Source organism: Oncorhynchus nerka, linkage group LG2 (genome assembly GCF_034236695.1).
Source record: "Oncorhynchus nerka isolate Pitt River linkage group LG2, Oner_Uvic_2.0, whole genome shotgun sequence".
NCBI classification, from domain to species: domain Eukaryota; kingdom Metazoa; phylum Chordata; class Actinopteri; order Salmoniformes; family Salmonidae; genus Oncorhynchus; species Oncorhynchus nerka.
Genome location: NC_088397.1, coordinates 34,009,962 through 34,154,140, shown reverse-complemented (window position 1 = coordinate 34,154,140; position 144,179 = coordinate 34,009,962). Strand labels below are relative to the sequence as shown.

At 43.0% G+C, this 144,179-nt stretch overlaps 3 protein-coding genes and 1 long non-coding RNA gene across 4 annotated transcripts in view; 3 read left to right on the top strand and 1 right to left on the bottom strand.

The window, feature by feature from the left end:
* LOC115134579 (insulin receptor substrate 2-like) overlaps positions 1 to 19,811 on the top strand; it is a 22,808-nt gene extending 2,997 nt beyond the window's left edge. The window contains 2 exon segments of the mRNA XM_029668728.2: positions 156 to 649; positions 16,683 to 19,811. Of these exon segments, the coding sequence (XP_029524588.2) occupies positions 156 to 649; positions 16,683 to 16,687 (499 nt within the window). The 3' untranslated portion in view covers positions 16,688 to 19,811.
* Positions 19,812 to 58,784: 38,973 nt separating this feature from the next.
* On the bottom strand, positions 58,785 to 60,315 carry LOC135574656 (uncharacterized). Its single transcript, XR_010465513.1, has 2 exons — positions 60,213 to 60,315; positions 58,785 to 59,005 (listed from the first exon to the last, which is right to left on the bottom strand). It is a non-coding gene; the product is annotated as an uncharacterized LOC135574656 (long non-coding RNA).
* On the top strand, positions 59,834 to 64,159 carry lig4 (ligase IV, DNA, ATP-dependent). Its single transcript, XM_029668717.2, has 3 exons — positions 59,834 to 59,965; positions 60,324 to 60,439; positions 60,847 to 64,159. The coding sequence occupies exon 3, from the start codon at positions 60,865 to 60,867 to the stop codon at positions 63,607 to 63,609; it is 2,745 nt and encodes a 914-aa protein (XP_029524577.1). The 5' UTR covers positions 59,834 to 59,965; positions 60,324 to 60,439; positions 60,847 to 60,864; the 3' UTR covers positions 63,610 to 64,159.
* An 11,263-nt stretch (positions 64,160 to 75,422) lies between these two features.
* nalf1a (NALCN channel auxiliary factor 1a) lies at positions 75,423 to 141,335 on the top strand. The gene is made up of 3 exons (XM_029668692.2): positions 75,423 to 76,550; positions 135,199 to 135,370; positions 138,036 to 141,335. Exons 1-3 carry the CDS (start codon positions 75,846 to 75,848, stop codon positions 138,362 to 138,364), a joined length of 1,206 nt encoding a protein of 401 aa, XP_029524552.1. The 5' UTR covers positions 75,423 to 75,845; the 3' UTR covers positions 138,365 to 141,335.
* Positions 141,336 to 144,179: the final 2,844 nt, after the last annotated feature.

The window sequence follows — 144,179 nt, the reverse complement described above, 5'->3', positions numbered from 1 at the left end:
TAATAGATTCCCCTGGCACAGCAGGCACTTTATGTGGTGTTTGTAGGTGGATTTGAGTTCATGATAAGGATAAAATATTTTCTGTATCACATCTATGGATGTTTGGTAATATACCATGTATTGTAATACATATTAACTCTGTTTATTATCTTCAGTGCCAGAGAGAAGAGGCTATCCCTGGGTGAGCAGGGCCTCCCGGGGGGCATGGGGGTGTTCCTCCTTGGTGCGGCCACCCCCGTGGATCCTGACAGTGCCGCCAAGGTGATCCGGGCCGACCCCCATGGCCGCAGGCGGCACAGCTCTGAAACCTTCTCCTCTACGGCTACCGTCACCCCCGTGTTCCCCTCGTTCGCCCATGGGGACGCCAAACACCACAGCTCGGTGGAAAACCTGTCGGTGCGGAGCAGCGAGAGCTCCGACGAGGAGTGTGGCAGCCCCATGAGTAGAGAGATCTCTGGGGGCTTCCAGAATGGACTGAACTATATTGCCCTGAACCTGATGGAGGACAGGGACCTGGAGGGACCTTGTTGTGAAGACCTGACCACGGTCAGCTTTGAGCCGGCCAGCAGCTGCAAGGGAGCCCTCCATGGATTACATGTCGCGCCGTACGTCTGTTTGGGGTTCAAGGAGGCGGTCACCTCTGTTAAAGGTGAGTGATGCTTCTCTGTGTGTTTGTGTTTAGTAGCTGGCTGGCTTTAGCTGCCCATTTCATGGCTGGCCAGAGTTTGTAAACGTAGGGTTAGAGGTCTGCAGTGGTCATATACTTATGGCAATGGTGCTGAAAACAACTTTGTCCAAACTTTATGGGAAGAAAACATGATACTTAAATCAACACATTTTTAGACTTGGGAGAACATTTATTTAAATGTTTGTTGACTGGCTGCCTTAGAGACTATACTTTGATTCTATGTTTGGGGTGAAAAATGTGTCCAGCTTCTATGGTGATCGTGGACATTTTTAGTTTATGGCTTCACTCATTTATACTGGAGGGTGCTGTCACTGTCAACAACGATAAGAGGAGAACTGGCATTTATATTGCATGAGAGGAAAACTGGCAATGAGTTAAAAATTAATTATTTCAGTTCGTACAGCATATCCCCCCTCCTACTACTTTTCAGCTTGCTATTCTGCCATGTGTATTGCGATAGACGAGATAATGAAAAACACATGAGGGGAAAAACATATTTCTAAATGGACACGTTGAGATTATTTGCTGTGGCTCCCTTGGCTTTCGACTGCACAAAATTAGATTGTTCTGTTTACCACCAAAGATGCGTAGGTGGTACATGAATTCAAAACGGACCCGCAGCGTGACGAATGTCTGACTTTTGAAACACTGAAGTAAACAAGTGGTGGGTGGGTACGTAGGCACCGTGACACTGCAGAACATAATGTTGCATCGTTGGCGTTCTGCATGTCCTTTTCCAAATATAAATTACAGCAAAATTGATTTTGGGCACCAGCCATCTTATAAAAAAAGTTTATTCTCCGTGTCATACTAATTATATTAGGGAAGGCACACGAATGAATATGGTTGATAGAATTACACACTGAAATTACACACAGTGTGCAGGCGGAGTGTATGCATGAACATGGACAGTGAAGAACGAAGGGTCGAAATAATGTCAATATAGATTAACGTTGATGTAATGGCTGAATCTTGGTTTGTTTACATTAAACTTTCATTGATCTCCTATTGACAAGCATGTTTATAGCAATTATCAATGCATTGCATGTTTAACATATTGCGCAATGGCATCACCTTTAGGCTTAGGCGGTATACCATATATGGGATATTTGCAAATAGCCACAGGATGGTTTTTCAATACCATCAATACTGTTTAAATGATTTCTTAGAATTTCTTTCAGAAATTTGAATATTTGTAGATACTTTTTATGTAAATACCTGCAGTCAACTTGTGCAATACGTTAGGAGATAAAGAACATTGCGTTCTTAATTTCATAAACTACATTATTATGAACTTTATGGTAGTCCCCAGTCACGTGGTGCTTGTTTACAAGCACATAACAATGAGACTGGATCCTTGTAAGTCACTCACTGTTGTGCTGCATGCACCAGTTGATCTAGTTACAGTATGGAATTCACAATTAAATGTTTGCTATCTAGATATCTTAGAACTGTTGACTGTCTAAAATCTGCTAAATGCTCTGTAGTTGTGCATTTGGTTTGCTAATTTAGTAGCTAGTTAGCTATTTGGCTGAGTGGTTAGCTTCATCCAAAATCAAGCATTTGCTTGGTAACAGCAGAGAATCCCCTCTTGGATCAAGAGCCTTGTTGGCTAATATTTGTTTTGTATGTGCAGCAAACTGAGTAGCATTTTTGAGTTGCTTGTATACTTGTTTAGGTCAGAAACTGTACAAAATGTTCGCAATGCGCTCGTTAGCATTTAGTTAGCATTCTCAGTCGGATTTTACATGTACTTGTTAGCATTGCTAACCTAAGCATTAGAGTATAGTAGGGTTTGAAAACCGTGCCCCTTGTGTTCAGTGCGGTTTTACCGGATGTCCTTGTATGGCACAAGGTCAGTATGACAACCTGGATACCACCCAAGACAAATCACCTTATTTGTTTTAAATTGTTTGCTAAAAACATCTACTATACATAAGCAATAAGGCCCAGGGTGGGTGTAGTACATGGCCAATATATCACGGCTAAGGGCTGTTCTTATGCACAACGCAGCCGTAGTGCCAGGATACAGCCCTTAGTGGTGGTATATTGGCCATACACCACAAACCCCCGAGGTGCCTTATTGCTAGTATAAACTGGTTACCAACGTAATTAGAGCAGTAAAAGTGTATGTTTTGTCATACCTGTGGTATATCACGGCTGTCAGCCAATCATCATTCAGGGATCGAACAACCCAGTTTTTAATGTCTGATATACAACGGCTTTCAGCCAATCAGCATCCCAAACTACACGGTTTATAATGACTATTAATATACAGAACCAGTCAAAAGTTTGGACACACCTACTCATTCATTTAAAACAAACTATTTTCTACATTGTAGAATAATAGTGAAGACAGCAAAACTATGGAAAAAAAACACACGGAATCCTATAGAAACCAGATTCTTTCGATTCTTCAAAGTAGCCACTCTTTGCCTTGATGAGAGCTTTGCACACTCTTGGCATTCTGTCAACCAGCTTCACCTGGAATGCTTTGCCTACAGTCTTCAAGTAATTTGCACATATGCTGAGCACTTGTTGGCTGCTTTTCCTTCACTCTGCAGTCCAACTCATCCCAAACGATCTCAATTGGGTTGAGATCGGGTGATTGTGGAGGCCAAGTCATCTTATGCAGCACTCCATCACTCTCCTTATTGGTCATATAACCCTTACACAGCCTGGATGTATGTTGGGTCATTGTCCTGTTGAACAACAAATGATAGTCCCACTAAGCGCAAACCAGATGGGATGGTGTATCGCTGCAGAATGCTATGATAGCCATGTTGGTTAAGTGTGCCTTGAATTCTAAATAAATCACAGATCGTGTCACCAGCAAAGCACCCATACACCATCAATCCACCTCCTCCATGCTCCATGGTAGGAACCACACATGCGGAGATCATCCGTTCACCTACTCTGCGTCTCACAAAGACTAAAATCTCAAATTTGAACTCCTCAGACCAAATGACAGACTTTCACCGGTCTAATGTCCATTGCTCGTGTTTCTTGACCCAAACAAGTCTCTTCTTCTTACTGGTGACTTTTAGTAGTGGTTTATTTACAGCAATTTGACCATGAAGGCCTGATTCACAGTCTCCTTTGAATAGTTGATGTTGAGATGTGTCTGTTACTTGAACTCTGTGAAGCATTTATTTTGGGATGCAATCTGCGGTGCAGTTAACTCTAATAAACTTATCCTCTGCTGCAGAGGTAACTATGGGTCGTCCTTTCCTGTGGCGGTCCTCATGAGAGACCGTTTCATCATAGCGCTTGATGTTTTTTGCGACTGTACTTGAAGAAACTTTCAAAGTTCTTGAAATGTTCCATATTGACTGACCTTCATGTCTTAACGTAATGATGGACTGTCATTTATCTTTGCTTATTTGAGCTGTTCTTGACATAAGCCCTACTTGGTAAAATACCAAGTCCATATATCTTCTGTATCCCACCCCTACCTTGTCAAAACACAACTGATTGGCTCAAACATGTTAAGGAAAGAAATTCCACAAATGAACTTTTAACAAAACTGGTTGAGAGAATGCCAAGTGTGCACAAAGCTGTCAAGGCCAAGGGTGGCTATTTTGAAGAATCTCAAATATATAAAATATATTTTGATTTGTTTTACACTTTTTTGGGTTACTACATCATTCCGTGTGTTATTTTATAGTTTTGATGTCTTCACTAATATTCCACAATGTAGAAAATAGTACAAATAAAGGCAAACCCTTGAATGAGTAGGTGTCCAAACTTCTTGACTGGTACTGTACTACTATAATAACACTTTTCACGTTATTCATTCATAAATACTTATCTGCAGAGCTCGTATGCAAATCCTTCAGAGATCTGTTTAGGAAAGTGCTGTGAGAATGCTGTACTCAAAGTAGGGATCCGTCCTAACCAAGCTAGATCATCTTGTCAGTGTTTTTATGACATGTCAGCCCTTGGCAGCTCCTTATACACTGCCGGTTCCTTCCATGCCTCAGTCAGAAAGGCAGGCAGGCAATAAAATGTTTTGCAGCCCCAAGCAACCATCACTAAATCATCCAAGGCATATCACAGGTCCCTCTCACAGTCCTGGTGTCATTGGGGTCAGTATTCTGGCCCAGAATAGTCCCTGTGGCAGCTATAAACAAACCAATGTTCCAGTCTCAGGGGCAAGGCACAAAGAGTCAGTGTTTTGGCAGTCATTCACTCATTGTACCTTGTAAACATTGAGGTGCAGGAGACTTGTTGACAGGTGAGGGTTTTTAGTTGCTCTCTCCTTGTACTTTTGTCAAACAATTAGTGTGTGTGTGTGTACTTTTGTCAAACAGAGTGTGTGTGTGTGTGAGTGAGTGAGTGAGAGACTGTTTCTCTGTGTGAGGCCTCATCCATGTTACGCGTCCCTTGGATGTGGCAGCCGTGCCAATGTCTTTCATGAGTTTGGCTAGTCGCTCCGCAGGTCAGAAAAACAAGTGAGCTCGTTGTTTACTAGACTCCAGGTAATGACAAAGTGTCACGCTCAGAGTTCCTGTCTGTGTTGCAAAGGCTGCTGGGAGGGATGGGTCAACTGAACACTATTGGGTTTTTGTTCCCTATTGGCCCAGTGAGGGGCCTGAACTAGGGGGATTTGCGACCTTTTTATTTTCCAATGAGGCCCCGGGATGGGGCAAAAAAAAACATCAAAACATGTACATGTGGACTTGCATGGACATAGTACAAATGACAGAGGTGGTTGCTGTTGTTGTTAGGTGATGTAATTGTGGTCATGGTTACCTGCGTCAAACCTATTCGCTCTGATTTTATTGAAGTGATAATGCCCTCGAAGCCAATGTTTGGTGGATATATTGGAACAGATGTTGTTAGGCAAACCGTGCCAATATATCCTCCAAACACCGGCTTCGAGAGCAGTATCACTTTTATACAACGGGTTACCAACATTGACATTTAAAAAAACGTTTTAAAAATGTAATGTATTCACACTATTTCATCCTTCCACAAGACATAGTCCTACCCAAGCCGGTTGGTCGTTCTTTCTATCGGTTTGGTTTCCAGAGATGCGACCCAGTCATTCAGTCTTTTTGTTCTGTATCTATGGATGCGACCCAGATGTTCGTTCTAAATGTTCCATTGCCATACTGGCTGGCAACGTTCTTATCGCTTGCTAGCTAGCCAACTGCGACTAACTTACAGTCACATCAAAAAGTGCAGCCAGAATAACAGCAAAGTAGCAACGTTTGCATTTGTTTAACCTTTCTGGTGCAGGTGTTCTGCTAGCGACCCACCTCGGCAACATCCGGTGAAATTGCAGAGCGATTAAGTAAAGGAATTACAAAAGTCAGAAATGGCGATAAAATTCATCACATTTGAAGATCTTCACATGGTTGCAGTCACAATTCATGATTTCGACTGGCTGAAGATCACTGCCTGCCTGTCTTGTCCCAACTTCCAAAACGTTCATTACTATGGGACAGTTGGAGGTTGAATTTTAATATTGAAACAATGTTGCAAATGTCGGCGAGACAGACCCCAGCTAGCAATGAGGAGTCTGCCACTCTTACGGGGGGCCGGAACTGATTAAATCAGCCCGGTGTCGGACTCTGCCTTGTATCAAAATGGTTGACTGCCCAGAATCGGCCCAAGTACATCGGCCGTTTCAGTCTACCGGAATTCAGACGCCTTTGCCATTATCTTACCAGAATCGCCCCCAGAAGCGGCCCGATGCAAATTTAAATAAATGTATCCAAAATTACCCGTTTTTTTTATTTTTTTATTAATTAAAAAAAATATTTATATTTTTTTAATACATTTTATTTATTTATTTTTTAAATGTGTGTGTATATATTTTTTTAAATTGTATTTATTTATATATATTTTTTGTATATATAAAAAAAAATATATATATATATATATTACTATTATACATTTAATACATACAAATTATACCCATCCACAAAAAAAAAAAAACATTTTGTGTTGGAGGAAACACCATACACCTGGTAATCGTTGCAGCTTGCATGCGCCTGGCCCGCCACATGAGTCGCTACAGTGCGATGGGACAAGGACATCCCGGCTGGACAAACCCTCCCTATTCTCAGGAGGGTTTGGCCGGCCGGCGTGGGTCTTGAACCAGCGTCTGTAGTAACGCAGTTAAATACTACACAGGACTCTTAAAGAATTTCATTTAAATGTTAATTGTATGTTTTTGATCACAGAAACAATGCAAAAAATATGGAAAAACATATAATGAAATGTTAATTCTATAAAGCAGCCCGTGTAATCATCTACCAGTAGCCCCAGTCGTTGGGCCAGATAACTCACGCCGGAATCGGCCCGAGCTCATTCCCTGCATCCTAGCCATAAGTAATACTGGGAAAACAACATATTTTTAGATTTTTTTTTTGCTAATTTATTGAAAAAAATAAAAATTCAGAAATATCTAATTTACTTAGCTATTTACACCCCTGAGTAAATACATGTTGGAATCACTTTTGGCAGGAAATAACTCGCATCACACCCATTGGCTGTGCTGCTCATTCATTGAATCTGCTCCTCAAGGAAATCATGGCACCGAAAACAATGGATACACTTTACAAGAGAGAGTGGGAAATGGTTAGGTATGTGAAAGACCGTCAAGTTATTGCAGCGATCTACCTCACCAAGCAAAGTGAGATGAATAAGAGCACCACATTGAAGCTGCCCAGCAACACCTGTTGGGGTGGTGTTGTCGTCATGTTTGACAGTCTCCTGGAGGTGAAGGAGCCTCTCCAAGAAATGGCCATATCAGTCCGCTGATATGCACATTCCCATCAAGAGGATCCTCCTGGATTATGTATTTTGGTAAAGAGTGGTAAGCAGCCTGAAATCTATAGCAGTAGCCATTGCACAGATTGAGGGAGACGATGCATTTTACAGATGCATGTTGAAAATGTTTTTGGGAGATGCGATGGATCAATAATTGGCAATTATGTCTACTTATGATAAGGTAAAAGGTTTAGGTCTCCATATGATATAGTAAATATATCCAATGCCTAAAAAACATATACATTTATAAGTTATTAATGTTCATTTGCAATATATTCCTATTAATTCCCATATATCCCCACGGAAAGTTTCCACCTCTGAATATTCCGCAAAATGTGCAACCCTAGGAGCCACCATCATTCTTGAAAATATAAAGAGTGGTACTCTGGGATATGTTGTGTTGGGTTTGCCCCATACATAACACTTTGTATTCAGGACATAAAGTGAATTTCTTTGCCACATTCTTACTTTAAGATGCATGTTTTGAAATATTTGTATTCTGTGCAGGCATCCTTCTTTTCACCCTGCCATTTAGGTTCGTATTGTGGAGTATGATCCATCCTCAGTTTTCTCCGATCACAGATATTCAACTCTAACTGTTTTAAAGTCCCCATTTGCCCCATGGTGAAATCCCTGAGTGGTTTTCTTCTTCTACTGCAAGTCAGGAGGGTCGCTGGTATCTTTGTAGTGACTGGTTGTTGGAGGCATTGGAAAACCTCCCTGGTCTTTGTGTTTCAATCTATGATTTGAAATTCACTCTTCGACTGAGGGGCCTTACAATTATCTGAAAGTGTGGGGTACAGAGATGAGGTAGTCATTCAAATATCGTGTTAAATACTTATTTCACAGTCCATGCAATTTATTATGTGACTTCTTATGCACAAATAGGTAAGAGGTTGAATACTTATTGACTCAAGACATTTCAGCTTTTCAGTTTTTATTAATTTGTAAAAATGTCTAAAAACAATTATATTTGAATATTATTGGGTATAGGCCAGTGGCCCAAAATCTCAATTGAATCCATTTTAAATGTAGGTTGTAACACAACCATGTGGAAAAAGTCGTGAACAAGATGTACAGCCTCGGCGGCAAATTGAGCTAATCGGTTGTTTACTGAACAGTCTGTCGGACCAAAACAACCATCCGCGATAGCGAACTGGAGGGGTCAAAGTGCTTCAAGGTAGACTAAACAGTACATGCTTTTGTATGTGGACATCCCTTCAAATTAGTGGATTTGGCCATTTTTGCCACTCCTGTTGCTGACAGGTGTATGAAATCGAGCACACATGCAATCTCCATAGACAAACATTGTCAGTAGAATGGCCTTACTGAAGAGCTCCGTGACTTTTCAACGTGGTACCGTCATAGAATACCACCTTTCCAACATGTCAGTTCGTAAAATTGCTGCCCCGGTCAACTGTAAGCGTTGTTATTGTGAAGTTGAAATGTCTAGGAGTAACAACGGTTCAGCTACGAAGTGGTAGGCCACGCAAGCTCACAGAACGGGACCACCGAGTGCTGAAGCACGTAGAGCGTAAAACACAGTCTGTCCTTGGTTGCAACACACAACTACCGGATTTCAAACCGCCTCTGGAAGCAAGTGAGCACAAGAATTGTTTGTCGGGAACTTCATTAAATGGGTTTCCATAGCCAAGTAGCCGCACATAAGCCTAAGATCACCATCAAATCTAATTTATTTGTCACATACACATGGTTAGATGTTAATGCGAGTGTAGCGAAATGCTTGTGCTTCTAATTCTGACAATGCAGTAATAACCAACGAGTAATCTAACCTAACAATTCCAAAACTACTACCTTATACAGACAAGTGTAAAGGGATAAAGATTATGGACATAAAGATATATGAATGAGTGATGGTACAGAACGGCATAGACAAGATGCAGTAGATGGTATCGAGTACAGTATATACATATGAGATGAATAATGTAGGGTATGTAAACATTATATTAAGTAGCATTGTTTAAAGTGTCTAGTGATATATTTTCCATCAATTCCTATTATTAAAGTGGCTGGAATTGAGTCGGTGTGTTGGCAGCTGCTACTCCATGTTAGTGGTGGCTGTTTAACAGTCTGATGGCCTTGAGATTGAAAAACAGCTTCTGTCTCTCGGTCCCTGCTTTGATGCACCTGTACTGACCTCGCCTTCTGGATGATAGCGGGGTGAACAGGCAGTAGCTCGGGTGGTTGTTGTCCTTGATGATCTTTATGGCCTTCCTGTGACATCGGGTGGTGTAGGTGTCCTGGAGGGCAGGTAGTTTGCCCCCGGTGATGCGTTGTGCAGAGCTCACTACCCTCTGGAGAGCCTTACAGTTGTGGGCGGAGCAGTTGCCGTACCAGACGGTGATACAGCCCGACAGGATGCTCTCGATTGTGCATCTGTAGAAGTTTGTGTGTTTTTGGTGACAAGCCGAATTTCTTGAGCCTCCTGAGGTTGAAGAGGCACTGCTGCGCCTTCTTCAAGATGCTGACTGTGTGGGTGGACCAATTCAGTTTGTCTGTGATGTGTACGCCGAGGAATTTAACTTACTACCCTCTCCACTACTGTTCCATCGATGTGGATAGGGGGGTGCTCCTTCTGCTGTTTCCTGAAGTCCACAATCATCTCCTTAGTTTTGTTGACGTTGAGTGTGAGGTTATTTTCCTGACACCACACTCCGAGGGCCCTCACCTCCTCCCTGTAGGCCATCACGTCGTTGTTGGTAATCAAGCCTACCACTGTAGTGTCATCCGCAAACTTGATGATTGAGTTGGAGGCGTGCATGGCCACACAGTCGTGGGTGAACAGGGAGTACAGGAGAGGGCTCAGAATGCACCCTTGTGGGGCCCCAGTGTTGGGGATCAGCGGGGTGGAGATGTTGTTACCTACCCTCACCACCTAGGGGCGGCCCGTCAGGAAGTCCAGTACCCAGTTGCACAGGGCGAGGTCGAGACCCAGGGTCTCGAGCTTGATGACGAGCTTGGAGGGCACTATGGTGTTAAATGCTGAGCTGTAGTCGATGAACAGCATTCTCACATAGGTTTTCCTCTTGTCCAGATGGGTTAGGGCAGTGTGCAGTGTGGTTGCGATTGCGTCGTCTGTGGACCCATTTGGGCGGTAAGCAAATTGGAGTGGGTCTAGGGTGTCAGGTAGGGTGGAGGTGATATGGTCCTTGACTAGTCTCTCAAAGCACTTCATGATGACGGAAGTGAGTGCTACGGGGCGGTAGTCGTTTAGGTCAGTTACCTTAGCTTTCTTGGGAACAGGAACAATGGTGGCCCTCTTGAAGCATGTGGGAACAGCAGACTGGGATAAGGATTGATTGAATATGTCCGTAAACACACCAGCCAGCTGGTCTGTGCATGCTCTGAGGGCGCGGCTAGGGATACCGTCTGGGCCTGCAGCCTTGCGAGGGTTAACACGTTTCAATGTTTTACTCACGTCGGCTGCAGTGAAGGAGAGTCCGCATGTTTTTGTTGCGGGCCGTGTCAGTGGCACTGTATTGTTCTCAAAGCGGGCAAAAAAGTTATTTAGTCTGCCTGGGAGCAAGACCTCCTGGTCCGTGACAGGGCTGGTTTTCGTTTTGTAATCTGTGATTGACTGTAGACCCTGCCACATACCTCTTGTGTCTGCACCGTTGAATTGTGACTCTACTTTGTCTCTATACTGACGCTTAGCTTGTTTGATTGCCTTGCGGAGGGAATAGCTACACTGTTTGTATTCGGTCATGTTTCCGGTCACCTTGCCCTGGTTAAAAGCAGTGGTTCGCGCTTTCAGTTTCACGCGAATGCTGCCATCAATCCACGGTTTCTGGTTTGGGAATGCATCTTCCATGCACTTTCTAATGAACTCGCTCACCGAATCAGCGTAATTTGTCAATGTTGTTGTTGGACGCATTGCGGAACATATCCCAGTCCACGTGATGGAAGCAGTCTTGGAGTATGGAATCAGCTTGGTCAGACCAGCGTTGGACAGACCTGAGCGCGAGAGCTTCTTGTTTTAGCTTCTGTCTGTGGGCAGGGAGCAACAAAATGGAGTCGTGGTCAGCTTTTCCGAAAGGAGGGCAGGGGAGGGCCTTATTTGTGTAGCGGAAGTTAGAATAGCAATGATCCAAGGTTTTACCAGCCCTGGTTGCGCAATCGATATGCTGATACAATTTAGGGAGTCTTGTTTTCGGATTAGCCTTGTTAAAATCCCCAGCTACAATGAATGCAGCCTCAGGATAAGTGGTATCCAATTTACATAGAGTCAAATAAAGTTAGTTCAGAGCCATCAATGTGTCTACATGGGGGGAAATATATACGGCTGTGATTATAATTTAAAGATAATTCCCTTGGTAGATAATGCGGTCGACATTTGATTGTGAGGAATTCTAAATCAGGTGAACAGAAGGACTTGAGTTCCTGTAGGTTATGATCACACCACATCTCGTTAATCATAAGGCATACCCCCCCGCCCTTCTTCTTACCAGATAGATGCTTGTTTCTGTTGGCGCGATGCGTGAAGAAACCAGCTGGCTGTACCGACTCCGTTAGCTTCTCTCGAGTGAGGCATGTTTCCGTGAAGCAAAGAACGTTAGTCTCTTATGTCTCTCTGCGATGCTACCCTTGCTCGGATTTCATCAACCTTGTTGTCAAGAGACTGGACATTGGCGAGTAGTATGTTAGGGAGCGGTGCGCGATGTGCCCGTCTCCGGAGTCTGACCAGAAGACCGCTTCGTTTCCCTCTTTTACGACGTCTTTGTTTTGGGTCGCAGGCTGGGATCCATTCTGTTGTCCTGGGTGAAAGGCAGAACACAGGATCCGCTTCCGGAAAGTCATATTCCTTGTCGTACTGATGGTGAGTTGACGTTGCTCTTATATTCAGTAGTTCTTCCCGACTGTATGTAATGAAACCTAAGATTATCTGGGGTACCAATGTAAGAAATAACACGTAAGAAAAACAAGAAACTGCATACTTTCCTAGGAACGCGAAGCGAGGCGGCGCCGGAAGTAGTAAAATCATGCGAAATGCTAATCGGCGAAATGCCAATCGTCCATAGAGAAATGGTTTGTCGAGATCGGTGTGGAAGAGCTTGACTGGCCTGCACAGAGCCCTGACTTCAACCCCATCGAACATCTTTGGGATGAATTGGAACGCCGACTGCGAGCCAGGCCTAATTGCCCAACATCAGTGCCCGACCTCACTAATGCTCTTGTGGCTGAATGGAAGTAAGTCCCCGCAACAATGTTCCAACATCTAGTGGAAAGCCTTCCAAGATGAGTGGACACTGTTCTAGCAGTATAGGGGGAACCAACTCCATATTAATGCCCATGATTTTGGAATGAGATGTTCGACGAGCAGGTGGCCACATATTTTGGTGACTTCCCGCTAGTCAGATGCCTAATACGGTGTTTATCATTCAACTTCAAAGCCACACAATGAATGAATGAATGAGTGGGAGGAGAGTGAGAGACATGGCAGTTTTGCTAGGTACAAAGTACCAACCCAGCTCCAGCCATTCCAGGTATTTAGCGCCTCCCCGACATCATGTGCGTCTGCCTGGAATGCCACCACAGGATTGTTTTTGGACAAATGGTGCCCCTCAGACGAACTCACAAACTCCCTCTTCTCTCTCCGTCACTGTCAATCAGTCAAATGAGTTGGGACTCGGTGGTGATATTGTTGATAGATATTTTGTGTGATTATCTAGATGACAGTCAGTTGCATAAATAAAGAGGTCACAGGGACAGTCACTGTTTATTTTCTGCCTCATCAGCAGGCCAGGGCACCAACTCTGTTTACCTCTTGTGTGCTAATGTAAACCCTATCACAATGATCTGAGAGTGTGCTAACGTGAGCTAACCCCATCTATCCCCATGATCTGGGCGCTCATCCTATGTGAACAAGGTGTTCAGAGATTAGTAGACGTGGCAGGCAGAGGCTAGGTTTAGGGACGTCTCTGTCTCTTTCTTTCTGGAGGCTAATAGCCTTTTATCTGATCAGGTGTCTCTCTCTCTCTCCTTTCGCTCGCTCATATATATTTGAGGTGTTTTGCCCTAATGGCTGTTAGCAGCGAGGGTAAACACACAGAGTGTTTTTGTGTGCAGACACACACACTTGGGCCTCCTTGAGAGGGGAGTGCGTGCTCCTATGAGCGGCGTGCGGTGAAAACGGAAAACTCTTCTTGAGTGGTGGCAGATGGCTCTGCATCCGGGAGGAAGTGCACCACTACCTTACCCTCAACCCCCACCTTTTCCCCCTCCTCCACCCCCACTACCTCATTACCGATGGACCACGAGCATGTAGAACACACGTGACTCAAATTGCACCCTATATGAAGCACTACTTTATATCACAGTGCTATGGGCCCTGGCCAAAAGTAGTGCACTATATAGAGAATAGGGTGCCATTTGGGACGTAGGAATGAGCATTAGTCACTGGTGAGCACTGGACAGTGCCTTGCATGCCAGTCAAGGCAGGCTAGCACTACCCACTATTATACACTAATGACTACACACCATGTGCTGCCTCTGCTACTGCAGATGCAGCCCAGGGGCCAGTTTAATGTCCATCAACCCGGGGTGAAGGAGGGGGGTGAAGCCGTAGCCAGTAGCTCACACTCTAGCACAGCTCTCTGATATCCATCCTATCCGTGACTGTTAATCCAGAGTGCGTGTTGAATCGGATGTGATCAAAGATCATCATCGTCAGCATTTGTCAGTGCTGCTTTCAGTTTTAGAAACACGCAAATGCAGTAGAATAGTGGAACATCACGCACGCCAGATGCAGATTCTTTTCGCTCTGGGCCAGGCCTAGTGTGTGTGTTACGTGTTTTGTTTGTGCTTTTGAAACCAGATCACCTCTTCTACGAAAAACACACACTCTCCTCTCCCTCTCTCTCTCTCACTCCGGGATCAGAAGTCAGGGAGCGTGCTCAATGAGGCTCTGCTTTCATTTCAAAAGTAGATGAGATTATAGAGAAGAGGATATTAGAGCCAGTTCGACCCTTCCTCGCTTGTTTTGTCTTTCTCTCTTTCCCACTCTTTTCCTGTTCTCTCTTTCCTCTTTTGGTGTTCTTTTCTTGTAGTTCTTTTTTGTTGTTGCTTACTCTGTGCTACCTCTTTGCATGTTTCTCTCTCACTCACTCTGTTTGGTAGTACCCACAAACATCCCCTCCCAACACACGCACTGCTGTGTCAGAGTTTCCAGCAGGTGGCGGTTGCAGTGCAGACGCTGTGACACGGTGACTAAACTAGGACAGGATGTTCCTGGCTCCAGATAACCCACGCGGCAGGAGCCGCCAGGCAGTGCTCCCTTACATTTAGCCTCAGCAGCAGCAGCCATGGTTAGAGTTAGAGATGAGATTATACACTGTGTGTGGCTGGGGATTAGACACCGCCACCGTGTCCAGGTTGCTCGTTATGGAGGTGGGATGAAAGTGTGCATACACACTCTCAATCGCTCTCTCGCTCTCTCTCTCGCTCTCTGACTCATGTAAACGCACACCATCTTCCAAAACCATTCACAAATTTGCTTCAGTTAGCTGCGCTGAAGTTCAGTTTCGGCATTGTAAACTGCCGAAGTCCACCATAGTGGCATGTGTATTATATGTGAATAAGCAGTCTATAAGGTTACAATCACTGAACAGCAACATATCAGAGCCTTTGCAGTGAGGTACAAGGGCCTCTGCCCCAACCGTTCCGTCTGTAATGAGGTTTGCAGCGCCACTTTGCTCTCCTGCTCTGCTCTCTAAGCCTCTACTACCATCACCGGTGGCCGGTCCCATTCTTGGAAGACCCAGATGGCATAGAGGAGCTCCACAACTGAAGGTGCTTCATCCCCCCCTACTGCAGTACTCCTAACCCCCCTCCTCAGCCCCTACAAAGCTGCTGCTGCTGCTTGCTTGGCGTGATAGCGTCCAAAACGCCTCGCCCCACTGAGCTATAATAATAATAACCCTCCTTTTTCTTGATCTCCTTATTGTTATTATTATTATTGATATGATGATCATATTATAATAACAAGTAATGCCATTATCATTAGTAGCTGTAGGCCTAAGCGTGCATCCTGTTAGGTCTTAATACCGTAACTTACTTAGGCCTATATTTCAATACTTACCGTATATAAGCTACAGTAATGAATTAATTCATGTCATCACACAGCATACGAGTCATTCATGACTTGAAATGCAATCAAGCCTTTTAGTTTTAAAATAAAATGCCAAAGTGACTCTTGAATAATTAGCATAAACAATTAAATAAATAAACCGTGCATTTTGGAAATAGCATTCACTAATGAATGCAACTGCTTTTAGTCTTTGCTGTAATGAAGGCTTTGCAAAAAAACAACAGACTCTGTGGTATGCTTGTAATTTATTTAGTGTTCCAAACGGTCAGAGAAATTATAGTACCTGTTTGGCACACATAATATGCACGCAGCACTTGCTCCTTATTTTTCTTGATCTCCAATATTTTCCATGACTAGTCAAATTTATTCCAAACATCTGACTTCCCCTTTATCTCCTGAGCAACCAGTAAACCTTCCCCCATTTCGAGTTTGTCAAGTCCTCTGCATCCATTTTGCTGTCACGTGTTAAGGCGTTTGGAGTTTGTTGAATTTATTGATGTGATTATGATATTCTATAGGCCAGGCCCTATTGGTCACATGCGATGCATACATGTGTCACGTAAAGAGAACAAGGGTTGAGGGAATAAGTAGTATTTTTCCTTAACAAATGAGGGATTTCAGTAAGACTTTTTCAGTCACAAATGGCTGTAGTTATTATTGCAGCTTCAGCAACACGGACAGCGCGATAAACACAGTTGATGTAATGAGGTGGTCGCTCCAGCAGGGAGAAGAGCGAGACAATGGGTGCCAGTCACACAGTCACTCGCTGTCATTTTTTGTAACACAGCTCAGCAAGTTTGAGCCCGGCCCGATAAAATCAATTGCGGTCGGACTCCCTCTAGTCGTGTGTGTGTGTGTGTGAGAGAGGTGCAACGTACACGTGCTGTTCCTGTTCTCTCTCCCAATGTCGGATATCAGTGTGGGTTTTGTGGTCTATAGGAGGTTTTTGTGGTATTGTGGTAGCAATGGAAACTAAGAACCCTAACTTGAGGTAGCTTGACTAACTAATCATAGGAAATCTAAGAATTTAATCTAATTGCAGTCTGTACTGCTCTATGTAATGCAATGATACTTAACATGCTCTTCTTTCATTCCCCCCCCCAGACTGAACAGGACAGTGGACAATCCAAGCCCTCATCCTTGCTCTGAGACGGACAGTCATACATTGGGGTGGCCGAGACAACCTGCTGCTGTAAATTAAGTCAGTCTGTGCCTCGTGACCCAACAAACACCCCCGCCATGACTAACTCTCTCGCCCAATCCTAACACTGGTGCTGTCCCAGAGACTCTGTACTAAAAAGTAGATGGGGGGACTCCTATATGTGGCTGGAGGCTATATTTCTAGCTCTGTTTATTTGTTTAGAATTTTCTCTCTGGTTTTTGGTTGTGGCTCGTGGACTGTGAGTAGCCTGTTTGACCCCCAGGACATGTGAAGCAAACCCTGGTAAGGCACAGTATGTGTACTTAAAACCCCCCCACACACACACACACGGTACGCAGATATTATTTATTTGCTTACATGAGTATGGATGGGTCAAAGTTTGTCTGTGTGTGTAAAAACGGACACCATGACCGTTTCAGTAACACAGTCACTAACAAACCGTTTAAAATAAATCCCTACCTCAGAAAGAGCAAGGCCGCATACTGAGAAACGTATAGATATATTTAGGTTCTATTTATTTTGGAATGTTTCATTTAGACCAACCCAAAGCCTTGTCTCTGAGGTTGTATTTGTACTGCACAACAAAGAAAATCTGATTTATTCTACTATTTTCTTATTTCTAATTTAATTTTAGCATGCTTTATCATGATATAGTTGAAGTCGGAAGTTTACATACATTTAAATGGAATTTTTCACAATTCCTGACATTTAATCCTAGTAAAAATTCCCTGTCTTAGGTCACTTAGGATCACTACTTTATAAGAATGTGAAATGTCAGAATAATGGTAGAGTGATTTATTTAAGCTTTTATTTCTTTCATCACATTCCCAGTGGGACAGAAGTTTACATACACTCAATTAGTATTCGGTACCATTGCCTTTAAATTGTTTAACTTGGGTTAAACGTTTCGGGTAGCCTCCCACAAGCTTCCCACAATAAGTTGGGTAAATGGTGGCCCATTCCTCCTGACAGAGTTGGTGTAACTGAGTCAGGTTTGTAGGCCTCCTTGCTCGCACACGCTTTTTCAGTTCTGCCCACAAATATTCTATAGGATTGAGGTCAGGGCTTTGTGATGGCCACTCCAATACCTTGACTTTGTTGTCCTTAAGCCATTTTGCCACAACTTTGGAAGTATGCTTGGAGTCATTGTCCATTTGAGATGTTGCTTCAATATATCCACCAAATTTTCCATCCTCATGAAGCCATCTATTTTGTGAAGTGCACCAGTCCTTCCTGCAGCAAAGCACTCCCACAACATGATGCTGCCACCCCGTGCTTCACGGTTGGGATGATGTTCTTCGGCTTGCAAGACTACCCTTTTTTCCTCCAAACATAGCGATGGTCATTATGGCCAAACAGTTATTTTTTTGTTTCATCAGACCAGAGGACATTTCTCCAAAAAGTATGATCTTTGTCCCCATGTGCAGTTGCAAATCGTAGTCTGGTTTTTAATGGCGGTTTTGGAGCAGTGGCCTCTTCCTTGCTGAGTGGCCTTTCAGGTTATGTCGATATAGGACTCGTTTTACTGTGGATATAGATACTTTTGTACCTGTTTCCTCCAGCATCTTCACAAAGTCCTCTGGGATTGATTTGCACTTTTCGCACCAAAGTATGTTCATCTCTAGGAGACAGTCTCCTTCCTGAGCGGTATGACGGCTGCGTGGTCCCATGGTGTTTATACTTGCGTACTATTGTTTGTACAGATGAACATGGTACCTTCAGGCATTTGGAAATTTCTCCCAAGGATGAGCCAGACTTGTGGAGGTCTACAATTGTTATCTGAGGTCTTGGCTGATTTCTTTTGATATACCCATGATGTAAAGCAAAGAGGCACTAGGTTTGGTAGGCCTTGAAATACATCCACAGGTACACCTCCAATTGACTCAAATGATGTGAATTAGCCTATCAGAAGCTTCTAAAGCCATGACATGATTTTCGGGAATTTTCCAAGCTGTTTAAAGGCACAGTCAACATAGTGGATGTAAACCTCTGACCCACTGGAATTGTGATAGTGAGTTATAAGTGAAATAATAGTCTGTAAACAATTGTTGGAAAAATTACGTGTCATGCACAAAGTAGATATCCTAACCGACTTGCCAAAACTATAGTTTGTTAACAAGAAATGTGTGGAGTGGTTGAAAAATTAGTTTTAATTACTCCAAACCTAAGTTTATGTAAACTTCCGACTTCAACTGTGTATGATACAATTTAAGAAGATTTTTTACTAGTTCCAGTTAGATGAGCAATGCATATTAAAGTACATTCATGTAGGAAGGACGCAAAGATGTTGGTCTGTGTACTTCCTAGTAGAAGTCAGATCCTCATCTATCCCAGGCATTTACTGTATATGCAATACATTACCCATAATCCCTAGCTCTAACCTGATTACATGGTAGAACATCTCAATGATATAGTTATGGGGGTAGAACCACATGATTTTGGTCCATGGGGATTGCCACTGCTGCGGTAAGCACGAGGAGTACCTAGTGCCAGGGTCCTGTTCATTAGGCATAAAATGGACTGAAACAACCAGAGTACTTGGACTTAAACGTTTGGTGCCCTAATGAACACTACCCAATTTTCACACCTATTTCTCAGATTGTAATACACTAGAGACTCATCTGAATGTAGTAGAAAACGACAATTGAAAATTAAGTGGGGAGGGGTAGACATTCATCAATCTGTATTATTTCATATGTACTACACTTACGGTTTATTTTCTCTGCAAAGGCCTTTTTGTGTAGATGATGTACATAAGAGTTTATCTGAAATAGGCTGTCGATTTTTGAAGAGATACATTTAGTCATGTTGCAATGAAATTACTGAACAATGTAAAGAAAATATTTTTCAAAACGATATGTTTTTGGATTGTTAAATGTATGCTTTTACCTCCTCACAGTAACTTGTGAATACATCTAGAATATTTAAAAAGAGATATCTCCAGTATATTTTGTTATCTTTGCCTTGTCGATAACAATTTACCCATATGGCATATGCAACAGTGAAATACATTAACTTAGTTTGGAACCAAATGTTGAAATATTTGTAAATAAAAAATGAATTAAAGGAAACTATTTTGCCCTTTGTATATTTATTTCTGCCAACTTTTGATGCTGTTTTTGTTACTGGAAACGTATATATATATATATATATATATATATATATTACCAAGCAAAAAGGCACTAACTGCTTGTTTAGTTGAAAATGAGTTGTCATTTTTGCTACTTTAAATACATGCTTAATCATGTGGACAAAATGGGGGTCATGTTAGCCGTAACTGCATAAAGTTAATGTGAAAGCAAGGTCAATAAAAGCCATTTTTCTCAGTTCCACGCTATGAGCAGTTAGTGCCTTTTTGCTCGGTAGGGCAGTATACTGAGAGGGCACAGATTGAACATCATTCATAACTGTTTGTGATGCTCTAAAGATTTAATTCTAAGTAGTTAAGTATTGCTTTTGTTTGTATTGATTATGAATAGCAACAGGCAATAATAACTTTATTTACAGAGATCTCTCATACAACACACAGGGTCTTAAACACCCCCGCCCCGAAGACACTCACATTCTCATTTACTCATTTTCTTCTACGTGGGTAATTCAGTTCACATGTTTGTGCCAGTCTATAAATAGAGCCCAGGAGAGGCTTTGAGGACAATCGCTATTGAGCATGGTGCGCGACTACAGTCCCTGTCCCAATTACCTCCGGTTTGCTTTTCAGGAAAGGGAGAAGTTACAGAACCAAAGAACGCAAAATATACATAATGAAAACAAAGCATGAATAAAAGGGCTGCATCCCAAATGGCACCTTATGCCCTCTACAGTGCACTACTTCTACCATAGGGCTGCAATGTATTGCTTTCAGATTAATGGATGCCAGAGCTAACCATAAAAATACTTTATCAGCCATACTGTTGAATTTATTATATTATTTAAAAGTCCATGTCAAAGAATTTATACTGTACATCAGTGGAGGCTGCTGAGGGGAGGATGGCTCATAATAATGGCTGGAACGGCAGCTGGAACGGTGAATGGAATGGCATCAAACATGGAACCATTACTACGAGCCCATCCTCCGCAATTATGTTGCCACCGACCACCTGTGCTGTACATTCTACATTGTTGGCGTTCTCTGATGGTACAAAGTGGAAAATGAATACAGTCAGTATCACCAACTAACATGTTTTTATTGTCTCAAATGGCACCCTATTTCCTATGTTGTGTACTACTTTTGATCATGGCCAATAGGGCTCTGGTGAAAAGTAGTGCACTATGTAGGAAATAGGGTGGCATTTGGGGCTCAGTGGACAAACTCATGTAATGGGTTGAAAGGAAAAGAACCCTCCCTCAAATCAGGATATTCCAGGCTTTTGAGAATTTCTGCCTTTTTCTGCTGCTTGAAATAATTTTCCTTTTAGAAAGAGACCATAGAAAGCTAATATTCATCAAATAACTTCCTTCCTTGTTAGTGTCAGACACAGGGCTTTATAGGGCAGCCAGAGAGGGTCAAGAGGGTTCTTTCTTTCACTCACACACACAGACACACACACACACACACACACAAACACAACACAACACAACACTCTCACATCAATAGGCCAATTGCTCCAGTTGTCAACCATGGTGCACATAGTACTCAGCTGTATTGTCCCTGAGGAAGCTCTATCCGTCCTTGGTACGCTTGATGGAACAAACAACACGCCACTACAAAAAAAATGCGTAACAGATAATGTTCTCTCTCCATTCAGAATATACCAGCACATTTGCATCTCCATACCTCCCATCGGAATATTCCCGGGCTTCCGAGTATCGTTGCCTTTTCCTGCTGCCTGCAAACATTTCCCCTTTTAGAAGGAGACCATAGGAAGCTCATGTTCAGCGAATTACTTACTTCCTGGTTACAGTATCGGACATCAGACACAGGGCTTGGTAAGGCAGCCAGAGAGGGTCTCACTCTCTCTCACACACACACACACATACACATACACACATGCATGCAACTCTTGATGACTGGAGCTCAGCAGTCAGGCAGAAATGCAGTCTTATGTGTTCTGTACCCCCACTGAGCTACTGTTCTGTTCTAGTCTCACAGGCCCTGTTTATGGGCATATTTGTTCAAAGCTACAACAAGGAAAGAAAGAATGGATAAGAAAAGCAAGGGGGCCTTGAGTCTTCTTTGAGAGTGTGTTCAAAGTGTGCTGTCCTTTGATAAATACAAGGGTATGACCGCTGGTGGAGTGTGTTGGGAAATTGTTTAATCGGATCACTTTATCACAATCTGGAGGATATGGGAAAACATGATTGTTACTGCTGCTGCACACACACACACACAAAATTACAACCAAAATAACCAAACCCTTTCTCGGTCTCATTCTCTTTTGCCCTTACACCTACGCACCCAGCTGAGAGGAACATAGAAACACAAATAGAACCCCACTTGAAACAACCCCAGCTGCCTCGGTTTTCTTTTGATCCTGGGTCAAACACACATGACCGAATGTGGTCAAAGAGCACTGACCTCTACAAAAGGACCACACTACGACCGCAGAGTGACAGTGACATTTGTCCCCTCAAATTAGGGTTCCTGTGGGTCCCTTCAACGGTCCTTCAAGTTCTTTCCATCTACCAACATCTGGTCACGTTAACTCCACTGCTAAATCAGAGTTTTCCAAACAGTTCCAGACCATTAACTGTAAGAATACACATCCACCATCTGCCATCCGCCTTTTCAGGCTTTCAACTTACTCTTAAAAGTTGCAATAGTAGAATGCACAAGGTGCATTTTCTAAATTGGGAAGTGCATGAGCAGTTTTCCTCTTGTCATGTCGGTCATGGCAGACCTTAGAGATTATTTATAAATGTCCAGATCAACTTCTCACTGGGCACGGATGCCAGTTCAATGTCTAGTTTTGAATTAATTAGGTTGAATTGTTAACTAATGTGAATTTAATGTGAAATCAAAAAATTTAGGTTCAAAGTTGGGTGAAAAAAAGACGAATTTCCCATACTCCCATACTCCCGATTGGCGCAGCGGTCTAAGATGCTGCAGCTCAGTCCTAGAGGAGTCACTACAGACCCTGGTTCAATCCCCGGCTGTATCACAACCGGCCGTCATTGGGAGTCCCATAGGGCGGCGCACATTTGGCCCAGTGTCGTCCGGGTTTGGCCGGGGTAGGCCGTCATTATAAAATTAAGAATTTGTACTTAACTGACTTTGCCATTTAAATAAAGGTGACATAAAAAATGTATAAAAAAACGTTGATGACTTTTAAAAAATCCAATCAGTTTTTGACGTTGATTCGACGTCATCACATATAATTTATTTGTTGACATGACGTGGAAACAACGTTTATTCAGCCAGTTTTTGCCCAGTGGGTAGCCCATATCTACCCCCAAGCCATAAGACTGCTTAATAGTTAACCAAATAGCTACCTGAACTATCTGCATGGACCCTTTTTGCACAAACTCTTTTGACTCATCACATACACTGCTGCTACTGTTTATTATCTCTCATGTTGCCTCGTCAATTTACACCTAACTATATGTATATACAGTGCATTCGGGAATTATTCAGACCCCTTTGACTTTTTACACATTTTGTTACGTTATTTCTAACCTTATTCTAAAATGTATTAAATTATTATGTTTTCATCAATTTACACACAAACCCCATAATGACAAAGCATAAACAGTTTGTAAAAAAAGAAAATGAAATATCACATTTACATAAGTATTCAGACCCTTTACTCAGAACTTTGTTGAAGCACCTTTGGCAGCCTCCAGTCTTCTTGGGTATGACACTACAAACTTGGCACACCTGTATTTGTGGAGTTTCTCCCATTCTTCTCTGCAGATTCTCTCAAGCTCTGTCAGGTTGGATGGGGAGCGTCGCTGCACAGCTATTTTCAGGTCTCTCCAGGGATGTTCGATTGGGTTGAAGTCCGGGCTATGGTTGGGCCACTCAAGGACATTCAGAGACTTGTCCTGAAGCACCTCCTGCATTCTCTTGGCTGTGTGCTTAGGGTTGTTGTGCTCTGGGGGAGGTTTACATAAAGGATCTCTTTATACTTTGCTCCATTCATCTTTCCCTCGATCCTGACTAGTCTCCCAGTCTCTGCCGCTGAAAAACATCCCCACAGCATGATACTGCCATCACCATGGTTCATCGTAGGGATGGTGCCAGGATTCCTCCAGACGCGATGCTTGGCATTCAGGTCAAAGAGTTCAATCTTGGTTTCATCAGACCAGAGAATCTTGTTTCTCATGGTCTGAGAGTCCTTTAGGCAGTGGTGGAAAACGTACCCAACTGTTATACTTGAGTAAAAGTAAAGATACCTTAACAGAAAATGACTCAAATTAAAGTGAAAGTCACCCAGTAAAATACTACTTGGGTAAAAGTATTTGGTTTAAAATATACTTAAGTATCAAAAGTAAATGTAATTTCAAAAATATACTTAAGTATCAAAGTAAAAGTATAAATAATTTCACATTTCTTATATTAAGCAAACCAGATGACACCATATTCTTGTTTATTTATTTAAGTCGGGGGCACACTCCAACACTCAGGCATAATTTACAAATGAAGCATTTGTGTTTATTGAGTCCACCAAATCAGAGGAAGTAGGGATGACTGGGCATGTTCTCTTGATAAGTGCGTAATTGGACCATTTTCCTGTCCTTTTAAGCATTCGAAATGTAACGAGTACTTTTTGGTGTCAGGGAAAATGTATGTTAAAGTAAAGTACAGATACCAAAAACAACGACTTAAGTACTTTACACAACTGTCTTTAAGTGGGCTGTCAAGTCCTTTCTACTGAGGAGTGGCTTCCATCTGGCCACTCTACCATAAAGGCCTGATTGGTGGAGTGCTGCAGAGATGGATGTCCTTCTGGAAGGTTCTCCCATCTCCACAGAGGAACTCTGGAGCTCTGTCAGCGTGACCATCAGGTTCTTTGTGTCACCTCCCTCACAAAGACCCTTCTCCCCCGTTTGTTTAGTTGGCCAGACGGTCAGCTTTAGGAAGAGTCTTGGTGGTTCCAAACTTCTTTCATTGAAGAATGATGGCCACTGTGTTCTTGGGGACCTTCAATGCCCCAACACAATCCTGTCTCAGAGCTCTAAGGACAATACCTTCGACTTCATGGTTTGGATTTTTGCTCTGACATGCACTGTTAACTGCGGGACCTTATATAGTGACTTGCGAAAGTATTCACCCCTTTTGGCATTTTTCCTATTTTGTTGCCTTACTTCCTGAAATTAAAATCGATTTTTGTGGGGGTTTGTATAATTTGATTTACACAACATTTTGTCACGGTCGTCGCTAGAATCATTGGACCAAGGTGCAGCTTGATATGGTTTCCACATATTTATTTAGTGAAACTCACAAAAACAATAAAAAAAGAACGAAAAGTGAAGTCAATGAAGTGCTAACAGGCAATGAAACAGAAACAAGATCCCACAAACACAGGTGGGAAAAATAACGACTTAAATATGATCCCCAATTAGAGACAACGATTACCAGCTGCCTCTAATTGGGAATCATACAAAACACCAACATAGAAAGAAACTAGAACACAACATAGACATAGAAATACTAGATCACCCCCTATTCACACCCTGACCTACTATACCATAGAGAGAAAATGTCTCTCTATGGTCAGGGCGTGACATTACCCCCCGCCAAAGGTGCGGACTTCGGCCTCAAAACCTGAAACCAAATGGGGAGGGGGTAGGGGGGGTGATTAGTGTCGGTGGCGGCTGAGGTGCGGGGCGAAGTACCCACTCAGCTCGCGGATCCACCAGCATCGGTGGCGGCTCTGGTGCGGGACGAAGAACCCGCTCATCCCGCGGATCCGCCAGCATCGGGGGCGGCTCTGGTGCGGGACGAAGAACCCACTCATCCCGCGGATCCAGCCATGGACCCAGGCTGAACACTGTGCCTGGACTGGACCTCGGTGCCGAGAAAGGCTGCTGACATGGAGCGGGACTGGACACCGGCCCTGGCCTGGACATCGGTGCAGAGGAAGTCTCCTGCCATGGAGCAGGACTGGACGCCATGTCTGGACTGGGCATCGGCGCAGAGGAGCGCTCTTGCCATGGAGCTGGACTGGACGCCGTGTTTGGAAGCTCCAGACCGTTGACCCTCGCTGAAGGTTCCCGACCGTTGACCGTCGTTTGAGGTTCTGGACTGTGGACCGTTGCTGGAGGTTCCGAGCTGTGGACCGTCGTAGGAAGTTCCGGACCGTGGACCGTCTCAGGAGGTTCCGGACCGTGGACCGTCATTGAAGGTTCCGGACCGTGGACCGTTGTTGGAGGTTCCGGACCGTGGACCGTCTCAGTAGGTTCCGGACTGTGGACCGTCTCAGGAGGTTCTGGACTGTGAATGCCAGAAAAACGCATGTCAAAAATGTTATAAATTGATTTGCATTTTAATGAGGGAAATAGGTATTTGACCCCCTCTCAATCAGAAAGATTTCTGGCTCCCAGGTGTCCTTTATACAGGTAACGAGCTGAGATTAGAAGCACACTCTTGAAGGGAGTGCTCCTAATCTTAGTTTGTTACCTGTATAAAAGACACCTGTCCACAGAAGCAATCATTGATCAATCATTGATCATTGAATCAGATTCCAAACTCTCCACCATGGCCAAGACAAAAGAGCTCTCCAAGGATGTCAGGGACAAGATTGTAGACCTACACAAGGCTGGAAAGGGCTACAAGACCATCGCCAAGCAGCTTGGTGAGAAGGTGACAACAGTTGGTGCGATTATTCGCAAATGGAAGAAACACAAAAGAACTATCAATTTCCCTCGGCCTGGGGCTCCATGCAAGATCTCACCTCGTGGAGTTGCAATGATCATATGAGAACGGTGAGGAATCAGCCCAGAACTACACGGGAGGATCTTGTCAATGATCTCAAGGCAGCTGGGACCATAGTCACCAAGAAAACAATTGGTAACACACTACGCCGTGAAGGACTGAAATCCTGCAGCGCCCGCAAGGTCCCCCTGCTCAAGAAAGAACATATACATGCCCATCTGAAGTTTTCCAATGAACATCTGAATGATTCAGAGGACAACTGAGTGAAAGTGTTGTGGTCAGATGAGTCCAAAATGGAGCTCTTTGACATCAACTCAACTCGCCGTGTTTGGAGGAGGAATGCTGCCTATGACCCCAAGAACACCATCCCCATCGTCAAACATGGAGGTGGAAACATTATGCTTTGGGGGTGTTTTTCTGCTAAGGGGACAGGACACCGCATTAAATGGACGATGGATGGGGCCATGTACCGTCAAATCTTGGGTAGGAACCTCTGTAAACCGGATTAAGTCGTACCGGTTGCACCTTTGCAGCCTATTCCTGCTTTTGCCAAACCTTTCAGCAGTGTTCTAGTGGAATGTGTTGGTCCTTCAAAGCAAAGAGTGGTAACCAGTTTCTCTTAACCAATATATGCGCTGCCACTCGTTTTCCTGAGGCCATTCCACTGAGGAAAATCTTGGCTCCCTGTATTGATAAGGTCCTGGTGAAATTATGTTCAATGTTTGGACTTCCGCAGGTAGTGCAGTCAGACCAAGGTTGTACTTTAATGTCAATGGTCTTCCAGCAAGATCTACAGCAGTTGGGTGTTACCCAATGACCCTCTTGTGCCTACCACCCAGAGTCTCAACATGCTCTTGAGACATTTCAGACTTTGAAGTCTATTTTAAGAGCTTACTGCTTTGAGTTTGAGAAAGACTGGGATGAAGGGGTTCTTCTTGTACGGTTTGCAGTGCTGGCTGTTGTTCAGTAATCTCTTGGTTTTAGTCCGAATGAGCTCGTGTTTGGACATCATGTCAGAGGTCCTTTGAGCTTGCTGAGAGAGAGGTTGTTGCTTAAACTGGAAAACAAATCTGTTGGAGCACGTTAGCGCCGTTTGATGCAGATTGTACTGTGCCTGTGAGTTTGCAAGTGAGAATCTGGAGATGCCACAAACGAAAAGGAAAGTTTGGTACAATCGAAGGCCCGAAGCCATCCTTTTCACAAGACCTGGTTGTGTTGCCCATTCGGGGGTCACCGTTGCAAGCATGCTTTTCAGGCCCTTACCCCATAGTGAAAAATATTTGTAATCTGGATTACCTCATCGCCACACCAGAGCATAGAAAAAACCCTGCCTGTGTCATATCAATATGTTGAAACCATACTTCACCCGCTACGATCGGTCGGAGAAGTCTGTGGAAACCGGTAGTGATCTTCTGCCTGTGGCCACTGCTGTCACCGTTGACTATAGTCTTCCTCAAAAGCATGAGGGAAGTCCAGTATCCCCTGTGCCTGTGGGATAGCTGATTAACTCAGAGATTCTGGAAAACCTTGATGTCTTTTTGGCACAGCTATATCAGGGTTTATTCTCAGATGTGCCAACTCAGACAAATGTACTAGAGCATGTAAGTGATGTTGGGAATTCTGCACCAATCAAACAACATGCTTATCGAGTGACTCCTGAAAAGAGAGAGAAACTCCTCAGTAAATTCCTGCTTGAGCAAGGCATTACACAACATGGCAACATTCCATGGAGTTCACCCTGTCTATTAGTACCTAAGGTGGATGGGTCTCTGCAGTTTTGTTCAAATTTTGAGAAACTCAATGACATTACTAAGTCTGACTCATACCCTTTGCCCAGGGTCAACAATTGTGTGGACTGTGTTGGCGCTGCTAAGTACATTAGCAAGTTCGATCTGCTTAAGGGATATTGGCAGTTTCCTCAAACTGGGCGCGCCAAAGAGTCTGCTTTTGGTTTGTTTTCCTAACTTTGTCTTCTGTTTGGGTTACAAAATGTCGGAGCCATGTTTCAAAGGCTCTTGCACATCATGCTACGTGGTCTGGAAAATGCTGAGGCTTATTTGGACGATGTGGTGGTATTTAGTACCAACTGGCCAGAATACCTTCAGAATGTTAGGAGTCTGTTCGATCATTTTGCAGCTGCCAACTTGACAGCTAGCTTGTCAAACAGTGAAATTGCTCAAGCAACAGTGAAATATCTCGCGATGGTGGTGGGGCAAGGGAAATTCCGACCGGTCCTGGCAAAACATTTACATTACATTTACATTTAAGTCATTTAGCAGACGCTCTTATCCAGAGCGACTTAAAAAAGTGGAGTCCATCAATAAACTTCAGGTACCAGCTTCTTGCCAGGAACTGCGCCAATTCTTGGAATGGCTGGTTACTACCAGACTTTTTGCAATAACTTTTCCCTGGTTGTTGCACCACTAACAGGTTTTACAAGTCCGAAAGTTGTTTTCCGTTGGGGCCCTGACTGTCAGGAGGCTTTTGAGAAGACAGAGCTGGATGCTCCGGATTTACATCATCCATTTGCTTTGTACACCAATGCAAGCGATGTAGGAGCAGGGGCTGTGCTCCTTTTTCTAAGAAAACACCTGTTAATTTAAATCTATTCCAGGTGACTACCTCATGAAGCTGGTTGAGAGATTTCCAAGCATGTTCAAAGCTGTCATCAAGGCAAAGGGTGGCTACTTTGAAGAATCTGAAATCTAACATATATTTAGATTTGTGTAATACTTATTACATAGTTTTGATGTCTTATTAATATTGATGTCTTCAATATTATTCTACAATGTAGAAAATAGTAAAAATAAAGAAAAACCCTTGAATGAGTAGGTGTGTCCAAACTTTTGACTGGTACTGTACATCTCCATGCACCTGGATTAGTTGATTGTATAACACAATTTAACCGTTGTTGTTTACAATGTCATTCATGAACATGATACCTTTCTTATACATTCTCTCCAATAATTATTTTGTATCCTCTATCAGTACATTCGAGTTTAGCCATATTATTTGCTGTAATACACATTCTGCCTCGTCTGGAGGATAAAATTTGAATTGTAGCCAACACTGTATGGCTTAATTTAAAAATAAGAATACTCTAACAGGGTTCCATTGTCAATACACCAGAAAGGTATAGTTTTAACCTGAATAACTGCAAGAGCCCCCTTTTAAACATTGGATGTGCTTCTCTTAGTGGCCTACTGGAAACCCCATTTGGATTTAGATATCGTTTTTAAGAGAGAGGTTTAATGCTTTGATATATAATAGTGTTCACCCTCTAAACTCATATTCATTAAATAAATATACCCATTTAACATTTATCTGGTCTTCCATTCCAAGTAAAATGAAATATTTTTGCCATCATAACTTGAAAGAAGATTCTCATGGAGTCGGTAGAATCATGAATAGATAGGTAAATGGTCATATCATTAGAGAATTGTTCAGTTTCAAGGTGCTATCTAATGTTGTTAGGTTTTCTATCAAAATTGATAGTTGCAAGATCATTCAACTTTTCAGGAACGTGTACACCAAGCACATCAACTGTACCATCCTCCCATTTAATCGGGAGACCACATAGCAATATAAAGTTTGTGTCTTTTAGAGACCCAATCCGTAATTGGGTCATAGTTATCATAGTTGGGGTTTAATCCAGATAAACTGGAGAAGTTAAAAAGGTCCTCAATAAAACCATTCAGGTTGACGATTTTGCACTCAAGAAAACCCATATTGATACCTTTGTTTATAATCCATTCATTTCTAACCCCTTAATTTTATCATTGGATCTGTTCAATGGCCATAACAAACACGTTTGGTGAAAGAGGGCAAACCTGTTTACATCTCTTAACAATTCAAAATTCTCAGAGAAATAACCATTATTTATAATTTTACATAAAGGAGTGTTAAACATGACTTTTATCCATTTTACAAGAGATTCTCCTAAAGTGAAATCATCCAGGCACTTGTAAAACAATTCTAGGCATACTTTATCGAAGGCTTTCTCAAAATTCTCATAGTTTTCAATTATATCTAATAATTGTGTAATGCTATCTCCAATATATCTTCCTTTTAAGAATCCTGTCTGATTATGATGAATAATATGAGGTAAGACTTTTTAAAATTCTACGAGTCTTTATTCTCTTGACCGTATCAGTTTTGTTTTAAAGGCATCCCATACCATACGCTGATCAGCTGAACCTGTATAATGCAAGGAAATATCAGTTATAAACACCTTCGTTTTCATAAAAAAATGTACTGTCCGTCAATAAACTCTGATTACATTTGCTATATCCCTGCCCTCGTGGGAACTCTGTCATAGTTACATGGAGGGCTATAAACTGATGGTCTGATTGCATTCGGTCCTCAGTCCTTTACTTTTCACTTTTGGCACCATAGAAAAGGATACCAGAAAATACTTAATCCGACGAGCTTGATTTAGCCTTCTCCAAGTATATCTTACAAGGTCTAGGTTTTTACGCCTCCATTTATCGACCAGTTCCAATGTGTCCATAATATTCGTAATCTCTTTGAGCACCAAAGGGTGATAATTGATAGTATGATTTCCTTTACGGTCTATTGATGTACTTAATACTGTGTTGTACTCCCATACCATTATTATAGAGTTATTTACATTTTGGTGACTAATTAGATGATTATAAATATTTTCAAAGAAGTTTGGACCGTTAACATTTGGTCCATATAGATTTATGAGCCATAACTGTTTGTCATCCAGTAATATATTCAAGGAAATCCATCTTCTTTGACAATCAATTTTAACTGATTGTACCTCAAGATCCAAATGATTTATGAGCAGGATCATAATACCTTTTACCATCCCATTATTTTTCCCAGGCCACTTTGATAAAATATATTGAGTTTCCCGAAGACAGTAAATATGGTTATTCTTCTCATTTAACCATGTTAAACTGCTCTTCTTTTCTTATTATCAACCAAACCATTGAAATTATAGCAAACTCATATATTCACAGATTACCGTGATGGGTTACATTAAGATAATTAAGATACTTACAATATCACTGTCCTTACCATCATTTTTATACACTTATCCATACAAACTGTAAGTTGTCCCTCAGTTGTCCTCCAATACCACTCTGACAAAAAATACAACACAACTAACAAAATACAATTACCCCCCAAAAGCATCATCCCTATTGCAACCTGTCTACCTAGTTGTGCTTGGACCCCTAGAGTTGCTCCCAGCATGAATCCATGTTGCACTTGGCAACTACAACACATTAAAACTAATTAAACTAAACTAAAACTAAGTCAAATAAATAAATGATAAAACTCTCATAATACAATTATAAGTCCTGGACAACAATATACCTGAATTTTCTTAAATTAAATTATACATTTAAATATTGATAAAGATAAGACAAGAGGAGACCTCCAAAGCATATTTTTTGCATCCTTCTTTTGTCTAATAATTGACAAAAAAAAGAAGAAAATTAAACCTGTCAGTTTAACTGGCCAAAAGACTGCCATAGATCTAACCATACCATGTGGGGCACACTCTCCTTGACTCAGCGTGGGGACAGAGCAGGATGAGGCACAAAACAACATCTAGGTGCCCCTATAAAATGTTGTGCAATATCCCAAATGCAGCCTTACCCTGCACTGAACCCTGGGTGACCCAAGGCAACCACGTCCACATAATTCACACAGAAAGTGTAAGTAATAAACAGAAACACTTCATAGTATATTCATTAGTACTGGCCATCAACATACAATACATAATACAATATACAGTACATTATCCAAATGAAAGAAGGTAGCTACAGTATAAAAAAGAAAAGTCATATTAATCCTCATCCAAGGCCTTTCATATAAGTAAAATATATTTTGTAGCCTCACAAAACGAATAAAAGTACATCGCAGCACTCCATACCATTAGAAGTCTTGATCAACAAAGTACCATTATACAAGGGGTCTTTACCCACAACCTAACATAATACACATGATCCTATACCTAGGGGAAGGTAGTATCTCCCCCTTTAGCCTCAATTTAAAAGGCAAATAAAAAACGAATTAACACCCTAAGGCTTTCACAAAGCAAATACAACTTCTTAGTGTCCTTGTGTAATATACAGTTGAAATCTGAAGTTTACATACATTTAGGTTGGAGTCATTAAAACTAGTTTTTCAACCACTCCACAAATTTCTTGTGGTTAGTCGGTTAGGACATCTACTTTGTGCAAGACACAAGTCATTTTGTTTACAGACAGATAATTTCACTTCTAATTCACTGTATCACAATTCCAGTGGGTCAGAAGTTTACATACACTAAGTTGAATGTGCCTTTAATCAGATTGGAAAATTCCAGAAAATCATGTCATGGCTTTAGAAGCTTCTGATAGGCTAATTGACAAATTTTGAGTCAATTGGAGGTGTACCTGTGAATGTATTTCAAGGCCTACCTTCAAACTCAGTGCCTCTTTGCTTGACATCATGGGAAAATCTAAAGAAATCAGCCAAAACATCAGAAAAAAATGGTAGACCTCCACAAGTCTGGTTCATCCTTGGGAGCAATTTCCAAATGCCTGAAGGTACCATGTTCATCTGTACAAACAATAGTACATAAGTATAAAGACCATGGGACCACGCAGCGGTCATAACGCTCAGGAGGAGAACCACTCAGATCATACAGTAGCGTAGTTTTAGAAAAAGACAGAGCATTTTTTGGGGTAGCATTCTCACTTCAGTGCTTGTAAACACTATATCCTATATTAATTGAAACATTGATGCATAGTTTCTTTTAAAGAAGGAAAAGAAACAGAACAACTTTCAAGGTAATACAATTAATATGTGCATCCGTTTTTGTTTTTTAATGCTGTCAACTTCATTGTCCTTGGATAGACTCCATTGTAAATCAATTTAGCCTATACACTTATTTTTTTTACCACTCTCTACCTACCTACCCAATAGATAATGTACATAGATGCCAAGTTAACAGTACAGTAGTAAATACAGAAACTCCCACATTCTGTGTTCAACCAAACAGGTGATGGGGATAGTTGCTTTCCTCACCTTCCTTAACCTCCACACTTGTAGCTCTACAACTTATGACACAACATATCAGAGTCAAGAATTGGATAATTTCCTTTTGCTTGGCAATGTATCGTTTATTAAAGTAGTTGAGACAAATTATTTTCAATATTATTGTCAGGCATGGAGGCCTCAGGGCTGCCAGTGTCAGCCCTGATAATACAAAAGTATATTTGTGTGTTTGTGGACATAGTTTTTGCATTTTGCAAGTGTGTTTCACACAGGAACAGAGGAAGCAAGACAAACGTGTGAAGGACTGGTTGCTGGGAATCCTCTCGTTTGAGTATAGAAGGAGTGTCCGTGTTTGAAATATGGCCCGAGGACTGACATGTGAGTAGGAAAACAAACAAACACACACACAGCAGTCTGCTGAGGGGAGGATGGCTCATAATAATGTCTGGAATGGAGCAAATGGAATACCATCAAACACACGGAAACCATGTGTTTGATGTCTTTTATACCATTCCATTTATTTCGCTCGAGCTATTACCACAAGCCTGTCCTCCCCAATTAAGGTGCCACCAACCTCCTGTGACACACACACACACACTGTCATAGCCAGCCAGTGACTTCCCCTAGGAAAGTCTTGTATGCAAATGTCTAGCCTGACAACCCAACGTGTGATCTGCTGTCTTATTTTCATAGATGCAAGCCAACCTTTTCAAATCAAAGGTCAAAGTAGTCACTGTCTTCTAGTCAAAGAGGAAAACTATTTACTTTGAAAAACTTTATTTAAACAGCACAAACAACAATCATTAAAAAAGGAGGATGATGTGAGGAATAGAATATGAAATACTATACTATTTTGTTTGGGCGTAAGTGTTTCACAGTTGTTTGTCCCCCCCAGTGTGGTTTGTACCTCCACAATAGAATACACACTGCTGGTATCTATAATATGTGATCCACTTTTTTCATGTCAACACAGGCCCTTCCTGTTGGATGAAATCATACACTTTAAGCACTCTTTGCTGTTGCAATCAGCTTGTTGACAATAACACAGCAGAACGAGGATTAAGAGGTGCAACAGCTTGTTATACTATATTTGACGGTAAAGGAGAGAGAGGGAGGGAGATACAAAGAGAGAGGGAGAGGGAGAGTGAGAGAGTTAATGCGAAAGAGGCACCAGTTGTAGTTGTTTTTCTGCCAGCTGTAACCATATCAGCCTGAGTGCAACTCTGTCCCATGAGTCACTGTTCATTCTCAGTTTTCTCCTAGGCTTCACAGATGGGAAAGTATAGGAAGCCCTTGACAACACACTCAGTCTGCATCCCAACAGGCACTCTATTACTTATAAAGTGCACTACTTTTGACCAGGGCCCTCATAGCGCTTTTATCAAAAGTAGTGCCCTATATAGGGAATAGGGTGCCATTTCGACACAGAAGACCCTGGTCAAAAGTAATGCATAGGGAATAGGGTGCCAATTCAGATGCAACCTCACTGTTTTGTACAGCTATCAACATTTACATGCAAAAGAGTGGGGAGAATATGACAGCGCATGTCTCATGAAAAACAAGTGCCTTTGATGAGTTAGCAAGGCAGGTAGGTCTAGTAGGCAAAGGATAATTTGTCGTGCATATCTTCACAGGGAAGCATGCATTTGATATTTCATCGCTTGATTGACGATGATGACTGGTAGAATTGTTTTGTTTTATATGGTGTGAGTCCCTAATGTTACCTTATTCACTACATATTTCACTACTTGAGCAATGGTCAAAAGTAGTGCACTATTTAGAGTTAGTTTGTTGGTCGGTGGCGCAAACAGGCACGCACACACGCAGGCAGGCAGGAGAGAGAAGCTATGAACAGCAGACTAAAACGCGCCTGTGGGCTTTGTCCCAAGCAGAACATCGGGCGGATAGACCGACATTTCAAAGTCGCCCATAAACTTAAGTCTGGTACTATCGAATGGAAGCACGCTATGCTAGTGAGCCAGCTTTCGACTGACAGACAGCAGCCTGAATCAGGTCAATACATGCAGCGGAACGATGGTGGTGGAGCTGGAGCCCAGGGAGAACCCTGGGACTTTGCCGGGGGGCGATAGTGAGTGGTCGGCGGCGCAGCAGCTGGGGGACGAGGGTGAGCGATCGGCAGCGGCGCGGCCAGTCAGAGCAGTGGTGGAACACGGTTGGAACTGAGGGAGCAAAGCTGCATCGGGGGGACTTTGAAGGGCAGTGAGAGTGATGTGGTTGACGGTGTGTCATCCACTATTGAAGCTCGAGGGCCTACCCAGAGGCGAGGTGAAAAACATGACATTTTGACAGAATAGAAGGCTTCATTCTGGGTAGAAACCCTTCAGTAAAACGCATTGACAATACCCGGTCCAGTCTATCCTGAGTACCGGAGTGACTCCAAATAATGTCAGAGGGCAATGCCGATGAAGGACTGTGTTCCATGGCTAATTACAGGCGTGTCTGAGTGGTATAGCCAATGTGAAGCGCGTTGTTTGGCACCATCCACGTGAAAAATCTATTGGACCGATGTTCAAAGTTTTCTGAAGTATCTTCTGCAATTCCGACCGAAAAGTCTGCAGACTAAAGCCGGTGGAATTAGAAAGGTGTTAGTCTGCTTGGCAAAGATGGATCGGGATTCGTGGCAGACCCAGGCAACACACAGGGCAAAGTTTCGCAAACGATGTAGAGACGAGGTGCTCAGCACTGAGGAATTAAGCAGGTCCATCGAGCTAAGTAATCAGGCTATTCCTTCTGTTCTCAATAGACTGGAAGTCCGAGCCACCTGCTCTGACAGGCGTATAGGTTTGCGGCTCTCATAACCAGGCGGTTGGCAATATTTAATGGCACTAGGCGATCCCCACTCACCATGTTCAGTGAGAGCGATTTTATGGAAGTAAACCAGGAAACTGGGGGCTACCAGCTGTGCGTTGCAAGCCACAAAACAAACTGCTCTAGGGGGAGGGCATGCAGGGAATGTCGTTTTTCAGCAGAGCTCTGTCATTGAATTACCTTGGGTTCTCCACCCAGGTGCCGAAGGTTGAAAACGGCCATGGAGCCCCAGCACCCTCCTGAAGACATTAAGAGCAATTCCCAAATACGCACCTGGTTACTCGTTCAATCCCCAGGTGCACGGCTGAAAGAGAGAAGTGTTCGCTTTGTAATTTTTTTGACCATTCTTCTGGTCCCAAATTTGGACTGGTACCCTCTCTGGTGATGGGCTATAGTTACCGAACAGAACCTAGCCCACCCGGAAACCTCCCCCCTCTGTACATTTTTCCCATCACCCTCCAACAAGATTTTCCTATATTAAATTTGATTCCAAAACAGTTTTGATTACATGGAAATGCACGTCTAGGCATGCCCTTGTTGGACAAGCGCTGGTAGACCCTCCCTGTTGCAGTTGTCACCACTTCCCCCGAAGTTGGTGCCTCTCCTTGTTCGGGCGGCGTTCGGTGGTCGACGTCACCGGCTTTCTAGCCTCCACCGATCTACATTTCTTTTTCCATTTGTTTTGTCTGCATTGTACACACCTGGTTTCCATTACGTTTGAATTATTTCCCTATTTAACCCTCTGGAGCCATCATGGTTTTGTGCATGTTTATTGTTGTCAGTTGTCTCGTTTATGTGATTCTGGATTTTTGTTCTCCTTGTTGGAATATTATTTTTGAGTAAAGTTACTATTATTACTCATCTATGTGTCCTGCGCCTGACTCCGCCTTTTACCCACATCACCTAGACTCTGACAGCAGTCCAAAGGGCTATAGTCTATAGTACAGAGAAACAATGACAAGGATCGAAAGCAGGCTTTTTACTGTCTATGTTCTAGCTACAAGCCCTTTCTTAAAGCAAGTCTATGCTGGTCAACCAGCTGGTCAACTCTAAATGTAAAAGTACTGTACAAAATGGAAATGACAACTGAAAATCAGAGGCTACTCTAAAGTCTATGTAAACTCACTATAACTATTTAGTCTGCTCACATATGACTCCAACCCCACAGTGTCATAAACAGAGAGCATGTTGTTTTTCTGAATGAATACGTTTACAATCGGGTGTATTATACTCGGAAGTATCACTTTCGTTTCCTTATACCTAAAAGTTATTGTACTGATATTTATGATGACAATAACATATAACTATGTGCAGTCAGCAAGTTTCCACATTGCATATGGTCTTTCAACAAACTCTCTCTTATTGTTGTATACAGTAGCTGCTATAGTATACCATAGCTGTAAGCTGCTGTAGCTGGTGCTGTCATTTCAATGAGCTCCTTTCTATTCCCTTCAGATAGTTCAGCTAGGTTCTAGGACAGATATGATTTGATATCAAAGACTTTGAGAGAGAAAGAAAGAGAGAGAGAATGAGAGAGAGTGGTTTGTTCTCATGACTGCAAACGTGCACTGCAGAAATACCATGTAATGCCATCCTGTTCAATATTATAAGGCCAGTAAGTCATATCAACATTCAAAATGCCATTTATCAAAATAATGCCTCTGAACAGACTGTGTGTGTGTGTGTGTGTGTGTGTGTGTGTGTGTGTGTGTGTGTGTGTGTGTGTGTGTGTGTGTGCGTGTGCGTGTGCGTGTGTGTGTGTGTGTGCTTGCTTGTTTGTTTGTTTGTTTGTTTGTTTGTTTGTTCAGTGCCTCAGGAGGTACTCACTCCATACCATTTACCATTGGGAAAATTGGGCGGCAGGTAACCTAGTGGTTAAGAGCGTTGGGCCAGTAACCAAAAGGTCGCTGGTTTGAATCGCCAAGTGAACTTGGTGAACCATCTGTCGATGTGACCTTGAGCATTTCACCACTTTGTTCAAGGAGACCTAGTGTTCCCTTTTTGTCCTCATCAAACTTTGATTGCACATTGCCCGATATACCCTTACACTAACACTCTCTTATATGGTTATTATCGGCTTGTTATTTGTACTCTCATCAGTGATTGATAAGTGGTAACTATTATCCAATGACATTCCCCAGGTCAACATGGTTTATTATATGTAATAACTTCAAAGGTGATCAGTTACAGTGTATCATTAATGTTTCGGACCTTGTACTCCGAAAGGAAGTTTACCTGAAGAGAGGAACCTAATGCCATAGTCTATCATACAGGAAATGTTCTCCACGCACACGCACACACACACACACACACACACACACACACACACACACACACACACACACACACACACACACACACACACACACACACACACACACACACACACACACACACTTACTTCTTGGCAACTGGCCAGACTTTGACACTTGCGTATCTGTATCTATATATCTGTGTGTTTGTGGGTGTGTGTGTGCGCGCACTTACTCAATGATATTGTGCTGCCTCCGTTTTATGATGTTTACACACTGATCGGGCTCAGTGTGTCCCGGAGCATAGCTCTTTTATGAGCCATAACCGGGTTTTTATGGTCATGCCAACGATAACAGCATAATCAGCTCACGCTGCTGAACATGGTGAAAACACACTCCTCAGGGCATGTTTACTGAGGAGTATCAACATTATGCTATGGGAAACACAGGAATGACAGATCTCAGATCAGCTTTATTAATCTGTAGTCCCGTCATAAAGCTACGGCAAACAATGGCATGATGGATCACAGATCAGCCTTATGTAATCCATACATAACATGATGACATATGGCATGACTTATGATATAACATGATGACTTATGACACATCAGTGTAGTGCTGTATGGTGGAGATCAAATAATGTGAAGTAGCTTACTCTCCCTGGCTGTGTCCCAAATTACACCCTATTCTCTACAGATGTAGGATCTTAATTTGAGCTAGTTTGCGATAGCTGGAACATAATCCTGCAGCAACAGGAAATGTGAACTATAATTGATGGAAATTTGTGTAGGGGTTGACAACTTTTTTGTTGGGGCAAATCAAGTCTGACATTTTAAAGTTGAAATTTCAATTTTTAAAAGCCTTTTTAAACCCTGAACACACTGCAAGTTTACATTTCCTGCTGTGCATGAAAATTCTCAGCAACAAAAGAGTGATCAAATTAAGATCCTTCGTCTGTATATAGTGCACTTCATAGGGATTAGCGTGCCATTCCCTCTCTTATTTCTTTAATCTTCACTAATTTGAAAGGTATTTATCCAGATGTCTTCTCAGATCAGTGTAGGTTAAGAAAAGGAGAGGACATTAGTCTACATTGTTGAGATGTACGGTAGAGTGTAGAGTAGTTTCCTCCATTTCTTAATCTACATCATGTACCCCATGTCTGTTCAGCTCTCCACTTGTGGGAGAACAGTATCATCCATCCTTCTCATTATATATCACTAATCCTCTCCTACTCTCTATCCACAAAAATTATTTATATGCTCCCATCTTTGTGTTTGTTGCTGACCTTCGATAGCCACTGGCACGCTGGAGAAGTTTGCTCTTCACTGATTAATCCCTGTTTCAACTGTACCGGGCAGATGGCAGACAAGCTCGTATGGCATTGTATGGGAAAGCAGTTTGCTGATGTCAACGTTGTGAACAGAGTGCCCCATGGTGGCTGTGGGGTTATGGCATGGGCAGGCATAAGCGACGGGTAACAAATACAATTGCAATTTATCGATGGCAATTTGAATGCACACAGATATCTTGATGAGATCCTGTGGCCCATTGTCGTGCTATTCATCCGCCTCCATTACCTCATGTTTCAGCATGATAATGCTGTACACAATTCCTGGAAGCTGAAAATGTCTTAGTTCTTCCATGGCCTGCATACTCACCAGACATGTCCCCCAATGAGCATGTTTGGGATGCTCTGGATCGACGTGTACGAAAGTATGTTCCAGTTCCCGCCAATATCCAGAAACTTCGCACAACCATTGAAGAGGAGTGGGACAACATTCCACAGGTCATAATCAACAGCCTGATCAACTCTATGTGAAGGAGATGTCGCGCTGCATGAGGCAAATGGTGGTCACACCAGATGCTGACTGTTTTTCTGGTCTATCTGTGACCAACTGATATCTGTATATCTGTATACAGATACAGTGGGGCAAAAAATGATTTAGTCAGCCACCAATTGTGCAAGTTCTCCCACTTAAAAAGATGAGAGAGGCCTGTAATTTTCATCATAGGTACACTTCACATTTGAGGATTTTTTATGAATTTATTTGCAAATTATGGTGGAAAATAAGTATCTGTATTCCCAGTCATGTGAAATCCATAGATCAGGGCCTTATGAATTTATTTCAATTGACTGATGAACTGTAACTTTTTGTTCAGTGTATTTAGCCTACTAAATCTGCAACACTGTTGGGAAATGTAACCTAACCCCCTAGAGACCATGTCTGCCCCCCGCGGAAATCTAATTATCATAATAAACATATTCCCATCAAAATGTGTCTGTTTAAATCTGTTTTGTTTGTATGGCTCAATCCACCACATCCGCCAATGGCGGACCATGAAACATGACCACTCTAAGATGAGACTCTCACGAACACGATGGTTTTCCCGTTCTGCTCTACGACGCCCACAAACGTCACGGTTCCTGCCGATCTGCCAACTTCTGTCTGTTGCGTCCGAACAGTTTGGCCTACACACTAGTATTACCCCTCCGTGGAAAGGTGAGACTCTCACAAACAAAATGTTATGCAGGTGAGTGAGGACCCAAAAGCGGTTTAACAGAAACAGAGTCTTTTAATGTCAAAACACAGGGAAGACATAGATCCTCTTCAGATGTATCGATTGACAAAATAGACAACCCGCAGAGAGGGCGACAAATAAATCATAAAGTCCTCTGATCTTTACAGGAGAGTCCCCTTCTAGCAGCAGAGGAGAATAGCAGGGTTAGCGGCAACAGACTGCTGGTCTCTCCGGGTAGGCGCGGGTTGTAGAGGACAGAGGTACCTGATCACACGTAGCATCTGATGAAGAGGCAGATTACGACAGGACGGGACAAGGGTGAAGCAAACGAGAATCTGACAAAGACAGAAGCAGAAACAGAGAGAGAAATAGAGACCTAATCAGAGGGAAAAAGGGAACAGGTGGGAGAGGGTAAACGAGGTAGTTAAAGGAGATGAGGAACAGCTGGGGGAAGGAAAGGAAGAGAAGGTAACCTAATACGACCAGCAGGGGGAAACGAAGTGAAGAGAAAGAACAGGAACAAGACATAACATGACAATACATGACACAAACACATTGTTTTTTATGCATTAGGACGCTCACAAGACTCGTCTGACGGTATCCCAGTACCAGTTTGAAAAATTAATGTAAGTATACAAAACATTAAGGGCACCATGACATAGACTGACCAGGTGAATCCAGGTGAAAGCTATGATCCCTTATTGATGTCACCTGTTAAATCCACTACAATCAGTGCAGCTGAAGGGGAGGAGACAAGTAAACAAGGATTTTTAAGCCTTGAGACAATTGAGACATGGAGTATGTATGTGTGCCATTCAGAGGGTGAATGGGCAAGACAAAATATTTAAATGCTGAACAGTTTCCTGTGTGTATCAAGAATGGTCCACCACCCAAAGGACATCTAGCCAACTTGATACAATTGTGGGAAGCATTGACACGCTTTCGACACCTTGTAGAGTCCATGCCCCGACGACTCAATATTAGGACATTTATTTAAATAATTTCCTGATCTTTTTTTATATCTTACGAATCTGTTATTCAATGGGTTTGTATGGGCTAATAGCAGTAAGGCCAAATTCAGTATTTCATCAAATCATCTTGTAATATATATTCTTTATACCTTAAGGGGTCCTACAATTCAAAATCTAACTTCTAGCACTACCAAAGGACTAGTGACTCGACTCATGATTAGAGTATTACGGACTCTGACAATCAGATACTGCGGAATTGGGACTTGACCTGGACTTGACTGTTTAGTGACTTGACTACATCACTGCATGACCAAACCATGATCTGTGGTGTTGAATGTGGACACCAAACTTGACACTTGGCTAATGATTGGCATTCTGCAGCCCAGGCTTTCCCTAATGGATCAGACATGTTGGGAAGTCAAGTGCCAGTGAGTTCAGCTGTCAGATGTGTGCATACTGGTAGCGAAGTCAGGTGCAGGAGAGCAGAGATTTGTGAACAGGCGCACACTTTATTTAGGCAAAAGTTCAAAACAGTCACAAGAATTATGTCTAACAATAAACATCTTCGTGAAAAATAACACGGAAAAAACAAGCCAGTCTGGCGCGTCAACAATACACACGTAACAACAAACAATCTTACACACAGACATGATGGGGAACAGAGGAATAAATACATGTAGATTGATTGGGGAAGGAAAACCAGGTGTGCAGGGAACAAGACCAAACAAATGGATACACGGAAAAATGAGCGGCGATGGCTAGAAAGCCGGTGACATCGACCGCCGAACGCTGCCCGAACAAGGAGAGAAGCCGACTTCGGCGGAAGTCGTGACATCAGCAGTAAAGTTTAGTAGCTGATTTACATCACACACACCACTGACTTACACAGTCTGTCTGTCTGTCTGTCTGTCTGTCTGTCTGTTTGTCACCACATTGCTTATGGTGGCTAAGGTTAGCTGAAGTTTGTAGTGGCTGTTTAAAGAACTGAACCTTGGATTACATTTATTCTTGGCCAATAGACTACTATCAGGTTGAAGAACCATCTAACATCAAGTTCTAAAATAGTGAACTTTCCTTTAATGACATACATAACCTTATGATATAACTAAAAGTATTCCTACCTTCTCATGGCATTTAAATGCAAGCTTTGCTCTATGATTTGCATGTGAGTATAGCAGATACTAGATAGGCTACCCGCTACACGTGGCTAGTGTAAAAGGTATGGAACTAGATATATGCTCGCTTCCTGGTTGGGTTCTATGAACGGCTTGCTACGTTTGTTTACATATTAACAGACTCTAAAGGTCTTTACCAACTAATTGGGTTGAGAAGCGTGCCAAACATTTCAGACTGGGACTGCCGCGGACGAGCAGGATGATTCCCTGATCCACCTCTACGCAGACGACACCTTTCTATATACATCTGGCCCTTCTTTGGACACTGTGTTAACAAACCTCCAAATGAGCTTCAATGCCATACAACACTCATTCTGTGGCCTCCAACTGCTCTTAAACGCTAGCAAAACCAAATGCATGCTTTTCAACCGTTCGCTGCCCTCACCTGCGGTTCTGACCTAGAATACGTGGACAACTACAAATACCCAGGTGTCTGGCTAGACTGTAAACTCTCCTTCGAGACACATATCAAACATCTCCAATCCAAAATCAAATCTAGAATCGGCTTTCTATTTCGCAACAAAGCCTCCTTCACTCACGTCGCCAAACAAAACTGACTATCCTACCGATCCTCGACTTTGGCGATGTCATCTACAAAATAGCTTCCAATACTCTACTCAGCAAATTGGATGCAGTCTATCACAGCGCCATCCGTTTTGTTACCAAAGCCCCTTATCTTCTTATGGCTTAGATCCCGCTAACAGGATCGATATGACAACAGCCAGTGAAAGTGCAGGGCGCCAAATTCAAAACAACAGAAATCTCATAATTAAAATTCCTCAAACATAGAAGTATTTTACACCATTTTAAAGATAAACTGCTTAATCCCACCACGGTGTCCGATTTCAAAAAGACTTTACGACGAAAGCACACCAAACAATTATGTTAGGTCTGCACCTAGTCACAAAAAACACAGCCATTTTTCCAGCCAAAGAGAGGAGTCACGAAAAGCAGAAATAGAGAGAAAATTAATCACTAACCTTTGATGATCTTCATCAGATGACACTCATGTTACACAACACATGTATGTTTTGTTTGATAAAGTTCATATTTATATCCAAAAATCAGAGTTTACATTGGCGCGTTATGTTCAGTTCCAAAACATCCGGTGATTTACTGAAATACTCATCATAAATGTTGATGAAAATACAAGTGTTATGCATGGAACTTTAGATAAACTTCTCCTTAATGCAACCACTATGTCAGATAAAAAAAAAAAGCTTTACCGAAAAAGCACACCATACAATAATCAGAGTACAGCGCTCAGACAACAAAACGAGCCATACAGATATCCACCATGTTGTGGAGTCAACAAAGTCAGAAATAACATTATAAATATTCACTTACCTTTGATGATCTTCATCAGAATGCACTCCCAGAAATCCCAGTTCCACAATAAATGTTTGATTTTTTCGATAAAGTCCATTTATGTCCAAATACCTCCTTTTTGTTCACGCATTTAGCCCAGTAATCCAAATTCACGAGGCGCGATCACTAGGTCCAGACGAAAAGTCAAAAAGTTCCATTACAGGCGTTAGAAACATCTCAAACAATGTATAGAATTAATTTTTAGGATGTTTTTAACATATATCTTCAATAATGTTCCAATCGGAGAATTCCTTTGTCTTCAGAAATGCAATGGAACACAAGCTAACTCTCACGTGAACGCGTGTGACCAGCTCATGCCACTCTGGCAGACCTCTGACTCATTCAGCTTCTATTCCCCCCTACTTCACAGTAGAAGCATCAAACAAGGTTCTAAAGACTGTTGACATCTAGTGGAAGCCGTAGGAAGTGCAATATGACCCCATAGACACTGTATATTCGATAGGCAAAGAGTTGAAAAACTACAAACCTCAGATTTCCCACTTCCTGGTTGGATTTTTTTCTCAGGTTTTTGCCTGCCATATGAGTTATGTTATACTCACAGAGATCATTCAAACAGTTTTAGAAACTTCAGAGTGTTTTCTATCCATACTATACATATATTAGCAACTGGGCTTGAGTAGCAGGCAGTTTACAGGCAGTTTACTCTGGGCATCTTATTCATCCAAGCTACTCAATACTGCCCCCAGCCATATTATACCACCCACCACTGCGACCTGTATGCTCTCGTCAGCTGGCCCTCGCTACATATTCGTCGCCAGACCCACTTGCAACAGGTCATCTATAAGTCTATGCTAGGTAAAGCTCCTCCTTATCTCAGCTCACTGGTCACGATAACAACACCCACCCGTAGCACGCGTTCCAGCAGGTATATCTCACTGGTCATCCCCAAAGCCAACACCTCCTTTGGACGCCTTTCCTTCCAGTTCTCTGCTGCCAGTGACTGAAACGAATTGCAAAAATTGCTGAAGCTGGAGACTTACATTTCCCTCACTAACTTTAAACATCAGCTATCTGAGTAGCTAACCGATCGCTGCAGCTGTACATAGATCCATAGATCCATACATCTGTAAATAGCCCACCCAATCTACCTACCTCATCCCCATATTGTTTTTATTTACTTTGCTGCTCTTTTGCACACCAGTATCACTACTTACACACCGTCATCTGCTCATCATCATCTGCTCATCTATCACTCCAGTGTTAATTTGCTAAATTGTAATTACTTTGCTACTATGGCCTATTTATTGCCTAACCCCCTCATGCCATTTGCACACACTGTATATAGACTTTCTTTTTTTTCCTATTGTGTTATTGACTGTATGCTTGTTTATCCCTGTCACGTTCTGACCTTTATTTCCTTTGTTTTGTCATTATTTAGTATGGTCAGGGCGTGAGTTGGGTGGGCAGTCTATGTTTGTTTTTCTATGTTTTGGGGTATTTCTATGTTTCGGCCTAGTATGGTTCTCAATCAGAGGCAGGTGTCATTAGTTGTCTCTGATTGAGAATCATACTTAGGTAGCCTGGGTTTCATTGTGTGTTTGTGGGTGATTGTTCCTGTCTCTGTCTTTGCACCAGATAGGACTGTTTTTCATGTTTATTGTTTTGTAGTGTTCATGTGTACATTTACGTATTAAAAGATCTAAAGAAACAAGTGACCATAATACAAGAAACAGCACTATAGAGAAATAGAACAACAACAACGCAGCCACTGCCAGCTAGCCTACTTCAGCAGTACTGTATCATTTGAATTATTTTAGTCAATAAGATTCCTGCTACGTAAGCTTAACTTTCTGAACATTCGAGACGTGTAGTCCACTTGTAATTCCAATCTCCTTTGCATTAGCGTAGCCTCTTCTGTAGCCTGTCAACTATGTGTCTGTCTATCCCTGTTCTCTCCTCTCTGCACAGACCATACAAACGCTCCACACCGCGTGGCCGCGGCCACTCTAATCTGGTGGTCCCAGCGCGCACGACCCACGTGGAGTTCCAGGTCTCCGGTAGCCTCTGGAACTGCCGATCTGCGGCCAACAAGGCAGAGTTCATCTCAGCCTATGCCTCCCTCCAGTCCCTCGACTTCTTGGCACTGACGGAAACATGGATCACCACAGATAACACTGCTACTCCTACTGCTCTCTCTTCGTCCGCCCACGTGTTCTCGCACACCCCGAGAGCTTCTGGTCAGCGGGGTGGTGGCACCGGGATCCTCATCTCTCCCAAGTGGTCATTCTCTCTTTCTCCCCTTACCCATCTGTCTATCGCCTCCTTTGAATTCCATGCTGTCACAGTTACCAGCCGTTTCAAGCTTAACATCCTTATCATTTATCGCCCTCCAGGTTCCCTCGGAGAGTTCATCAATGAGCTTGATGCCTTGATAAGCTCCTTTCCTGAGGACGGCTCACCTCTCACAGTTCTGGGCGACTTTAACCTCCCCATGTCTACCTTTGACTCATTCCTCTCTGCCTCCTTCTTTCCACTCCTCTCCTCTTTTGACCTCACCCTCTCACCTTCCCCCTCTACTCACAAGGCAGGCAATACGCTCAACCTCATCTTTACTAGATGCTGTTCTTCCACTAACCTCACTGCAACTCCCCTCCAAGTCTCCGACCACTACCTTGTATCCTTTTCCCTCTTGCTCTCATCCAACACTTCCCACACTGCCCCTACTCGGATGGTATCGCGCCGTCCCAATCTTCACTCTCTCTCCCCCGCTACTCTCTCCTCTTCCATCCTATCATCTCTTCCCTCTGCTCAAACCTTCTCCAACCTATCTCCTGATTCTGCCTCCTCAACCCTCCTCTCCTCCCTTTCTGCATCCCTTGATTCTCTATGTCCCCTATCCTCCAGGCCGGCTCGGTCCTCCCCTCCTGCTCCGTGGCTCGACGACTCATTGCGAGCTCACAGAACAGGGCTCCGGGCAGCCGAGCGGAAATGGAGGAAAACTCGCCTCCCTGCGGACCTGGCATCCTTTCACTCCCTCCTCTCTACATTTTCCTCTTCTGTCTCTGCTGCTATAAAGCCACTTTCTACCACTCTAAAGTCCAAGCATCTGCCTCTAACCCTAGGAAGCTCTTTGCCACCTTCTCCTCCCTCCTGAATCCTCCTCCCCTCCCCCTCCTCCCTCTCTGCAGATGACTTCGTCAACCATTTTGAAAAGAAGGTCGACGACATCCGATCCTCGTTTGCTAAGTCAAACGACACCGCTGGTTCTGCTCACACTGCCCTACCCTGTGCTCTGACCTCTTTCTCCCTCTCTCTCCAGATGAAATCTTGCGTCTTGTGACGGCCGGCCGCCCAACAACCTGCCCGCTTGACCCTATTCCCTCCTCTCTTCTCCAGACCATTTCCGGAGACCTTCTCCCTTACCTCACCTCGCTCATCAACTCATCCCTGACCGCTGGCTACGTCCCTTCTGTCTTCAAGAGAGCGAGAGTTGCACCCCTTCTGAAAAAACCTACACTCGATCCCTCCGATGTCAACAACTACAGACCAGTATCCCTTCTTTCTTTTCTCTCCAAAACTCTTGAACGTGCCGTCCTTGGCCAGCTCTCCCGCTATCTCTCTCAGAATGACCTTCTTGATCCAAATCAGTCAGGTTTCAAGACTAGTCATTCAACTGAGACTGCTCTTCTCTGTATCACGGAGGCCCTCCGCACTGCTAAAGCTAACTCTCTCTCCTCTGCTCTCATCCTTCTAGACCTATCGGCTGCCTTCGATACTGTGAACCATCAGATCCTCCTCTCCACCCTCTCCGAGTTGGGCATCTCCGGCGCGGCCCACGCTTGGATTGCGTCCTACCTGACAGGTCGCTCCTACCAGGTGGCGTGGCGAGAATCTGTCTCCTCACCACGCGCTCTCACCACTGGCGTCCCCCAGGGCTCTGTTCTAGGCCCTCTCCTATTCTCTCTATACACCAAGTCACTTGGCTCTGCCTAACTCGCCCAAGCCTTCCCCATTTCTCCTTCTCCCAAATCCATTCAGCTGAAGTTCTGAAAGAGCTGAAAAATCTGGACCCCTACAAATCAGCCGGGCTAGACAATCTGGACCCTTTCTTTCTAAAATTATCTGCCGAAATTGTTGCCACCCCTATTACTAGCCTGTTCAACCTCTCTTTCGTGTCATCTGAGATTCCCAAAGATTGGAAAGCAGCTGCGGTCATCCCCCTCTTCAAAGGGGGGGACACTCTTGACCCAAACTGCTACAGACCTATATCTATCCTACCATGCCTTTCTAAGGTCTTCGAAAGCCAAGTCAACAAACAGATTACCGACCATTTCGAATCTCACCATACCTTCTCTGCTATGCAATCTGGTTTCAGAGCTGGTCATGGGTGCACCTCAGCCACGCTCAAGGTCCTAAACGATATCTTAACCGCCATCGATAAGAAACATTACTGTGCAGCCGTATTCATTGATCTGGCCAAGGCTTTCGACTCTGTCAACCACCACATCCTCATCGGCAGACTCGACAGCCTTGGTTTCTCAAATGATTGCCTCGCCTGGTTCACCAACTACTTCTCTGATAGAGTTCAGTGTGTCAAATCGGAGGGTCTGCTGTCCGGACCTCTGGCAGTCTCTATGGGGGTGCCACAGGGTTCAATTCTTGGACCGACTCTCTTCTCTGTATACATCAATGAGGTCGCTCTTGCTGCTGGTGAGTCTCTGATCCACCTCTATGCAGACGACACCATTCTGTATACTTCCGGCCCTTCTTTGGACACTGTGTTAACAACCCTCCAGGCAAGCTTCAATGCCATACAACTCTCCTTCTGTGGCCTCCAATTGCTCTTAAATACAAGTAAAACTAAATGCATGCTCTTCAACCGATCGCTACCTGCACCTACCCGCCTGTCCAACATCACTACTCTGGACGGCTCTGACTTAGAATACGTGGACAACTACAAATACTTAGGTGTCTGGTTAGACTGTAAACTCTCCTTCCAGACCCATATCAAACATCTCCAATCCAAAGTTAAATCTAGAATTGGCTTCCTATTTCGCAAAAGAAGCATCCTTCACTCATGCTGCCAAACATACCCTTGTAAAATTGACCATCCTACCAATCCTCGACTTTGGCGATGTCATTTACAAAATAGCCTCCAATACCCTACTCAACAAATTGGATGCAGTCTATCACAGTGCTATCCGTTTTGTCACCAAAGCCCCATATACTACCCACCATTGCGACCTGTACGCTCTCGTTGGCTGGCCCTCGCTTCATACTCGTCGCCAAACCCACTGGCTCCATGTCATCTACAAGACCCTGCTAGGTAAAGTCCCCCCTTATCTCAGCTCGCTGGTCACCATAGCATCTCCCACCTGTAGCACACGCTCCAGCAGGTATATCTCTCTAGTCACCCCCAAAACCAATTCTTTCTTTGGCCGCCTCTCCTTCCAGTTCTCTGCTGCCAATGACTGGAACGAACTACAAAAATCTCTTAAATTGGAAACACTTATCTCCCTCACTAGCTTTAAGCACCAACTGTCAGAGCATCTTACAGATTACTGCACCTGTACATAGCCCACCTATAATTTAGCCCAAACAACTACCTCTTTCCCAACTGTATTTAATTTATTTATTTATTTTGCTCCTTTGCACCCCATTATTTTTATTTCTACTTTGCACATTCTTCCATTGCAATACTACCATTCCAGTGTTTTACTTGCTATATTGTATTTACTTTGCCACCATGGCCTTTTTTGCCTTTACATCCCTTCTCACCTAATTTGCTCACATTGTATATAGACTTGTTTTTTTTATATTTTTTTTTTACTGTTTTATTGACTGTATGTTTGTTTTACTCCATGTGTAACTCTGTGTCGTTGTATGTGTCGAACTGCTTTGCTTTATCTTGGCCAGGTCGCAATTGTAAATGAGAACTTGTTCTCAACTTGCTTACCTGGTTAAATAAAGGTGAAATAAAAAATAAATAAATAAAACCTCACATGGTCTCTCCTATCATTGCTATGCAGACGACACACAATTAATCTTCTCCTTTACCCCTTCTGATGACCAGGTGGCGAATCGCATGTCTGGCAGACATATCAGTGTGGATGACGGATCACCACCTCAAGCAGAACCTCGGCAAGACGGAGCTGCTCTTCCTCCCGGGGAAGGACTGCCCGTTCCATGATCTCGCCATCACGGTTGACAACTCCATTGTGTCCTCCTCCCAGAGCGCTAAGAACCTTGGCGTGATCCTGGACAACACCCTGTCGTTCTCAACTAACATCAAGGCGGTGGCCCGTTCTTGTAGGTTCATGCTCTACAACATCCGCAGAGTACGACCCTGCCTCACACAGGAAGCAGCGCAGGTCCTAATCCAGGCACTTGTCATCTCCCGTCTGGATTACTGCAACTCGCTGTTGGCTGGGCTCCCTGCCTGTGCCATTAAACCCCTACAACTCATCCAGAACGCCGCAGCCCGTCTGGTATTCAACCTTCCCAAGTTCTCTCACGTCACCCCGCTCCTCCGCTCTCTCCACTGGCTTCCAGTTGAAGCTCGCATCCGCTACAAGACCATGGTGCTTGCCTACGGAGCTGTGAGGGGAACGGCACCTCAGTACCTCCAGGCTCTGATCAGGCCCTACACCCAAACAAGGGCACTGCGTTCATCCACCTCTGGCCTGCTCGCCTCCCTACCACTGAGGAAGTACAGTTCCCGCGCAGCCCAGTCAAAACTGTTCGCTGCTCTGGCCCCCCAATGGTGGAACAAACTCCCTCACGACGCCAGGACAGCGGAGTCAATCACCACCTTCCGGAGACACCTGAAACCCCACCTCTTTCAGGAATACCTAGGATAGGATAAAGTAATCCTTCTCCCCCCCCCTTAAAAGATTTAGATGCACTATTGTAAAGTGGCTGTTCCACTGGATGTCTTAAGGTGAACGCACCAATTTGTAAGTCGCTCTGGATAAGAGCGTCTGCTGAATGACTTAAATGTAAATGTAAAAGAACCATGGACACTTACCACGCCGCATATTGGTCCTCTGATCCTTTTCGCCTCTCCTCTTCGGAAGACAATCCCATGTGTTGTTGTTTCTGTCGCACGGCTTTGCTTTATCTTGGCCAGGTCGCAGTTGTAAATGAGAACTTGTTCTCAAGTAGCTTACCTGGTTAAATAAAGGTGAAATAAAAAAAAGCTTAAGGTATGATAATGGGAAGCGGCTCAAAGAAAAATGAAATACTCCTATAAAATGGGGACTGCAAGCAGATCTTCAATTCCCCAAATGTTTTATTTAATTCCCAGAGGATAGGAGCTTCCCCATTGAGTTAAACTGATTCAATGCTAAACTAAGGTTCCCAGGTCGGCTTGTTCTTTCATTGATTACACTGCAGTCACAGGTCACACTTGATTGGCCAGGTCTATAACAGATGTAAGAACTTAATAGATTTGACATTCATTCATCTGCATTTCAGGTCTAGAGTGGCTAGACCATGTTTGCTAACTAACTCACTGTGATGGATATCTCAACTGATGCATATTGGATGGGCACATTGAAATAAAGCCTTCTAAAACAACACATTTGCCGAGGGGAATATATTCCTTCAATGGCATTGCAACTGGAAAAGGAAAACCTGCACTCACGGAAGTGAAACAAATGGTGGTATTGCCCAATGCCCAATACGTTGCCCCATCATGCTTATGTCATGAGTAAACTTGCCTGAGACTAGTATTAACTCCCCAAACTAATGCCCAGGCGTTAGCTTAGCGGGCTAACACTGTCTTCTGGTGCACAGACAACCTGGGTTCAAAACCCAGTCGGTCACATTAGGTGAACCATGCATCAAGACCACAAAATACACAACAGCTATTTTATGAGAGACTCTAAATCAAGTGACAGGACTAGATAACAATTACGAGACACTGTCTTCTCAATTTAACCTCCAGCCTGTAACAACCCAAACATCCACCTGGTCTGTTTACTCAAAGACTGTGTCCCAAATGGCATCCTATTCCATATGTGCTACATTACTTTTGACCCTCATGAAAAAGTACTACTGAATTACTACTCATCACTACTACACAAGATCTACACAAAACCTACTGGTTTTACTACTTGATTGCTATTGAGATGAGATGTGTAATAAATTAAGTAGTAATGAGTGATACATTGGGATGCTTCACTACTGATGAACACTATGCATTTCCTATTTATTTCCATTCTCCCTTAATGACTACTGTGTAACTACTGAGCTTTTTAGTATCTACTACCTAAAACTGTCACGCCCTGATCTGTTTCACCTGTCTTGGTGTCTCCTGTTTTCCCCATTAGTGCCCGATGTATTTATCCCTGTGTTTCCTGTCTCTCTGTTCCAGTTCATCTTGTTTTGTCAAGTCAACCAGCGTTTCTCCTAGCTCGTATTGTTCCCAGTCTTTTTTCCTAGCCCTCCTGGTTTTGACCCTTGCCTGTCCTGACACCGAATCCGCCTGCCTGGCCACTCTGCCTGTTCTGACCTCGAGCCTGCCTATCCCCTTGTACTGTTTGGACCTGGTTTATGAACTCGCCTGTCCCCGACCTGACGTTTGCCTACCCCTTTTGGTGTAGTAAATATCGGAGCTCAACCATCTTCCTCCTGTGTCTACATTTGGGTCTCGCCATGTGCCCTCATAAAAACCTACACATACCTACACAATTCCTACATGCTGTATGCCTACTCAATCCCTATTGAATTACTACTGCCATTTGTGTGTGTAGTGTTGTGTCACTGCTGAATTGCTCCTGATCCTTTTGAATTAATATTGAAAACTGACACATTTTGTCACGTTGTTCGTAATAACGGTCGGACGAAAGGCACAGCGTGCATAGAGTTCCACATGTTTATTAAAACGAAACTCACTAACAAAAACAATAAACCGCAAACGAGACGTAACGACTGGAGTGCTCACAGGCACTACACAAAAACAAGATCCCACAAACTAAAGGTGGAAAAATGGCTGCCTAAGTATGATCCCCAATCAGAGACAACGATAGACAGCTGCCTCTGATTGGGAACCATACCCGACCAACAAAGAAATAGTTCAACTAGAATGCCCACCCAAATCACACCCCGACCTAACCAAATAGAGAAATAAAAAGGCTCTAAGGTCAGGGCGTGACACATTTACTACTCATCTTCTTGTTTCCCTACTGTCACTACTAGACGAGTGCACATGTTATTTCCTCAAGTTTCTAACTGTAGTTGTATAATCAAACAATAAATAACAAGCTAATACAAACTTAATTGAGATTTTGTTTTTATTAAATACATATTACATATTTACACTTATGTTAATCCCTTTTAGACCTTGTCTTCTTTGGCTTTGATTGAACTATCTTCAGATCCTCTTTTTTTGTTGCGGCAACATTTCTCCACCACAGTATCCTTTTAGAGAATTAAGACAAGCACAAGAGGCAACAAATTATAAGCCATTATCAACAGAGGTCACATAAAACAACCCAGAAAAACATTTGATAAACAATGTTTAATCTTGCCAACAATGGTCTCCGGTATTCTTATTTCGAGGGCCTCCTTGGCAACATGTCAAAAGAGGTAAGTAGAATGAGTAAGTATAATAATATGAACATACTTTACATTTGCACACAAACACATACTTATTAATTAGCTAGCATTGTCACGCCTGCTCCCACTCCCCCTCCCGCCAGGCTCCCCAGCATTGCGCACTCCTGCCACCATCTTTACGCACACCTGCCTTCCCCCCTGTCAAGCGCATCATTGATTATTGGACTCAATCACCTCTGCCATTTCCTCCCCTATATCTGTCTGGTTCCCCGCTCTGTTCCCTGCTTCAGCATTAATGTTCACATGTCCTTATATACCCGTGTGCTAACACTGTTCCTGTCTTGTTTCATGGCTGTTCCTGATTAAACGTTTGCCTCCCCATACCTGCTTCTCGTCTCTGGCGTCGGTCCTTGCAAGCATGATGAAATCAGTCTACATAGCTTCATTTCAATGGGGCTAGCAAACAGCTAGGCTAAACACAAGACTGTTTTGGCTAGCAGTCTTTTAGATGTGGTAAAAAGTTATATAAAAGACTAAACAACGACATGAAAGTAGTCATAAACCATAAAAGAATGTTTAAACTTACAGATGGTGCCAGCACAAGGGGTATGAAAGGGAGGATTACAAAGGATGGAAGGTGATTATAGTTAGCTAACAGCTACTACTTCCTGTTTTGACTTCTTCTGTGGTCGCGAAAAGCTGGTAGTCTGGCTCTAGTGTAGTGACTACTTATTTACTACCAAGTAGTCAAAATCTATACCCGATTACTACTGAAAACACTACTGTTTTCCTACTGAACACTACAAAACTCTACTTGTGTATCTTGAGTAGTGCATAAACTACACGTTCACTACGTAGTCACTTCTGCTCAAATAGGTTTTGTGTAGTAATTCACCAGTATTTTTCACGAGTGGGGTCTATAGGGCTCTGTTCAAAAGTAATGTGCTAGAGAATATGGTGCAATTTGGGACACAGTCATGATATTTTTACCCCTTGTACTTTAATTTTATGTTTGTTTTTTGTACTAGAGCCTCCTTCCAATCGCTGTTACTTTGTTTTGCACAATACCCCTTATTTTGACGTCAACATAAACGACTTCAATGATGGCAGTTTCAGACTGATCTATGTAGCGAACATAGAGCAGTGGAAGAATTCACTTTGATTCGTCAGGCAAATCTTTAAAGGAGAGCCTGTGATATCTTGAGTAGGTTGCATAAGAGGGAGATGTCGTGTGACCTCATGTCCATGGTTGTGGTGACTGGAACAAGTACTGGGACAAGTTCCAGTGTGTGTTGTAATGTGCTCAGTTGTTCTCAGTTCCCACCACAAATCCCAGTGGCCTGAAAAGGTATAGGGGAAAAAGGTTTTGGAATGGGGGAAAAAGTCACAGTCAAAATTTGGAAATTCCACCCCTGGTCCTTGAATGTAACAGCGTATGTACAAACCACCTTATCTCTTGACTGGTGATATATCCTTAGGGAGTAAGGGTAAACAGGAATCCTCTCCAATACCAAGAAAACAACATACATTTTTTTAGCAGACACTCTTATCCAGCACGACTTACAGAAGCAATTAGGGCTAAGTGCCTTGCTCAGTATTTTTTCTTTTTTTTAACCTAATTGGCTTCTGGATTCAAACCAGCGACCTTTTGGTTACTGGCCAATGGTCTTATTGCTACATGGCTATTGCGGCCCACCCGCTCAATGACATGGTAGAGTAGGTCATTATTGGGCAATACCCAGCGTTATCGTAAATGTTTTCCATTTCCTGGTATCAATATAGCGCTATGCCTGTGGATGGACACCAGCACTCTCATTGAACCGTCCAGTGTGGAGTAGTGTGGAGTAGTAGTCCATCTGTGCGTTCCCACAGTGTAGTCCGTCCATCTGGTCCACCCCCATCCATTCCCGTCCGGACTTATCCCTTGCCATAAGCCAACATGTCAAAGGTCAATGCGGGGGTCAGTGGAGAGCTATTGATCTCTCTCTGTTTAGCCACGGGCCTGTGATGTAACCATAGGGTGCTGTACAATGACAAATAGCATCATGTCCAGTGTCGAACACTTGTGAATGTGAGCGGGAGAGAGAAAGTGAGCGTTGAAATTCACATTGGGTAGACAGCAGACTAGATACAGATGTAAGATCTTAATTTGAACCAGTTTGCTACAGTAGGATAATTATCCTGCAGCAACAGGGAATGTGAATTATTATGTTGATTATAATTAATGTACAGTTTTGTAGGGGTTGATACATTTCTTGTAAGGGAACATTTTAAAGTGGAAATTGCAAACTTCAGAAGCCTTTTTAAACCTCAAATACACTGCATTGCAGAACAGTTATCCTGCAACAGGGTGCTCAAATTAAGATCCTACATCTGTAGATGATCTGGTGGAATGACAAGGAGATCAAAAGTGATGCTGACACGCATGGGCAAACACACACACAGAAAGATAGATTGTGTGGAGGTCAATCTAAATTTAGTAGAAGTATGCTCTGCACTGTCTGGCTCTCCCTGCCAGTAGAATAAAGCAAATGTAACAGTATAACTTTAGACCGTCCCCTCACCCATACCCGGGCCAGAACCAGGGACCCTCTGCACACATCAACAACAGTCACCCACGAAGCATCGTTACCACAAAAGCCACGGCCCTTGCAGAGCAAGGGGAACCACTACTTCAAGGTCTCAGAGCAAGTGACGTCACCGATTGAAACGCTATTTAGCGCACACCACCGCTAACTAGCTAGCCGTTTCACATCTGTTACACAAACACAGCAGGACTACACACACTACTGGCATACCACACGCCCTCACAATACACTATACACTCACTATGACCTCTTGGGAGCCTCCAACCCAATAATGTTTTTAGGGGGTTGGGGTCCAGGGGCCCTTTCCCTCCAGATAGCATATGAACACCTCATAAGCCATGTTCCTTGCTCAGACCTTGCAAGGGGGCCTCACAAAACTGTAGCATGCCAATGACACACACACAAACTGTATAATGTGTGTATTACATGAACTGACCCTGCCCGTTGTATAATGTGAGACAGAACCTGCCTTGGCACTATATTTGTTTACACAACTACTGCCAGCAGCACATACCTGTAGGTGTCCATTCTGAGAACTGGGAGCCTCCATCTGTGAGGCTTGGTATTTTTGCCGTAGTCAACACAATTTTGTACCAGACCATATTTAAGCCCCAAATAAGGCTAGAAGAAAATACGCCCGAAAGTGGGCCCCAAAATGTCATTCTTATATGCTACTGTGAAAATAATGCCATGTGGTTTGATGGAATTTTTGTCTTAGGACTTTTGTGTTTGTCTGTGACTTTGTTTTGTTTAACTTGCCTGTGGCACTTGTTTCCTGCAACCGTTTTAATGAGGGATGGATCATCATCACTGTTTCTGGGATATAATTACTGCAGCAGGGCCGTATTCATAAAGTGTCTAAGAGTAGGAGTGCTGATCTACAATTAATAAATACCGCCCCTGGTATTGGAACCATAACAGTCACAGTAGAAGCTTAATTACAGTTAAGTTAAAATCCAAATATGTTCCATATCCATACACTGTACCTCTATGAAGGATGAGCAGTACAAACCTGCCAGTCCCAGATGATACTACTACCCCCCTTCAAATCCTATCCTGCATTCTCCCCTCTCACCCTGGAGTGAGCAGAAGCAGGCCACGACATCGGCAGCAGCAGCTGACGTCACTTGTTTACCATCTTCTAGGTCGGCGCTCGCTCTACCTCGCTCTCTGACTGTGGCACATCGAGCACTGTTACGCAACCGCTGTTATGAACCTGGCTAACTCTGCAGTCCTACTGTGTAAAGTGAGACCTATGCTATGGCTGACTGTGGATGTTGGTTTGACTTTTCATGACAGCAGACCATTGTATAGGCCTTTATCCCTGTCAGGCATCTGCTCTACTGTATAAATGAACCATGTGCCCCTACGATAAACCAGCGTGGAGTGTGTGTTTGTGTTCTCTGTCCTGCGGGCTCCATCTCTTCCTGGCTTTCTTCACTACTGCAGCAGCAGAACGGGATTTAAACCACTCTGGCTGTGAGGTGACTCAGGATGTGCGGCTCTCTCTCTCTCTCTCTCCCTCCTCCTCCCTCTCTTCCTCTCTCCCTCTCTCGAGCATGTAGAGGGAGAGGAGGCCCCCTAGTGGGCAAAGATTATAGCAAACCGGACGACCTACTTCAGAGGTAGACGTTGCCCCCTAAGCACAGGTCTAGGATCAGATTGCCCTACCCTGAATAATCATCTTAACCATTAGGAGTATCTGACTTTCTATCAGTGGCAGGGTATTTTACCTACGAGTGCCTCTGCATCCACTACAAGCCCTATAATTATTATTACATTATAATTAAAAGGAGTGAAGATCCTGTTCGTCTCTTTATAGATATATTGGTCGCTGGTTAAACTACAGTACCAGTCAAAAGTTTGGACACACCTACTCATTCAAGGGTTTTCCTTACTTTTTTACTATTTTCTACATTGTAGAATAATAATGAAGACATCAAAACTATGAAATAACACATATGGAATCATGTAGTAACCAAAAATGTGTTAAACAAACCAAAATATATTTTCTATTTTAGATTCTTCAAAGTAGCCACCCTTTGCCTTACTGACAGCTTTGCACACTCTTGGCATTACAGTACTTGACTAGCATGGCTGGAGTCTTTGACAATTTTTAGGGCCTTCTTCTGACACTTCCTGGTATAGAGGTCCTGGATGGCAGGAACTTGTCCCTAGTGATGTACTGGGCCGTACGCACTACCCTCTGTAAAAAGAAAAAACTTGAATGAGTAGATATGTCCAAACCTTTGACTGGTACTGTATATAGAATTCACTGTAAAGAGTAAGCAAAAGAAAAACATGTTTTTTTGGTGTGCACACAATTTTCAGTCTACAATACTTTCATTGATCTGTGGTGTACAATACTTTCTTGAGGAACTAAAGCACCACAGTTCATATACATCTTTATCTTCATGTTTTGCTTGGTGCAGGGACTCTTGACCTCGAGTAAATATGTTGGTTGACATGTGGCAAGGTTGTTTGTAGGCCTACATTGTGTGTTATGTTTAGGGCAGTCAGGGCAGTGCACAGTGAGGAATTTGTATGAATTTCCAGACTATAAAGTTTAATACAGCCGTGAGGCATGTGTGTGTGTGTTGCATACTGTGCCAGGACTTAAATGACTTAACCCATTCTTATGGACATTGGAACATGAATTTGATCAAATTCAAAGCTATTATAGAGGTGTGTTTACAAAATGAATATTGCTTAATGATTATTTTTCTGCATGCAACCAAAGGTATTGTGACCATGTGCTGTATCTGCATCAATTAATATGTATCGAAATTAAATGTTTTACAGAAACATTGATAAAATGAATGTTATCCTATCACCTTTTTACATATATAAAAAAAGTTGGACACAAAATAAAGGGCATTCTAATTAGCAGTGCGCTAACATCTAATTTATGCCACTCCTTCATCCAGCTGTGGTTTGACACATTTTTTAATTTATTTTTTACATGTATCTGCCGCCCTCTCCTGACGTATGAAAGAATTGCTTTTCCATTATGTCTCTTATTTAGTTTCAGACTGGATGTTTTACGCGGCTGACGGTTTCCGCTTTGTGAACAAGGAAGTGTTTTTTTTAGAAACTCGTATAACAGTTTGTAAATAATAATTTAAAAAAGGCTGTTTATGTTTTGAGACCGAAAAGAAGTAATCAGGTAATTTGACACGTTATTTGTTGAATTTGAAATCGCATCATACAACATGATGACATGAATGTATCTAACGTTAGTATCTGAGCTGAGGTAAAAATCTGTCGTTCTGCCCCTGAACAAGGCAGTTAAACCACTGCTCCTAGGCCGTCATTGAAAATAAGAATTTGTTCTTAACTGACTTGCCTAGGTAAATAAATGTATAATTAAAACAGCTGTGCCTATAGATTGCATGCTAGCTAGCATAGCTTACCGAAGTGGCCCCAACTGCATAACCATGCACCATTGTACAACCTCTGGCACAACAACGCTAACTAGCTGTGTTTAGCATTCTAGTGCTCAACTACTGTCTGGTTTGTTTCAGTTTCGTCAGGACACGTATGATGGATGCAGTCATAACCCGGGCATGTCACAGCATGTTGTAGAGGAGCGATCCCCAAAGAGTTGCAAGACACTGACGAGTTGGCTGGTTGCTTTGAGGTAAGATAGCTAGCTAACTTGAGATGTTGTTTTCAATAAGTATTCAGGCTATGCATTGTATAGTGTACATTCTCGCGAACTAGTTTCTAAACATGTGGCTGGTGTGATGGATTAGGTCATACAGATTTTTTAAAACACATTCTCAAGTTATGTTTTGTTTATTGAGTAGTCATTAGCTACGGAACTGTGAGTAATTTGGGAGATGTTGTTATACTCAATGTACTGTGCTGCATATAATGGACAGGCTCCAGCCCTGCATGTTGCAAATGAAGTAGTCACTGCAGAACACTACTTACTAAACTACAGGATCATATTTTTCTATCAATACAACAATTACATAAACACCTGGATGAAAACTAAGAGCATCGCTTAGAATCTATGGGTCATTAACGTTTGTTCTTTTTTAGTTTTTTTTAGCTTTTACAATGGAGGGAACCTCAAAAAGCGAATCTGCTGCTCCCCAGAGCTCTGTCGCTGCTCAAGTTCCATTTCTTCACCTGTGCACCACGCTTGAAAAAATACAGAAGACCAAACTCCGACCAGACAAATCAAAGTTTCTCCGTGACTTCATAGACTCCTGGAGGAAGTTCCATGCGGCCCTCCACAAAGACAACCCTACCACCACAGACTCCTTCTACCCGGCCATGCGTCTCATAGTCCCCTCGTTCGAAAGGGAGCGTGTGGCCTATGGCATTAAAGAGAGTATGTTAGCCAAGCTCTACATAGACGTCTTGGGTCTCCCCAAGAATGGACCGGAAGCCAACAAATTGTTGAATTACCGCACCCCCACCACATCTCAGGGGGAGGCGGGAGACTTCGCTCTTATGACCTACTTTGTGTTAAAAAAACGCTGCACAAGCCAGGGAAACCTCACCATCAGAGAAGTCAACGACTTTCTGGACTCGGTGGCCATCAACAATGCTGGTAAGCAGAAGGACCTGGTGAAGAAGAGCCTGCTGCACCTTATCACCCAGAGCACGGCACTGGAGCAGAAGTGGCTTATCCGCATGATCCTGAAGGACATGAAGCTGGGGGTCAGCAAAGAGACCGTGCTCCAGGTGTTCCACTTAGATGCGGCCGAGCTCTACAACGTCACCACAGACCTAAACAAGGTGTGCCGGCAGCTCCACGACCCCTTTGTGTCCCTTAGCGAAGTGTCCATTGGCCTCTTCTTTGCCTTCAAACCTATGCTGGCCGCCGTGGCCAACATGCGCCAGGTGGAGAAGCAGATGGGCAACAGCACCTTCTTCATAGAGACCAAGCTGGATGGAGAGCGCATCCAGCTGCACAAGGATGGCGACGTCTACAAGTACTTCACACGGAACTCCTTCGAGTACACCCAGCAGTTTGGTGCATCGTCGCTAGAGGGCTCCCTGACGCCTTTCATCCACAATGTCTTCAAGCCCCACGTAGTCAAATGCATCCTGGATGGGGAGATGATGGCGTACAACCCCACTACCGACACCTTCATGCAAAAAGGAAGCAAGTTTGACATCAAGAGGCTAGTGGATGACTCCGAGCTGCAGACGTGCTTTTGCGTTTTCGATGTACTTCTTGTGAACGACCACAAGTTTGGCAACGAGACGTTGAAGGTGCGCCACGACAACCTTCAGACTGTCTTCACTCCTGTTAAAGGGAGGATACACGTGGTGCCGAAAACAGAGGCCAAAACTATGCAAGAGGTGGTAAACGCCCTCAACGAAGCCATTGACAACAGGGAAGAGGGCATCATGGTGAAAGATCCCTCATCCGTCTACAAGCCCGATAAGCGAGGTGAGGGCTGGCTCAAGATAAAGCCGGAGTACGTTGATGGCTTGATGGATGAGCTCGACCTGTTGATTGTCGGAGGCTACTGGGGAAAAGGAAGGCGAGGTGGCATGATGTCTCATTTCCTCGTCGCGGTGGCCGAAGCTCCGAAGCCTGGAGAGAAACCCTCCGTTTTCCACACGCTCTGTCGCATCGGTTCCGGCTACACCATGAAGGAGCTGTATGACTTGGGGTTGAAGCTGGCCAAGCACTGGAAAGTCTACCGGAAGAACGACCCTCCGTCCTCTATTCTGTGTGGGACGGAGAGACCGGAAGTCTTCATTGACCCGTGCAACTCGGTCATCATCCAGGTGAAGGCAGCAGAAATAGTCAGTAGTGAGATGTACAAAACCAACTGCACGCTACGCTTCCCCAGGATCGAGAAGATCCGGGAGGACAAAGAGTGGCACCAGTGCATGACCCTAGCTGAGCTCGATCAGTTTCGCAACAAGGCGTCCGGGAAGTTGTTCTCGCGCCACCTCTGCATCAATGACAATGACGAGCCTGAAAAGAAGAAGCGCAAGTCGCCGGCAGCGGCCAAGCCCAAGAAAGCTGTCGGCGTCATCGACCACTTCAAGTCCCAGGACCTATCTGGCGTTACCAAGGAGACGGACATGTTCGAGGACGTGGAGTTCTGCGTTATGAATGGCAATGAGGCGCACCCCAAGGCGGAGCTGGAGAAAGCAGTGGCCCGATGTGGCGGTATTGTAGTCCAGAACCCGGGACCGGACACCTACTGTGTGATCGCCGCTGTGGAGAACATGCGCGTGAAGAACCTGATCTCTTCAGACCAGCACGACGTAGTGTGGGCTGCCTGGCTGCTGGAGTGCCTAGACAGGAAGCAGGTGGTGCCATGGCAACCACGTCACATGATACACATTTCACCCTCCACCAAGGAGCACTTTGCCAAGGAATACGACTGCTACGGAGACAGCTACTTTGTGGACACGGACGAGCAGCAGCTGAGGGAAGTCTTCGGTCGGATTGGTAGAGTGGACACTTTGACGGCACAGTGCATCGCTAAGTTGGAGGAACGCTTCAGCTGGGACGACCTCCCCACTAGCATGTTCAGACCTTTCAGGGTCTACATGGACAGATACGCAGACATAGGAGACCCTAAAAGCATCGTACCGGCAACTTGTCTGGACACGCGGGCTCTGGAATTCCGCTTCTACGGAGGGACAGTAGTGCAGAAGCTTGAGGAAGGGGTCTCTCATGTCATAGTGGTGGAGGAAACAAGAGTGTTGGCTTTAAGAACCCTCAGACGACTCTTTACCAAAAAGTTTAAGATTGTTAGAGAGTCATGGGTAACAGAATCTATCAAAGCAGGGTTTTTGCGGAATGACAATGACTACCTAGTGTAATGCAAGCACTGGACAATAAGCACGTTATGATTGACATATCTCTGGGATTGTAATATTTTGTTTTAATCCATTTTAGAGTGTAAATAAATGTTTGTTTTAAAGGATTTTCTGAATAAGAAGGTAAAGTTATCCAGTGTTTTTCTACACATTTCAATATGGATATAGTGTAGGCCTATATGTAATGGTGTATCTACTTTAATTGAGGTAAGCTATTTTAATGTCCTTACCAATGCAGACTATTGTGTTGAGATATTTGTGACCGTCTATTCCATAATTTCCCAAACTGTCAGCGAGACACCAAAGGGTGAACGTTTTGGTTTTTGCCTTAACAATACACAGCTTGATGATTTGAATCAGCTGTGTAGTGCTAGGGCAAAAAACAAAACGTTTTACCCTTGGGGTCCCGAGGCTGAGGTTGGGAAACCCTGGTCTATCCACTAAACTATTTGTTTCATTTAATGCAAATTATATTATATTGTATGTTTTTCTTTTAATCTTTTCAATTCTCATGTTTTGGAACTAAAATAAATATCTTGAATAAATATGGGAATTGGTATTAGAAGATTGTCTTCATGTATTGTCCAGGTATCGAAATATTTCAACTGTTGTTGCAATGTTAACTTTAGTAGATTAACTGACTTTAATGAAAGAAAAAGTGACTTTTTATAAAGCTGTTAATTTGAGATAAAAAATAAGAAACCTGCACACTGCTCTTCCTATTATCACTGCGCTTTATTAAGCTTTAAGGCCTTCTTCAGAGTTGGTAATTAAATTACATCTATGCTGAACAAAAATATAAACACAACAATTTCTACCATTTTACGTAGTAACATATCATATAAGAAAATCAGTCAATTGAAATAAATTCATTAGGCCCTAATCTATGGATTTTGCATGAGGTGATGGGGTGGATGAATGGGCCTCAGGATCTCGTCACCTTATCTCTGCATTCAAATAGCCATCAATAAAATGCAATTGTGTTCTTTGTCCATCGCTTATGCCTGCTCATACCATAACCCCACCGCCACCATGGAGCACTCTGTTCACAACTTTGACAGTTGACATCAGCAAACCGCTCGCCAAAATGTCAAACACGTGGTCTGCGGTTGTGAGGCCGGTTGGACGTACTGACAAAGTCTCCTAAATGACGATGGGGGTGGGTTATGGTAGAAAAATGACCATTAAATTCTTTGGCAACAGCTCTGGTGTACATTCCTGCAGTCAGCATGCCAATAGCACGCTCCATCAACATTTGAAGCATCAGTGGCATTGTGTTGTGTGACAAAACAGCAGTCTTTTATTGTACTCAGCACAAGGTGCACCTGTGTAATGATCATGCTGTTTAATCAGCTTCTTGATATGCCACACCTGTCAGGTGGCTGGATTATCTTGGCCAAGGGGAAATGCTCACTAACAGATGGAAAAGAAAATTGTGCAGAACATTTTAAAGAAATAAGTTTTTTGTGCGTGTGAAACATTTCTGGGATCTTTTATTTCAGCTCATGAAACATGGGACCAACACTTTACATTTACATGTTGTTGTTTATATTTTTGTTCAGTAAAAGTCAAACGTTTGGACACACCTACTCATTCAAGGGTTTTTATTTATTTGTACTGTTTTCTACATTATAGAATAATAGTGAAGACATCAAAACTATGAAATAACACATGGAATCATGTAGTAACCAAAAAAGTGTTAAACAAATCACAATATATTTTATATTTCATATTCTTCATAGCCACCCTTTGCCTTGATGACAGCTTTGAACATTCTTGGCATTCTCTCAGCCAGCTTCATGAGGTAGTCACCTGGAATGCATTTCAATTAACAGGTGTGCCTTGTTAAAAGTTAATTTGTGGAATTTGTTTCCGTCTTAATGGATTTCAACCAATCAGTTGTGTTGTGACAAGGTAGGGGTGGTATACAGAAGATAGCCCTATTTGGTAAAATATCAAGTTCACATTATGGCAAGAACAGCTCAAATAAGCAAAGAGAAATGACAGTCCATCATTACTTTAAGACATAAAGGGTAGTGAGTCAAGAGAATTTCAAGAACTTTGAAAGTTTCTTCAAGTGCAGTCGCAAAAACCATCAAGCGCTATGATGAAACTGGCTCTCAGGAGGACCGCCACAGGAAAGAATGAACCAGTTACCTCTGCTGCAGAGGATAAGTTCATTAGAGTTACAAGCCTCAGAAATTGCAGCCCAAATAAATGCGTAACAGACACATCTCAACATCAACTGTTCAGAGGAGACCGTGTGAATCAAGCCTTTATGGTAAAATTGCTGCAAAGAAACCACTACTAAAGTATACCAATAAGAAGAACAGACTTGCTTGGGCCAAGACAAACAAGAAATGGACATTAGACCGGTGGAAATCTGTCCTTTGGTCTGATGAGGAGAATGACCCAACACACCTCCAGGCTGTGTAAGGGCTATTTGACCAAGAAGGAGAGTGATGGAGTGCTGCATCAGGTCCTAATCCAGGCACTTGTCATCTCCCGTCTGGATTACTGCAACTCGCTGTTGGCTGGGCTCCCTGCCTGTGCCATTAAACCCCTACAACTCATCCAGAACGCCGCAGCCCGTCTGGTGTTCAACCTTCCCAAGTTCTCTCACGTCACCCCGCTCCTCCGCTCTCTCCACTGGCTTCCAGTTGAAGCTCGCATCCGCTACAAGACCATGGTGCTTGCCTACGGAGCTGTGAGGGGAACGGCACCTCAGTACCTCCAGGCTCTGATCAGGCCCTACACCCAAACAAGGGCACTGCGTTCATCCACCTCTGGCCTGCTCGCCTCCCTACCACTGAGGAAGTACAGTTCCCGCGCAGCCCAGTCAAAACTGTTCGCTGCTCTGGCCCCCCAATGGTGGAACAAACTCCCTCACGACGCCAGGACAGCGGAGTCAATCACCACCTTCCGGAGACACCTGAAACCCCACCTCTTTCAGGAATACCTAGGATAGGATAAAGTAATCCTTCTCACCCCCCTTAAAAGATTTAGATGCACTATTGTAAAGTGGCTGTTCCACTGGATGTCTTAAGGTGAACGCACCAATTTGTAAGTCGCTCTGGATAAGAGCGTCTGCTAAATGACTTAAATGTAAATGTAATCAGATGACCTGGCCTCCACAATCACCCGACCTCAACCCAATTTAAATAGTTTGGGATGAGTTGGACCGCAGCGTGAAGGAAAAGCAGCCAACAAGTGCTCAGCATATGTGGGAACTCCTTCAAGACTGTTGGAAAAGCATTCCAGGTGAAGCTGGTTGAGAGAATGACACGAGTTTGCAAAGCTGTCATCTAGGTAAAGGGTGGCTACTTTGAAGAATCTCAAATCTAACATATTTTGATTTATAAAAAATAAAATAAAAATTGTACATGATTCCATGTATTATTTCATTAGTTTTGACGTCTTCACTATTATTCTACAATGTAGAAAATAGTTTTTAAAAAGTAAGAAAAACCCTGGAATGAGTAGGTGTGTCCAAACTTTTGATTGGTACAGTACATAACATGAAACAGCACATTAGTAAGGCAACCAAATGACCCTGAACGAAGCCAAGAATGTTTGTCTGTCTTTGCTGGTAAGCTGTTTTTTTTCCATGTTTGTACCTTCCAATCCACCTCCAGTTGCCATGCCTGTTGAGTGAGAGGAGAAAGAGTGCACTGCCTGGCCCTGCTTTGAGTAGAGTGAATCAGTGAGCTGTGGGGGGTTATTGATGGGTCCAGAAGGGAACGATGTGTCTGTCAGAGAGATGGGCAAGCCACAGGAGTCCTCCAAAACAGGATCCTCCTGGGGCTCTCTGCAAAGATGTTCCCTCTTGAGAAAAGGTCATAGAGGTACCGTGGGACTGAATGTCTGTTGTTGTTCCCTTCCCAACCAGTCCCTGTTGAGTGTATGGATTTGTCTCAAATGGCACTGTACTCCATATAAAGTGCACTAAATAGGAAATAAGGTGCCATTTGAGATGCAGGCCATGTGTTTTTTTTATTTTTTTCTCAACCAAGTAAACAGTGTGGTGGGATTAAATTGAGTCTTATTGGGGGTCCACATCGACAGCAAACTGTAAACTAGTTGGAACATTTTATTTGAATAAGTGCCACATACAGTGCCTTCGGAAAGTATTCAGACCCCTTGACTTTTTCCACATTTTGTTACATTACAGCCTTATTCTAAAATTGATTAAATCGTTTTCCCCCCTCATCAATCTACACACAATATCCCACAATGACAAAGCCAAAACAGGTTTTAGAAAATTTAGCCCCCCAAAAAAATATATATATTATATATGTATTTGTGGTGATACTCCCATTCTCTGCAGATCCTCTCAAGCTCTGTCAGGTTGGATGGGCTATATTATGGATGAGCTATTTTCAGGTCTCTCTCTCTCTCTCTCAAAGCAGAGAGAGAGATGTTTGATCGGGTTCAAGTCCGAGCTCTCACTCAAGGACATTCAGAGACTTGTCCCGAAGCCACTCCTGCTTTGTCTTGGCTGTGCTTAGGGTCGTTGTCCTGTTGGAAGGTGAACCTCCACCCCAGTCTGAGGTCCTGAGCGCTCTGGAGCAGGTTTTCATCAAGGATCTCTCTGTACTTTGCTCTGTTTATCTTTGCCTTGATCCTGACTAGTCTCCCATTCCCTGCTGCTGAAAAACATCCCCAAGCATGATGCTGTCACCACTATTTTCCACCGTAGGGATGGTGCCAGGTTTCCTCCAGATGTGATGCATGGCATTGGGCCAAATAGTTAAATCTTGGTATCATCTGACCAGAAAATCTTGTTTCTCATGGTCTTAAGCTGCCTTTTGGCAAATTCCAAGTGGAGAAACTCTAGAGCTCTGTCAGTGACCAACAGGTTCTTGGTCACCTCCCTGACCAAGGCCCTTCTCCCCCGATTGCTCAGTTTGGACGGACGGTCAGCTCTATGAAGAGTCTTGGTGGTTCCAAACTTCTTCCATTTAAGAATGATGGAGGCCACTGTGTTCTTGGGGACCTTCAATGCTGCAGAAATATTTTGGTACCCTTCCCCAGATCTGTGCCCCGACACAATCCTGTCTCAGCGCCCTACAGATAATTTCTTCGACCTCATGGCTTGTTTTTTTTCTCTGACATGCACAGTCAACTGTGGGACCTTATATAGACTGGTGTTTGCCTTTCTAAATCATGTCCAATCAATGGAATTTACCACAGGTGGACTCTAATCACGCTGTAGAAACATCTCAAGGATGATCAATGGAAACAGGATGCACCTGAGCTCATTTATGAGTCTCATAGCAAAGGGTCTGAATACTTACAGTACCAGTTAAACGTTTGGACACACCTACTCATTCTAGGGTTTTTCTTTATTTTACTATTTTCTACATTGTAAAAATAATAGTGAAGACATCAAAACTACGAAATAACACATATGGAATCATGTAGTAACCAAAAAAGTGTTAAACAAATCAAAATGTTTTATATTTGAGATGCTTCAAAGTAGCTACCCTTTGCCTTGATGATAACTTTGCACACTCTTGGCATTCTCTCAACCAACTTCACCTGGAATGCTTTTCCAACAGTCTTGAAGGAGTTCCCACATATGCTGAGCACTTGTTGGCTGCTTTTCTGGTCCAACTCATCCCAAACCATCTCAATTGGGTTGAGGTCGGGTGATTGTGGAGGTCAGGTCATCTTATGCAGCCTGGAGGTGTGTTGGGTCATTGTCCTGTTGAAAAACAAATGATAGTCCCACTAAGCGCAAACCAGATCTGATTGCATATTGCTGCAGAATGCTGTGGTAGCCATGCTAGTTACGTGTGTTTTAGTAGTGTAGTTCTTAAATGACCTGATTTGTAACTTTGAAAATAATTTAGTCAAACAGATAGTGAACTGAAACATTTAAATTTGATTCTAGAGGAGGGACAATGAAAATACAAATAATTTGGTTAGGGTGTAGGGGCAGATTTCTGTAATCTTGTCTTGAGGAGATTTGATTGTCCATTTACTTCAGTGGAACAATTATTAACATTGGTCTAAAATAAACAGTAATTAGTGTGCTTGTCATCAAGAACACTACCGTTATTCCTCACACTTATTTTATTATTCCACTTCTTCCCAACTTTGCCAGTGTAATCTGATATGCCTACTTGTGTCTTTTAAAATGTATTATATGAAGCTATGTAATATTGCAGCCATTCATGGACAGTTTTGAATGTCATACAAATAAGCATTGGATATTAAATGCGCCAAGAATCAAATGTAATTTTTCACATTTTAGTATTGTGCACATGCTTGGCAGAGATGGTAAGGGGACTCACAACTCATAAACACATATTTTGTCTATCTAGAGTAAGATGATGGCAAGGATCTTCAACTAATAGACATAAACCACCTGAATAGTGATATTTATTATGTTTTTCTAGAAGGTTGGGTGATTTTGAAAAATTATTGTTATAACAAGAACATTTTCAAACACCCAGCACTTGGGAAACATAGATCAGGGATGGCCAACCCTCATGGGGAGCAAGCAGGACCTTCTTCGAGACCTATTTTGAAGATAGAGTTCACCCAAATTACAAAATACAAAATGTTTGTGTCCTTACCTTGAAAGCAGTCTATGGACAAGGAGACTGCAATCTATGATTTGGTTACCCACTGCCATCAACCATTACTATTATTATTTCCTGTGCAGAGCCTTGGTGTAGTGGTAACACACCCCTGCACATACAACTTTCCACCTGAGAACAGGACCAATCCCTGTTTCCAACTGTTTCTAGTATTTGCCTTTCTCCCCACGCCATTACTGTCTGAAATAAAGTGTCAAACCACCTAAAGGAATATGTTAGCATTCTTAAATATTAGCATTCTGAAAGTTTCATCCCACCAGTCTCAACATCAACAGTGAAGAGGCGACAGCGGGATGCTGGCAAACAAAAAGCCATATCTCAGACTGGCCAATAAAAATAAAAGATTAAGATGGACAAAAGAGCACAGACACTGGACAGAGGAACTCTGCCTAGAAGGTCAGCATCCCAGAGTAGCCTCTTCACTGTTGACGTTGAGACTGGTGTTTTGTGGGTACTATTTAATGAAGCTGCCAGTTGAGGACTTGTGAGGCGTCTGTTTCTCAAACTAGACACTCCAATTTACTTGTCCTCTTGCTCAGTTGTGCACCGGGGCCTCCCACTCCTCTTTCTAGTCTGGTTAGAGCCAGTTTGCACTATTCTGTGAAGGGAGTAGTACACGGCGTTGTACGCAATCTTCAATTTCTCACATAGAATAGCCTTCATTTCTCAGAACAAGAATAGAATGATGAGTTTCAGAAGAAAGTTATTTGTTTCTGGCCACTTTGAGCATGTACTCGAACCCACAAATGCTGATGCTCCAGATACTCAACTAGTCTAATACTCAACTAGCTTCTTTAAATCAGCACAACAGTTTTCAGCTGTGCTAACATAATTGCGAAAGGGTTTTCTAATGATCAATTAGCCTTTTAAAATTATAAACTTGGATTATCTAACACAACGTGCAATTGGAACACAGGAGTGATGGTTGCTGATAATGGGCCTATGTAGATATTCCATTAAAAAATCTGCCATTTCCAGCTACAATAGTCATTTACAACATTAACAATGTCTACACTGTATTTCTGATAAATTTGAAGTTATTTTAATTGACCAAAATATAGCTTTTCTTTCAAACACAAGGACATTTCTTAGTGAACCCAAACATTTGAACGGTAGTGTAAGTAGGACACGTGACATCCGGACAACTTTGAGAAAAAACACTTTATATCGGAGTTGTCTCGAGATGGCTTTGCATATTCATTGAATGAGGCTTGTAGCATAGAATCTCTCTCCATTGAATACAGGCGGTGGACGTCAACAACCCTAATCTAATATTCAAAAAGAGATTACAATAAATACATATTTCCACCAATCCAAAGAAAGGATAGGTGGGAGCTAGTCTTGCTGCTTTGTGGACAACGACTCCCATTGTTGGAGCGGAGAGACATGTACCTTGTCAGTATATACATAATCTTTGACTGCACTCACCTATTCCGCATGTGTTTCTTCTGGTGCTCATTAAGAAATGCAGCAGCCATTACTGAAGCCCAAACAAGAGTTGTCTTTGGGGTGTGGTTTAATGTGGGTATTTCTTGGGTGTGTCTTTGCCATTTAATCACAGCAAACAAACAAGAGCAGCAGTGAGTAAGTAACTTAGTGACAGCGAGGCTAGCTTTGCTACCAAGAGAAGTTTTGAAGTTGAGGACTTCTCCCGTCCTGAATTCTGACTGACTCTCCATCTCAAGATGATCTGCTAATTGAGTTCTATGTGTGGGCTAAAGCCTGAGCTGACCTTTAGCCAACTTGACAGCAGCTAGCTAGCTTAGCTTGGGGATAGCTACAGCTGTCAAATCACAGTTATGCCAAGATAGCAAGAAGTACAAGTGTCTGGAATGTATTTCATGAGCTTGCATTATCACGTAAAGACATGTTACCATGGAAACTATATCAACAACTGGTAGTTGAATGCCTGGTCTTCAGTCAGCTCAGCTGTCAACATGATATTCTATAACTGGCTAGTTTTGTCTTGTCTCGTCATTCTTTATGTCTGCTGCTAGATCTTCCCTGGGGGACAAATCCTAGAACTACAGGTGTAGCTACATGTGGATATTGCACAAGCACAGCCAGCTTGATTGTAGATAAATTGCAGTACATGTCCAGTACATGTCCAGGATGATCCAGAATAAGATTGGGAGAATGTCATATGGTCAGATGAAACCAAAATAGAACTTTTTGGTAAAAACTAAACTCGTCGTGTTTGGAGGACAAAGAATGCTGAGTTGCATCCAAAGAACACCATACCTACTGTGAAGCATGGGGGTGGAAACATCATGCTTTGGGGCTGTTTTTCTGCAAAGGGACCAGGACGACTGATCCGTGTAAAGGAAAGAATGAATGGGGCCATGTATCGTGAGATTTTGAGTGAAAACCTCCTTCCATCAACAAGGGCATTGAAGATGAAACGCGGCTGGGTCTTTCAGCATGACAATGATCCCAAACACACCGCACGGGCAACGAAGGAGTGGCTTCGTAAGGAGCATTTCAAGGTCCTGGAGTGGCCTAGCCAGTCTCCAGATCTCAACCCCATAGAAAATCTTTGGAGGGAGTTGAAATGCCGTGTTGCCTAGCAACAGCCCCAAAACATCACTGCTCTAGAGGAGATATGCATGGAGGAATGGGCCAAAATACCAGCAACAGTGTGTGAAAACCTTGTGAAGACTTACAGAAAACGTTTGATCTCTGTCATTGCCAACAAAGGGTATATAACAAAGTATTGAGATAAACTTTTGTTATTGACCAAATACTTATTTTTCACCATAATTTGCAAATAAATTCATTAAAAATCCTACAACGTGATTTCTTTTCTCATTTTGTCTGTAATAGTTGAAGTGTACCTATGATGAAAATTACAGGCCTCTCATCTTTTTAAGTGGGAGAACTTGCACAATTGGTGGCTAAGCTAAATACTTTTTTGCCCCACTGTACATATTCTTATTCATCCCTTTACATTTGTGTGTATAAGGTAGTTGTTGTGAATTTGTTAGATTACTTGTTAGATTTTACTGCATAGTCGAAACTAGAAGCACAAGCATTTCGCTACACTCCCATTAACATCTGCTAACCATGTGTATGTGACCAATAAAATTTGGGACATTCCCATCAAAGTGTGTTCGTTTCACTTCCTTGTCAAAACACCACTAGGAAAACTGGTTTGCGATATAAATTAATAGCTCAGCTTTGCTTCTGATTGCGAAATCATTTTTCTACAGGCAAGTCAAAAGTGCACCTGCCCATTTAATATTCAAGCAGTCCACATGCACTGTAAACAAAGGTGGCTGCCAGATCTCACAACGCTTGGGTAGGTGTCAAGTCAGTTGTATTTGTCACATGCGCAAAATACAACACTGAAATGCTAACTTTACAAGCCCTTAACGAACAATGCAGATTCAAGAAAAATAAGTGTTAAGTAAAAAATAGATGAGTAAAACGTTTAAATAAAAACAACAAATAGTTTGTATTTGTAAATATTATGGATCCCCATTAGCTGCTTCCAAAGCAGCAGCTACTCTTCCTGGGTTCCAGCAAATTAAGACAGTCTACACAATTTAAAAAACATTACAATACATTCACAGATTTCACAACACACTGTGTGCCCTCAGGCTCCACCTCCACCACATATCTACAGTACTAAATCCATGTGTATGTATAGTGCGTATGCTTGTGTGTGTGTGTGTGCGCGTGCTTGTGTGTGTGTGTGCGCGTGCTTGTGTGTGTGTGTGTGACAATGTTTGTGTTGCTTCACAGTCCCCGCTGTTCCCCAGTGTTTTTAAAATATATTTTTTTAAATCAAATTTTACTGCTTGCGTCAATTACTTGATGTGGAATAGAGTTCCATGTAGTCATGGCTCTATGTAGTACTGTGTACCTTCCATAGTCTGTTCTGGACTGTTCTGACCCCTGACCTCAGTTCAGTTTCTCGTCTGTGGTAAATTACCTTTAGATTGCAGTCATCAATGTCAAGGACACAAAGTGATGCGGAAGACTACCAAATGCATGACGGGTTGTTTCTTTCCACTGATCTTCTCTCATGCTTTACTTTGTGTCAACTGGGTATTTACAACAACAAAAAACCAAAGCATTTGTAAATGAGTAATAAACTAATTTGTGTGGAGAATAGAGAAGGAACTAAGAAGTATTCTACAGGAGAGAAGAGAGCGAGTGCATTGGTGGACAGCACCTGGTGCTGAAAATTAGTTCAAGGAGATTTGTTTCCAGGAATCTTTACCAAAGCTCATCTAGTTATTCACCCGTTTTATGCAACCTACACCACTCTGGAGTGTCAGTTATTTAACTGTGTAAATGAGAAAGAAAAACTTTTATTTTGTATGGTGTATTTCAAATGTATATTTGGTTTTATTGTAGTGTTTAGGCTACACTAGTGATGTCTTTGAAGGACTGCTGAAAGATAAGCCTGTGGGATAAAAGAGAAACAAACCAACACAAAAACAAACACTATGCCACTCTGAAAAAACAGGTCCACTGCCAAACAAACCACACAATACATGATCAGTTTCCTTGGATACAATCCTGAACCCATATCACCCTGAATGATTGATTGTGTTCTATCTTTGTGCTAGAACATGACAACACCCTGGATGTTTTATGCCATGATTAAACGTTATGTTGTTATGATGATTGTATAATGAGGTGCACCTGATGAACATGACAAAGCAAATGAAAGGAGTCTGTGTATTTTTCTTCCTTTAGACCTTGATGGAATTTACATGGCCATAATTCGGTAATATTTCTAAAATAATGCATGCATGCTTTACATACAGATCACACATCAACCCCTATGGGTCACATCAACTAAGCCTTTACACCAGGTGCAAAGTTTGAATCGTTAATTTTATTTTTTGCATTCAACTCCACTAGTGGGGGAACGCTTACAGAAATGAAACCATTCCCGGTTTCAGGATCATGGACAGCTATCACTCGAACGCTATGGCTGCGTTTTGTGACTGAGGTTAAATATTTCATATTCTATTTTGTCATCCATTAGGCTACTTGTTGAGCTGATCCTACTGATCCTGCACCTTCTGAAAACAGACCATTCAGGTGCGTCAGAATGGAACGGTCGCAACTCTAAAGATGTCGCGCACGACACAGCACCTCAAAAAAGTGTTCCAAGAAGAACACGATGGCGACAACTAACCCAGGTCCAAGATGACAGTGGACATCAAAAGACAACATCTCTGGCACTTTGCCGCCTAGCAGACACGTAAGCGAAAATCACTGGGCTGACATAGAACCCAGCCCTCATCCGAGAGCCACCACCGGCGGATTCAAGGCGAACGTAAATGCAGCTTGCCGTAAAACGGGTCTACACAAAGGACCAGTGCTGAGCGCAGGCTAGAGCAGAGGAGGGGGAAGCGAGACATGTTGCTACAGAAAACTAGCATCTTCATCGGAGAGCCATGGAGAACGGGGCCCCATCAAATCACGGCTTAATCTCCTCCAACACATTAATTGAATGTGAATTACAGATAATCGCGGAGGTAAACCAGCAGCACCACCCACGACACAACATTTAAGAGGTGAAAAACGCAAATTAGACCCCAAGTCAATGCATGTTGTGGCAGAGAAACCCCCACGGTGGAGTCGGCCGGTGAAGAAGCGCGTTACCAAAATATGACCAGGGGTGCTTGGACGTGTCTGCAGCAAGAAGACGGCTTCAAAATCTGGCTAGAACCCCGCGAGAACGAAAAGCCATTCACCGACTCAGAGCGGGCCCAGAGATGGCGACTGTCCTTGGCTTCACTCTTGTTTGTAACCATTCTGCTCTCTGATCACTTATGGTTCTGCGCCGAGGCGAAATTGACAAGGACCCGTGATAAGTTTGCATTGACGGACATGGGAGTTTACCCATCTGCAAACCCAATCCCATCATCCAACCTCCATTTAGCACACAGCAGCCTCCGAGAAAACGAATATGCTATTTTTGTAGGGAATTCTACCAAACCTTTGTGGCGACTTGAAACTTGCCATCGCGATAGTTTATCTAAAAACTGCTTTACTTTTGATGACGCCGACCATTTGTGCAAGGACCTTTCGGGAAAAGAAGGGACCCGGACTGTAAATATAAGTGATTTGTACCTTTCCTTTTGTAATTCTTATTCTATTTTGGATTTGTTTTACGGGTCTACGAGTCCGGACAATTTGAACTGCAGTCTTGACGTGATTATTGATGGCGATGTGGCGAGGTGCAGCCTGTGCGTCCAGGCGTACCAGCGCTACGACCAACACGCCCTGGAGAAATATGAGGAATTTGAGCTTATGACTCAGAAATATGAAACGGATGCATATTCAGTGAGAACATGCATGGATGAATGTAAGGTAGGCTGACGGGGATCGTCCCCCAATCTGTTGGTTTTGCCTAAATAGATGCAGTTTGGTCTCATACAGTCGTCGATCGTCATGGTAACGGATATCAGATTCAAGGAGATCCTCTGCTCTCTTACCAGAAGGCTCAAACAGGATGAGAAGCATATGGCCTTATAGTCTAAGGTCTTGCATGTGTGTCTTTGGTTGCTTTTTCCACAATTGAGGAGTTTTAAATCGGTTGTGGAATGGGAAAAGGGCAAGGCCATGAGGTGTCCTAACTTTCCTTCCACAGGCTCCACAATTTCACTAGAAATAGGCTATTATTTCCAAGCAAATATCAGCCAGGTTTACATGTTAATTCTTTCTGTAAAATATTGATTTCGATATTTTATTGTGTGCTAGGCTAGTATATGGCAAAGATTACAATAGCTACTACTATTTTCCTATTCATGCATCATCCCGCACCACATGCAGGTGGTGGTCTTTTTTCAGTATTGAGCTGCGCATGCGGTGTAGCGGCCACTCGGTGCCAGGTGTTCCGCCATGGCCACTCCACTCCACATTGAGTACATTTCAATAACGTTAACAGGGCACCGGTGGCTTCCATTCCTAATCCGCTGGAAGGGCCTTTCCCCCCGTCGCATTTGGCACAGCTCGTTATTCGCCTGCTGTATGTAGCCCAGGGCAGTCTTATCAGTCGTAAACTCGACAATGGCGTTGACACAGAATTACGACAGCTGCTCTCTTTTTATCACATAATTTATACCTCAAATATGACTATGTGGCCTGGAGGAAGCTCCGAACCTGTAGTATTGTTTTACACTTCACCGACTGGTTGGTCAAGAGCCATTCAAATAGAGGTCTATGTTTCAGTGTGCCCTTGCCATCTCTATCCGGTAATTGTATGCAACATTCACGAGTAGCCTGCTTGGAAAACATCGTTTATAGTGCATTCGGTGTTTTTGGTGTGAGATTTCCTGTGCCTTTAGAGTTTCAGTATAGAATTGTTGTTTAGTTTTAATCTTATTTTTTTAATAGTCGACAGCCAGACAGACACCATGGACGTGTGTGAGAGCTGTCCATGGTGCTGAGATCCATCTATAGAAAGGCGAGCTCCAAGCGAATGGCAGCCAGGCGGTCAGTATTCATGAACCAGTCAGTGACAACAAACAAACAAATCATGATAAATCATCAATTAAATAAATGCATTTGCTTGAATATGACTATGATTCTGTATGCACACATAGGCTACAGTAGCGCACCTCATCTTATTCATTCACGTGAAAGATCAACACAACAGAGGGAGATTGATTCAAAATGTTTTATTCAGCGTTGTGGAAATCGTAAAGTAGGCCTATATTGTTGTTGGTTGACTGTTGAAGTGTAATGCTCTTTATACTGATGATGCACCAGTAGATTAGATAGGCCTAGCCTACATGATATCCAAAGCCACACAGGGGGGGCACAGTGTGGGATCGAGTTGCTCCTAGACACTGATCTTGGGTCAGTTTCAACTGAAGTGCTCTATGAAAACAGGTGTCTGTAAACCCAACATATGAGTCATGATAATTATGTGTGTGTGTGTGTGTGTGTGTGTGGTGCTGAAAAGACAGCTCCCAGCCTCCCACCAATAGGCCAGGAATCATCACTGTGATGAGGATGCAGTAACAGCCACACTATTTTATGATGATTTTGGCAGGTTACTTTTGGCAGGATGCTTTCGTCCTTGTGGAGCTTACTGTGGTTCGACAATGATGAGGTAACACAACCAAAACATTGGCCTACATGCTCATATTTGTTTGATAATTATCAAGGGACATCTCCATCACTACCAAATTTAGGTTAAGATTAGTTCTCTCTTATCAGTATTTTCAGTTAATTTGTCAAAAAAAAATATATATTTTGAATTTCATCCTCTTTTTCTCTCTCATGCTGTCTCAACCGCTCCTCCAGTACTACCTTCATCCCTGGTTTTGACAGGCAGATGATGGATGTTGAGGACATCACTCTAAACCCCAAAGCATTTTTAACTCAAATACATCTAGTAAGTTGTACTCAAAGTCAATGAAAAGTCATTATCACTTAAAAATGTTAATATGGCACTGACTCAAAACTAAATGAGAAGTCACACCAAGATTTTTCTTTTTAAAGATACAGTATGATAACAAATTCAAAGTCAATGAAAAGTCATTATCACTTAAAAATGTTAATATGGCACTGACTCAAAACTAAATGAGAAGTCACACCAAGATTTTTTTTTAAAGATACAGTATGATAACAAATTAACTTTTTTTCCCAGCATACTCTACTGCAGGTAGATTTTTTGGAATTGTTTTTAATATCTGTGTTTATGCATGTACATTGATGATTGATTCAATCATTGAATTTTTGCATCGATAAGGGAAATGGTTCTTAACCCTAGCAGTCATTATGATTGCAGGTTGCGGGTGAATACAATTCTCAACTGTTGGATAGATGAATACAGGCTAGATTCCAATAGGAATTACACATCACTTTGCAAACCAGCATAATGTCATTTACAGTTAGTGTTTCAAAATTCTAGTAAATTTCCCAGGTTTTCCAGAAATCCTGGTTGGAAGAGTACTGGAAAAATGTTTGCGAAAGTTTGCAACCCTACTTGTAAACTATGAGTTTCAGGCCACTATATAAGGCCTTCTGATATATGTAGTGGTTCAATTACAATGATAATATTCACCTAGGAACTCACTTGGGGAAGTCCAAAGGACTGAAAATCGATGAATTCAACAACCATGTCTCAGTCACTAACAAATACAGTCATGGGTGGAAACTATACAAATGGATCAAAAAAAGGCAAGGCACACTGGGAAATTGTTAAAATCAAATCAAACTGTATTTGTCGACTACAACAAGTGTAGACATTACTGTGAAATGCTTACTTACAAGCCCTTCACCAACAGTAAAGTTCAAGAAGAGAAGAAAATATTTACCAAGTAGACTAAAATAAAAAGTAATAATAAAAAGTAACACAATATCGAGGCTATAAACAGGGGGCAGGGTACCGAGTTAGTGTGTGGGGTACAAGTTAGTTGAGGTAATCTGTACATGTAGGTGGGGGTGAAGTGACTTTGCATAGATAATAAACAGTGAGTAGCAGCAGTGCCCCCCACTGCTGCTACTCACTGTTTATTATATATGCATATTCAATGTAAATGGTCTTGTGGCTATTTTATTCATTGTTCAGCAGTCTTATGGCTTGGGGGTAGAAGCTGTTGAGGAGTCATTTGGTCCTAGACTTGATGCTCTGGTAACGCTTGCCGTGCGGTAGCAGAAAAAAACATTTCTATAACTTGGGTAACTGGAGTCTCTGACAATTTTATGGGCTTTGCTCTGACACCGCCTATTATATAGGTCCTGGATGGCAGGAAGCTTGGCCCCAGTGATGTATCGGGCCGTTCTCACTACCCTCTGTAGCGCCTTATAGTCAGATGCCGAGCAGTTGCCATACCAGGTGGTGATGCAGCCGTTCAGCATGCTCTCGACGGTGCAGCTGTAGAACCTTTTGATGATCTGGGGACCCATGCCAAATATATTCAGTCTCCTGAGGGGGAAAGGTTTGGTATGTTTGCACCATGATAGTTCATTGGGGATGTGGAAACCAAGGAACTTGAAACTCTCAACCCACTCCACTACAGCCCCATCGATGTTAATGGGGGCCTGTTGGGCCCACCTTTTCCTGTAGTCCACGATCAGCACCTTTGTCTTGCTCACACTGAGAGAGAGCTGGCATCACACTGCCAGTTCTCTGACCTCCTCCCTATAGGCCGTCTCATAGTTGTCAGTGATCAGGCCTACCACTGTTGTGTCATCAGCAAACTTAATGATGGGAGGATGCTGTTGATGTGAGCCATGACCTGCCTATCAAAGCACTTCATGGCTATTGACGTGAGTGCCACGGGGTGGTAATCATGTAGGCAGGTTACCTTTGCTTCCTTGGGCACAGGGACTATGGTGGTCTGCTTGAAACATGTAGGTATTACAGACTCGGTCAGGGACAGGTTGAAAATGTCAGTGAAGTTACTTGACAGTTGGTCCGCACATGCTTTGAGTACACGTCCTGGTAATCCGTCTCACCCAGCGGCTTTGTGAATGTTGACCTATTAAAAGATTTTGTTCACATCAGCTACCGAAAGCGTTATCACACAGTCATCCAAAACAGCTGGTGCTCTCATGCATGCTTCAGTGTTGCTTGCCTCGAAGCAAGCATAAAAGGCTGGTAGGCTTGCATCACTGGGCAGCTCGCGTCTGGGTTTCCCTTTGTAGTCCGTTATAGTTTTCAAGCCCTGCCACATGTGATGAGCGTCAGAGCCGGTGTAGTAGGATTCAATCTTTATCCTGTGTTGATGCTTTGCTTGTTTGATGGGTCATCTGAGGGCATAGTAGGATTTCTTATAAGTGTACGGATTAGTCTCTCGCTCCTTGAAAGCAGCAGCTCTAGCCTTTAGCTCGATGAGGATGTTGCCTGTAATCCATGGCTTCTGGTTGAGATATGTACGTACAGTCACTGTGGGGACAACGTCGTCAATGCAGTTATTGATGAAGCCAATGCCATTGGATGAAATCCGGAACATATTCCTATCTGTGCTAGCAAAATGGTCCTGTAGCCCATTATCCGCGTCATCTGACCACTTCCGTGTTGAGAAAGTCACTGGTACTTCCTGCTTTAGTTTTTGCTTGTAAGCAGGAATCAGGAAGATATAATTATGGTCAGATGTGCCAAATGGAAGGTGGGGGAGAGCTTTGTGTGCATCTCTGTGTGTGGAGTAAAAGTGGTCTAGGATTTATTTTTCTCTGGTTGCATGTGACATGCTGGTAAAAATTTGGTAAAACTGATTTAAGTTTTCCTGCATAAAAGTCCCCTTCCTCCACTAGGAGTGCCGTTTCTGGGTGAGCATTTTCTTCTTTGCTTATGGCCTTACAGAGTTGGTTGAGAGCAGTCTTAGTGCCAGATTCATTCTGTGGTGGTAAATAGATGGCTATGATGAGAACTCTCTTGGTAGATAGTGTGGTCTATAGCTTATCATAAAGTTACTTTACCTCAGGCCAGCAATACCTCGAGACTTCTTTAATATTAGACATCGCGCACCCGCTGTTATTGACAAATAGACACACACCCCCACCCCTCGTCTTACCAGAGGTAGCGTTTCTGTTCTGCCGGTGCATGGAAAATCCTGCCAGCTCTATATTGTCCATATCGTCGTTCAGCCACGTCTCGATGAAACATAAGATGTTACAGTTTTTGATGTCCCATTGGTAGGATAATCTTAATCGTAGGTCATCAATTTTATTTTCCAATGATTGCACGTTAGCAAGAAAAACAGATGTCAGTGGGAGTTTACTCGCCTACGGATTCTCAGAAGGCAGCCCGATCTGCGGCGCCTTGTCCTGCATCTTTTCTTCACGCAAAAGGCAGGGACCTGGGCCGGTTCCAGTGAAAGCATGATATCCTTCTCGTCGGACTCTGTTTGTGCTGGCTTGCCAATTCCTATTGTCAATGTTTGGTGTGACAATGAGAAAAGGAGTTGACAAGATAGAGCAAATAGATCTGGGACCAGGCTAGAGTCGCTATGTGTCACAATATAGCGTGCCTGATGCAGTGCGTTCTGTTGGCCAATTGACTGCTGTCACAAGGGGCAGGTTCAAAGAGAGGTCACTCTTCAGAGAATTGTATGGAAACATCTGGACATAGATACTTGTGGCTCAGTTGGTAGAGCATGGCGCTTGTGGGTGTGTGTGCATGTGTGTGCATGTGTATGTGTGTGTTTAAGTAGTGGCTGGAACAGAATTAATGGAATGGTATCAGCCATTACTATGAATCATCCTTCCCTCACCACAAGTGAGTGAGTGATCCCTCTGGATTCCCCCCTTGTCAGACAAACAGGTCATGTACAATCAGGGTTGGGTAGGTTACTTTCTAAATGTAATCCATTACAGTTACTAGTTACCTGTCCGATATTGTAATCAGTAATGTAACTTTTGGATTACCAAAACTCAGTAACATAATCTGATTACATTCCGTTACTTTTAGATTACTTTCCCTTTTAGAGGCATTAGAAGAAGACAAACATCTATGTTACCAATTGAACGACATCTATTGCAGGATAAATCAGTGTTAAAGTTTACATAACTGGCCATATATGAATGTTACATTTTACTTTATGGATTGCCGATGTAGGCTTCTTCTAACCCATCGCTTTCTACTTGCGAAATATTAATCCCCTTGGCATTTTTCCTATTTTGTTGCCTTACTTCCTGGAATTAAAATAGATTTTTGGGGGGTTTGTATCATTTGATTTACACAACAATGTCTACCACTTTGAAGATGCAATATAGTTTTTGTTGTGAAACAAACAAGAAATAAGCGAAATCTTGCATAACTATTCACCCTCCAAGTTAATACTTTCTCCTGGGGTATGTCTCTATAAGCTTGGCACATCTAGCCAACTGATATTTTCGCCCATTCTTCAAGGCAAAACTGCTCCAGCTCCTTCAAGTTGGATGGGTTCTGCTGGTGTACAGCAATCTTTAAGTCATACCACAGATTCTCAATTGGATTGAGGCCTGGGCTTTGACTAGGCCATTCCAAGACATTTACATGTTTCACCTTAAACCACTCAAGTGTCGCTTTAGCAGTATGCATTGTCCTGCTGGAAGGTGAACCTCCATCCCAGTCTCAAATCAAAAGAAACAGGTTTCCCTTAAAAAATCCCTGTATTTAGCACCATCCATCATTCCTTTAATTCTGACCGGTTTCCCAGTCCCTGGCGATGAAACACATCCCCACAGCATGATGCTGCCGCTATCATGCTTCACTATGGGGATGGTGTTCTCTGGGTGATGAGAAGTGTTGGGTTTGCGCCAGACATAGCGTTTTCCTTAATGGCCAAAAAGCTCAATTTTAGTCACATCTGACCTTCTTCCATATGTTCGGGGAGTCTCCCACATGCCTTTTGGCGAAAACATTTTTGCTTATTATTTTCTGGCCACTCTTCCGCGAAGCCCATCTCTGTGGATTGTACAGCTTAAAGTGGTCCTATGGACAGATACTCCAATCTCTGCTGTGGAGCTTTGCAGCTCCTTCAGGGTTATCTTTGGTCTCTTTGTTGCCTCTCTAATGCCCTCCTTTTAATTTTTTAAAATTTATTTCACCTTTATTTAGCCAGGTAGGAAAGTTGAGAACAAGAGAGGGTTCAGATTGTCTAGTCTGGTTGTTTTGTAGGGGTCCAGATTTTGCAGCTCTTTCAGAACATCAGATATCTGGATTTGGGTGAAGGAGAAATGGTGGGGGCTTGTGTCTCCTGACCCCTCCTGTCTCAGCCTCCAGTATTTATGCTGCAGTAGTTTATGTGTCGGGGGGCTAGGGTCAGTTTGTTATATCTGGAGTACTTATCCTGTCCCATTCGGTGTCCTGTGTGAATTTAAGTGTGCTCTCTCTTTTTCTTTTTCTTTTTCTCTCTCTGAGGACCTGAGCCCTAGGACCATGCCTCAGGACTACCTGACATGATGACTCCTTGCTGTCCCCAGTCCACCTGGCCGTGCTGCTGCTCCAGTTTCAACTGTTCTGCCTTATTATTTATGAACATTTGAACATCTTGACCATGTTCTGTTATAATCTCCACCCGGCACAGCCAGAAGAGGACTGGCCACCCCACATAGCCTGGTTCCCCTCTAGGTTTCTTCCTAGGTTTTCGCCTTTCTAGGGAGTTTTTCCTAGCCACCGTGCTTCTACACCTGCATTGCTTGCTGTTTGGGGTTTTAGGCTGGGTTTCTGTACAGCACTTTGAGATATCAGCTGATGTAAGAAGGGCTATATAAATACATTTGATTTGATTTGATTTGCTTGGGCGGGTTGCTGTGGAGGGTGCCGGGCAGTTGACCGGGGTAGGGGTAGCCAGGTGGAAAGCATAGCCAGCCTTAGAAAAATGCTTGTTGAAATTCTCAATTATCGCAGATTTATCGGTGGTGACAGTGTTTCCTAGCCTCGGTGCAGTGGGCAGCTGGGAGGAGGTGCTGTTATTCTCCATGGACTTTACAGTGTCACAGAACTTTTTTGAGTTTGTGCTACAGGATGCAAAAAAATGGTCTGTGAGTTTTGGTAGGCGGCACTCTCTTGGCAGGTTTGTTGTGGTGCCATATTCTTTCCATTTTTTAATAATGGATTTAATGGTGCTCCGTGGGATGCTCAAAGTTGAGGATATTTTTTTATCACCCAACCCTTATCTGTACTTCTCCACAACTTTGTCCCTGACCTGTTTAGAAAGCTCCTTGGTCTTCATAGTGCCCCTGCTTAGTGGTGTTGCAGACTCTGGGACCTTTCAGAACAGGGGTATATATACTGAGATCATGTGACAGATCATATGACACTTAAATAATGTCCACCTGTGTGCAATGTAACTAATTATGTGTCTTCTGAAGGTAATTGGTTGCACCAGATCTTACTTTGGGGCTTCACAGCAAAGGGGGTGAATACATATGCACGCACCACTTTTCCATTTAAAAAAAAAAGTTAAACAAGTAATTCTTTAATTTCACTGAAACCAATTTGGTCTATTTTGTGTATGTCATTTGTGTATACCATTTCAGATATTTGAAAAGGTCCTGAGGACTTCGATATATGCCGTCCTCAGCGCTCACCATAAAAATAACCCTTCAATTTTGTTGTTGTTTAGTATTTAGTTTGATACTTTCACCAAACCATAGCCCTGACCTTAACCATTCTGAATTAATACCTAAACGTAACCCTTTGAGATGTTTCTGTTTTCACCCTGTAACCACGCGGAATTAAATGGGTCAAAAAACGACGTTCATCCAAATACGTCAAATCCCGAAGTGAAACTATGAGATCAAGTTGCCTACTGACTGTTATAGGCCCCGTTCACACTCAAATTGTACAACTGATGTACAAAATGTTTGTCAAAATAGTTAAAACAAAGATCTTCTCTGTAACGGTTTCCTTTGCTGTTGTTCTGGGATTGATTTGCACTTTTCTCTCCAAAGTACGTTCATCTCTAGGAGACAGAACACGTCTCCTTCCTGAGCGGTATGATGGCTGCGTGGTCCCATGGTGTTTATACTTGCATAATATTGTTTGTACAGATGAACGTGGTACCTTCAGGCGTTTGGAAATTGCTCCCAAGGATGAACCAGACTTGTGGAGGTCTACAATTTATTTTCTGAGGTCTTGGCTGATTTCTTTTGATTTTCCCATGATGTCAAGCAAAGAGGCACTGAGTTTGAAGACAAGCCTTGAAATACATCCACATATGGCATATTAAATATATTGTGCTATTGTTATCATATAGAAACATAATGGAATATTGTACATCATGTTAGCATCAACATACATTATTGTTTCATTCAATTTCACATGATTTCGTATTCCATTTTTGATACATGTGATATTGGTTCAACCTTAATATATAATGATCATCATCAACAGGGGGAACATATCATGTTTACGCTAATAAGCTGTAAAAAAAATATTTTTTACATTTATAAGACAGTCAATATTCAGACCACTAGCGTTCAATGTTTTTAGATAGGATATCCAGTAACCCTCTCTTTGTAGTAGTAGGATCTCAATGTTACCTCCTCTCCTTGGTAGAGCAACATGCTCAATGCCTGTGTATTTGAGGGAGGAGATGGAATAGTTAGCTTCAACAAGGTGAGCTGCTACTGGATAGTCAATGTTCTTACACCTGATTGAGCTGCGGTGTTCAGCAATGCATTGTTTTAATTGTCTTTTCGTTTGTCCTACGTAGGCTTGTCCACATGAACAGGTGATGAGATAGATTACTCCCTTGGTCTTGCATGAGATGATACCCCTAACAGGGATCTTTCGACCTGTATGTGGGTGTCTGAAGAAAGACGTTTCTATGGTGTTATTACGCTGTGCGCATGAGCCACATTTGCAGTTTCCTTTGGGATAAGACATTTTTACATGGATTAAATGTCAGGAATTGTGCTAAACTGAGTTTAAATGTATTTGGCTAAGGTGTATGTAAACTTACGACTTGTATATATATTTCCATTGATTCTTGAAGAATATAACTTCATGGTTTAAGGGGAAACATTTAAATGTCTTGGAAAAGCCCAGACCTCAATCCAATTGAGAATATGTGGTATGACTTAAAGATTTCTGTACACCAACAGAACCCATCCAATTTGAAGGAGCTGGAGCAGTTTGCCTTGAAGAATGGCAAAAATCCCAGTGGCTAGATGTGCCAAGCTTATAGAGACTTACCCCAAGAGACTTGCAGCTGTAATTGCTGCAGAAGGTGGCCCTACAAAGTATTGACTATGGGGGGGTAGCTATGCACGCTCAAGTTTTCTGTAAATCAAATGAGACAAACCCTCCAAAATCAATTTTAATTCCAGGGTGTAAAGCAACAACATAGGAAAAATGCAAAGGGGATGAATACTTTTGCAAGCCACTGTTGCTACAGTTCGGTTCCCAGGGCTGAGGGCTGGCTCCTGAATCGACTGGCCGCTGATTGAGTTAGCATGTCACTAGCATGGCACCGCCACTAGTCACCGTGACTCTGGCCTTCCCTCACCCCTCCCCTCCCGATGGAACAACATTGTGGCTGTGTGTGATTGTGATAAGGCTCTCCTTTCCTCTACTGTTGTGTGTGTGTGTGTGTGTGTGTGTGTGTGTGTGTGTGTGTGTGTGTGTGTGTGTGTGTGTGTGTTGCGCTATACTACATGTTGTGGGTACATCCTGCGGGTACACCACCCCACCACCGCTCCCTCCCTCCTTTCCTCCCACCATCCCTGAATGAGATACAGCCCAATTCAATCACAGCTACATTATGCTTGTTTTCCTGAATGAGGGAGGAAAGAGGGACGAGAGACAAGGGGAGAGATTCTGTATGTGTTTCTGTGTATGTGTGTATAAAGAGAGGGAAAGGGAATGATCCCTCATTCCCTTTCCCTCTCTTTATACACACATACACAGAAACAAGGGAAAAAAGATAGATTTCAGGGGAAAAAAAGATAGATTATGAATGTGTTTGTGTGTGAGATATATTATTATATTATAGAGGGGAGAGAGAGAGAGACAGAACGACAACAGCCAAAAGTGATGAGTGAGAGGGAAACTCAGGAGGAGGAGAAGGAGTAGGAGGACTTGACAGGTGTCTCCTTCGAGGGTGGCGGATAAAGATACTGTGACATAGTGAAAGGCAATGAATGATGTCTCAGGATATGTGTGTGTGGTTGTGTAGGATTACAACAGGAAACAAATAGGACTAAACGAAGTTGTCATCTGTGTCAGCATTGTCAGTGTGGTGTACTGTATAAGGTGTGTATTCAGTGCCTTTGGAAAGTATTCATTACTCCTGGACTTTTTTCCAAATTTGTTTCGATACAGCCTTATTCTATAATGGATTAAATAAACAATTCCCCCCAGTAATCTACACACAACACCCCATAATGACCAAGCTAGAACAGGTTTTTAGAAAGTTTTGCAACCACCCCATTCAAACAGAAATACCTTATTTACGTAAGTATTCGGTAAGCGGTACCGGAGCGCCTAGTTTAGGTCCAAAAGGCTTCTTAACAGCTTGTACCCCCAAACCACAAGACTCCTGAATAGCTAATCGAAGGGCTACCCAAACTATTTGCATTGCCCCCCTCTTTTACACTGCTGCTACTCTCTGTTTATTATCTATGTATAGTCACTTTAATTCTACCTACATGTACATATTAGCTCAATTACCTGGACTAACCGGTGCCCCCGCACATTGACTCTCTACCGGTACCCCTGTATATAGCCTCACTATTGTTATTTTACTGCTGCTCTTTAATTACTTGTTAATTTTATTTTACATATTTTACTTATCTATTTTTTTATTAACGCTTATTTTTCAGAACTGCATGGTTGGTTAAGGGCTTGTAAGTAGGCATTTCACTGCAAGGTCTACAGCTGTTGTAGTCGGCGAATGTGACAAATACAATTTGATTTTTTTTATTTGATATTCAGCCCATTTGCTATGAGAAGAGAAATTGAGCTCAGGAGCATCCTCTTTCCATTGATCATCCTTGAGATGTTTCTACAACATGATTGGAGTCCAACTGTGGCTAATTCAATTGATTGGACATGATTTAGAAAGGCACACACCTGTCTATTTCAAGGTCCCACAGTTGACAGTGTATGTCAGAGAAAAAAACAAGTCATGAGGTCAAAGGAATTGAGCGTAGAGCTCCGAGACAGGATTGTGTTGAGGGACAGATCTGGGGAAGGGTACCAAAACAGTTCTGCAGCATTGAAGTTCCCCAAGAACAAAGTGGCCTCTACCATTCTTAAATAGAAGAAGTTTGGAAACACCAAGACTCTTCCTAGAGCTGGCCGGACGGCTAATCTGAGCAATCGAAAGAGAAGGACCTTGGTCATGCAGGTGACCAGGAACATAATGGTCACTCTGACAGAGCTCTAGAGTTCCTCTGTAGAGATGGGATAACATTCCAGAAGAACAACCATCTCTGCAGCACTCCACCAATCAGGCTTTTATGGTGGAGTGGCCAGTTGGAAGCCACTCCTCAGTAAAAGGCACATGACAGCTCGCTTGGAGTTTACAAAAAGGCACCTAAAGACTCTCGGAGATGAGAAACAAGATTATCTGGTCTGATGAAACCAAGATTGAACACTTTGGCATGAATGCCAAGCGTCACATCTGGAGGAAACCTGGCACCGTCCCTACGGTGAAGCATGGTGGTGGCAGCATCATGCTGTGGGGATGTTTTTCAGCGGCATTGACTTTGAGACTAGTCATGATTGAAGCAAAGATGAACGGAGCAAAGTACAGAGAGATCCTTGTTGAAAACCTGCTACCGAGCACTCAGGACCTCAGGCTGGGGCGAAGGTTCAACTTCCAACAGGACAATGACCCTAAGCACACTGCCAAGACAATGCAGGAGTGGCTTCGGGACATTTCTCTGAATGTCCTTGAGTGACCCAGCTAGAGCCCGGACTTGAACCTGATCATACATCTCTGGAGAAACCTGAAAATAGCCATGCAGCAATGCTCCCCTTCCAACTTGACAGAGTTTGAGAAGATCTGCAGAGAAGAATCAGAGAAACACCCTAAATACATGTTTGCCAAGTGTGTAGCATCATACCCAAGAAGACTCATGGCTGTAATTGCTGACAAAGATGCTTCAACAAAGTACTGAGTAAAGGATCTGTAAATAGGTATTCCAACATTTCTAAAAACCTGTGTTTGCTTTGTCATTATGGGGTATTGCGTGTAGATTGGTGAAGGGAAAAACAAATCATTTAATCAATTTTAGAATAAGGCTTTAACATAACAAAATGTGGAAAATGTCAAGTGGTCTGAGAACTTTCCAAATGCCAGTCAAATGATTAGACACACCTACTCATTAAAGGTTTTTTCTTTATTGGTACTATTTTCTACATTGTAGAATACTAGTGAAGACTATGACAAACTATGACATATTACATATGGAATCATGTAGTAACCATCAAAGTGTTAAACAAATCAAAATATATTTTAGTTTTTAGATTCTTCAAAGTAGCCACCCTTTGCCTTGATGACAGCTTTGCACACTCTTGGTATTCTCTCAACCAGCTTCATGAGGAATGCTTTTCCAGCAGTCTTGGATTTCCCACATATGCTGAGCCCTTGTTGGCTGCTTTTCCTACACTCTGCGGTCCAACTCACCCCAAACCATCTCAATTGTGTTGAGGTTGGGTGATTGTGGAGGCCAGGTCATCTGATGCAGCACTTCATCACTCTCCAAATAGCCCTTACACAGCCTGGAGGTGTGTTTTGGTCATTCTCCTGTTGAAAAACAAATGATAGCCCCACTTAGTGCAAACCAGATGGGATAGTGTATCGCTGCAGAATGCTGTGGTAGCCATGCTGGTTAAGTGTGCCTTGAATTCAAATAAATCACAGACAGTGTCACCAGGAAAGCACTCCCACACCATCACACATCCTCCTCCATGGTTCACGGCGGGGACCACACATGCGGAGATCATCCGCTCACTTACTCTGCGTCTCACAAAGACACAGCGATTGGAACCAAAAATCTCAAATTTGGACTCATCAGACCCAATGACAGATTTCCATTGTTTGTGTTTCTTGGCCCAAGCAAGTCTGGTCCTATTATTGGTGCCCTATAGTTGTGGTTTGATTCCAGCAATTCGACCATGAAGGCCTGATTCACACAGTCGCCTCTGAACAGTTGATGTTGAGATGTGTCTGTTACTTGAACTCTGTGAAGCATTTATTTGGGCTGTATTCTAAGGTGCAGTTTACTTTAATGAACTTATCCTCTGCAGCAGAGGTAACTCTGGGTCTTCCATTCCTGTGGTGGTCCTCATGAGAGCCAGTTTCATCATAACGCTTGATGGCTCTTGCGAGTGCTCTTGAAACTTTCAAAGTTCTTGACATTTTCCACATTGACTGACTTTCATGTCTTAAAGTAATGATGGACTGTTGTTTCTCTCTGCTTATTTGAGCTGTTCTTGCCATAATATGGACTTGGTCTTTTACCAAATAGGCTATCTTCTGTATACCACCCCTACCTTGTCACAACACAACTGATTGGCTCAAACGCAAATGAACTTTTAAGGCACACCTGTTAATTGAATTGCATTCCAGGTGATTACCTTCATGAAGCTGGTTGACATAATGCCAAGAGCTGTGCAAAGCTGTCATCAAGGCAAAGGGTGGCTACTTTAAAGAATCTCAAATATCAAATGCATTTGGATTTGTTTAACATTTTTTGGGGTTACTACATGATTCCATGTATGTTATTTCATAGTTTCGATGTCTTCACTATTATTCTACAATGTAGAAAATAGGCAAAATACGGAAAAACCCTTGAATGAGTAGGTGTGTCCAAACTTTTGACTGGTACTGTACATCACATAAATGTATGTCGTGTAAGTAATTTGTGAGCTGTTGCCATATTTTCTTCTTGAAAGATAGTAAACATGATCAGTCAGTCCATCCATCCACCCACCCATCCATCTATCCATCCATTAGAATATCTTCGTTCTGAAGGTTTATTATAGCTTTACTGTAAGTATTTTTATTGTAAAGTTACAATAAGTAATGCCGAAATTCAAGTTACTCAGTGGTTGGACCACATCATCATGGTGAATGGTAAATCATAAAGATGGAATACCTGAGTGAATGTATTTCAGGGTTTCACTGTTACAGTTTTTTTTTCAATTGCTAACAAGCATCGGTCAATACTGAAGCCACTTTTAAAATCTCTTCACACAGTCTGCATTGCCAACATGCATCTTGGCCGAACAGTTCATCTCACCTCCAAAACTCACTCAAACCACCAAAACACTTCATACATATCTCAAAATAAGCTCGTTCGACCATAACACTGGCAACAATTCTCACTCAGAAAGCATACATTGTCACCCATAACACACGGACCTAAAAAACACTAACAACAGGGACCATTACATAAATAATTAACTTTTTTGTTTGAAGTTTTTATGATTTTTCACATAAATAAGTATTTCATGATAGAATAAGAATGAACACCTTTTCACTTTATTGACTGTACTAAAGTATATGTACAAGAATGAATCAATTTGCTTCAGTAGCCTTTATTTCTTTCTATATCTTTGCATATAGTAATTTACTTGTGAAAAATACAAAGTTAAAAAAACAAATTCCTGAAATTCCAGGGCTGCAATAATAATTGCAAAAAAAATGACATCAACAACATAGTCTAGTCTAACCACCTATACTGTAAAGTACTGTGGGTGTTCTAGTTCTCCCTCTCCTGCATCTGGCCACAAGTTCTCATCAACATCACATCTTATGTCTTCTCTGGCGATGCATCTTGGAAAGTATCTTCTGGGATGTCTAATCCAACCTTTGGCAGTCTTCAGGAGAAGTGTCTCCACACCCTGGCAGTCTTCAGGAGAAGTGTCTCCACACCCTGCCAGTCTTCAGGAGAAGTGTCTCCACACCCTGGCAGTCTTCAGGAGAAGTGTCTCCACACCCTGCATTCATGGCATCCAGTAAGGACATATGGTCATGCGGATGGTGGTCATAAACCTTCCACCTCCACGCAGAGAAAAACTCCTCTATGGGGTTTAGGAAGGGGGAGAATGGAGGCAGGAATAGGACTGACATCCTGGGATGTGCAGCAAACCAGTCTATGACTGCAGCAGAGTGGTGGAATGCCATATTATCCCACACAACAACAATGGTAGGGAGTTTCTTGCCCCTCTCTCCTCCGCTGGCACAAGTCGATTATGCAGGTCATCTAGAAAGTAAATGAGCCTCTCTGTATTTTAGGGGCCAATGAGTGGTTTGTGTAACAGCAAACCATCATTGGACAGTGCTGCACACATGTTAGCTCCTCTCTGGCCTGGAACATCTACGGTTGCTCTCTGTCCAATCACATTTCTTCCCCTGCAGTGTTTTTTTGCCAGGTTGAATCCAGCTTCATCCACAAAGATGAATGTATGTGCAGATTGCCTGGCTTCCATCTCCATTATTCTCCAAAATAGAGTAAATATACAGTTTTACAGTACATTACATTACGCATAGCTGTGTATGTACCCTGTTTGGCAACGAGACTAAAAACAGGACACTTGGGTAGGCTTTCAGCTGAGATTTTCTATATGTTTCAATATGGTTACTGCAGAAATGCACATTTGCCATCATTCTGTTTTGAATGTGTTTTTAACAGTTTTGGAAACAGTGTGTTAGCATTTGAAAAACATGTGCTACAAATATATCGTTTTGCAGTGGGTGGAGTATGAATGAGAAAATAGTTAATGGATTTCGAAGAATGTGGTCAATGAATGCGTTTTGTGTGAAAGCAATGAAAAATAATTCAAAGTTTGGTCCACATACACTTCTGTTTCCGCTGACTGTTGTGAAGAGTTTTGACAATGTGACTGCAGTTTTAACCAATGCATGTTAGCAATTGATTTTTAATTTTTTTAATAATTAAGAGTCTTTTGACGGACCTGTGTGACAATCGAAGTAACATAATAAAAAAATCCCCTTCAAAATCAGTCAATTTAAACCACAGATCATAGGTTCCATCTCAATCGCCCACATCCGTCTATGTCGGCCTTTCGCATCTGCGGTGGAAGGTGGCCGAGCTACAGCGGTGTTTGTCAGACTATGAGACATCTTGAAAATCGGTCTTCTCACGAAAACGACTGTAACGTCCCAACGGTTTGGTATACAAATATGACCACTCTATAGAAATATGAGACTGTCATGAACATGATGGTGTTCTCCCTTTTGCCTTAAGACCCCAAAAAGTGTCACAGGACTCGTAAGAAGGTAACCTTGACAAATGAATGGAAGTATGCATGTAGCTTTGTGCAACCAAAAATAAGGGGTTAAATATATGTCCAGAAAAAACAAAAATATTTCCTGATCTTTCTTATATCTCCTCGACAAAGGACAGACACTTCAAAACCTTATTCATTATTATGTATTTTTTTTACTGTTCTTTTTTTTGCTATTTATGAATATGTAATTCAGTACGTTTCTATGGGCTACAGTAGTGAAGACCAAATTCAATATTTTATCAAATAAAAAATAAAAAAGATACCAAAAGCGTTCCTAAAATTCAAAATCATAGCTAAATGATCCATGGTCAGACCATCTTAAAACAATTCCATACATTAGCTTAGTAGAACCCCCCCCTTTCCAGGCTTGTAAGACATATGGCAAATAATTAACCTTTTTATGTTTAATGAAATATATCGACATCATGAATGGACATAAATGGAACGTTATGAGTATTCATGACTGTGTGTGGGCATGACTGTGTGTGTCTGTGTGTATGTTCATGATTGTGTGTGTGTGTGTATATTGTCTGTGTGTGAGCAAGTTTATGACTCTCTCCCTGTGTGTGTGTGTGTGTGTGGGGGGGGGGTTCTATCTGTCTGCCCCCTCATGAAATTGTATCTGCATGTTGGAGGGCCTGGACATTATGAGTGAGTATTAGCAGTGAGAGGGGGAGCGAGAAAGAGTGAGAGAGAGAAAATTCAAATGCTAGTTAGCGTTGCGCGACATTTCTAATTATGTTCATGAATGGAGGGGTCTCTGTTTCACAGGTGTGAACAGGGGCCTTTGTATCTCTCATTAGCACCAATGCTATCATCTTCTAGGGCCTGGTGGGAGGAGCACAGAGCTCTCTCTCTTAGTCTCTCTTTCTTTGCTCCCACTTTCTCTCTCTCTCTCTCTCTCTCTCTCTCTCTCTGGTTCACTCAAAAAAAATACTGGGTTAAAAACAACCCAATTTGGGTAAATATTGGACAGAACACACGTTGGGTTATTTTGACCCAGCCAGTTGGGTCACTTAGTTGGGTTGTTGGGTAATTGAGCAATGGGTATCCTACGAAACAGATTTTAGGAGGTAGCGAGGTAACTTTGGCCAACTCTGAGTTCAACTCAGGGTAACTGGTCATACAAAAGTGGCAAACCTTTTCGCCAGGCAACGAATCCTTCATACCTACCCTGCTTTAGGGCAGGCTAACTCACGTCTAACTCCACTTACCCTGAATTAAATTTGACATGTATTCATGGCTGCCAAAGGAAGCCAGGCTTCTCCCAAAAATAGACCAAGAAAAAAAAAACATTAAAAAAATTAATTAATTTATCTTTCAACTCTGTGTTTCATAACTTTCTTTCAGTTCGCAAGAGGCTGAATATATCTCGCCCTAGAAAGAATCAGAGCGAACTAAACCCCGTATCTCGGTATGTGTAGTGTATCTATCTGATGCTTTCTGGTCAGAAAGAGTATGACATTCTTGCCGCCCATACCATTGAATGCAAGGAAAGCCAACTAGCATTTGGCCCCCCTTGATAGAAACAAATATAACATAATAGCCAATCAGCTTTGAGCTAAACTGAGCAAGCTCAGCTGTGAATGCTACTATTGCACCAAAACAAAGTATCAAGGGAAGCCAGTTTGAATTTGGCATCAGACTAATCACATCACAAGGCAAACGGCAACATTGACAGAAAAAAATTCAATTGTTGCATCTTGTTGTGTTGTTGTCCACCAGGGGCTAGGTAGGTAGCTAAAACCGCCCCTTTCCTAAATTAGCAATGGATGGAGATAGGGATTTGGACTTGTGGTTTTATTTAATTCTCCAAACCATAAATCCATACATTGTTCCCCATATGTTTTGTGAACTTCACGGGACAGATGTTGTTCTCCGGTTTTGTAATGAAACAAATATATGGTTGAATACAGATCACACTGTCAAGGCATATGAACTAACAGGTTATAAAGCAAACAACACAATTATCACAACACACAGGTTGTTATTTGGCTTTTTTTCTTGATTGACTTCCCCAGTGATTTTACCCACGCACTGTTACTGCTGGGCCACAAGTTGAGGACCAATGAAATCTAATTTCCTCCCTCTTGCGAAGATTGCATCATCATCCCCTTCATTTGTGAAAGATGACAGAGCTGATTAAACAGCATAATTATTACAACTTGTGATTGGGACAATTAAAGGTCCCTCTAAAATGTGCAGTTTTGTCACACAACACAATGCCACAGATGTCTCAAGTTTTGAGGGAGCATGCAATTGGCATGCTGACAGCAGGAATGTCCACCAGAGCTGTTGCCTGAGAATTGAATGCTCATTTCTGTACTATAAGCTGCCTCCATTGTCATTTTAGAGAATTTGGCAGTACGTCCAAATGGCCTCACAACTGCAGACCAACTGTAACCACGCCAGCCCAGGACCTCCACATCCGGCTTCTTCATCTGCAGGATTGTCTGAGACCAGCCACCTGGACAGCTGATGAAACTGGGCTTGCACAACCAAAGAAATTGTCTCAGGGAAGCTCATCTGCGTGCTCGTCGTCCTCACCAGGGTCTTGACTTGGCTCCAGTTTGGCATCATACCTGACTTCAGTGGGCAAATGCTTACCTTGGATGGACACTGGCACACTGGAGAAGTGTGCTCTTCGTGGATGAATCCCGGTTTCTACTGTACTGGGCAGATGGCAGACAGCGTGTATGGAATCGTGTTGGCGAGCGGTTTGCTGTTGTCAACATTGTGAACAGAGTACCCCATGTTGGCAGTGGGGTTAAGGTATGGGCAGGCATAAGCTATGGACAACAAACAAAATATAATTTTATCGATGGCAATTTGAAAGCACAGCAACAGCATTTTCCAGTTACCGCCGTTATCTAGCAATTCCGCTTATCTATTGAAGAGGAGTGGGATATCATTCCAAAGGACTCAATCAACATCCTGATCAACTATCAACATCCTGATCAACTCTATGCGAGGAGATGTGTCGCACTGTATGAGGTAAATCGTGGTCGACTGGTTGTCTGATCCACTCCTCTACCTGCATTGTTCTCAAGGGCTGACCATGTCCGGTGTTAATTAGTTTCAGGTACAAACTTGAAGCTTTTGGGGAGAGGATATTTTGGCTGCATTCCGGATCCTCAATCATTTTCCAGATGTTTAAATAGCATTGTCTGAGTCAGAACGGCCAATAAGGGCAGGAGCCTATCTACTGTTTCTGTAACATGAGGCAGCTTGACGTACATGTACACCCCTGCCCTGGACAGGACGCTAGTCTGTCGTAAGGCCTTTCCTTATCTTTCCATGTATTTAAAAGCACCTGACTTGTGAAGGCGAAGTGAGTTCCCAATATTGTTAAACCCATGTGGAAAAAATGTACAAATCATACAACCAGAATCCCTCAAGCAAACCCGGAAAACAATAGTTAACCTTAGATTTCCCTAGATTTTAAGTACACAGGCTGTGGGCTGGCATGATTCATTACAATATGGCTCAATTCAATCAGTCGCAAAAAAAGATCCGAGTTATAGCACGATTAACATCAAATGGTCATGTTTCCATGTTATGTTAGTATTGTGGAGTAAATACAATGTTGTTGATTCATCGTCAATTTCCTCCTATCACAGCCATTAAACTCTGTAACTGTTTTAAAGTCAGCATTCTCCTCATGGTGAAATCCCTGTGCGGTTTCCTCCCTCTCCGGAAACTGAGTCAGGAAGGATGCCTGTACCTCTATAGGGACTTGGTGTATTGATACACCACTCTTCGGGTTGGTACAGTCATACTGTTGACACTTAGGTGTTGTGTCTATTTTGGATCTCTTGAAACATGATCCCTGTGAGAGGCCATGTACAAAACTGATGTACAATACAATACGTTTGTGATAGACTGAGTTTCTTTCAAAAATGTTGTGCAGACAAACTTTCTGTTTTATCACAAAAATGTCAGTTTATTGTCTTGTTACTTCAATGTTGTATTAACTAAAAGGCATTCAAAAATGTGTCGTATCACAAGCATTCTGTCAAATGTGTTGTACATCAGTTATACAGCCTGAGTGTATATGGGTCCAGAGGGTGACTAGTCACCCTGCATGAGAGAGACAAACTAATGTTAAGTATAAGCAGGTCAGCAGGTCAGATCTTGGGGCAAAACTATAAGTCAGTGGCAATGGTTGTTATATAAATCTTATATGCCTTTTAACCGTTCGAATAATTGTGTAACAAAGGTCATTAAACGTGGGACAGTGGTCAGCATTGGGCTATTAATGACCGAAAGTCATGCAGTTGTGTAGATTTGACTGTATGCTCAATAATACACTGGAGGCTATTACTAAGCGAAGGCATATATTCTCAGTCTTTCTCATTCTCATTGTCTTTCTATGTTTCTTCATTGATCAAACCGCTGCAGATGCTGTGTTGCATGTGTGTGTGAAAGAATTTGAGTTTAAATACACCTTTACAACCACATGTTATGTGGGGAGAACAAGTATTTGATACACTGCCGATTTTGCAGGTTTTCCTACTTACAAAGCATGTAATATGTCATTTTTCTCATAGGTACACTTCAACTGTGAGAGACGTAATCTAAAACAAAAATCCAGAAAATCAATTAGCATTTTATTGCATGCAATAAGTATTTGATACATCAGAAAAGCAGAACTTAATATTTGGTAAAGAAACCTTTGTTTGCAATTACAGAGATCATACGTTTCCTGTAGTTCTTGACCAGGTTTGCACACACTGCAGCAGGGATTTTGGCCCACTCCTCCATACAGACCTTCTCCAGATCCTTCAGGTTACGGGGCAGTCACTGGGCAATACGGACTTTCAGCTCCCTCCAAAGATTTTCTATTGGGTTCAGGTCTGGAGACTTGCTAGACCACTCCAGGACCTTGAGATGCTTCTTACTGAGCCACTCCTTAGTTGCCCTGGCTGTGTGTTTCTGGTCGTTGTCATGCTGGAAGACCCAGCCACGACCCATCTTCAATACTCTTACTGAGGAAACGAGGTTGTTGGCCAAGATACATGGCCCCATCCATCCTCCCCTCAATACGGTGCAGTCGTCCTGTCCCCTTTGCAGAAAAGCATCCCCAAAGAATGATGTTTCCACCTCCATGTTTCACTGTTGGGATGGTGTTCTTGGGGTTGTATTCATCCTTCTTCTTCCTCCAAACACGGCAAGTGGAGTTTAGAACAAAAAGCTCTATTTTTGTCTCATCAGACCAGTTGACCTTTTCCCATTCCTCCTCTGGATCACCCAGATGGTCATTGGCAAACTTCAGACGGGCCTGGGCATGCGCTGGCTTGAGCAGGGGGACCTTGCGTGCGCTGCAGGATTTTAATCCATGACGGCGTAGTGTGTTACTAATGGTTTTCTTTGAGACTGTGGTCCCAGCTCTCTTCAGGTCATTGACCAGGTCCTGCGGTGTAGTTCTGGGCTGATCCCTCACCTTCCTCATGATCATTGATACCCCATGAGGTGAGATCTTGCATGGAGCCCCAGACCGAGGGTGATTGACCGTCATCTTGAACTTCTTCCATTTTATAATAATTGCGCCAACAGTTGTTGCCTTCTCACCAAGCTGCTTGCCCATTGTCCTGTAGCCCATCCCAGCCTTGTGCAGGTCTACAATTGTATCCCTGATGTCCTTACACAGCTGTCTGGTCTTGGCCATTGTGGAGAGGTTGGAGTCTGTTCGATTGAGTGTGTGGACAGGTGTCTTTTATACAGGTAAGGAGTTCAAACAGGTGCAGTTAATACAGGTAATGAGTGGAGAACAGCAGGGATTCTTAAAGAAAAACTAACAGGTCTGTGGGAGCCGGAATTCTTACTGGTTGGTAAGTGATCAAATACTTATTGCATGCAATAAATTGCTAATTAATTACTTAAAAATCATACAATGTGATTTTCTGGATTTTTGATTTTAGATTCCGTATCTCACAGTTGAAGTGTACCTATGCTAAAAATTACAGACCTCTACATGCTTTGTAAGTAGGAAAACCTGCAAAATTGGCAGTGTATCAAATACTTGTTCTCCCCACTGTATATATATACAGTTGAAGTTGGAAGTTTATGGATACTTAGGTTGTCATTAAAACTCATTTTTCAACCAGCACAAATTTCTTGTTAACAAACTATAGTTTTGGCAAGTCGTTTAGGACATCTACTTTGTGCATGACACACATTTTTCCAACAAATGTTTACAGACAGATTATTTCACTTATAATTAATTCCTTCCCAGTTCCAGTGGGTCAGACGTTTACATGCACTAAGTTTACTGTGCCTTTAAACAGCTTGGAAAATTCCAGAAAATTACGTCATGGCTTTAGAAGCTTCTGAGGCTAATTGACATAATTTGAGTCAATTGGAGGTGTACCTGCGGATGTATTTCAAGGCCTACTTTCAAACTCAGTGCTTCTTTGCTTGACATCATGGGAACATCTAAATAAATCAGCCAAGACCTCAGACCTCAGAAAAAAATGGTAGTTCTCCACAGGTCTGGTTCATCATTGGGAGTAATTTCCAAACGCCTGAAGGTACCACGTTCATCTGTACAAACAATAGTACGCAAGTATAAACACCATGGGACCACGTAGTCGTCATAGCACTCAGGAAGGAGACGCGTTCTGTCTCCTAGAGATGAACGTATTTTGGTGCGAAAAGTGCCAATCAATCACGAATGCAACAGGTTACAGTGAAATGCTTACTTACGAGCCCCTGTCCAACAATGCAGTTTGAAAAAAAAGACGGACAAGAATATGAAATAAAAGTAACAAGTAATTAAAGAGCAGCAGAAAAATAACAATAGTGAGACTATATACAGGGGGGTACCAGTACAGAGTCAATGTGCGGGGGCACCGGTTAGTTGAGGTAATATGTAAATGAAGGTAGAGTTATTAAAGAGACTATGCATAGATGATAACAACAGAGTAGCAGCGGTGTAAAAGAGGGAGGGCAATGCAAATAGTCTGGGTAGCCATTTGATTAGGTGTTCAGGAGTCTTATGGCTTGGGGGTAGAAGCTGTTTAGAAGCCTCTTGGACCTAGACTTGGCGCTCTGGTAAAGGTTACCGTGCGGTAGCAGAGAGAACAGTCTATGACTAGGGTGGCTGGAGTCTTTGACCATTTTTAGGGCCTTCATCTGACACCACCTGAAATAGAGGTCCTGGATGGCAGGAAGCTTGGCCCCATTGATGTACTGGGATTTTCACACTACCGTAGTGCCTTGCGGTCGGAGGCCGAGCAGTTGTCATTCCAGGCAGTGATGCAACCAGTGCAGTGCAGCTGTAGAAACTTTGGAGGATCTGAGGATCCATGCCAAATCTTTTCAGTATCCTGAGGGGGAACAGGTTTTGTCATGCCGTCTTCACGACTGTCTTGGTGTGCTTCGACCATGTTAGTTTGTTGGTAATGTGGACACCAAGGAGCTTGAAGCTCTCAATCTACTCCACATCCCTGTCGATGAGAATAGGGGCGCGCTCTGTCCTCTTTTTCCTATAGTCCACAATCATCTCCTTTGTCTTGGTCACGTTGAGGGAGAGGGTGTTGTCCTGGCACCACATGGCCAGATCTCTGACCTCCTCCCTATAGGCTGTCTCGATGTTGTCGGTGATCAGGCCTACCACTGTTGTGTCATCGGCAAACTTAATGATGGAGTCCAGGTGGGAAAGGGTAGTGTGGAGCGCAATAGAGATTGCATCATCTGTGGATCTGTTGGGGCGGTATGCAATTTGGAATGGGTCTAGGGTTTCTTGGATAATGGTGTTGATGTGAGCCATGACTAGCCTTTCAAAGCACTTTATGGCTTCAGACGTGAGTGCTACGGGTCAGTAGTAATTTAGGCAGGTTACCTTCGTGTTCTTAGGCACATCCACTTTGGTGGTCTGCTTAAAACATGTTGGTATTACAGACTCTAACAGAGAGAGGTTGAAAACGTCAGTGAAGACACTTTTGCTAGTTGGTCAGCGCATGCTCGCGGCCTTGTGAATGTTGACCTGTTTAAAAGGTCTTACTCATATCTGCTGCGGAGAGCGTGATCACACAGTCTTCCAGAACAGGACAATATTTATTGGTCATATTGGTCATGGCTCCAACGTGGCACACAATGGAACTGCCTAGCAGTTCTCCAGCTGTATCCACTGAAAGTGCGCGAGGTTCAAGGCATGAGGGCAGGGGGCACGGGATGGGCCACAGAGCCGCACACAGAAGACCAAACTAGTCCATGGGAAAGGGAGGAGGAGGAAGGGGGAGGGGGTGGACCCCCACCCCGCCACACTGGCAACATTTGAAGGGCATTGCACTAATAATGGCGCTGCCTCTGGAAACATTCCCTCTGTTCTGTTCTTAGTGCCAGTCTGCACATTCAAACTAAAACACTGTAAGTAATAATGGCATATTTAAGCATTCATTATAAACATATATTATAAAATTAGGGTGTAGAAATGTTATGATCTTTGTGTAACCTTTATTTAACTAGGCAAGTCAGTTAACAACAAATTCTTAATTACAAGGACATCCTACTCCTTCCTCCCTGTCTGAGAATTGAACCCCGGTCTCTCGCACTGGATTCTTTAGCTAAATAGCCCAGTACTGTACTCCCGACCATCACGTTTTACAGTGCCATATTTTCTGTTCCATCCTAATGGAAACCCAGAGGGTTTGTTGTTTCCCTTGGAATAGAAACACCATCATATTAATCAAATGAATTAAGCAAGTACCAGTCAAAAGTTTGGACACACCTACTCATTCCAGGATTTTTCTTTATTTTTACCATTTTCTACATTGTAGAATAATAGTGAAGATATCACAACTATGAAAAAACACATATGGAATCAGTTAAGAACAAATTGTTATTTACAAGGACAGCCTACTCCTTCCTCCCCATCAGGAAATTGAACCCTGGTCTCCCGTGTGCCCGCATTCTCTAGTACAGCCATTATTGAAAGCTATCAAATGCTTCTCAAATATGCCCTCTGGTGGTCAAACTAGCACTAACTAGCATTAATGGTTCCAGTGGTTCACACTTAAATAACGTGCCATAGAATTCTGCGGCACCATGCAAGCTGCACCGCAGTACGCTGCAACTTTTAAAGGAGGAACTACTGTATGTGTGTGTGTGTATGTATGTATGTATGTATGTGTCTGTATGTGTGTGTAAATATGTATGTAAGGGTAGAGTGTGTGTGTGTGTGTGTTGATGAAAGTATCCCCTCCCTCCACTTGCATCTTGATATCAACTATGCCTCCATCTCTCTATCCACAGTCAAGTCCCTCACTCCACTGACATATTCAATTCATTTAGCAGGCTGGCTTGGCCATGTCATCATCCTGACCATTTTAATCATCCTGATGGGATGCATGAGGCTTAGCCAAGAGTGCACTCTAAGGCTGCATCCCAAATAGAACCTTATTCCCTATATAGTGTACTATTTTTGACCATGACCCAAAAAGCTCTGGTCAAAAGTAATGCACTATGTAAATAATTGGGTGCCATTTGGGACACAAACTAACTCATCCCTACCAGAGAGCAGATACTAACCTACACTGAGGTGTTCAATTTAATTTTGCATAATGGCCTCATACGCTCCAGATTTCTATAGTTCGAGCTAATGTTCGAAACATTATTACCTAACAATCTAAAATAATACAGGCAAATTAAGAAAGGAATTAAGAAATATAGAAATATTAGAATGAGCAAAATCAGAATCCCATAATATAAATATACACTGAGTATACCAAATATTAGGAACACCCTCCTAATATTGATTTGCACCCCCACTCCCCTTTTGCGCTCAGAGCAGCCTCAATTCATCAGGACTCTACAAGATTTGGAAAGCGTACCACAGAAATTCTGGCCCATGTTGACTCCAATGCTTTCCAAGGTTGTGTCAAGTTGGCTGGATGTCTTTTGGTTGGTGGACCATTCTTGAGGGGGGGTACCAAAATATTTCTGCAGCATTGAAGGTCCCCAAGAACAGTTGCCTCCATCATTCTTAAATGGAAGAAGTTTGGAACCACCAAGACTCTTCCTAGAGCTGGCCGCCCAGCAAAACTGAGCAATTGGAGGATAATGGCCTTGGTTAGGGAGTTGACCAAGAACCCAATGGTCACTGAAAGAGCACCAGAGTTCCTCTGTAGAGATGGGAGAACCTTCCAGAAGGACAACCATCTCTGCAGCACTTCACCAATCAGGCCTTTATGGTAGAGTGGCCAGATGAAAGCCACTCCTCAGTAAAGGGCACATGACAGCCCGCTTGGAGTTTGCCAAAAGGCACCTAAAGGACTCTCAGACCATGAAAAACAAGATGCTCTGGTCTGATGAAACCAAGATTGAACTCTTTGGCCTGAATGCCACGTGTCAGGTCTGTAGGAAACCTGGCACCATCCCTACAGTGAAGCTTGATGGTGGCAGCAGTTTTTCAGCGACAGAGACTGGGAGACTAGTCAGAATAGAAGGAAAGATGAACGGAGCAAAGTACAGAGAGTTCCTTGATGAAAACCTGCTCCCGAGCGCTCAGGACCTCAGACTGGAGCGATGATTCACCTTCCAACAGGACAACGACCCTAAGCACACTGCCAAGACAATGCAGGAGTGGCTTCGGGGCAAGTCTCTGAATGTCCTTGGATGGCCCAGCCAGAGCCCGATCGAACATCTCTGGAGAGACCTGAAAATATCTGAGCAGTGACGATTCCCAACCAACCAGACAGAGCTTGAGAGGATTTGCAGAGATGAATGGGAGAAACTCCCCAAATACAGGTGTGACTCATCCCAAACCATCTCAATTTGGTTTAGGTTGGGTGATTGTGGAGGCCAGGTCATCTGATGCAGCACTCCATCACTCCTTCTTGGTAAAATAGCCCTAAAACAGCCTGGAGGTGTGTTGAATTATTGTCCTGTTGAAAAACCAATGATAGTCCCACTAAGCCCAAACCAGATGGGATGGTGTATCGCTGCAGTAGCCATGCTGGTTAAGTGTGCCTTGAATTCGAATTAATTCACAGACCGTGTCACCAGCAAAGCACCCCCACACCATAACACCTCTCCTCCATGTTTTATAGTGGGAAATACACATGCAGAGATCATCTCACAAAGACACGGCGGTTGGAACCAAAAATCTCCAATTTGGAATCCAGACCAAAGGACACATTTGCACCGGTATAATGTCCATTGTTCATGTTTCTTGGCCCAAGCAAGTCTCTTCTTCTTATTGGTGACCTTTAGTAGTGGTTTCTTTGCAGCAATTTGACCACGAAGGCCTGATTCACACAGTCTCCTCTGAACAGTTGATGTTGTGTGTGTCTGTTACTTGAAAAGTTATTGACATGTTCCGTATAGACTGATCTTCATGTCTTAAAGTAATGATGGACTGTCATTTATCTTTGCTCATTTGAGCTGTTCTTGCCATTACATGGACGGGATCTTTTACCAAATGGGTTAGGGTCCCCTAACCCTATCTTCTGTATATCTTCCTACCTTGTCACAACACAACTGATTGGCTCAAATGCATTCAGAAGGAAAGAAATTCCACAAATGAACTTTTAAGAAGGCACATTGAAATGCATTCCAGGTGACTACCTCATGAAGCTGGTTGAGAGAATGCCAAAAGTGTGCAAAGCTGTCATCAAGGCAAAGGGTGGCTATTTAAAGAATCTCTCACTCTTTTTTTTGTTACTACATGATTCCATGTGTTATTTCATAGTTTTGATGTCTTCACTATTATTCTACAATGTAGAAAATAGTACAAAATATTGAAAAAAAAACTATGAATGCGTAGGTGTTCTAAAAACGTTTTAAATGTTTAATACATTTTTGTTTTTGCTTTGTAAATTATGGGTATTGTGTTTAGATAGATGAGGGGGAAAAAAACAATTTAATATGTTTTAGAATAAGGCTACAGTATAACGTAACAAAATGTGGGAAAGGTCAAGGGGTCTGAATACTTTCCAAATGCACTGTACATACCACGGCTAAGGGCTGTTCTTAAGCACGACACAACGTGGAGTGCCTGTATACAGTCCTTAGCTGTGGTATATTGACCATAAACCACAAACCACAAATGTGCCTTATTGCTATTACAAACTGGTTACCAATGTAATTAGAACACAAAACATATATATTTTTGTCATACCCGTGGTTTGTGATCTGATATTCACTATATACAGTACCACGGCTTTCATCCATTCAGCATTCAGGTATTGATCCACCCAGTTTATAACACAGTATATACTGTTCATATGAAGTGGGTAAAACAGTATGTAAACATTATTAATGTGACCAGTGTTCAATGACTACATACACAGGGCAGAAGCCTCTAAGGTGCAGGGTTAAGTACCGCTAGTAGCTGGCTGGTAACAGTTACTACAATTGAGGGCAGGGTACTGGGCGGAGGCTAGCTAGTGGTGACTATTTAACAGTCTGATAATCTGGAGATGAAAGCTATTTTTTAGTCTCTTTGTCCCAGTTTTGATGCACCTGTACTGTCTCCGCCTTCTAGATGGTAGCGGGGTGAACAGGCCGTGGCTCGGGTGGCTGGGGTCCTTGATACTCATCTTGGCCTTCCTGTAACACCAGGTGTTGTAGATGTCCTGGAGGACAGGCAGTGTGCCTTGGTGATGCGTTGGACTGACCGCACCACCCTCTGGAGAGTTGCGAGGGTGCAGTCGCCGTACCAGGCTGTGATACATTCCTACAGGATGCTCTCAATGGTGAACCTGTAGAAGATACACCATTGTACTGAGCAATGTGAAGCTGCATGCCACCTGACTATCAGCTATACTCATCTGGATTTATTTATGAACAGTTTTTAACTGAACTGTAGCGAGTACAGGAATAGATATATTCTGAACAAAAATATAAACGCAACATGTGAAGTGTTGGTCTCATGTTTCATGAGCTGCAATTTAAAAAACAGAGCTGTTCCATATGCACAAGGCCCACCCATGACTGCACCCCTGCTCATTCATGTGAAATCCATAGATTAGGGCCTAATTAATTAATACAAATGTATTTTTTTCCTTATATGAACTGTTACTCTGTAAAAACATTTAAATTGTTTCATTTCTTTCTTAGTCTACATGGACATTTACATTACATTACATTTAAGTCATTTAGCAGACGCTCTTATCCAGAGCGACTTACAAATTGGACCCTGATAGAAGTCATGTCCTATAGAGGCCTCCTGAGTGGCGCAGCTGTCTAAGGCACTGCTTCACAATGCTTGAGGCATCACTACAGACCCAGGTTCGATCCCAGGCTGTGTCACAACAGGCCGTGACCAGGAGTCCCATAGGGCGGTGCACAATTGGCCCAGTGTCGCCCAGGTTAGGGGATGGTTTGGTTGGCTCATTGCGCTCTAGCGTCTTCTTGTGTTGGGCCAGGCACATGCAGGCTGACCTTGGTCCTCAGTTGAACAGTATTTCCTCCGACACAATGGTGCTTCTGGGTTAAGCAGGTGGGTGTTAAGGAGTGCAGCTTGGCAGGTCATGTTTCAGAGGACGCATGACTCGACCTTTGCCTCGCCCAAGCCTGTTGGGGAGTTGGGGGGTAAAATACAACAAAATATATATCGTAAAGGAAGGTCAGGTAGGAAGGTCACTTTATTTGGATTTCCATACTATCTTTTGATAAGTAACTGTTTGCTAAGGTTACCGTTAGGGTTAGGTTTAGAATAACAGTTAAGGTTAGGATTGGGTAAGGTTTAAGGTTAGTAGGTAGTTAGTTGAAATGTTGCTGATAGTGTTACCTGAAGGAAAGTGTGCCATTTGGGACACAGGTAATCATGTAGAGTGCAATAAGTCTGTTTTTCCTCGGCATGATGTTTCTATCGTCAACAATTTGAATGTTACACTCTGTTATAGGCAACTTATCGCATGAGGTACAGATAATAAAATAGGAAGTGACATCAGGAGGACTGATACTATACTTCCTATGAAGGCTATTGCAGCCTAAAGTCTAAGGGAGGAAGCCTGTAAGGCCGCCACTGGTCCAAAGGAATATTCCCTTACATTTAAATGATCTACTGCGTATGCTGGTAGTTAAGACATGGCTCTTTGTATGTAATGTGAAGGATCAAGACCTGTATGCACAAAGCGTCTCAGAATAGGAGTGCTAATCTAGGATCAGTATTTGGGCTTGTGTATGTTTACTGTATATGAGACCTGCAGGTCTCTTGACACCCGCGCCAGGCGTTCTTGCTAAGAGTAGTGCTAATATTAGGTTTCTGCCTTAAAGCGGAAAAGAAAAGAGGCGTGTGTCTTTCTCATCCATTGTTGGTCTTATCAGCCCAGCGGGACCTTTCACACGTAATCTCTGCGGCTTGGTTCAGCTGATCAACCGATCAGCCGGTAGGGAGGCGAAGATTACTGTCATTGAGAGCTCCTGCCGTTGTGCAATGGAAGGGTGAATTAGCCTAGCACAGAGGGACGCTACTCACGCTAGACTCGCTCACAGCACCGTTTCCTCTCCATCTCACTGTCTGTGGCAATAGAAGCCTGTGTGACATACATGACACTGAATTTTGATAGTGTGTGATAATCTGTTTATGCTGCTCCACCATTAGAGGAGCTTTCACAACTGACCTTCCCTCGATAGAGTGCGTCCATCTGTGTGTGTGTGTGTGTGTGTGTGTGTGCGTGTGCATGTGTCTCACACACCCCACTCATGCATTCATACATGTGTGTGCGTGTATGTCTTTGTATGCTTGTGTTTGTGCAAGCGTTTCTCACCCCCCCCCCCCACACTCATGACACTGCTGTGATGCCTCTCTGCAGTGCTTGAGGACATTGACCTTGGCAAGGCTTTGACCCACACAGCGAGCCTGGCAGCCTAGAACTAAAACCAGTGCTGCAAATGAACAACCTGGAACACAGACACAATTCAACCCTGCTTCCATATGGATAAATGGGAATGGAGGGATAACAGGGAAGTCATATTATACAGTCCAGCAGTTAATAAAATGGTTTTGTGTTCAGATATTTACTGGAGGGTAAGGTAAACAACCCATCTGTATTTTACAATCCTGTTTATTATTTTTTTTCAAGCATTTCGGCTCTTGTATTTGGAGTCATAATCAGTGCCTAGTTACAATAAGAGGGTTGAATAATAAGAATCGCATAGACACCGCATAGACACCGCATAGATACAAATTGTGGCTATTACCACCTAGGTGCTGTATTTGAGGTGTTTCATTGGTCGGTATGTTGTAGACCTTAAGCATTTCGCATATCTGGTGACATTAGCCTCTCTACTCTGCAGATTGCAGGGCTGGCTGTCTAGGCACATGGTGTGTGTGTGTTTGTGTGTAGGACCGGGGGGTTGCTGCTGTGTTTGCTTTGTGATGTTGGTCACCTGCAGGCTCTCTACAGAGACCCAACAGGGAGGCCTCGGCTGTCGCTCACTCACTGGGGCGCCCCCCGTGCCCCGTTGAGAGACGAACGCAACCCCACACAGACACACATGCATATGTTACTGACTGTTTCAAACCAAGGTTTCCTGTGTGCAACGAAACAGTTTAAGCCCACTGAGCTAAAGCCTAGACATTAGCTCAGGGAGTTAACGTGATTCTTCAGGTCTCAAGAAAGGGTACTCATCAGGTGAGCGTGGTTCAACCGCTGTTATACTTTACCTGCCTTTGACCTCCTTTGCAAAGACCCATCAGGGTCACGGCACCAAAGTGAGCAACTGGGTTTCAAACCCGGGTCTCCTCTACCTTCTGAGCCTATATAGCTGTACAAACAGTCTGCTCTTGTGCTCGATGTCCCAGCTCTCTCCCCTCTCATTTGCCTTGCTTACAGGCAGAGAGTGGTGTGTGTTTGTGTTGGCCTGTCTAGAGCCCCGTTTATACCTGGTTTGAACATGCGTCCGTTGTCCTGATCTTGTCCACATTCTGATTGGTCAACAGGTGTAGGCAATCAAAAGACTCATTTTGATCTGATTATGATGAGATCTTCCTCACCACCTCTGGTAATTAAAGACACATCTTGTACAAATATCCTTGAAGTGTAAACGAATCTGTACAACGGAAGTATACACAGTACATTTGACCAATTTCACAGTTGTCCTGCCCTCAAAAAAGGAATACACACCGGCCAGTTGAATTAAGTACCTACTGGCACTTTGGTTGGATACCACAGTACAATACTGCGTCCAGCTCTAAAGTAGCCTAGAGTCCTTCGTATTGAAGCCTACATCATATTGGACAGTTGCCTGACTCATGCTCACAGAAAGCTATGTGCATTTGCGCATCAGATTGGACATCTTCTGCACTTCATTGATAGCTGTAAAATGCTCAGACACAGAATAAAATAGAAAGTAAATAAAAATGTACATTTTGAAACGGACTGCGTTATAATACCAATGTATTATGTTCATTTCTGATATAGCAACTGAATTAGATTATTCACCACTCTCCCACCATTCATAGGTGCTCAAAACCAGCTTCTCCCATTGATTCCCACTGGTGATGTACTTTCTCTTCATGGGAGGAATCTCCACTTATCCTCAGAGTCATAGGTTGCGTCTCAAATGTCACCCAATTCCCTACACAGTGTACTATTTTTGACCAGGGCCATAGGGTGGTGCACCAAAGGGAATAGGGTGCCATTTGGGATGCAGCCATGCTATCATTGTAGACTGTAGGCAATAAACGGCATGGTTGTTAGTCTGGACTGAGTTCCGGATGAGGAAAACGTTGCAGAAACTTTAAGAAACGGTGTTGTTTTGAATGACTAGTTGAGGAACATTGTAAGTATGGCAATAGACAAAGAATTGCAATTCTGTAATTATGGCAGTAGACCGAGCATTTTGGGCTCTGGAGTGAATGGCTGCGCTCTGGGTGGATGAATAGCAAGCTCAACTCAGGATGCCATCTCTCAAAACAGACATGAGATGGGCTGTTTGAAAGAGTTAAATGGGCAATCTGTTTGCCAAAAACGAGGCGGGGGGCGGGGGGCACTTTGTTGTTGTCTGAATCCCAGATTGACCATTTTACTGTAAGTGCTGGAGAGTCATTGTGCAAAGTTGTGACATGTCTGTAGTCTGTGACTGCGAGGAGCAAGTGGGAAATGGACGTGAAAGGGAGAGGGCTGCTATTCTTAGCGTGGTGAATTCAGTTGAGACACATTTTGACTACTGCATACAGGGTGGCAACAGAGATATATGTGTTAAGGGAAAATATTTAATTGACCTTACCAGCCAAGCTGCCTGTACTTGCAACATGGAGTGTCATTGCCTACCTGTTAGAACATACAGTATATGCTGTGTTTGACTTGGCACTATGGCTTTTAAACAGTTTATATGGAGATAACAGCCCACGCAGCTCAAAAAGATAAATATAAGACTCCTGCTAAAAGGTCAACGTGAGAATACCCCCCCCCCCCCCCCCACACACACACACTCTCCCTCTCTCTGCTCTGCAATTGAGATGCTCTCTGTCTGTTGAATGGGTTTCATGAACAAATCTGAAAAGTCAACAGATGACTGGTGACTTGACAGTCTTGTGATCTACAGTAGGGGCTTGACCTTCTGGCTGTCTCCCTCAGCTCTGAGCACCACGCTTGGGTTGTTGTGATGTAAGACTTTTGGCACTGCTGAAGTCAAATCAGCTCCCATTCCCCCAATCCTAACCTTAACCATTAGTGTGGGAGAAAAAAAAAACTGACCCAAGATTAGCGTTTCGAGGACAACTTCACCAAATCAAATCAAAGTGTATTTGTCACGTGCGCCGAATACAAGAGGTGTAGACCTTACAGTGAAATGCTTACTTACAGGCTCTAACCAATAGTGCAAAAAAGGTGTTAGGTGAACAATAGGTAAGTAAAGAAATAAAACAACAGTAAAAAGACAGGCTATATACAGTAGCAAGGCTATATACAGACACCGGTTAGTCAGGCTGATTGAGGTAGTATGTACATGTAGATATGGTTAAAGTAACTATGCATATATGATGAACAGAGAGTAGCAGTATAGTAAAAGAGGGGTTGGCAGGTGGTGGGTGGCAGGACACAATGCAGAGAGCCCAGTTAGCCAATGTGCGAGAGCACTGGTTGGTCGGCCCAATTGAGGTAGTATGTACATGAATGTATAGTTACTGTGACTGCATATATGATAAACAGAGAGTAGCAGCAGCGTAAAAAGAAGGCTTGGGAGGGTTGGGGGGGCACACATTGCAAATAGTCTGGGTAGCCATTTGATTATCTGTTCAGGAGTCTTATGGCTTGGGGTAAAAACTGCTGAGAAGCTTTTTTGTCCTAGACTTGGCACTCCGGTACCGCTTCCCATGTGGTAGTAGACAGAACAGTCTATGACTGGGGTGGCTGGGGTCTTTGACAATTTTTAGGGCCTTCCTCTGACACCGCCTGGTGTAGAGGTCCTGGATGGCAGGCAGCTTAGCCCCAGTGATGTACTGGGCCGTACCCACTAGCCTCTGTAGTGCCTTGCGGTCAGAGGCCGAGCAATTGCCGTACCAGGCAGTGATGCAACCAGTCATGCTCTCGATGTTGCAGCTGTAGAACCCTTTGAGAATATCAGGACCCATGCCAAATATTTTTATTTTCCTGAGGGGGAATAGGCTTTGTCGTGCCCTCTTCACGACTGTCTTGGTGTGTTTGGACCATTCTAGTTTGTTGTTGATGTGGACACCAAGGAACATGAAGCTCTCAACCTACTCCACTACAGCCCCGTCGATGAGAATGGGGATGTGTTCGGTCCTCCTTTTCCTGTAGTCCACAATCATCTCCTTAGTCTTGGTTACGTTGAGGGATAGGTTGTTATTCTGGCACCACCAGGCCAGGTCTCTGACCTCCTCCCTATAGGCTGTCTCGTTGTTGTCGTCTGCAAACTTAATGATGGTGTTGGAGTCGTGTCTGGCCATGCAGTCGTAGGTGAACAGGGAGTACAGGAGGGGACTGAGCACGCACCCCTGTGGGGTCCCAGTGTTGAGGATCAGCATGGCAGATGTGTTGCTACCTACCCTCACCACCTGGGGGCGGCCCGTCAAGAAGTCCAGGATCCAGTTGCAGAGGGATGTGTTTAGCCCCAGGATCCTTAGCTTAGTGATGAGCTTTGAGGGTACTATTGTGTTGAAAGCTGAGCTGTAGTCAATGAATAGCATTCTCACATAAGTGTTCCTTTTGTCCAGGTGGGAAAGGGCAGTGTGGAGTGCAATAGAGATTGCATCATCTGTGGATCCGTTTGAGTGGTATGCAAATTCCACGGGTCTGTAGTCATTTAGGCAGGTTGCCTTTGTGTTCTTGGGCACAGGGACTATGCTAGTGTGCTTGAAACATGTTGGTTTTAGACTCAATCAGGGACATGTTGAAAATGATCAGCACATGCCTGGAGCACACGTCCTGGTAATCCATCTGGCTCCGCAGCCTTGTGTATGTTGATCTGTTTAACCTCTAGTGACACCCCATCCCGTGAACGGATCCGTTGTCATCATCTGACACTAATTAGCATAAACCAACGGACATAAATATTCCTAGAAAATATTCCTATTCATGAAAATCACAAATGAAATATATTGAGACACAGCTTAGCATTTTGTTAATCACCCTGTCATCTCAGAGTTTCAAAATATGCTTTACAGCCAAAGCTAGACAAGCATTTGTGTAAGTTTATCGATAGCCTAGCATAGCATTTTGTCCAGCTAGCAGCAGGTAACTTGGTCACGGAAATCAGAAAAGCAATCAAATTAAATCGTTTACCTTTGATGAGCTTCGGATGTTTTCACTCACGAGATTCCCAGTTAGATAGCAAATGTTCCTTTTTTCCAAAAATATTATTTTTGTAGGCGAAATAGCTCCGTTTGTTCTTCACGTTTGGCTGAGAATTCTCCCGAAAATTGCAGTCACGAAAACGGCGAAAAATATTCCAAATTAGCTCCATAATATCGACAGAAACATGGCAAACGTTATTTATAATCAATCCTCAAGGTGTTTTTCAAATATCTATTCGATAATATATCCATCGGGACAATTAGTTTTTCAGTAGGACCGATTGGAGTAATGGCTACCTCTGTATTTTACGCGAGAGTCACCCTGGGAGCCATCAGGTGACCACTTGCGCAATGTAGCCGCCTACGGGTATTCTTCAACATAAATGCGTAAAACTACGTCACAATGCTGTAGACACCTTCGGGGATACGGAGAAAGAGTAATCTGGTTGATAGCCCATTCACTGCTCAATAGGGATGCATTGGAACGCAGCGCTTTCAAAACATGAGGCACTTCCGGATTGGATTTTTCTCAGGCTTTCGCCTGCAACATCAGTTCTGTTATACTCACACACAATATTTTTACAGTTTTGGAAACTTTAGAGTGTTTTCTATCCTAAGCTGTCAATTATATGCATATTCTAGCATCTTGTCCTGACAAAATATCCCGTTTACCAAAAATGAAAATACTGCCCCCTAGTCACAATTCAAGGTCTTACTCAAGTTGGCTACGGAGAGCGTGATCACACAGTCATCCGGAACAGCTCTCATGCATGCCTCAGTGTTGCTTGCCTCGAAGCAAGCATAGAAGTGATTTATCTCGTCTCGTAGGCTCGTGTCACTGGGCAGCTCACGGCTGTGCTTCCCTTTGCAGTCTGTAATAGTTTGCATGCCCTGCCACATAAGACGAGAGTCGGAGCCGGTGTAGTATGATTCAATCTTAGCCCTGTTTTGACGCTTTGCCTGTTTGATGGTTTGTCGCAGGGCATAGCAGGATTTCTTGTAAGCTTCTGGGTTAGAGTCCCACACCTCGAAAGCGACAGCTCTACCCTTTAGCTCAGTGCAAATGTTACCTGTAATCCATGGCTTCTGGTTGGGGTATGTACGTACAGTCACTGTGGGCATGACGTCCTCGAAGCACTTGTTCATAAAGCCAGTGACTGATGTGGTGTACTCCTCAATGCCATCGGAAGAATCCCGGAACATGTTCCAGTCTGTGATAGCAAAGCAGTCCTGTAGTTTAGCATCTGCTTCATCTGACCACTTTGTTATAGACCGAGTCACTGGTGCTTCCTGCTTTAATTTTTGCTTGTAAGCAGGAATCAGGAGGATAGAGTTGTGGTCGGATTTACCAAATGGAGGGCTGAGGGAGAGCTTTGTACGCGTCTCTGTGTGTGGAGTACAGGTGATCTAGAATTTTTTTCCCTCTAGTTGCACATTTAACATGTTGATAGAAATGTGGTAGAACTGATTTAAGTTTCCCTGCATTAAAGTCTCCCGCCACTAGGAGCGCCGCCTCTGGGTGTGTGCCATATACCTTTGGCAATGGTGATAGACGGGGTGGCCCTACACACACACACAGACAGGGTGGCAACAAAGTGACCAAAGTAAGTCCATACATTTTCACCCCATTGGGAATCAACATCCATGGTGTTGCTAGAGCCATGTACTTAACAACTGAGCCACAAAGGACCATTACAATACATAAGTACAATACTGTAAAAAACAATACATTATTGTGGAAGAGGTATCCAATGACCACACCTTTGACCACAAATGGGATAGAAAATATGAAAATGAGATGTTTAGTCAATATTGATTGGTAGTGCAAAGCCTAATGTGAAACAGTGCAATGTACTGGTCGCATCCGCGCTTCGGTCTGCAGGTTGTATAACTTTTTCATTACATTTCATTACATTTCATTATAGTACAACGGTCTGATTTGTCTAATCTTAGCAATTTCCTCTTAGCTAGCTACATAGTCGTCGTTGTATCAAAGATAATTGCGTAATTATCGTATTTCGTCGTCTCCTATCTGTCCAACACGTTCACCGTCTACCGTAGCACTGTAGTACTATCACACTCAACTGAACGTCTTGATTAGTGTAGTGTTAGCTAGCTACATAGCTAGCTACATAGTTGTCTTTGCTGTCTTCGTATCCAAGATAATTGTGTAGCTTAGAGTGTGGAGTCTTAGAGTGATAATTGCGTTATTATTGTATTTCGTCGCCCTCCTATCTGCCTAGCAGCTAGCATACGTTCACCGGCTACCGTAGCACTGTAGTAACTATCACACTCAACCGAACGACTTGATTAGTGTAGTATTAGATAGCTACATAGTTGTCTTTGCTGTCTTCGTATCCAAGATAATTGTGTAGTTTAGAGTGTGTAGTCTTAGAGTGATTATCTTAATTCACCGAGGTTAGCTAGCCAGCTATTTTGTCGTCCTTAACGTAGGAGACACTCCTAGCTAGCCAATAGCCAGCCAACGTCTACTGAATAGAACTTTCGCATTCCGGTCGCATTCGCGTCGCTCCACAGGTAGTATCACTTTTTCACTTCATTTCATTACAGTCCCAACGGTGTGATTTGTTTGATCGTAGCTAGCTACATAGCCGTCTTTGTTTCAAAGATAATTGTGTAGTCTAGAGCGATTTTCTAGGTTAGCTAGCCAGCTATTGTCGTTTTCCTACGCAACGTAACGTAACCAACACTGCTAGCTAGCCAGCTAGCTCCCGATAAGCAGCATTGTAGAAACTTCACACTCAACGGTACGACTTGATTAGGTAGTGTCAACAACGCAGCTAGCCTACCCCAGCAGTACTCTATCATTTTAATCATTTTAGTCAATTAGATTCTTGCTACGTAAGCTTAACTTTCTGAACATTCGAGACGTGTAGTCCACTTGTCATTCCAATCTCCTCTGCATTAGCGTAGCCTCTTCTCTAGCCTGTCAACTATGTGTCTGTCTATCCCTGTTCTCTCCTCTCTGCACAGACCATACAAACGCTCCACACCGCATGGCCGCAGCCACCTAATCTGGTGGTCCCAGCGCGCACGACCCACGTGGAGTTCCAGGTCTCCGGTAGCCTCTGGAACTGCCGATCTGCGGCCAACAAGGCAGAGTTCATCTCAGCCTATGTCTCCCTCCAGTCCCTCGACTTCTTGGCTCTGACGGAAACATGGATCACCACAGACAACACCTCTACTCCTACTGCTCTCTCTTCGTCCGCCCACGTGCTCTCGCACACCCCGAGAGCTTCTGGTCAGCGGGGTGGTGGCACCGGGATCCTCATCTCTCCCAAGTGGTCATTCTCTCTTTCTCCCCTTACCCATCTGTCTATCGCCTACTTTGAATTCCATGCTGTCACAGTTACCAGCCCTTTCAAGCTTAACATCCTTATCATTTATCGCCCTCCAGGTTCCCTCGGAGAGTTCATCAATGAGCTTGATGCCTTGATAAGCTCCTTTCCTGAGGACGGCTCACCTCTCACAGTTCTGGGCGACTTTAACCTCCCCACGTCTACCTTTGACTCATTCCTCTCTGCCTCCTTCTTTCCACTCCTCTCCTCTTTTGACCTCACCCTCTCACCTTCCCCCTACTCACAAGGCAGGCAATACGCTCGACCTCATCTTTACTAGATGCTGTTCCTCCACTAACCTCATTGCAACTCCCCTCCAAGTCTCCGACCACTACCTTGTATCCTTTTCCCTCTCGCTCTCATCCAACACTTCCCACACTGCCCCTACTCGGATGGTATCGCGCCGTCCCAACCTTCGCTCTCTCTCCCCCGCTACTCTCTCCTCTTCCATCCTATCATCTCTTCCCTCTGCTCAAACCTTCTCCAACCTATCTCCTGATTCTGCCTCCTCAACCCTCCTCTCCTCCCTTTCTGCATCCTTTGACTCTCTATGTCCCCTATCCTCCAGGCCGGCTCGGTCCTCCCCTCCCGCTCCGTGGCTCGACGACTCATTGCGAGCTCACAGAACAGGGCTCCGGGCAGCCGAGCGGAAATGGAGGAAAACTCGCCTCCCTGCAGACCTGGCATCCTTTCACTCCCTCCTCTCTACATTTTCCTCCTCTGTCTCTGCTGCTAAAGCCACTTTCTACCACTCTAAATTCCAAGCATCTGCCTCTAACCCTAGGAAGCTCTTTGCCACCTTCTCCTCCCTCTTGAATCCTCCTCCCCCCCCCCTCCTCCCTCTCTGCAGATGACTTCGTCAACCATTTTGAAAAGAAGGTCGACGACATCCGATCCTCGTTTGCTAAGTCAAACGACACCGCTGGTTCTGCTCACACTGCCCTACCCTGTGCTCTGACCTCTTTCTCCCCTCTCTCTCCAGATGACATCTCACGTCTTGTGACGGCCGGCCGCCCAACAACCTGCCCGCTTGACCCTATCCCCTCCTCTCTTCTCCAGACCATCTCCGGTGACCTTCTCCCTTACCTCACCTCGCTCATCAACTCATCCCTGACCGCTGGCTACGTCCCTCCCGTCTTCAAGAGAGCGAGAGTTGCACCCCTTCTGAAAAAACCTACACTCGATCCCTCCGATGTCAACAACTACAGACCAGTATCCCTTCTTTCTTTTCTCTCCAAAACTCTTGAACGTGCCGTCCTTGGCCAGCTCTCCCGCTATCTCTCTCAGAATGACCTTCTTGATCCAAATCAGTCAGGTTTCAAGACTAGTCATTCAACTGAGACTGCTCTTCTCTGTATCACGGAGGCGCTCCGCACTGCTAAAGCTAACTCTCTCTCCTCTGCTCTCATCCTTCTAGACCTATCGGCTGCCTTCGATACTGTGAACCATCAGATCCTCCTCTCCACCCTCTCCGAGTTGGGCATCTCCGGCGCGGCCCACGCTTGGATTGCGTCCTACCTGACAGGTCGCTCCTACCAGGTGGCGTGGCGAGAATCCGTCTCCTCACCACGTGCTCTCACCACTGGTGTCCCCCAGGGCTCTGTTCTAGGCCCTCTCCTATTCTCGCTATACACCAAGTCACTTGGCTCTGTCATAACCTCACATGGTCTCTCCTATCATTGCTATGCAGACGACACACAATTAATCTTCTCCTTTCCCCCTTCTGACGACCAGGTGGCGAATCGCATCTCTGCATGTCTGGCAGACATATCAGTGTGGATGACGGATCATCACCTCAAGCTGAACCTCGGCAAGACGGAGCTGCTCTTCCTCCCGGGAAGGACTGCCCGTTCCATGATCTCGCCATCACTGTTGACAACTCCATTGTGTCCTCGTCCCAGAGCGCTAAGAACCTTGGCGTGATCCTGGACAACACCCTGTCGTTCTCAAATAACATCAAGGCGGTGGCCCGTTCCTGTAGGTTCATGCTCTACAACATCCGCAGAGTACGACCCTGCCTCACACAGGAAGCGGCGCAGGTCCTAATCCAGGCACTTGTCATCTCCCGTCTGGATTACTGCAACTCGCTGTTGGCTGGGCTCCCTGCCTGTGCCATTAAACCCCTACAACTCATCCAGAACGCCGCAGCCCGTCTGGTGTTCAACCTTCCCAAGTTCTCTCACGTCACCCCGCTCCTCCGCTCTCTCCACTGGCTTCCAGTTGAAGCTCGCATCCGCTACAAGACCATGGTGCTTGCCTACGGAGCTGTGAGGGGAACGGCACCTCACTACCTCCAGGCTCTGATCAGGCCCTACACCCAAACAAGGGCACTGCGTTCATCCACCTCTGGCCTGCTCGCCTCCCTACCACTGAGGAAGTATAGTTCCCGCTCAGGCCAGTCAAAACTGTTCGCTGCTCTGGCCCCCCAATGGTGGAACAAACTCCCTCACGACGCCAGGACAGCGGAGTCAATCACCACCTTCCGGAGACACCTGAAACCCCACCTCTTTAAGGAATACCTAGGATAGGATAAAGTAATCCTTCTCCCCCCCTTAAAAGACCTAGATGCACTATTGTAAAGTGGCTGTTCCACTGGATGTCATAAGGTGAAAGCACCAATTTGTAAGTCGCTCTGGATAAGAGCGTCTGCTAAATGACTTAAATGTAAATGTAAATGTACTGTGATTTACAGTACTGTAGCATATAACTTTCAGCACTTAAAAGGGCAATTTTGAAACATGTAGGACTGTCTTTCATGTTTTTGCTAATGGTTTAACTGGTTGTTAAAAGAGCTCAATTGAGAATGTATCATTATGATGTGTTTTGGTGATTTAAACCAATGTTTTCATTATATTTCACAGTAAACCTATATTTTGGATCAATGATTGTGTAGGGAAAGATGTCTCCAAACAAAATGAATGCACAATGAAAGGTTTTGAATGTAAGACCGGCTGTGTTACCAGTTTGGGGTTTTGTACTAAGACTTTATAAAATTCACCACATACTTGTGAAAATAGCACCAAAGCAATAAAAAAAAGCTGTAACCCAGGGAGCAAAAGTGTTTGCAATGACATCTTGTTTGACGTCTATTGTGACATGGTCTGGTTGTGTACTGGTTGCAGAAGGATGTTATTATTTTTTTTGCAAAGAAATAGCATGTTTTCACATGGTTGTAATCACACCCACCGTATATGCAGTATGTGCCTTTTGGTGTATTCAACCAACTGAATTTCACAATGTTCCCTGCACAATTTGTTTTGCTGACTGCCACATTTCCTCTCTTCCTTTCATTTCTTCTCCATCAGTCAGGCAGACAACAGGTATGTGAAAGGAGTTGAGGCTGAATGAGAGTGTTAAACAGGATGTGTGGAAAGAGGTTGCTTTTGAAGAGACGGTGGCACTCAAGGCACCTCAGCTCTAGGAGCTGTCACTCAAAGCCAGCAGGCTTTCCTTTGAAGTGTGGTTCTCTGTAGGAAAAGGACCTAACTCTCTTGGCCGTGTGCGCTGATGGAGTGGAGACCTGTGTTTTGTTTGGAAGAGAGGGATTTTTAAAAGGAGATCAAAAAAAGAGAGGGATTTCCCATTTCTTTATGGAAGAGAGGAGGAATGTCAAGTTGTCTTTTCCAGAGAAGAGTTGCTCAACTGATGATGCTCTGTTCAATGGACTGTTTTTCGTTTTGATTTTAAAATAATTTTTACAGCTGGATTCCTTTGAGATCAAAGCTACATTTTATTACAAGAGAGACCTATTCCCAAAAGGCAGCAGTCAAGAGACTACAGTAAAATAACAATATGACTTACTGGCATCCTGATCTCAGTTTTCCTAGTAGATTCATCCCTCCACAGATGTGTATGGTTGCAGGGTGTACATTTTCACTCTTTCATTCTCACTTCATGATATAATGCTGAAATTAGTTATGAAGGCCATGTTCCAGGCTAACTACATTGCAGACGCATGCCAAATCTCACAATGTCTAGATATGTGTTTAAAATCAAATAATATAGCCATCTGATGCCCGACTGCGCAGACGATGTGACAACCGATGGCTGACGCAATGTAATGTCTGCAATGTATTCGGCCTGGTATGTGTGTGTGCTTGCGCGTGTTCCCTGTAATAAGAGAGAAAGCCAGCACATTTACACTGACTGATCTAATCTGTCTGAGAGGTCTGCTTCCTGCAGCCATACACATAACTCAATTAACCCTCGGACACATTTCTCTTTCTGCACACAGACACAAGACACACAACACAGTCAGTCATAGACACAGCTTGGATGCACACACACACACACACTACTCACCTACAAAGACAAACATGTTGTTTTCTCTATTGCCTTGGCTTTTCAACATACAGTGCCTTCAGAAAGTATTCAAACCTCTTGACTTTTTACCCATATTTTCTTGTGTTACTGCCTGAATTTACAATTGATTAAATTTAGATTGTTTGACACTGGCCTACACACAATACCCCATAATGTCAAAGTGGAATTATGTTTTTCACATTTAATACAAATTAATTTAAAAAATGGAAAGCTCAAATGTCTTGAGTCAATAAGTATTCAACCACTTTTGTTATGGCCATAATAAGTTCAGGAGTAAACATTTTCTTAACAAGTCACATAATAAGTTGCATAGGACTCTGGTCTTTGTATGCAATAATAGTGTTTCACATGATTTTTGAATGACTATGCCACAGCTGGCTGAAGGACTGGACCAAGGTGCAGCATGGTACATTTTCTCTTTATTAAAAACGACGCCGACAAAACAAAGAACAAAACCAAACCGTGAAGCTTTGGGCTATGTGCCCTGAACAAAGTCAAAGTTAACTTCCCACAAAACAGGTGGGGGAAAAGGGTACCTAAGTATGGTTCTCAATCAGAGACAACGATAGACAGCTGCCTCTGATTGAGAACCACACCTGGCCAAACACATAGAAATAGAAAATCATAGAACATAGACTGCCCACCCAAATCACACCCTGACCAAACCAAAATAGAGACATAAAACGCTCTCTACGGTCAGGGCGTGACAGACTACCTGTACCCCGCACATACAATTATCTGTAAGGTCCCTCAATCAAGCAGTGCATTACAAGATAGAACTGCCAAAGGGGGTGGAGTTGCAATCTACTGCAGCAATAGCCTGCAGAGTTATGTCATGCTATCCAGGTCCCAAACAGTTCGAGCTTCTACTTTTAAAATCCACCTTTCCAGAAATAAGTCTCTCAACGTTGCCGCTTGTCATAGACCCCCCTCAGCCCCCAGCTGTGCCCTGGACACCATATGTGAATGAATTGCCCCCTATTTATCTTCAGAGTTTGTACTGTTAGGTGACCTAAACTGGGATATGCTTAACACCCCGGCCGTCCTACAATCTAAGCTAGATGCCCTCAATCTCACACAAATTATCATGGAACCTACCAGGTACAACCCTGAATCCGGAAAGATAGGCACCCACCCTCATAGATATCATCCTGACCAACCTGCCCTCCAAATACACCTCTGCTGTCTTCAACCAGGGTCTCAGCGATCACTGTCTCATTGCCTGCGTCCGTAATGGGTCCGCGGTCAAACGACCACCCCTCATCACTTTCAAACGCACCCTAAAACACTTCAGCGAGCAGTCCTTTCTAATCGACCTGGCCTGGGTAGGACCTCATTCCGTCAGTAGAGGATGCCTGGTTATTCTTTAAAAGTGCTTTCCTACACCATCTTAAATAAGCATGCCCCATTCAAAAAATGTAGAACTAAGAACAGATATAGCCCTTGGTTCACTCCAGACTTCACTGCCCTTGACCAGCACAAAAGCATCCTGCATTAGCATCGAATAGCCCCCGCGATATGCAACTTTTCAGGGAAGTTAGGAACCAATATATAGAGGCAGTTAGGAAAGCAAAGGCTAGATTTTTCAAACAGACATTTGCATCCTGTAGCACAAACTCCCAAAAGTTCTGGGACACTGTAAAGTCCATGAGAATAAGAGCACCTCCTACCAGCTGCCCACTGCACTGAGGCTAGGAAACACTGTCACCATCAATAAATCTATGATAATCGAGAATTTGAATAAATATTGTTCTACGGCTGGCCATGCTTTCCACCTGGCTACCCCTACCCCGGTCAACAGCTCTGCGCCCCCCACAGCAACTTGCCCAAAGTTTCCGCCATTTCTCCTTCACCCAAATCCTAGATAGCTGATGTTCTGAAAGAGCTACAACATCTGGACCCCTACAAATCAGCGGGGCTAGACAATCTGGACCCTCTCTTTCTAAAATTATCCGCTGCAATTGTTGCAACCCCTATTACCAGCTTGTTCAACCTCTTTTGTACCGTCCGAGGTCCCCAAAGATTGGAAAGCTGCCGCGGTCATCCCCCACTTCAAAGGGGAGACACTCTAGACCCAAATTGTTACAGACCTATATCTATCCTACCCTGCCTTTCTAAAGTCTTCGAAAGCCAAGTTAACAAGCAGATCACCGACCATTTAGAATCCCACCGTACCTTTTCCGCTGTGCAATCTGGTGTCAGAGCTGGTCATGGGTACACCTCAGCCACGCTCAAGGTCCTAAACGATATCATAACCGCCATCGATAAAAGAGAATTGCTGTGCAGCCATCTTCATCGACCTGGCCAAAGCTTTCAACTCTGTCAATCATCGCATTCTTATCGGCAGACTCAACAGCCTTGGTTTCTCAAATAACTGCCTCACCTGGTTCACTAACTACTTCTCAGACAGAGTTCAGTGTGTCAAAGCCGAGGGCCTGTTTTCTGGACCGCTGGCAGTCTCCATGGGATTGCCACAGGTTTCAATTCTTGGGCCGACTCTTTTCTCTGTATACATCAATGATGTCACTCTTGCTGCTGGTGATTCTCTGATCCACCTCAACGCAGACGGCACCATTCTGTATACTTCTGGCCCTTCTTTGGACACTGGGTTAAAAAAAACACCAGACGAGCTTCAATGCCGTAAAACACTCCTTCCGTGGCCTCCAACTGCTCTTAAATGCAAGTAAAACTAAATGCACTCTCGTCAACCGATCGCTGCCCGCTCTCGCCTGCCCGTCTAGCATCACTACTCTGGACGGTTCTGATTTAGAATATGTGGGCACCTACAAATACCTAGATCTTTGGTTAAACTGTAAACACTCCTTCCAGACTCACATTAATCTCCAATCCAAAATTAAATCTAGAATCGGCTTCCTATTTAGCAACAAAGCATCCTTCACTCATGCTACCAAACATACCCTCGTAAAACTGACTATCCTTCCGATCCTTTACTTCTGCGATGTCATTTACAAAATAGCCTTCAACACTCTACTCAGCAAATTGGATGTAGTCTATCACAGTGCCACCCGTTTTGTCACCAAAGCCCCATATACTGTCCACCACTGAATGCTCTCGTTGGCTGGCCCTCACTACATATTCGTCGCCAAACCCACTGGCTCCAGGTCATTTGTAAGTCTTCGCTAGGTAAAGCCCCGCCTTATCTCAGCTCACTGGTCACCATAGCAGCACCAGTAGCATGCGCTCCAGCAGGTATATTTCACTGGTCATCCCCAAAGCCAACTCCTCCTTTGGCCGCCTTTCGTTCCAGTTCTCTGCTGCCAATTACTGGAACGAATTGCAAAAATCACTGAAGCTGGAGTCTTATATCTCCCTCACTGACTTTAAGCATCAGCTGTAAGAGCAGCTTACCGATCATTGCACCTGTACTCAGTCCATCTATAAATAGCCCACCCAACAAGCTCATCCCCATATTGTTATTACATTTTTTCTCCTTTGCATCCCAGTATCTCTACTTGCACATTCATATTCTGCACATCTATCACTCCAGTGTATAATTGCTAAATTGTCATTATTTCGCCACTATGGCCTATTTATTCCCTTACCTCCCTAATCTTACTACATTTGCACACACTGTATATATACTTTTCTATTGTGTTATTGACTGTACATATGTTTAACCCATATGTAACTATGTGTTGTTTGTGTCTCACTGCTTTGCTTTATCTTGGCCAGGTCGCAGTTGCAAAATAACTTGTTCTCAACTGGCATAAGTGTTTAAAAAAAGGTGAAATAAAAATATTTTATTTAAAATTTCAAACACAGATTCAACCACAAAGACCAAAGAGGTTTTCCAATTCCTCGCAAAGAAGGGCACCTATTCGTAGATGGATACAAAAAAAAAATAGACTTTGAATATTCATTTGAACATGGTGAAGTTATTAATTACACTTTGGATGGTGCATCAATACACCCAGTCACTACAGAGATGGAGGACAACCTGATTCGTTGTGCTTTCCACCAGACAATGTGAGATGAATTCACCTTTCAGCAAGACAATAACCTTAGACACAAGGCCAAATCTACACTGGACTTGCTTACCAAGAAGACCAATGAATGTTTCTGAGTGGCCAATTTACAGTTTCAACTTAAATCTACTTTAAAATCTATGGCAAGGCCTGAAAATGGTTGTTTTGCAATGATCAACAACCAATTTGACAGAGCTTGAAGAATTCTTTAAAGAATAATGGGCAAATGTTGCGAAATCCAGTTGTGGAAAGCTCTTAGAAAGACTCAAAGGTGTAATCACTGCCCAAAGTGCTTCTACAAAGTCTTGACTCAAGAGTGTGAATACTTACAGTATGTTAATTAGATATTTCTGTATTTCATTTTCAATACATTTGCAAAAAAATTCAAAAAAACTCATTTTTGCTTTGTCCATATGGGATATTGTGTGTAGATGTGTGAGAAAAAAAAAATTAAATCCATATTGAATTCAGATTGTAACACAACGAAATGTGAAATAAGTCAAGGGGTATGAATACTTTCTGAAGGCACTGTAAGCCTATTTGTCACATAATTTATACCTCATTCAGAGGACTTGAACTTGAAATTAGTGCACTACTTTGGACCAGGGCTCAGTGCATTATATACAGATGTATGATCTTAATTTGAACCAGTTTTCTACAGCAGAAAACAAATACTGCAGCAACAAGGAAATGTGAATTATTAAGGGGATGATAATTAATGGACATTTGTTGTAGGGGTTGATATATTTTTTGTTATGGCAAATCAAGTCACATTTTAAAGTGAAAATTACAAACTTAAAGAAGCCTTTTTAAAAACCTCGAATGCACTACACGTTTGCATTTCGTGTTGTGCAGGAAATTTCTCAGCAACAAAGAGTGATAGAATTAAGATCCTACATCTGTAGAGAACAGTGTGTCATTTGTGATGCACCACATCTTTCCTCCAGTGAAAGCTCCAGTGGGCTTCCAGGATGTGTAGACTGAAGAGATGGGGGAAGGGAGCATGAGCAGGGCAGGATGTGCACAAGGACAGGTCAAGCTAACGGAGGGGAGAGAGGCACTTCATGACTCTGCGCCATAATGAAAATCATCCTGACAATAACCGACAATGTGATTTGTATTTTATGCTTTTTGTTTGTGGCGGGTGGCATTACCACGAATGAGCCGACAGATTTAAGGCTAGCAGCGGGTGGCAGGGAATTTTGGCTGCTTCCCCAAATAAGGGGATTTGCTTTGCTACACCACCCCACAGCCTCAGACTGAAGTGAAGCTCATTTGATTCAGTTGTGCCTTATTTGGGGAAAAAAATTGACTTGCCACCATGAAGTACATGCCTCAGCTTGCTGGAGAGATAATTACAAACATACGTGCTGTGCTGCCAAGGCATGAAACTACCCATTTACATTTACATTTAAGTCATTTAGCAGACGCTCTTATCCAGAGCGACTTACAAATTGGTGCGTTCACCTTAAGACATCCAGTGGAACAGCCACTTTACAATAGTGCATCTAAATCTTTTAAGGGGGGTGAGAAGGATTACTTTATCCTATCCTAGGTATTCCTGAAAGAGGTGGGGTTTCAGGTGTCTCCGGAAGGTGGTGATTGACTCCGCTGTCCTGGCGTCGTGAGGGAGTTTGTTCCACCATTGGGGGGCCAGAGCAGCGAACAGTTTTGACTGGGCTGCGCGGGAACTGTACTTCCTCAGTGGTAGGGAGGCGAGCAGGCCAGAGGTGGATGAACGCAGTGCCCTTGTTTGGGTGTAGGGCCTGATCAGAGCCTGGAGGTACTGAGGTGCCGTTCCCCTCACAGCTCCGTAGGCAAGCACCATGGTCTTGTAGCGGATGCGAGCTTCAACTGGAAGCCAGTGGAGAGAGCGGAGGAGCGGGGTGACGTGAGAGAACTTGGGAAGGTTGAACACCAGACGGGCTGCGGCGTTCTGGATGAGTTGTAGGGGTTTAATGGCACAGGCAGGGAGCCCAGCCAACAGCTACCCCTTCTGCCCAATCCAAAATCAGCCGCTATCTCCTAGGCAGTGGTGTAAATTTGAGAGGATTGTGTGGGTATAGGCAATATGGAAGTAGCTCCACCTTGCGATCGATAGGTTAGGTTAAGTATGTTTTCAAATCAAATGTTATTTGTCACATGCGCCGAATACAACAGGTGTAGACTTTCCACCATATTGCGCGTGTCTATCCAGTCCTCACAGATCTACACACATGGTTAGGGGATATAGGGATATGGGTTCAATTGGGATTGCATGTTACTGTGTGTAACGCCTGCTTCCAACTCACACCCTCAAACACATAGATCCCCTGAATGCAGCTCACTTTCCAACCACTTTCCGGCTCACACTCTCAAACACCTACCATCCCCTGAACGCAACTCACTCTCCAGATCCCAATCACCTGAATTCTAATCACCTGTTCACACACCTGTATGTCATTATCACACCATTTAGTTCAGTTCTTTGCACCACATCACTGTGAGGTATTGTTTGTTTGTGGCACATGTCTTTCGGAGCGCTGGTGTTCCCGTGACGTACGCCTCCCGTGTATGATAGCTTTTGCCTGCCTCACTAACGACGCCTTTAGCCTATTCCCTGCCTGTACTTTAGCCTATCGATTTTCCTGTTGTCTGTCTATTGCCTGATCTCCCGGACTACGTTACTAGCCTTTTCCCTGTGTGTACTGTTGGCCTTTTGGACCCCCTGTGTATGACCTTCTGCCTGCTCCTGGACCCAGCTACCTGCCTCCTCCTGTGTATGACCTTCTGCCTGCTCCTGGACCCAGCTACCTGCCTCCTCCTGTGTATGACCTTCTGCTTGCTCCTGGACCCAGCTACCTGCCTCCTCATGTGGTCCTTTGCAATAAACACCTGCTGTGCTCTGCGCTTCAAACCAGCTCTCTGTCTCCCCTCGAGTTCATTACACTGTGATGTTAGGATGGGGAATGGGGAATGGCGATGATGTACGGTATAGCAGATCACAGCTTTTGACTCATTCTTTATTTATATCAGGCAACAGATTTGGGCCTAATTTCTACAAAAACTAGCTCAATCCTTTTACTTGCTGAACTGTGAACACCAACTCAGCCAACCTACCCAGAGCTAAACTTCATGCCACAGTTAGCATAGCATTAGCCAGTGCCTTGCAACAGTCACTTTGCATTAGTATTATTTAGCAAATGACAGCGTTAGCTTCCACATCAAACTTATGCAATATCTCGTGTCATTGGGTCATCTATTCGCCTTATTGGATTCTGCATCCCTGCCTGTATTCTCTAGCTTGTTTTACACGTTTTTGTAGGATTTCACGTCAACATGTTCTTACACCTAGGCCTATAGTGCATAGCTTAGCCATGCATATCCGCCTAACAAATCATAATTAGCAAGGTTATAAAGCCAGATTCTGTTGTGTAGTAATTGTCCTCTCTTCAGACACTTTTACTCAAAAGACGAGGACCAACATGTTACGTTGACATTGTGTGTGTAGTGTATTCCTCTATAGTATTCGTGGCATTCACACGATAGATGTCAATTCCCTCCCCCTGATGTGCTGTGCGCTCTTCCTCTCTTACCCCGTGCAGAGAACGGAACAGGAGAGCAGCGTTGCATGTGAAAGGATGCACGTGAGATGGAGAGGAGGGAGAGGAGGATGGAGAGAGAGAGGCAGAGAGAGTTCTTCTTTGTCATCAGTTCTTTATAATCTAAATGCAAATGTGTGGAGTAGTAAAAAAGAATGTAATCTCCAAAAACACTTGTGTCTACCATTGTGTATAGTGTTTGTGTCGTGTGTGTGTGTGTGTTCTTCATTGATCAAACTGCTTTATCAACACAATGGGTTGCCTGTAGGATAGAGTTTGAGTTTAAACATCACTTTACAATCACGTGTTGTGTGTAAGTACACTGAATTTAATGACATAAACCGACCAGGTGAAAGCTATGATCCCTTATTGATGTCACTTGTTAAATCCACTCCAATCACTGTAGATGAAGGAGAGGACAGGTTAAGGAAGGATTTTTAACCTCTTTGATGTAAATCCCATGGTTTATGGGACCTGCGCTGTTCTGGTACCGGTTTTGACCTACATTTTAATTTATAAGTCAATCTGTTTACACCGTAGATCGAAATTTGACACCACTTGAAGCTGGTTTTCTGATCCACTCCCCTACCTTTTTTTAAAAGGAGTTTACCACATCAGACACTGGCTTCATTAATAAGTGCATCGACAACAATGTCCCCACAGTGACCGTACATACATATCCCAACCAGAAGCCATGGATTACAGGAAACATCTGCACTGAGCTAAAGGCTAGAGCTGTCGCTTTCAAGAAGCAGGACACAAAATCCCGACATTTATAAGAAATCCCGCTACAACCTCTGACGAGCCATCAACCAGGCAAAGCCTCAATACAGGACTAAGATCGAATCCTACTATACTGGCTCTGACTCTTGTTGGATGTGGCAGGGCTTGCAAACAATCACAGATTACAATGGAAAACCCAACAACGATCTGCCCAGATGAGCTAGATGCCTTCTAAGCTCGCTTAGATGCAAGCAACACTAAACCATGCATGAGAGCACCAGGTGTTCTGGACAACTGTGCGATCACGCTCTCTGTAGCCTATGTGAGTAAGACCTTTAAACAGGTTAACATTCACAAGGCCGCAGAGCCAGACGGATTAACAGGCCATTTGGTTTACCAAAAAGCTGCCTGGACTATCTGCATTGACCCTTTCTGCACTAACTTTTTTCCTGTTGCTTAGTCACTTTATTCCTAGTTATATACAGTATCTACCTCAATTAACACGTTCCCCTGCACATTGACTCAGTACTGGTATCCCATGTATATAGCCAAGTTATAACTAATTATTGTGTATTTATTATTACTATGTGTTATTACTTGTTTATTATTTATCTATTTTCTTTCTCTCTGCATTGTCTACACCTGTTGTTACAAAGCATGTGATGACTACAATTGGTTCCATCTTCTCTATTGGTCAGGTACTTGCATCCAGCAAAACAGACCGGATCCAAAGGGCAGCTCACCATACTTAGAAGACACATACTATTGCTCTGAGTTTGAGGCCAGCAAGGTTTCAATCTGGCAGTTGCTTCGAATTGCTGCAAGGTTTTGCAGGACGTTTCTTGCAAACTCTACTGGGCAATGGTGTAGGGACTGGACAATAGAGGTTTGGCACAATCCACTCACAAGTCCTCCGGATCTTGTTGGCAGGTGCAATGTCTTTCTTTGGTGGCTTAATGTTCAATATTTGAACTGTATTAAGAGGTTTTGACTGCAGACCTGACATATGTGTGGGAATGTGCCATGTTTGAGGCAAGAACGATTTGCTCTCTGTTGGTGGAAAAGACGGGTATCCCATTTTAATGTAATGCACTACGGTGTACAGTAAACCGATGGCATGGTTGCACTGTCCCTGGCCCGCTTTCCAGTTCTATTTAGTCTCCATGATGAATGGACTTTCAGGAGAGAACTCTACCTGGAAACAAAGTAAAAACAGAGTTGGGTTAGACAAGACAACCTAATATTTATTTTAATACACCATAAGGGACACACAAATAAGAACATATAATGATATGGATTATCCATACAATTTTATAATGCATTAACTTATGCTATAACAAAGCAGAAACCAAAAGCAGAACAATGCAGAAAAGGCTACTTACCTGAAATTGAAAACAACGTGTTTGATTATTGAATAGATTTCAGGGTTTTCAGTAGTGATAGGTTTAAAAAAAAAAAAAGTTTTTCATTGTAACTGGTAGGGCCAAAATGATTCAATTTGGGTCTACTAAATCTAATTGAAGATCCATAAACCATTTGCATTTCAGCAGCGTGTTTAGCAAGCAGATTTGAAATCGTGTTGGAACTGAAACAGGCTGAATATAAAGTTGGTGTCATTTTCAGCGACATTTTGAGCATGGCAGAATGGCTATTGATGATTTAATATTGCATTTTTCCTGGATTTAAATGAAAATGGGAATTGGGTAGGTTTTTACACACATGCAGTACCTTCTATATGTCGATTCCGTGGATCATGGCATCCCAGCGCACGACTAGAATGCATACTACCACACTTTCTTAATTTGCAAGAAGAAATTGCCATACTCAATTGACACCCCCACTGACCTAACTGACCAGCAAACTATCTGAATTATGTAAAGCTCATTCTTTCGCACCTGCCTGACTCACTCCTCCTGACTGTGAAACCATTGGACGAGTCATGATGACAAGCACAACTACAACAGGGAACATTAACTACTTAGCTACAATGGTTGTAAGTAGCAATAGCTGAAAGTATTCTGTAATATTGTCAATGAAGTTATGTTAAAATATCAACTTTACACCTTTTTCAACCTACAACGCTACGGTAGCTATAGAAAGCTAGCTAGCTACCGAGCTAGCAACAAACTGGCTGCAAAAACACGTACATACAATCTAACCTTGTACATCGTTAATGTAACCCTCGATCCAGTTACTGTAACCTTTTAGTTGGACTGCCTTGGGCAGTCTGACATCTTCATCTGCCATTTATCAATATAAGTCGATGTTACAGCCGGCAACAGTTGTAAACTATGTGCACGTGACATTAAAACTTCAAAAACTAGAAGTCCATACAATTGTTGTTTTGACTTCCGGGGTTCCCCCCTAGGATTTCCCACCTCGCTTTCGTTTCAAAATGGCGGCTGCGTGACTAAAGCGCATGGCTTTAAGCTATATTACCGTCATAATATAAGAATACATGGCATTTAGCAGACACTTTTCTCCAAAGCGACTTATAGTCATGTGTGTATACATTTGACATATTGTTGGTCCCAGGAATCAAACCCACTATCCTGGCATTGCAAGCACCATGCTCCACCTAATGGGCTACAAAGGACCACCATCAAATGGCCACAAGAATTGAATGACACACTGTAGGCTCCTGTGAATCACCAATATTAGCTTTATGCTTTTTTCAAACCCAAAATAATAAATAAATGGACTACCTTAAAATGAAAATAGCCACAATGGCACTGCCCATGATGTCACAGATGCCATAATGGCACAGATACTATTTCTTTGAGGTCTACAGACAGTTTTGTGGGAGGCCTGGTCGAAGCTGAAGATGGTGCTGAAATAGACAATGCCGCTTTGCAGTCACTGGTGGAAGGCTGATGTAACCTGATAGATGCTGTCCATGGTGCTGAAACAGTGATGTCCTTGGGAAAGCTGATGTATATTTATTCACAGTTTATACAGACATAGCTTTATCTAACCGTGTTCCTGAGGGTGTTTGTGAACAGATGAGGGTGTGTGAACAGATGAGTGAGTGTGGGTCTGTGTGTGTGTTTGAGAGTGCGTGGGTGGGTCGATGCCTGTGTGCATGTGCTCAAAAACCCCTGTGTTTGGTAATGTAAAAGAGTGGTGTATGGTTTGCGTCCCAGATGGAGAATGAGTGATTATGTTTTCTTCTTTGGTAAAGTTGTGTTCAGGTTACTCCAGGGTGGCATTCAGCACTGCACAATGTTATGGAACGTTCAGTTAGAAATACATTATGAGAACTGACATGCCTCTCATACAGTATTTGTAGGGTAAGGAATAATATTTGCTTTATTCGTGGCATTTCTACCTGCAACATTTAGTGTTTTGCACACTCCTGAACATGACCAATATTATTGCACCAGTTGTTAATCACTTGCCTTTTTCACTCTTTATTGATGCTCCTCTGATTGGAGCATGGCCATGCTGAAGCCATTGGAAAAAGTGACACTTAAATTCTGACCTTGGCTCTCAGCCAATAACACGGGCCGTTCGGGTCGATATCATCATTATCGCTGTTTAGCATGCTCTAAGACTAATTTACACTACAACTCTAGGAAGCTTTGCCAGCTCTGATCCCCTGACCTTTACTATTGTGTGGGCCTAGATAGACTGATCCGTTGAACCACTAACTAAACAGTCTGATTACCAACAATGACGAGACAGCCCACAGGGAGGAGGTGAGGGCCCTGGCGGATTGGTGCCAGGAAAATAACCTCTCCCTCAACGTCAACAAAGCGAAGGAGCTTATCTTGGACTTTACATACTGCTTTGCTAATTTAATATGTATATACTTTGTTCTATTGTATTTTAGTCAATGCCACTCCAACAATCCTCTTCCTAATAATGATATATTTCTTAATTCCATTCTTTTTTTAATTAGATTTTTTTAAATGTCAACTTTATTTAACTAGGCAAGTCAGTTAAGAACAAATTCTTATTTACAATGACGGCCTACCCCGGCCAAACCCAGAAGACGCTGGGCCGGTCGTGCGATGCCATATGGGACTGCCATATGGGACTCCTAACCACGGCTTGATGTGATACTTTTAGATGTTTGTGTATTGCTGTGAATTGTTAGATACTACTGCACTGTTTGAACTAGGAACACAAGCATTTCGCTACACACGCAATAACATAAATGTGTATGTGATTTCATTTTTTTGTTTTTAACAGTCAAACCCTGATAGGTACATTATGCATTTTTGTGTGAAGGTAGTGTCGTCTACTGGGAGAAAGGGAGATTGCACTGGGGGATGGGGGCCATCGATTTGTTTAAGGGCAGAGTCAATTGTACAGTACATTGGCAGTAGCAGCACTATGAATGGTATTGTGTGGCTCAGTTATAGTGAATGGTACTTGTAACGCCAGGGTTGTGGGTTTGATTCCCACTGGGACTACCAATATGAAAATGTATGTACTAAGGTAAATGTCATACGTTATGGGGCTTGGCTGGGTATTAGAGAACCTTATCCTGAGGATGAATTAGGAGGAGACATTCCCCTCTGCTGGTTGTATATAGGTCATAGTAGCAAGAGTAGGAGTTTTATTTGAACCTTTTTTTTAACTAGGCAAGTCAATTGAGAACACATTTGTATTTACAATGAAGGCCTAGGTTGAAAATAACAGATTTTTACTTTGTCAGCTCAGGGATTTGATACAGCGAGCTTTCGGTTACTTGCCCAATGCACTAGGCTACCTGCTGCCTCAGGAGTGCTGAAGTACTGAAAGCTTTATGAATACAGGCCCAGTACAGGCCCAGGTGATTCCAAATACAATGTACTAAACAGTAATTAGTAGAGTCATTGAATTCAAAATCCTTTTCAAAATTCCAGAAACTTTCCAAAAATGTCCCAGTTTTCCAGAAGTCCCAGTTGGAGGATTGCCATAGGCTACTTCCTGTTTATTTCCTCCCAATACCAATCATCTTCCAACCAGGATTATGGGAAAGTTACTGGAATTTTGCAATTCTATACCTTCTGCTATTCTTTTCATATTGTTTTCATATACTCCTTTTACGTATCAGGTAAGTATGAAAGTAGTATAAGTATAAAAGGCAGGACATAAGTACAAGTACTGTAGTATGAGAGGAAACTTGCCTCAGCTAGGGCACACTGCCACAAATCCTTATTCTCCTCGAGATACTTTAATTTAATCAAAGCATTCCTAATCACAACAAATATGATTTAGTCACATGTCATGGGGTGGTTTACATTGACAACTGGTGATTGGCATCTGGTTGTATTTTATAGTCATGTGTCTCTCACACATATCAACTTATAAGGCTGAATCACATCGAATGGGATCTTGCAAGATCTGTGAGAAATGGTTGAATCTCTGTTTCTGAATAATGCCTATAGTATTTTCTGGAAACATGTGTACTGAAAAATCTCTCGTTTTGAAGATAGGATGGATGTTATTTACTAACATTCAGAGCCATACAGACCACTGAGACCTTTGCTATTGAACAGACATCGCTTAGTCTTGATGTCAAAGTAATAGTTTGCTTATTTATGATGGCTAAAACTGAACTTCCCCTTTAAGTTGTTTGCATTTACATATGGGTTTCATTTGGTTTAACTAACATGCTCTATCTTCTACCTCGTAAGGTTGCCTACAAACCGTGGCTGTGTGCACAGTATTTCCCCACCACACAGAGGCATTGTGGGAGGACAGTACCGTGTCTCCAGTACTGCTTGGAGGTTCAGCAGAGGTGTCCCTTCATACTGCCGGACAACGATGATCTCATCCATGGAGGAAGCCCCAGCTTCATATGTACAGGTGGGTGTGGTGGTGTGGACTGATCAATCAGTCAGTCAATCAATCAATCAAGTGTGATTTGTAGCCACAGCTTATACAGGTGGGCGTATATCCACTCTAGGGCTATGCTGTTTAGCTGAGATGCGCCATAGATCTAGGATAGATTGGTTTGGGTAAATTAATTTAGCAATATACTCAATTTAGGAATTTAGATGGAATTTGGATGGAATTGTATGTTGGAGGATATATGTAATAGTGCTCTTGTGCCCCTGATGATGCCTTGAATTATTACTTTTCAGTGGTATCGATAAAGTTGTATGGTTTTGAACTCTGGGAACATAGCCAATAATGAATTATAGTACTTGTCACTGGTGACATCTAGCTGCCACATAAGGCAGTGATAGTAAAATCAATGACACTTCCCTCTAAGTGTAAAGTGTATAGCTGATATATCACTGTGATGGGGTACAGCTACAGGGTAGTATTTTAATACTCCACAAGGATCACACAGGAAGCAGCGCAGGTCCTAATCCAGGCACTTGTCATCTCCCGTCTGGATTACTGCAACTCGCTGTTGGCTGGGCTCCCTGCCTGTGCCATTAAACCCCTACAACTCATCCAGAACGCCGCAGCCCGTCTGGTGTTCAACCTTCCCAAGTTCTCTCACGTCACCCCGCTCCTCCGCTCTCTCCACTGGCTTCCAGTTGAAGCTCGCATCCGCTACAAGACCATGGTGCTTGCCTACGGAGCTGTGAGGGGAACGGCACCTCAGTACCTCCAGGCTCTGATCAGGCCCTACACCCAAACAAGGGCACTGCGTTCATCCACCTCTGGCCTGCTCGCCTCCCTACCACTGAGGAAGTACAGTTCCCGCGCAGCCCAGTCAAAACTGTTCGCTGCTCTGGCCCCCCAATGGTGGAACAAACTCCCTCACGACGCCAGGACAGCGGAGTCAATCACCACCTTCCGGAGACACCTGAAACCCCACCTCTTTCAGGAATACCTAGGATAGGATAAAGTAATCCTTCTCACCCCCCTTAAAAGATTTAGATGCACTATTGTAAAGTGGCTGTTCCACTGGATGTCTTAAGGTGAACGCACCAATTTGTAAGTCGCTCTGGATAAGAGCGTCTGCTAAATGACTTAAATGTAAATGTAAATGGATCAGAGCAGAACCAGAATAACATGACCTATCCTGTCCTGATTTGATCTCAGTGGGGTGCTCTGTCATTTCTTCCCCCAGCCCTCAAAGTTTCAAGTATTTCAATACTGTAATTAGAATAGCCTTTGATGTTTTTAAATTACTTGTGCATCAGCGATTAAATGGTAGGCTTTGCCTTTTGAGATCCCTGTTTTTCTGCCGCTCATTTGATGTCTTCCTTTAGTGTGAACTGGCAGTTGCTTTGAAAAGAGATTACACAAGGTGTGACATCAAATCAAACCACATTTCATTGGTCTCATACACATGGTTAGCAGATGTTATTGCGAGTGTAGCGAAATGCTTGTTCTTCTAGTTCTGACTGTGCGGTAAAATCGAACAAGTAATCTAACAATTCCACAACAACCACCTAATACACACAAATCTAAGTAAAGGGATGGAATAAGAATATGTACATATATATATATATATATATAAATATATACATTTTGGGGTTCCTGAGTGGTGCAGTGGTCTAAGGCACTGCATTGCAGTGCAAGAAGCATCTCTACAGTACCTGGTTCAAATCCATCCTGCATCACATCCAGCTTTGATTGGGAGTCCCATAGGGTGGTACACAATTGGCCCAGTGTTGTCTGGGGTTGTCTGTCATTGTAAATAAGACTTTGTTCTTAACTGACTTGCCTGGTTAAACAACTAAAAATAATATATGGATGAGTGATTACTGAGTGCCATAGGCAAGATGAAACAGATGGGATGAGTAATGCAAGATATATGAACATTATTAAAGTGAGTAGTGATCTATTTATTAAAGTGGCCAATGATTTCAGGTCTGTATGTTGGCAGCAGCCTCTCTGTGTTAATGACGGCTGTTTAACAGTCTGATGGCCTTGAGATAGAAGCTATTTTTCAGTCTCTCGGTCCCTGCTGTGATGCACCTGTACTGACCTCGCCTTCTGGATGGTAAGCGGGGTGGCTCGGGTGGTTGTTGTCCTTGATGATCTTTTTGGCCTTCCAGTGACATCAGGTGCTGTAGGTGTTCTGGTGGGCAACGGTGTAGATTATATTTACTGTGCTGCAGTATGGGGTCGGTACTAAATGTGACTTTTTTTTCATTTTGAGTTCAGTATAGGGACATTATTGTTAGGTTATGATACAACATATGACATAATGATACTGATAGTTGAGTCGTATGAAGACTATGGTTTAATCGTGCATACTGACTGGTATTTATGCTCTTATGCACATGGTAATATGTATTTTTTTGGTGATACATTTCAACAAAACACTGCGTTAGCACACTGCAAGTAAGGCTGGAACTAGGCTGGGTTGTTTATTTAGCTTATTGTGGGTCATCTGAATGAATGAATACACTTTATTGGTATTGGGGAAATTGAGTTTGTCATCATCATCAGACACAGGCATGGATGATACAGACACACAGGGATGCATGAGAGGGATGCACAGTGACATTTGCATTTATGGCTTATATCAGTGTTTACCTACTACTCTCTTCATCCCCCACAGGGCTACTGGGGAGCCATGGGCAGCCCAACAGCCAGGCAGAGTGCTGCGACGTCCGGTGGGACTCTAAACCGGACAACCGCTCTCGTGGGACGCTGAAAAGGACTCCAACACCCTCCTGCCATCACCAACAGGGGGTGTCGACATCAGTCACCTCGGCCGCCACACCCACCAGACTGTGCAGCAGCAGCGGCCGGCTGAAGCTGTGCCTGCTGGTCTTTGTTCTCCTGCACACTGTAGTCACCATCACCACCGCATCCCACAATTCCACTGGGGTTGTCGGTGTGGCGGCCATTTTCCCCCTGGAGGAAAGTTCCTCCAGTGAGGAATAATGGATAAAAATAGCAAAAAAACGTCAGGGTTTTATCTGGGTGAGTGAGTTGAAAAACCGGTTCTGACCAGTTCTGGCTGCTGCGCCTCTGTTCAGAGAGAACCCTGGAAGGTCCCTGGTATGTGCTGTCAAAGCCTCATTGGGCCACAGGAAGTGAGAGCAATTTACCAGGAGCAAAGGATGCTGGTAATTGTAGTCATGTGGAGAGGCGACGACATGGGCGGAACCAACACACCTCAGACCAAAGGATCAATATCATATCACCGTGTCAATCTAAACCTGAGTTCACCTTTTATGTCTCTTGTTTCATCAGAATGTACAATATGATTTTCTCTCTCCTCCTTGTTCAGTTGTTTGTGGAGTTTATTGGAATGTGAATTGGTTGTCTTAGAACATATAAAAGGCAGAGAATATTGAAAAAGGTATCACCAACCTGTGTATTTTTATCCACCCCTCTCATCACCAGTAACCTTTAGCTTCTTTTGAGGTAACAGACAGTGGATATGCTAACAATATTCTTCACTCAAACACTCACAAACAGAAAGAGCAAACACGTATAGATCCCCGCCTGTCCTGGTGGGTACATTGAAAATATCAGTCATAACAGGGTACTCTCATGGCAGTACATAGAACTCTAATCCAGAGCCAGTGAAGAGCAGGTGTAGTATGCCTTTTTGCACTATTTTGCCGACCTGAACCGTATTGTGCTCGCTTGGATTATTTTCTTTACACGGTTGCATGGTTCCAGCAAATATGCTGAATGTGTAACCAGGCCAGTGCAGTACAGTACAGCTATGCTCATCTTAGCTTGGCTCAGTAGTGTGAATAGGGTAGCAGTGGAGGTCTTGTCACTTGGATTCAAAACTGTCCCACCAATTGGCTTCAGTGTACGTCGGAGTTCATATTATTTGAGCCAATACATTTCTCTCTCGTTATACTGTGTCCATGTGTTTGTATGTGATGGGCCCAAAGGGGACGTCAGATCAACAAAGCTCAATTTACCTCAAATCAAGTCATCTGTTGGCTTAGATAGACTCTGTTTTTCTAAAGCAGTACGTCCTAGAACTGTACGTCTGGCTTTTATATTTGACTCATATATTTCTCAATATAAGTCTCTGGTACGTCATACCAGTACATTACAGCCAGTTCTCTTCACACAGTGGGACAGGTGTCACAAGGGGAGACACAGGAACACATCGAAACAAAATATATCTCTTACTGAGTCGTTTTTACATGTGAAAGTGCTCGTTGAGTAGCATTGAAAAGATCAACCATACCCAGACCTGAGTTCAAATAGTATTTGTTCTCTTTGAAATATTTTAGCTGCACTCGATTGAGCTTGCCTGGCGCAATGTACCCAATGGGATTGTCCCAAAAGTATAAATGAAAACCCTGCCCATGTGGCATCTCCAGACAAGCTCAATCAAATGCTCAACACATTTGACAGAAAACGGACACAATTTGAACCCAGGATGGATCATACATACCCTCTCCTCTTTGTCTCTATTTGACCTTATTATCATCGTGACCAAGATAATTACCTTGTATCTTTACACAGAGCTAAGGCCTTAGCTAGTAGGCATTTGTGTAAGGAGATTTCAAGGGCTGGCTCTACATACTGTATTTACTTCCGTTGGTGTGACTGCTGCTCACCGGTACTCATTGATATGGCATGTAGGGGAAGACATCTGATAGGCTCCTTATGCTTTCACCTTTGACCTTGACATCCCTGTCTTATCCTTTCCATTCAACTGAGTAGTGCATATTATGGCAACTTTGTTTTTTCTACGCGTACATATAATCAGTACTGCCGGAATAACTCTGAAGTCAACCGTACTCGGGCATGAAGAAATCAATCTGAGGATTAGGGTGAAGTTTCTTCAATACGCTGATCTTGGGTCAGTTTAGCATTTTACCCACTAATGGTTAGGTGTTAGAATTGGGGGAGGGAAACTGATCCTAAGTCTTTATCTAGGGAAAACCTCACCCTGAAAGGCTATGTGCTTTAGCCTTTTCACATTATACTGTTTCCCCCTTAGGTTCTCGTAACAGTTGATTTTCTCACAGACACTCATCGAGGTGAGCTGTTCTTTATAACCATCCATCAACAACATGACTTTATTGTTTCCCTCACATTTACTTTATTCCCCCAAAAGACAGCAGCGGATGTAACCGCCTCTCTGTAGAAATAACCTTCAACAAACTCCCCCAAACATTCATGATCTGAATTTTGTGGATCTATGCAGATGTCCTACCCCTGTCTGGCCCCATATATACAGCACTCAAGTTGCACAACTGATGTACAACACATTTGGCACAATGGTTGTGATACAACTGATGTTTTTGTGATTCAACAGAGAGTTTGTCTGCACATGTTATGCCATATGCATTGTACTTCAGTTGAACAACTGGAGTGTTAACTGGTGTAAATATGTCCTAGAGAAGTGAGATATTCAAGATTTTTCTGTTTTTCTTTTTAGGGAAAGCTTCTTGTGTTTGTTTTTGGTTGCATTTTCTGTTAATGGTCTCACTTCAAACAAACAACAACCTTTAAAGGCTCTATAAGCATCTGCAGTATGTAGTGCTTATGAAGACTTTATGCATGCTTTATAAAGCCTTTTAATGTTGTACTTCGTTTGAAGTTGGACCTTGTTAAGAACTGTCTACAGCATTGTAAGTCAGATCAGTTGGAGAGAGGATTGGGAAAAGGTGTGATAGGTGTGTGCAAGGAAAATAATGAAGAAAAAGGTGGGAATTATGATGAAAATTGTAAAAAAATAAATAAAAAAAATTAACACAGATACCTTATTTATCTTACTATTGTCATATTATCATAAGATAGATGCTTTAGTTTGCAATTATCTTTTCTTTTTCTACAGAAGAGTTTGATGAAATAATTTATAATGCGTCTCGAAAGTCATCTTTTTTGAACGTAAGAGAAATGCAGAAACATTTATTAAAATTTTGTTCAAAATAAAATAAAAATGATGTTAAATATGATTGTTGTCTGCTTTCTTTTGGATTGTATTTTGTTTTGTACCACTGACCACGGTTACCTGACTGTAGGCCTATAGCCAGACCAATTGAATTTGGCCAACATTCTGTGGTAAATGGGCAATCTGGGATTCAAACAATAGCAAAAAAGCGGCACTTTTTTGGTGAACAAGTAAACTTCCAGGGCCAGTTTTACTCTGCATCTGCACCAGGTGCAACATTTTGCAGCTTTTTTTCAGAAAGGCATAAAACCTAAACAATTCAGCTAAAACATGAAACAGTCTTCATTCATTTATACTTTATATGCTTTATTCTTTCTCTTTATTTGACCTCTTTCATTCGGTCTTCATTGTTTAATCCCCTTTTGATAAAAAAAGGCATCAGTCCAGTGCAAAAATGTAGTAAATCTGGGCCTCAGATTGTTGACGTGTTTGAGTGGTATGGCTTAAGCAACCGATTAGATGAAAGTCGAGGAGTGAAGTCAGGGAGGTGCATCTGCCACAGCCGAAATTCAGAAACTCATGTGGTTTTCCAACTGCAAGGCTCAGATCAACATGGCAAAGTTGCCATGGTTTATAAAAGGTTTTTATAATGTTGAAAAAAAGTCAACCAGTCACAAACTGAAATAATATGTGTGTACATTATACAGTGAATATAAAAGTAGTCAGACCCCTTGACTTTTTCCAAATTTTCTTATGTTACAGCCTTATTCAAAAGTTGATTAAATCGTTTCCCCCCCTCATCAATCTACACACAATGCCCCGTAATGACAAAGCCAATAAAAAAAAAAAAAAAATTGCAAACGTAAAAGAAAAATGAAATATTACATTTACATAAGTATTCAGACCCTTTACTCAGTACTTTGCTGAATCAAATCAAATCAAATCACATTTGAACAAGAACGTTGCTGAAGTGCCTTTGGCGGCGATTAAGTCTTCTTGGGTATGACGCTACAAGCTTGGCACACCTGTATTTGGGGAATATCTCCCATTCTTCTCTACAGATCCTCTCAAGCTCTGTCAGGTTGGATGGTGAGCGTCGCTGCACAGCTATTTTCAGGTCTCTCCAGAGATGTTTGATCGGTTTCAAGTCCGGGCTCTTGCTGGGCCAATCAAGGAGATTCAGAGACTTGTCCCAAAGCCACCCCTGTGTTGTCTTCGCTGTGCTTAGGGTCATTGTCCTGTTGGAAGGTAAACCTTTACCCCAGTCTGAGGTCCTGAACACTCTGGAGCAGGTTTTCATCATGGATATCTATGTACTTAGCTCCATTCATCTTTCCCTCGATCCTGACTGGTCTCCCAGTCTGTGCCGCTGAAAAACATCCCCACAGCATGATGCTGCTATCGCCATACTTCACAGTAGGGATGGTGCCAGGTTTCCTCTAGAATTGACGCTTGGTATTCAGGCCAAAGAGTTCAGTTCCATCAGATCAGAGAATCTGGGGTTGTCATGGGCCTTTTACTCAGGAGTGGCTTCCATCTAGCCACTCTAAGATAAAGGCCTGATTGGTGGAGTGCTGCAGAGATGGTTGTCCTTCTGGAAGATTCTCCCATCTCAGAGGAACTCTGGGTTCTTGGTCACCTCCCTGACCAAGGCCCATCTCCCCCGATTGCTCAGTTTGGCCTGGCGGCCAGCCCTAGCAAGTCTTGGTGGTTCCAAATTTATTTCATTTAAGAATGATGGAGGCCACTGTATTCTTGGGGACCTTCAATGCCACAGAATGTTTTTGGTACCCTTCCCCAGATCTGTGCCTCGACACAATCCTGTCTCGGAGCTCTACAGATGAATGAATGAAATGAATGAAATGTTCTTTTTGTGTCAAATCGCCAATTGGCAACCCATCCCTTATGGTATTAATTGACACATAAACAAACATTACAATCATTTACTATGGTAATTAAATAATAATTATTCTTATGCTTTTCTCTGCATTGCGTATCACATAATGAGTGAAAGAATGTAAGGTAAAAATACTTAGCAGTAAATAAGGTTATTCAAACAATAATTATATCCCTGGAGTAGTAAAATAATATAAATACATACATACATACATACATACATACATACATACATACATGCATACATGCATACATGCATACATACATACATGCATACATACATACATGCATACATACATACATGCATACATACATACATACATACATACATACATACATACATACATACATACATATACAGATACATAAATACAGAACAAAAACAGAAAGCATTTGAACCATCTGGCACAAAAATAAGATTCCTATGGAACAATCTATACACAACCTATATACACACACGGGCCATTTACTACATAGAAGCTAAATATTTTTATCTTTGAATTATAGGTAGCCATATTTCTTTTATTCCAGGCTTTATGATTAATCTCCTCCACCCATTTATTTTCATATTGCATCAACGGTTGTTTTTAATCATATCTATGTCTCCCTTAATTTGTTTTTAGGACAGATGGTCAGACATTTCAGTTGCCCAGGCTCCCCCTATAGAGCCGAATTCCTTTGACCTCATGGCTTGGTTTTTGCTCTGACATGCACTGTCAACTGTGGGACCTTATATAGATAGGTGTGTGCCTTTCCAAATCATGTCCAATCAATTGAATTTACCACTGGTGGACTCCAATCAAGTTGTAGAAACATCTCATGGATGATCAATGGAAACAGGATGCACCTGAGCTTCCTTTCCAGTCTCATAGCAAAGGGTCTGAATACTTAAGTAAATAAGGTATTTCTGTTTTATTTTTTCAAATAAATTTGCACAAATGTCAAAGAACCTGTTTTCACTTCATCATTATGGGGTATTGTGTG

Coding starts and splice junctions, on each gene's coding strand:
- nalf1a (XM_029668692.2), top strand. CDS start 75,846: ATGACCAGGGGTGCTTGGACGTGTCTGCAGCAAGAAGACGGCTTCAAA. Junction 76,551..135,198: donor CATGCATGGATGAATGTAAG/GTAGGCTGACGG, acceptor CTACCTCGTAAG/GTTGCCTACAAACCGTGGCT. Junction 135,371..138,035: donor CCCCAGCTTCATATGTACAG/GTGGGTGTGGTG, acceptor CATCCCCCACAG/GGCTACTGGGGAGCCATGGG.
- lig4 (XM_029668717.2), top strand. CDS start 60,865: ATGGAGGGAACCTCAAAAAGCGAATCTGCTGCTCCCCAGAGCTCTGTC.